The 144,179-nt window shown below is 35.9% G+C and overlaps 1 protein-coding gene across 2 annotated transcripts; it reads left to right on the forward strand.

Annotated features, from left to right (window-relative positions):
• The first annotated feature begins 18,228 nt into the window (after positions 1 to 18,228).
• On the forward strand, positions 18,229 to 98,166 carry LOC131071216 (GDSL esterase/lipase LIP-4). Of its 2 annotated transcripts, XM_058006972.2 has the most exons (5): positions 18,229 to 18,662; positions 18,750 to 18,929; positions 31,406 to 31,569; positions 57,939 to 58,209; positions 97,831 to 98,166. In XM_058006972.2, exons 1-5 carry the CDS (start codon positions 18,389 to 18,391, stop codon positions 98,067 to 98,069), a joined length of 1,128 nt encoding a protein of 375 aa, XP_057862955.2. In that variant the 5' UTR covers positions 18,229 to 18,388; the 3' UTR covers positions 98,070 to 98,166. The 2 variants fall into 2 exon arrangements, with proteins under 2 accessions (XP_057862955.2, XP_057862964.1); XM_058006981.2 differs by lacking the exons at positions 57,939 to 58,209; positions 97,831 to 98,166 and adding an exon at positions 32,899 to 33,523.
• The last annotated feature ends 46,013 nt before the right edge of the window (positions 98,167 to 144,179 follow it).

Below are 144,179 nucleotides of genomic sequence, written 5' to 3' on the forward strand. Positions count from 1 at the left end.
GTCGCCATCGTGAAGACCGAAATGCAGTCGAAATTGCAAGTGTCGCAATTTTAGGACGCTACACCCGATATGGAAACTCAGTTTGACAACTTGGAGTTTTTAGAACAAGTGTGTTTTGGGATGAAAATTCATTTGATTGAAGGACCTGTTTGATATCTGCGATGAGGTTTCCTGATTTTGATAGGATAGATATGCTTATCGTGCGACCAGTTTTAGATTTTGGACAACTTTTTTTTGATGAGAAACTTACTTTGGAAATAATTTTTGATACTCTGTTTTTGGTATTATGATTTGACGAAGCTCAGGCTGATGAAAGGAGGTTTCCAAAAATGTTTTCAAAATTTTCCAACTTGACCTCTATTTTGCCCCCTATTTTCCTGGTTTCTGTCATGCGCTAAAATAGAGACACGATGCGCTATAGAAAGTTCTCAATACGCTAATGAAAAGACCCTATGCGCTATGCTACCCCCTTCTATGCGCTAACTGATTTATACTGTTTAACTTTGTTTCAGTTTCTGCTCAGAAGGTCATGCACTAATATGGGAATTCTACGCGCTAACAGTTAAACTTTATGCGCTAAAGGTTGACTTCAACGCGCTAAGTTGATGCTTCCACGCACTACACTATTTTCAGAACGCGCTAACTGCTACTGTTGATTTTAGATTTTTAATGAAGCATCACTGTTAAGACTTTACGTGCTAAAGATAGGATCTGATGCGCTAAAGTATGGTTCCAACGGACTAAGATGTTGTTCTTATGCACTAAACTGCCCTGACTTGACTATTTTCAACAACTTTTAGAGGTTTTGCCTTGAGTTTTTCAGTGATAAATGATTTTCTGAGATAACAAATGAAAGCATGGCACCAAAGAGACAACCATTTTTTCTTAATCTAAACAATAAGTGTATGTTCTGCGAGGATGTGTTCAAATCCCCAATGTTTTTAATAGGTTTTGGATACAAAGAATACACTTCAAAAAGACTCTTTATTCAAAGGTCATAAGCAATATCATAGCCCACTAGTCTCGATACTCCATCAGCTCAAACAGCCGTGTCACCCCCTAGGGGGTGCCCATTTTTTTGCCTTTTGCCAAAAATTAACTCAAAGTGAATTGCTTCACAATTGAGTAGTCATCTTGGGAGATATATGGTGAGTGATCTTGGGGGCGGATTCTTCCCCACCCTTGCACTATGATATTGCAAATGTTTGGTTACTGACTCGGCTCAAAGTTTCTATACTATGGTTTGTAATCAAGCTTCATTTTCGGTCATCAGTGATAAACTCCCTCGGGAGGCTTCCCAACCTTTAGAACAAAGGCTTTACATATCTCAAGGATACTAGGGGAAGGCTAATCGTTGAGCAAAACCGTTGAAGGGACTTTCGTCAACCTCCACTTTTGATTATAGTGGGTTGGAACTCTTGCCAACAAAGTCATTCCCCACTTAGGTCGTTCCCTTCACACCAGCCATAAATGGCTTTAAGAGTTTTTCAACCCCTCGGGAAAGCAAGCCTGCTAAAGGATTTAAATGTTGTATGACTGAAAGCGTAAGAGTAGTCTGATTTTTTGATCACCCAATTAAGGGGAGAGCATATACCTTCTACTTTTGAGACAAGGCAAACAAGGTTCTTTTTACCTTTCAAATCAATGATTTTATAAGATCTATATGGAGATGTTGCTCCACAAAAACATGGTGTTTATTTCAACCTTTCATGGCAATGATTTTCTGATTTATTTGAAAAGAAAGGGTCAACAAAGTAAATCTGACGTTTCATCAACAAAATAAATCGATTGTTGGTCAACAAAATAAATCGATCCAAAGGGGAAGATCTTCCCTCTTTGGTTGCAAATGACCTTTGGACTTTGTGTAATTCTTTACTTTGCTAAAACCTAAAATGGATCCTTTTATACATGAAAGGATGGTGAAATTCTTTTTAAGTCCTTTGATTTTGTAAAAATGAAAATTTGTGTTGTTATTTTTAGAGCCCAAATTGAGAATTTTTCTCCTAGAAAAACAAGAAAAGATTGTTGTTGTGATTAATGGGGTAGGGCCCCACGGTGGGTGCCAAAAATGTGTGCGAGAAAAGCGGGTCTATGAAACTCAAAATGTGAAAAAGTGGTCTCAAAGAGGCTTGCTCACACACCCATAGGACTTCTTGGTGCAAGTTATGGAGTCATGAAGAATGACTCAACTTCCCAAGGTTGGTTCCATGGTTCTCTATCTCACAAGGTCCCTCAAGCCAATGCCTTTGCTCTCAGATCACTGAGCAAAGTGACTTAGGGATGGCTAATGAAGAACGAGGGATGCTTTAGATTGATTTAGTTATGGAAATGCATCCTAAGCTATGCATGATTCTATAAATGCAACAAACTAGATTATAAGATGACAAGATTAGTAGAAACACTATCCTAACATGATATACTAGTTGATGTTCTAAGATAATGATAAAGAAAATACTCTAAAAATGCTTATTTAGACTATTTCCTAATACAAAAGAGGCTAAATGTGTTGATAAAATTGAGCATGAATGAGATACTAAAGCTTGCATGGATCCTTAAAATGGAGGAAGGAGAGCTCTATTTATAGTGAAAATAGGGCAATGGATGGTCAGGATTGAAAGAGTTAATCAAGGGTCAAGTTTGAAAGTTGGCAATCCATGTTTACAATTTTCACCAATGAAATGGTGACAATTGTCAACATAAGATCAGTTGAGAGGAGAGGTAGGAAGCATTAAATGCTTGAGAAGACCTCATGGTTACCCCAGGGGGTAAGGGTTAAGGTTAGGTTAAGATTATCCATTGGATAAAGCTTTTACCCAAAGGATAAACTCTTGTGCAAGGGTTAAAGGGATAACCATGGTCAAAGCAATGAATTCTTGATGAGACCCCTGGGTTAGATGTGGGTTGAGTTTAGAGAAAGTCTCTAATCATGCTAGAGGGTTAAGTTAACCATTAATGGTTTGGAAGACTTTCAAAGTTAAGTTGTTGAAGCCTTTAATGGTTTTTAAAGACTTTGAGGGTTTGAGAAGTGACTTCCCCTTGCTTGGGGATGTGACAATATTTAGGAGATGGGTTAGGCTAATTTAGAAGTAATTAGAAGAGTCTAGAAGGGGGTTTAGGAGGCAAGTGGGAGATGTAGGATTTTGCAAGTGGATGAGGAATAAAAGGATTTAATTAAAATAAAATGTTTTATTTCAATTTAGTTATAATTTGGGAAATTGAATAAATTAGATTTATTCAATTTGGGGTAAACTATTAATTAAATATAAATTTAATTAAAAGTAGAGAGAAGGGGTTTAATTGAATAAAATGATTTATGCAATTAAATGACATAAGTGAATTTAACTAAGTAAATTGAATAATTTACTTAATAAAATAGAAGAATGTAGGTAATTTAATTAAATTAGATTTAACTAAATAGAGGAATGAACATAAAATATTCATTTTAGGAATATGGTCATTTTTATATGTCTACAACCTTGTTAGAGGATTTACAAAGGTTTTGCTGAGCCTACCCGATTAAGGATTTCAGACTTGTCGAAGATGTGAGTAATCAACAAGTGAATGATCTAGATGCTAGCACAGTATGCTTAATTAGATCCTTGACAGCTCATTGTTAATGCATTTCAACATTACTTCAGTCTTCAATATCTTCACACTCTATCTCTTCACACAGACCTAATCTTCTCTCTAATGATCGCACATAACCTTTTCTATTCTATATCTCATACTCTGTCTCTTACTTATGCAAACCCTAGACATGATGTCCTTATAAAGGAATCTGATTTCATGTCGGTCCAATAGAATTAGACTACCAGTTCCTAGGTTCAGTGCATCTAGACACATTTGGTAACACGACACAAACACACCGCCAAAGTGTCGGTGGATGATAACTCATCACACATTACAGAAATACCGGTTGGTAACTCATCACAAATATATACCGGTTTATACAATATACCGATTACCGATTGTCAAAAATGAAGACTGGAAGATCATAGTGTTCCGATCAAAAGATAACTACCACTTGGGTCCTTCGTACCGCTCGAGATCCTCGAACTGCTTGGGTTCTTCATACTGCTTGGGATCTTCAGTTAATCTATGACCGGTAAATCATCTTCTACAAAATACCGAGTCTAAGACTATTCATTTAATAATACACATTACTGATTGGAACAATTACTGGTTGAGCATAACTCATACATCAAGAAAGTGTGTGTCCGTCAATGACAATCAAAACTGTTGATATGTGGCGACTGATCAATAAAGTACTATACACTCAGCACGTATCCGCTTGTTTGGTCTTGATCTTCGCTTGTTTTCTCTTCTCTGCTTTCTTCTCCTCTTCCACTTGTTTCTTTTCTTCTTCTTCTTTCTTTTTCTCTGACTCTTTTGTTTTCTCCTCTTCTTGTTTCTTCTCCATTTCTTCCTTCTTCTTATCCTCTTCCTGCTTTTTCTTCTCCTCTTCCTTCTTCCTTTCTTCTTCCTTCCTCTTGTCTTCTTCTTTCTTTTTCTCTTCTTCTTTTCTCTTATCTTCTTCTCTCTTTTTCTCTTCTTCTTTTCTCTTATCTTCTTCTTGCTTTTTCTCTTCTTCTTTTCTCTTATCTTTTTCTTGTTTCCTCTTATCTTATTCTTTCCTCTTCTCTTTCTCAGCTTTTTCTTTGTCCTGTTTCTCTTTCTCAATTGTTTCTTTGTTAGGAGTGACATCCTCATTATCTAATGCATCAACATCAATAGTGTCAATTTGTTCCGTCACTCTTTCACCTTGACTGTCAAATACCTCATCCAGTTTGTCTGAGGATAGATTAGGTGCTTGATCAGCTTGCCTAGCAGCTTCAGATACTCGGTGCATTCTGACAACAACTTTAGCATGTATGTGTGTATCCTTTTCTACTTCAAAAGTTTTACCTTCTAGTAGCCTGAGTTGCCTTCTTCTCATAAAGAAAATGCCTTTGTGTGTATCTATAATTTCAAATAACTCAGAATTTGAGGCATCAGGAAAGTATTGTGCAAAAATTTTCTCCCTGATCTCCTGTTCTTTTTCAATTGCAATGCACCATTTATTATCCAAATAATTATGCAAAGAATTTGGAGTAACAGACTTAATCTCAGATGGTGACCGATCATTAATACATAAATAGTTGATGACCTCTTGTTCTACCTCCTCTTTCTCACTATCATTAAATTCATCAAAATATTCTTTTAAATCATCAAGCACTTTCCTCCTAATATTCTTTATTGTCCTCTAACAATGTATCATTGGTTTATAAAAAAGAAATATCTATATTTATCAGTGCAGAAGTTGCTGGTACATTACCGGTAGACTTCGGCTTTTTGCTTGATTGCCTTGTCTTCTTTGTTTGAATCTTCAGTTTAGTGTCTTCTGTCTCCGGTGAGTGATTTCTGGATTTCCGTTTCCTCTCAAATACTCTTGTCAGAACAATCTCAGGTTTCTTTTTGGCTAGTGACCGCTTGGTCACTTTCGGACTAGCAGATGTAATCAGTGCAGATATCGATGGCACTGCTTTTCCCTTTTTCTACTTTGGTTCCTCAATCAATGTTACTCTCTCCAAGTAGGTATCGGTTATTTTCTTCTTTGCATCCAGTGGTGAGGCAAGTAGGGTAGAGGCATACCCGATTAATAGGTCATTCACCACTTCATACCCCATAGGGCCAACTACTTCCTTTCTAGGTTCCACCGCTTCCATTTTGCAGTCATCTATCCTTATTGTGAAGCAGATGTCATCTTCATACTTCTTCACAATATCACTAGATATCCTCATTCTTTGACTCATCTTTTGTTTGAATTCATCAAAATACTTATTCAGAACCTCCGGATATGTAGTTCCCACAACTTGTAGACTTTCCTTAATCTGCCTGGAAACCGGTAGGTCAGTAGACCATTGAACATCACCTACTCTAGGGAAATATCCTTGAAAATAGAAGAATAGACCGACCAGAAGTTGCCCAAACCTGAACCTCAGTGATTTGTCATGTTTGATGGATTTTAGGTTTACCAACAATTGCTTCTGTAAGCAGGTACATAGGTCAAATTTGGTATCTTTCTTGATCATTCTGTAAGCAGCATTCATCGTAGCAGCAGGGACATAATTCATTCTGCTAGCATAGAATATCCTGTAACCAATCACCATGCAAGCATATTTGACCAGATCATCTTTAATGGTGTTGACGGTCATTGCCCGTTGGTCACTCATAGAACTGGTGAGCTCTGTCATTTTAGTTTTGGTGACCTTCTGTAGAGCTAGTACTTCTCCAATATTGCAAAATCCGGTGATGACATGAACCGCTTTCGGTGTGATGTCATGGGTCCGCTCGAGATACATCTTGTCACCATGCACTCTACTGAGGATAATGCGAATATGTTCTTCTGTAAACTCTTCCAGAAAGTATACCACATTGTGTAGATTCATCTTCTCAAGTATGATATACTCTGGTTTGATCTTCTTATCATCTCCACTGAACAAACTTAGTTAGGAGTGAATTACTAGGGATCCTAGGTCTTCCAACTTACAGTCTATATACCCTGAAATATCTTCCTCGACAATAACTCCGGTGAGAATTTGAGATAGGGCATTGTATCTCATTTTCTTTTGAAGAAACTCAGGCGATTCTTTAGGTGCACTAGAACTAGAATGTGATGCAGAAGCCATAACCAAATGATAAGAAAGAATTTCAAAAAATACCTTCACAATCTGAAATTTAGGTTTTCCAATATTGTGCACAGTATACCACTTCGGTTGCTAGCTCACCGCTTAGTGTTCTTCACTGGTTGCTTGAAGATGATTGCACACAATTTCTCCAAATGCTAAACAAATTGCTCTGGTTGCTCTGCACTTGAAGATTCTTCTTTCAAAAATAGATAAGTGAAAATGACGATGAAAACCCTTTTAAACAAACTCACCTACCATAATAAATGCATCACCGCTAGGGCACAAGCCCTAATTTTGCCTTTTACCATTTCAAAACTTCTGTTGATTGACAGGTAACATATACCGGTATAGGTCTTTACCGATATAAACCAGGGGTTCGAAATATTTCACCGATATGTTCCCCCTAAGATTTTCTGAAGCTCAGTTTGTCGGTTTAGAGACTTCCACACTAGGTGTAGAAACAAGTTCATCTTGTGATTCTTCTTCTGATTTCTTTTTCCAAGTTTTATTCATTTCCGCTTGAACGGTTTCAACATCAATCTTCCCTTTTGGAGTGATCGGTATATCATTTGATAGGTTCTTTCTTAGTCTACAAGTTTTGGCAGCGTGTCCCTGTTTGTTGCAATGATAGCATACCATTCCAGGTGTTCTCCATGGTTCGTTATTCATATTTCCATTATTCCTTCTGCATGTTGCAGCAGTGTGACTGTTACCATGATAGATCAAACAAGTTTCTTTCCAACTAGTTTCCGCTTGATAACTAATTGACCGATGGTCATAGGTATTGTATTGGTTGGGATTCTGGTTCACAGGAAGTTTTGGAATAACTCCTTGAGTCCTTAGAGGATATCTCCCAGTGTTGTGCAAAACTGACCCGCATTCAAATGCTCTATGCCCAAACTTGTTGCATGCATAACAATTTCCATTGAATCTATTAGATATAGGCATATTGTTTTGAAAATAAGGAAAAATTTTGTAGGCCTTGCTTCTACACACATTGGCAGTATGTCCTTCTTTGAGACAATTAAAGCAAACAGGTTTAAATTTTTGCTTACCTTTATCCTTGGATGTCGGTTGCTTCAACTTTTGTTCCAGAGGTCTCACCTTCCTCATACCCAGAGAAACCAAGTCCAGTGGTATTCTTTACTGGCTTTGTCGATTCTAGCTTTTGCTCTAGCTTAGCAGTACTCTGATTGAATTTGGCAAGTATCTCCTTTGACTCAGTAAGTTCCTTGGAAATAGCAGCATTGGATTCCATCAAGGTTGCATTCTTAGAAATAGTCATGTTTAGTTCACCTTGCATTTCTTCTTTTTCCACTTTACTCTCCTGGAGATGAGTAGTAAGGGTATTGATTTCTTGCTTTAGCTTGGAGATCTCATGATCTTTGTCTTTTACTAGATCTTCAGCTTTCCTTCTGTTCTCAAGCTCTTGACACATTCTGATAGTTAGTCCTTCCAACTCCCTTCTCAGGTTGGCTTTAGATTCATTAAGTTTTTCAACTTCTTCAACTAGGGCATCCATGTCAGCTTCATCAGAAGAGCTATTTTTTAGTAAGTTCCATTAGTTTCTCAGCATGCTCTCTTCTCTTGTCCAAAGAGGCTTTATACTTGACTTTCAGTTCATCATAGGCTCTCTCAGTCTGAGTGAGACGATGAGTAAGTTCCCTCACATTGTATTCCCCCATATCTCCTTCCAAGCGGTTAGACTTATAGAAAGGTTGGCTCTGATACCAATTGATGAATACTAAGAAGGGGGGGTGAATTAGTGTACCAAAAAATATTGTAAGTAGACTTTTAAACAGTTTATCAGATAACCGGTGCAACAGTTTCACTAATAAACCGGTTAAGATAAGTGCAAACCAAATATAAAACAAAACATTCACCCACAAAAGCACAATCACCATAACACAAGATATTTGATGTGGGAACCCAAATGGGAAAAACCATGGTGAGCAAAAACTCACAAGTAACTATCTGCAGAATAGTAACTAGACAGGTTAAGGTCATACAATGTTCTTCACCAGAACAAATCCTGTTAGGAATCTAGATCTCTGTTAGGAGACAAGTCCTGTTAAAGGATTTCAGATCCATAGTTGTGAATCACCTTGTTAGAAGATTTACAAAGGCTTTGCTGAGCCTACTCGGTTAAGGGTTTCAGACTTGTTGAAGATGTGAGTAATCAACAAGTGAATGATCTATATGCTAGCACAGTATGCTTAATTAAACCCTTGACAGCTCATTGTTAATGCATTTCAGCATTACTTCAGTCTTCAATATCTCCACACTCTATCTCTTCATATAGAACTAATCTTCTCTCCAATGATCGCACATAACCTTTTCTATTCTATATCTCATACTCTGTCTCTTACTTATGGAAACCCTAGACATAATGTCCTTATAAAGGAATCTGATTTCATGTTGGTCCAATAGAATTAGACTACAAGTTCCTAGGTTCAGTGCATCTAGACACATTTGGTAACATGACACAAACACACATTACAAAAATACCGGTTGGTAACTCATCACACATTACAAAAATACCGGTTGGTAACTCATCACAAATATATACCGGTTAATACAATATACCGATTACCGGTTGTCAAAAATTAAGACTGGAAGATCGTAGTGTTCCGATCAAAAGTTAACTACCGCTTGGGTCCTTCATACTACTTGAGATCCTCAAACCGCTTGGGGTCTTCCTATCGCTTGGGATCTTCAGTCAATCTGTGACCGGTAAATCATCTTCTGCAAAATACCAATAGTCTAAATACTATTCATTCAATTATACACATTACCGGTTGGAACAATTGTAACTCATACATCAAGAAAGTATGTGTCCATTAATGACAATCAAAACATCATCAAAATGCCAATACACTTCAATTAAGTCATTAGATGCATGGTTAGTAAATCAATAATGAATAATAAATAATAAACCATTACAAAGCGACCTATTGCCTTCTAGTAGATGCGAGTTTAGTCTTGCTCTCATATTTCATATGCAATTCCAGTGACTAGATGACACCTAAATGAAGGATTTAATCTATATGAGCATGAAATTAAGCTAAATGGATGCAAGATTAAGCTAGCACGAATGCAAGATTTAAGCTAGATATGCGAGATTTAATCTAACATGATTTAAGGAATATTAAGCTAAATGATTTTATAAGGATGCAATAGCTAATATGAAAATATCTGAATGTAAAATCTCAATGAACCTAGAGCAAAAACAACATGATAACAATATATTCTCTAGGATCCTTGAATGAGAGATGAAGGCTTGAATTTATAGAAAATTCAGAAAGAAACCAAGGGCTAAGATCAAATGATGATGAGTGGTCAAGATTTTCCAAGAAGAAGCACAATCTAGGTGAATTGATGTGATTGGATGCTTTTCTTAGTTTTAAAGGAAATTGAACTAAAATTAAGATAAAATTAGAAAAAAAAATTGATTAAATCTCTATTTCATTCAATTTTGATATTTAATTGTTTTAATTGCTTTCTCTGAGATTATTCTTCAATTTTTAATTTGATTTTCAAGATTATCTCCATTTGATTTCTTCTCTCAATTTTTAATTCTTTTTTTGTCAATTAATTCCCTTTTTGATGATTTAATGGCAAATTTATTAAATAATTAAATATGCAAGGATATTTAATTAAATAAATTGGATAATTGTTTAAAATAATTTAATTAGAATGATTTAATTATTTAAATAAATTTTTAATTAATATTGGTTGATTAATTTGCCATGTGACATTGATGATTGAAGAATTAATTAATTAGGTGCTCAAGATTGATTTAATTGCCTTTGGTTAGGACCTTGGTGACGTTGTCTAGATTAGGGGATCATGGTTTAGATGACCATTTTTAGGGTATTACAGGATATCATCCAAAAATTTAGATTGTTCCTATATGGTATCAGAGTATTTTGATTTTTTTGTTTATTTGTTCAATATTATTCACAAATTTATTGTTCAAAAACAACTTTGCATTCAAATTATATATATTTTTTGTATTTTATTCACATGCATTGAGTAGAGGTGGCATAGGTTGATCTTCAAAGAAAGGGAAAATAAAACAAGGCGAATTAGAAGGTCAAAATCCTTGTCGAAAGCTTAATTTTCATTGCTCAAATGCATGTAGAGATGGCCAAATGGCCTAAAAAATGGCACAAGTTGAAACTCCCATTAGAAGGGAATATTTTGACTAGAGGGAGGTTCAATTTTACCATAGAATAAGAAATTTGTATCCCTTTTCAAAGGTAGAATTCCCCTATGTGGAAGGCATAAGGTTAACTATGCTTGAAATTGGTGTTTTTCAATCTCTAGCAAGGTATAAGATTGATGTTTCAAATCCCTAATTGGTCATGGGTTTGTATTGATAGTTCGATAATTTTAGTTGGGACTATAAATTGTGAGTGTGAGAGTGAAGTTGAAATTCCAACAACCCTTGGGGGATATAGGTCATCGAAGACCTAAAATTGTCTTTTTGCAAGCTACAAGTTAGTTATGTTGGAGAACTTATTGGTTTCAAAAACTTGGCATTGGATGTTGAAACTTTCCATGAAAAGCATGATTTACCAAGTGTTGCATGTCCAAAGCTACCATGTAAAGCACAACTTCATGATGCATATCCAAACTGCATGTAAGATGTTGAGACTATTGCATTTTAAAGCCCTTGGAGAGAGAACCTCGTGTTTATGTTGTGTCTTTACATGTAATGTCTGATGAACACATTTGCATGTGAGATGTGGCTTTATTTATGCATGTAAAAAGTATATCCTTTTTGCAAGATTTTACAAGTGACAACCATCAAAATTAATCCAAATGTTAGTTTTTTTTAACTTCTTAGGAAGTATTCCACGTGGGATACTAGACAAAATTACCCTATTATTAATGTGTTATCTTCAAGAAGTCAAAATTGTACATTGCATTCGTGCTTTTTAAACATGTCATGTTATTTGGCCAGCAAGCCTTATTTTTACTTCCAAACATGAGGCTAGTCATGGTCACCTTTCTAGTGCCATAGTGGAATTATTTTATGGTTGATCATGGGTATAATCTAACTCAATAGCTTGTCTAGATCTCATATCAATCAATAATCATTCCTTTGGGATCATTAATGTTTATGCTCCTAATGATGTTGTATTGAGATTTTCTCTTTGGCAATGGATTATAGATTCAATGCTCCTGGCCATGGGTGTTGTGAGACAACTTTAATATGGTTAAGGTTTCTTTCAATAAAAATGGATCTTTATCTTTTCATTGGAAGCTGACAAGCGAGGATCTTGGCTTTACATGTGCAATAAATTGGGCCTTTATGACCCTAATTCATACCATCGTCACTCTTAGATCATTTGGTATATATAGAGCAATTTTAATGTAGGAAATGATAGAGTTCTTAACCAGCTTGATCATGCCATGATAATGGCATGGTCATTTTTCTCTTTTGCCTCTTGTCAAGATCTTTTGGTGATGCCTCTTCTCAAGGTCACCTTGTCACCACTTTCCATCAAGATCAACATTAATTGGCAAGTGGGTCTGGAATGCCCTTCCAAAACCCATTTTTTCTTGAATACTTTGTTGTTGAATCACCAACCTGCATTGGCTCACATTCTTAAGGTCTTGAAACCTTGAGTGTCATCCTACTCAACAGTTCAAGTGAATTGCTTGGTGGAATCATGCTATTAAGAGCACACCACATTTTCTTCACATTCATGATCGATAGTTAGCCATTTTTTTTTACCAAAGTAGTCTTATTTAAGGCTACCACCTTGGATCTTTGTCATGCCATAGAGGCACTCTTTATGGATTTTTTCTCTCCAGATTCACAAGTTCACCTGGTTCAAATTTGTTAACAAAAGAAAATTGCTGACAACTATGTTGTCAGAGGTTCTCAAATCAAGGCTAGATTATTTCTTCTGTTTTATTGAGACATGATTTTATTTTATTTAAAATAATTCTACTTTTGTTGGTCATGATGACCTATCATAGAGGGAAAAATTGTGGACACCCTAAAATCAATCCTCTGCTACTTAATTAATTAAAAAAATTACAATTCACCTTCTTATATTAACATTATTTTTTAATTAAATTGTCTTCAATTAACTACATTCTTTGTTATTCTAAGGTTGATTAATGCAATTAACTCAACCATAGTCCCCACTCAATAAATTTTCTATTTTTGATTAATTAATTAGTCTAATATTAATTGAATAATTAATTCATTTTACACTAACTTTCATTAGTATTTTTCATCAATTTAACATTCCCTTCAATCCTCAAATTTACCATCATGTTACAAGTGTTCTCCCTCTTCAATTCTCACACATTTGTAAGCATGAATGGGTATCCATAATCCCCCATCTCATCCTTTGACTTGACCCCTCATTGATTTCTCACATATGTGTGAGATTCTCTGACACATGTAGCCACCCTACACTTTTCCTTTTCTTCCACATGTCACTCTCCTAGATTTCCACCTCTCTTAAAACTTCCTTAACTTCTTCACTTGTCAACCTCATGAACCTCCAAATGTGTGCTCACACATGTGTGAGTGTACCTAGCCCTTTTCCCCATGCCACATGTCACTTTACCAAGCCTCCTCTTGTGACACTTGTCCCAAGGTTAATCCTCTATCATCTTACTTAATCTTAACCCTCTATCTCACAATCCATCTAGTCCTTCATTTATCACACCAAAAATATATAAATTGAATCTTTCAACTAGATCTTTAATTAATCCAGTTGTTGCAAAATTTATGTTGCTCGTTCAACTCTGAAAACCCATCAATCATACCTTCATTATGTTGGTTTGAGTAGAGTAATCCATGTTAGGATTCCCAAAGATACTGAGAGGGGGGGGGGGGGTGGGGTGGGGTGAATCAGTATCTGACCGGTATGCACGATATTTCTAAACTTATTATATGAAAAGCATTCCAAAATAGTGTACCGGTTAACCAAAATTAATGCAGTAAATAAGAATAATAAGCACAACATGAAAGACACACCATAACACAATATTTTAACGAGCAAACCCGGTGTGGGAAAAACCTCGGTGGGATTTGTGACCCACAATATTCGCTTACTAGCCAATAAGTGAATATTACTGTTACAATAGGGGCCTGCACATGCAGGAATGCCAAGTGTCTAGAGCTCACTACTCAGTTACAAAAGAAGTCTCACTGACTTACAAAAGTGGATTATGAAAATCCAATGTCATGTACTACTTTAGATCAACATCTGCTATGCCAGGTTCAGTACCGGTTTAAGCTTTGTAATACTCATAAACCCTTATCCAAGATCTGCCTTACAATTCACACATTAGGTCTGCAATAATCTAACCATATCCTTATTCTAAATGATCTACAAGATCTCATACTTATATGAGTCTTATTACAATTCGCCATGTCGTCTTATAAAAAGATTTTACAATTAAATACAAAATATAATTAAACAAAATTCCTATTGGCCATGGTGCCGGTAATCAATCTTTTCGGTGTCGGTGAACTGTATGCCGGTGTAGAGTCTGCTAGTGCCGGTGCCTGCCGATATCATATGATTGTAAGGTTTCCATCAATGACAATACCTTCAATCACCTACAATTTCTCATTGGAGTGTGCATTTGCCAACAATCCACATTATAACTTATAACTATTAATGAAGCATTTTGTGAGCACATCAAGTGGAGAAAGGTGTACTCCATTTCCACTCAATCAAAGGTGCAAGCTTCTTTTGAAGTAAAAGGTTTGTTTTGTATTCTTATCGTTTATGTCATTTCCTCATTTGAATTCCTTGTCTTCAACAATGATCAACAATATCATTTTTAAATATGCAATTAGAATGTTTTATGTTAATGCAAGATTTTAAAAAAATTACTTTTGTCAAAAATGGATTCAAATTCTTAAAGTAATGAAAATAATGATTGATGATATCAAATTCAAATTAAAAAATGTAAGTAGAATCTTCTACGAAATCACAAGACAAAAATCTAGTTATTTTTTCAAATAATTATTGTAATTCCTTAAAATAATAGAGTGTGATTGTATACCACATAATACATAGACTGCATAGAAAAAATGAGAATGAGGATTCTAAATCATGGTTTTCTTCGTTTTGTGGATCATTGTTCTATTTTGTCATGACCAAAAAAATGTTTGAAAGTATTTAGTAACAGGGATGCATTATAAAGTACACATGTTTTACCTTGATTTGAAATTTCAATCCTAAATCAACCCTTAGGATTGAATTTTCCTTAAACATCTAACCTAAAGGGTTGGACCTATATGTGAGAAGCCCAAATATGTGTTTAAAAATGTTGAATATGCTCTTCATTAAGTTTGAGCATTTTAAGACATTATTCTAGGAAACACCATGAAAAAATCAAACTTTCTTTTAACTTTTAACATTGCAATTTTTTATTTATTTTTTAATAAGTTAAAATTTTGATTTTCAATATATTTTGCTAGTGTCTTCTTTTTTAAAAAAAAATAAAAAATCTTTTGTGGTATCATTGTTGATATGGGCATCCAAATTTAAAATAAATTTTATTTTCACATTCTATACACTTTTCAAAAAAGAATGTTTTTTGTTTAGTTTTTTCAAATTTAAGAGGAGAGAATGTTCACTTTTTCAATTTTTAGGATGTGCACACTTTAAAAATTAGTGAAAAAAATTAATTAAAAATTAATAAGAAAACATGATAAAATTAATGTGATATTAGCTAACTTTTCATCAAAGAGATTTGTGAATGCCTTTGAATAGTCAACATTTTAGAGGGAGCAAACCTAATGCAATGTTATGCTTTTGTGACAAAAAATAGGATCACTTTGTGTGTTCAGACCCCTATTTGACCCTCTTAATCTCCACCATTTAAAAAATAATAATAATTTTTAGCATGTTACTAATATTTTTATTATTATATCTTCAAATTTTGAGCACAAGTATCTTGAATTTCTCATCCAAGATCATTTTATGTTGATTTTTAAAAATAGTAACCACCTTTGATCCCTTTTTGGCTCCCCATTTCCATGAGCATACTTGGGACCATTGGGATTGATAAATTGAAATGCTTATTTTGGATGTTAAATACAATGGACTAGGGTACTTGGCTATGGAAAATTGATAGTGATTGTTAGCTAGTGTAGTGGAAAACCAATAAATCAATGCGTATAAATTAATCTTCTTGATGTATAATACATTGTCTCGAGATTGTAATAGATGCAAAACCATCCATACAATGAATCTATGCCATTAAAGGTTGAACTCAAACAATTTAAAGTTGAACTAATTTATAAAATCAATCCTATGACACATAGGTGAGATTGAACTAGATGATTGTACATTCCCATGACATATTTGATTCAATCACAAACATTTGAGAAAGTGCATAGACTTCTAGTATTGAAAAGTACCTTTGGAAAGCTACTAAACTATACGGGTGAATTTCTCCTTAGTTAAGCCCCTAATAACCCAACTTTACAACCTTAGATGAATATTGGTAGACAACAAGTACTAAGTGACCTAAATGTGAATTTTAATGCAAAATTTACATTCTTTATAATGTTATAAATTAAGTTACTTCTATAGTGAATGATCCTTGAAATTCCTTGATGTTTTAGGTTGTTGTTTTTGGATGTGTTGAAATGTATAAATGAATTGTTTAAGTATCAAGAAATAACAAACAAACATACAGACATGTACTAAGCTAGGTGTTAGTAATTTATGGAAAAGGGCTAAAGTCAACAATTTATATTTAGGGTTAATAGTGAGGTTCGGAATCAAACTTGAGCATCTTGAGATTAACCAAAGAGATGAAGTATGAGATCTAAACATCAAGAATGGATGCACGTAAGTGTGGGCTAATAACAAAACAGATATATAAAAAAATGTAAAAATAGAGTAAAAATAAGACTTAATGTATAAAAGTGTGTTTATAGAAATAAAAATGAATTAGGAAAAGAGCCCAACTTAATACAAGAACATATATTTTATCACTATATAATTATAGTAAGACAATATGTTGAAATAAATCTAAAATTAAATCAAAATATCCATGAATTTACAAACTTTGTTATTATGATACTATATTAAGTAAAAATAAAATAAACACCAATTATTAGATACCTAAAAATTTATAATTTTTTTATATTATTAAATTTGTCTTGTTTAATTAGTACAATTTATCTTTTAACATCCAAATGTTAAATGAGTCACTTTTAATGGAAATATGGGAAAGGTGAATTGATAGAGGTGTTACGTAGTACTACAAATTTATCGATCTAATATTTTGTAGCAATTAAGGTAAATGAATAATATTTAGATATTTTAAATCTCTTAGGCAACAAAATTAGAGTATATAAATGAGATATGTAGGAGTTTGGCAATATTAAATTTAAAATAGTGTTTCTAGAAAAAAATATGTTAGTGTTTTGGATCATATTCTATTGTAAAGGTTAGATTTCATATAATTTATCATTATATAATTATAATAAGATATTATGTTAAAATAAACCTAAAATTAAATGGGAGTATTCATAAGTATACACATTTCACCATTACAATACTATATTAAGTAAAAATAAAACAAACCACCAATTATTACATACCTAATTTTTTTATAATTTTTAAATATCAATAAATTTATCTTGTTTAATTAGTGCATTAATTTATCTTTTAAAATATTGGTATTGGCATGGTGTGATGGTTAACAACTTTGATGTTGTTCTTGTCATCAAGGTTCAAACCTTATGGGGACATCATTAATGAATGTTTAAATGAGGATAAAGTCTCCCATTTTCCATCCTTTATTTATAGGAAAATGACAACAACAAAAGATGTTTATTAGAAACTTTTTAATCACTTTGCCACCAACATTTTTTAAAACAAAAATTAAGAAGAAAGAAATTAATTACAACAATTGTAAGCACAAAGCTCGAAGGGCAAAATAGAACATGTTATAGCCTAGATAGTCCACAATGAAGACTTAGGACACACTATCCAAGATCAAGTGAACTAGCATCAGAATAGCTGCCATATGGACCTATTGTAATACTCGTTGGTCCACCTATTGTAATCATTACTAGTTTATGTATTTCTCTAACAAGTACTTCCTACAGCTATTATTCTTTGTAATCTTGATATGTTTCAACCAAAAAATAAAAAATAAAAAAATAGTTTTGACTCAACTACATGAAACAAAATACAAATTAAATAGAACAAAAACAACGCTTGAATACTAATGGATAGTCATAAATACCTTCATTTAATCCCAAATAAAAATATTGAATACATCATGTAATTTTAGGACGTGTCTATTCTAGCTCCAAAGTACGGATTGACTAACACGTGTGTTAGTCGCACGTTTTACACCCTCGATTTTGCAATAAACGGCTACGATTGACTTACCTGTCACTAATACGCTGTACTAAAGATCTGTTTTGGAACCAGAATAGCTTCAGCCGTAATCGTATACCTATATTAAATAGTTTTTCAATATGGAATCTACTTTTTTACACCTTAAAAAACATTTAATGAATTCACATGATAAATATCCAAGTAACTCTCTCTCTCCAGACTATGACCCAAAATATACCATCCACAAATCTAATCGATCATCTGCTGGTCCTGGGGTTTCGGTACTTTCCCCCATTTTCATTTTCTTTGAAATAAGCTCAATTCCTCCGAGCCAGAAAGAAAAATCCCAATTGAAGGGTTTGGTAAATGGCGTACTGGAAGAAGAAGAGCAAAAAACAGCTTCTTCTTGTGCTGGTGAGCATTGCAATAATAATATTTTACCTGGTAAATTCAGGGGAGGCAAAGGCAGGGGAATGCAAACCTCCACTGTTCGTCTTCGGAGCTTCAATGTTAGACGTGGGAGAGAATCAGGCGGCCAGGCCAGGGCGGGAAGCATCGGAGTTTCCTCCTTACGGCCTTCATTATTTCGGCCGTCCGGCCGCTCGCTACAGTAACGGCCGCTTGCTGATAGACTTCATTTGAAAGAATTTCCTCTGATTTAAGGTTTTTCAGCACCGAATTCGTAGTTTCAAGCCTTCTGTTGTTAATATTTATTGAAATTGTGCAGCTCAGGGTTTGGGATATGGACTGGTGGATCCATATCTGAGATCGGAGGGGTCTAATTTTAAGCGTGGTGCAAACTTTGCATCGTCGGGAGCCACTTTTAATTCAACTTTCTTTTCGCTTTCTGTTCAGATCGATCAGTTTCGTTTCTTTAAAGCTGCCGAGTTAGATCTCAATCTTACAGGTCAGTTTTCATATTACTTTACATTTCCTGTATTGTTTACATTTTCTGGTTATTTGAGCACCTTTACGAATTCTTTTCAGAATGATCAGTTTTCATATTACTTCACATTTCATGTACTCTCTACATTTTCTGGTTATTTGAGCACCTTTACGAATCCTTTTCAGAATGCTCTGTTTTCATATGACTTCACATTTCTTGTACTGTTTACATTTTCTGGTCATTTGAGCACCTTTACGAATTCTTTTCAGAATGCTCTGTTTTCATATGACTTCACATTTCCTGTACTGTGTACATTTTCTGGTTATTTGAGCACCTTTACGAATTCTTTTCAGAATGCTCTGTTTTCATATGACTTCACATTTCTTGTACTGTGTACATTTTCTGGTTATTTGAGCACCTTTACGAATTCTTTTCAGAATGGGCAAGGCAAACCAGGTTTCGTTTAATGTTTGCAATTTAGGATTTATTTAATGAAGATTTGCATTCAGGCGTGACTGATTAGTTGACAGAAGTATATAGAACAATTGACAGAAGTATATAGAAAAAAAACATTTGGATTATTATTTATGTTTATATGATCATTGTTTCGGATCATAATTTTTCTTTTGTGTTTTTTTATAGATTATTGAATGTGATGTAAAACGTCTATCAAATAAACTTCTATAATTTAATCTAATGTTTTTTTGATTCCGTAGACTGTAGAAAACTCATACAAAATAGAGCTGAGGTAGCTTTCTTTCTGTCAACGGACGGGCTTCTTTCTGTCCATCTATAAACTAGCGGGCTAAAGTATTTAAAAACGTCAACATCATTGCACGTGTAGGAAATTTGTTTATTGAAAAAACAAGCGGAGTTACGGGCGGCTGGGTTAGACCATTGACCCTCATTTAGGGTAGTAGGTCAAATTATTATTTGGTTATAATATGATATATTTTCACAAAAGTCATTCATGGATCTTTTATTGTTGTATTATAAATGGAAATGGGGAAAAAATTTAAAAGAATGGAAATGGATTTTGGGTAGACAATGGTATTTATTGTGACCTCAAAGACTATATGTTCTTTATCATTAAGTTTGAAAAGTATATTTTGGTGATTTTTTAAAGTAATATTTAAAAAATTAAATGTTTTTGGTGATCTACAAATAACTATTTTTTAATTATTTAAATAATAATTTTTTTTTGATGAAAATAAATAATTTGTGTAAATAATAATTTTATTGATGAATTTATGTGTATTATTGAAAATTTATGAAAGGTTCTAGTAAATCTTGGTGAATAATAGAGAAGCACATAATATTTTGAAAAATATATATAAAAAAGTAGGAGTTGGGGATTTGTAGCTACATGGATTGTATGACATGCCATCATCCTCAACAATTAGGTTATAATTCCTTTATATCAATTTCACTCAAAATGTGTTATCTTTAGGTTAGATTTTAGATAAAAAGAAATCACTCTTTCAAGATTCCTTAAAAATGTAATTATTTTTCAACTTAACTCTAATTTTTTTAACAAATGCATACGTGACTAATTTTTTTTTATAATACTTGGAACATATTTGAACTTTATATATTAAACCTTAGACATCAAATGAACATTAATGGGACAAGGGTACCTAGGGTCACACAATTTAACTCAATAAAAGAAAAAAACTTCACAGACACAACCATTATCATTGCTACAAATGGGAAAGAGTGGACACTCAACTTTGATCATTTGTTCTCCTATTACTTGACCATATATCCTTCATATGCATAAGTCTCCAAAGCTAGTAGACCTAAACCTATCTCACTTTCAATTAAGAGAGTTTGTCCAAGATGAAGCTAACTTCATATGCGATCCGAAGATCAAAATAACCAACATTGTCCTTTAGGAGGTAACATGATGCTAGCCACATATGGAAGAAAGGCGAGAAGACACTCTAAATTACTTCTCCAGTCAACTACATGGTTGATATCATTTACCACCACCTAGAGATAATTCTTACTTACACAAAATTCTATATCCCCAAGAATATAACTATTACGAGGAAAGGGAAGGGTAGTAAATAGATGTGCCAAATTTAGTGGTTAGAAAATGAGAAAAATGCTAGACATTAAATTTGGCGATCTCCACATAAATCTTGAAGACATGGACTTCTAGGACATTGAAGTTGTAGATAAAACTAAATTCTTGAAAGAGATGTTTTTCATCCTCTCCAATAGTTGATTAAGCTCCATGTTCCCCTAGAGGCATCCCATGTATGACAAAATAGACTTATGCGACATTCTAGTATATATTTTTGGTTATTAGGATTCTTAAGAGTCTACCAAGTGCAATTATTGTATCCTATAAGATGAAAAATACTTCTAAGAGTGAATTTAAGATGGTTCTCTAAGTACCTAGAAGATTAGACCCATGAACAATCATCAAACCTGTTTAGTAGCAAGGTCTTCGAGTTCTATCCTTCTTCTTATTGGCACCTCTTTTTTATGTGTATCATCTTTGCTTTGTTATGCTCTAAATGTTGTGTATTTGACCTTATCCACCCTTTGTTAATAATTGATATGAGAAATCACTAGTTGTGTCCCCTATGTGGAATAATTATTTAAGGGTAATTATTCAAAGTGTTTTCATCAAATATCCATAGTAAATTTGTTAGACGACTCTTTTGTGGTCAATGCCTTATAATTTGGCCTTTTAGTAGGTGGTTTAAAGCAATTTGGGAATTTTGGACTTTATTATCCCAACATGCTTGTTGGATTTTTCATCCTTGGCATGATTATCTCCCAACTCTTCATGTCCCCTCAAAGCTTATTTTTCTTAAATTTTAGGATTCTAGGTTTGATCCTCCATACATCCCTCAAAAGTTACCCTTTTCCCCCCAAAATCCAACTTTCAAATTTTTGGATTTTGAACTTGATCATCTTGGCATGCCTATCAAGTCTTGAAACTCCACTATTCAAACAAACTAACTTTGCCCACTTTTTTTTTTTTTTTCTGAGATGTCATTAACGGTCTCAAATTTGACACGATTCATTATATGAAGGCTCCCAAATGCCTCTTGGTACTTGTGGGCCCCTTTAAGGTATGCACATGTTTGCTAATGTAAAGATAATTGTTTCAAGTGTATGGCCATATGCAGGTGATACAAGAAAACATGGGAGATATGTACAATTATAAATGATCATTGTTCTTTCCCCAAGTTCTCTTTATGTTGTTGAAAGAGATAGAAATTGCATAACTTTCAAATTTGAGTGAATTTTTTTTTTAAATTTTGGTGGGTTTTGTAAGAACATATTGAAGCATCATCAATCCAATTTTTAGAGGAAGTGGAGTAGAATTAAGTAAGTTATTGTAAAATTAGGGTTTTTGCCCAATTTTTTTGTGAAGTGAATTTCTCCAAGATTTGAGTGAATTTCTTTTTAAATTTTAAAGGGTTTTTAGGAAGTCATTGAATAGAATATTGTAAAAATTACTAAAAAAATGGAGTAGAAATAAGAGACTTATTACAAAATTAGGGTTTCTAATAATTTCACTCTCAAGGTTGCAAATCACCTAATTTCTAGGAGCTTCTTTTGAAAGAGGGATATCTAGGCTTTGTTAAGTCATAGAAACAAATTTAGATCATTTTTCATTTCATTTGTGTGATTTATTGCAAAATTATTTGGTTCCAAAACTTTTCACAAAAAGAGATAGTAGTAGAAGAAGAAAAAGAATGAAGAATAAGAAAAGGAAAAATAAGTAGAAGAACAAGAGAAAGAGAAAGAGAAAGAACAAGAGCACGATCAATATCAAGAGAAAGAGCAAGAATACTTCAGATTTTCCCCAATTAATACTTTGACCACAAGCTTTTCTATAATCATTCAATAAATTCCTAATCCTAATTTTTGAAGTTGTGTATAGATACATTATTTATTTGATTTGTATGATTATGATATAATTAATTTTAAGTGATTATTATATAGCATATTTAGTAACTTTGTGAAAGATAAACAAGGATGCATCCATTTTAGTACAACACCCTTTAGTTTTTAGTCATTAACTTTAAAATCCTCTACTCTTTTTCTTTATAGAATTAGGCTAAGATATAATTGACAAGGAGTTGAAGTTTCCATCTTAAAGATTGTCTCATAGATTGGTCCTACATTTGTTCAAATTTTCCATGCTTTATTCCTTATGTGGAGAAATCTTTTTGAAAGAAAAATTTAGGCATTGATAGATACTTGAAATTATTGCATTAGATTCATTTAATGCAATGAATTTTATAAAAAAACATGTTATAGTTTGGAATTCTGATGCTTACTAATTTTTTTCTAAACATGTTACTTTCTTTCTCTACCATTGTCATTCTTAAATAGTTTTGTTTAAACTAGTGTTAGAATAGGAGAAGATTAAAATAGTTAGTTTAGATTATAGTTAATTTGGTATATTTTTGCCACACCATTCTCAAACCTCATGAACCAATACAAACATGAATAGAACTAGTTAAATCTTTGCTATGTAATTGGACCTAGATTAGACAAGATTAGACCAAATAGATATCTCACCCGAATTAAAAAAATAAATTAATGATTGGAAAACACTAAATCATGGGAGAAACATTATCATTGTATTAGACCTAATAAAAACAAAAGCATATATCATATTTGGAAGGTATGTTCCTCCTAGGAATCAATAATCCTAAATATTAAACCTTCATACTCCTTAATAAACAACCAAGTAGTTTATTCTAATATCCCTCTGAGTTTAGAATCTAGGTGCTTTGATTTATCCACATGTTATGTATCCTTAGGTGTTGAAAATGTAGCTAGGTCGTATCCCTCGATTGGGCCGACCTAGCTTGGTAAATTTTAATGTGGCTTTCGACCTTAAAATTTATTGTGTATGAGCCTATTTGGGATATTGTGTAACTTGTAAATTCAATAGGTCAGGACCTATTAATATGTAACTTGTAAAGAGTTATTGGTTAGGTCCTAACCGATGTAACTTGTGATATTGGTCTAACCCTATAATGTAACTTGTGAATTTATAATTTGGCGCCAAAGCTGACCTAGGCATAAGGGTTGAGGGCATGTATATAAAGGAAGTGATATAACATAAGCGAATATCATCTACCTTAATGCAATCTGTTCTGCTCCAAAAGATCAACAAACTACATTATGAAGTCAACAAAATTGTTTTCTAGTTGAGCGAACATCTTCCTAGGTCTGTCGAACCTGCTCCTAGGTCTGTTGAGCCTGCCCCAAGGCTGCCGAACCTGCTCCAATGCTGCTGAACTTACTTTAGGCTGTGCTACATCTGTTCTAGGGCAAGCGAACTCCCTCACATGATCTGCAATCAACAATCTGGGCGATTGTTCAAATCTGACCTGAACTGTAATTCATATAAGTTCTTTGTATGCCCTAGAGGGGCAGTATTGTAATCTGCTGCTATACCTAATCTAATCGTATCTGAGATCTTTGGTTGCTGGGTTTTTTTTCTCCAAGAGGGAGGTTTTCCCAAGGTACATGTGTGTTATGTGTATGATTTACTTTGCATTTTGATTTTCTATTCTATACTTCTAATCTGATCACTAAAAACTAACATGGTATTAGAGCTAGGTTCATATTAGCATAATCAAATTAACAGATTCGTGAAGTATATCAGAAGTTTTTGGAGGTGTTTGAGAGGCTTAATGACTGGTGGTTCAGTTCTCCTGTAGCTGGTCGTACCCTCATGCTGGCCATACCTTTATGTTGATTATGTCATTACTTCCTACAAGTTTGGAAACAGATCAGAAAGGAGGAAGATTGAAGGGTCCCTACTATTCTGGCAGGCCATAATAGTCAGTAGGTAAGGACAGGTGAACATGGTGAGAATCGTTGCCTTTAATCATAAATGTTTATATGGCTCCTTGAGTTTACATGTAGTTTCCAGTCACTTGCAAGGTGAACATCTGATGTTTCATTGAATTTAATTAAGTTTGTTATTGGCTGACCTAGCTATTTGGCCAGATTGAGTTAACAGATTTGCTCTTTCATAAAATAACCCTTACCAAGTTGATATGTCCTTATTCAATAATTTTCTGAGTGTTTTAGGTAAGCTATAATTTGGTACAGTATTTCCCAACATTGGCATGATACTTGGTTTGTGCAAGTTGACAATGCTGCAAATTAGTATCAAGGTTACTTTTATTATTTCAGTCTGTTGTGTTGACAACTTTGATTGATCCTTGCGTGCAACTCCTACATGTCGTCACTGAGTTGAAGATAGATGATAAGTGATAACGAGGCCCGAAGGCCACACAGTCATCATCAGATGCTTCATTATGACCTAAGTGGATGGCAATTTCATTGCTAAGCGAAATTAGGAAAGAATGTTGAGGACTAACTTATAAGAGAAGTATTTTTTGAATTTTTCATGTTGTTATCAATTCATTGGATAGTGAATCATGTATAATAGCCTTGAACTATTAGTAACCTCTCGTAAATGCTTTTAGGATGGATTGAGGAGCATAAAGATGATGATTGTATTCAAGAGAGGAAGGTTTTGAGAAATCTTGTGAGGAAGCATCACAGGCTAAAGACTAAGAGACATAGCTTAGTTGGTGATACTACGATCAGGTTCAGCTTTAGAGGGAGCTTGTTGTTTTCAGCTTCAGAGGGAGCTTGTTGTATTCAGCTTCAAAGGGAGCTTGTTTGTTGTTTCAGTTTTAGAGGAAGCTATAGCCTTGGTTAAGGCAATCTTCCGGGAGAATGTTGAGGTGAAAGCCCTCATTCCACCCTCTGCAAGTAGGCATGGTGGTATTGCATTCTTCTTTGGGAGAAGTTTGAGGTTAAAGCCTTTGTTCCACCCTCTGCAGAGTGCAAGGTGGGATCACCCTCTGCGGAGTGCAAGGTGGGACCATCTCTACGGAGTGCAAGGTGGTAGTTTCTTTGAGGTGTAAGACCTCTTCCACCCTCTGCGAGCAATGCAAGGTGGGATCACCCTCTGCGGAGTGCAAGGTGGGACCATCTCTACGGAGTGCAAGGTGGTAGTTTCTTTGAGGTGTAAGACCTCTTCCACCCTCTGCGGGCAATGCAAGGTGGATCCATCCTCTGTAGTTGTGCATGATGGGTATCATGGAAAGAGTCCATGATGTACTTAGGATTCATCCTCTACAGGTATGCATGATGAATATCATGGAAGGAGTCCATGATGTATATTGAATTCATCCTCTATGAGAATGCATGGTGGATATCATGGAAAGAGTCCATGAAGCATGGTCATGATGTAACTTGATTAATCAAGGAATCCTCCCTAGCTAAGAGGGAGTGTTGAAAATGTAGCTAGGTTGTATCCCTTGATTGGGCTGACCTAGCTTGGTAAATTTTAATGTGGCCTTCGGCCTTAAAATTTATTGCGTATGTGCCTATTTGGGATATTGTGTAATTTGTAAATTCAATAGGTCAGGACCTACTAATATGTAACTTGTAAAGTGTTATTGGTCAGGTCCTAACCGATTGTAACTTGTGATATTGGTTTGACCCTATAATGTAACTTGTGAATTTGTAATTTGGCGCCAAAGCTGACCTAGGCATAAGGGTTAAGGGCATGCATATAAAGGAAGTGACTTGAGGTCACAAGTGATATAACAAAAGCGAATATCATTTGCCTTAATGCGATCTGTTCTGCTCCAAAAGATCAACGAACTACATTCTGAAGTCAACAAAATTATCTTCTAGCTAGGTGAACATCTTCCTAGGTCTGTTGAAACCGCTCCTAGGTTTGTCGAGCCTACCCCAAGGTTGCCGAACCTGGTCCAACGCTGCTGAAATTACTTCAGGCTGTGCTACATTTGTTCTAGGGCAAGTGAACTCCCTCACATGATCTGCAATCAACAATCTAGGCGATTGTTCAAATCTGACCTAAACTGTGATTCAGATAAGTTCTTTGTATCCCCTAGAAGGGTAGTATTGTAATCTGCTGCTATACCTAATCTAATCAGATTTGAGATCTTTGGTTGCTAGGTTTTTTTTCTCCAAGAGGGAGGTTTTCCCAGGGTACATTTGTGTTATGTGTATGATTTACTTTGCATTCTGATTTTCTGTTCTATACTGCTAATCTGATCACTAAAAACTAACATTAGGCATTCAAGCCTTATTAGGAGCTTAGAGTTCCTTTTAAAGAAAATGTGCTTGTCTATTTAACTCATTATGTGTACTAAAATTTACATCAACAACATGGGCTGGGAAAATGTATGATTATATGACATTTGATCAAATCTGCCTTCCAATCAAACCTCCTATTTTAGTGCACGAGTAGCTGTACAATTTTTCTTATGATGTAAGAGGGGGACATTTAATGGTATTCCCATTTGACATTGTATAAAAAAGTTCTTGATCTAGTTTAGGGTCAATGAGCGCACCAAAAGTGACCAATTAAGTGCTAGTACCATTTACTAGAGATATCCACACAAAGTGGACTAAAACAAATGGGAAAAAATGCAATGGTATGAATTTTTATCCTCTATAATTATTATAAGCATTTATTATCAACAATATAAGACAACTCTCAAGTGTTGGTTTAGGTGTTGCTCTCCCTTTGAGGAATAAATTTTGTCCTCTTCTTTGTGCCAAATCATCCTCAATGGTGGTCTATGACCAAGATGTGAAAAATGAGGACTTCTACCAACATAGGGGTTGGTATGCAAATTCTCCAATTTGTGGCCTTCTCTTCTCGATCTTCACAAATAGGTGTTGGATTCATGGAGGTCTCTTGTGGCGAGTAAGATTGAATTCTTCCCATGTGCTAAAGGTTTTTTCATTTCCTCCTTTGCTTCCTTTGAGGATAGATATTTGGTGTTGGGCAAGTTGTGAGCTTGGTGGAGCACTCTTTCTATGCTAGGCCTTGGTCATCCTCCTTTAATCTTCTTACTAATCAACTAAATGTGCATCCAATGTGGGTTAGACTTCCAAACCTCCCTCTATAGTTTTGGGAGCCTTATTTTGATGAGGTCATTGGTAACTTTATTTGTTGCTTCTTGAAATTTGATCAATAATTCTACTTCATTCATGGGACCTTGATGTTTGTATGCATTTTGGTGGACATTGACATCACAAAGGCCCTTCTTGGAGATGTTGTGTTGATGGTTGGGGGCAAGCCTTGGACTCAACCTCTTGATTGTGAGGGCCTTCTCTTTAGATGTCATTGGTTCCTTTCCCTTAGTTGCCTAGCTACATATTCTCCTCGCTTGTGTTGCAAGAGCTTTGTTATGTGGTGGAAGGATGCTAGTGATTACCATTTAACTATCAATATTTTCGATTGGTTGAGTGACTCCTCCCAGGATGATGTAATGTCCCCACTTTGAAATAAGATTTAATATTACATGCTAGTAATAAAATTAAAATATTAAAGAATAAAAACTAGAAATAGAATTTAAATATAAAAGAACAAAATTAAAATAATTAAATTAAGTTTAATGAATGGTCAAAAGGCATAAAATGAAAAGTTGTGACTCCCTCAAACATGAGATATAAAAGGGAGAAAAGAAATTCATATGAAAGGGCCCTTTTTTAATATATAATCTAAAGTGTAGATTTGATTGGAATAATAAGACAACAATGAGGAGACATGACCCTTTAAATGAATGTCTCTTTCCAAAGAGATGTGTCTCCTCAATAAAATATGGAAGTATAAAAGGATATGGAATGGAGGAAGGAATAAAGAAGAGAATATAGGAATTAAGGAAGGATTAATGGAAGAAGAAAGGGAGGAGAAAAAAACAAGGAAATGACTCTTTCAAAGGGTAGAAGTGATGAAGGTTTGTGACTCTTTCAAATGGTGGTAATTATGAAAGGTTGTGACTCTTTTGAAGGGTGGTCATTGTGAAAAGTTGCGACCATTGCACAGGGTAGACATGGTGAAGAGCTGTGACTCTCACTCACATTGGAAGGTATAAAGTCGAGAAGGTTTCATTTGAGGATGACATCCAAGGGAGATCAATTTGGAGAATAATTTATTATTCTTAAAAGAAATAATAAAAAGTAGTGACTCAAATCTTATCAAAGGTGGTGACCATTTTACCAAGAAATTATAAGAGAGAATTTATTACAAGCATTGAAGGATCATTTATAAATCATCACTCATGAACCCATAAAAGAAATCCTTCTTGCATCCATCAATCACCAATCCCTCGAGAAATCAAGAAAACAATCAATCAACAAGATCAAGCAAACAATCATCACTTCGTCTTGGGATCAAGGAAGAAAACAATTCAATAATCAAGCATCAGTCTATTAAATCAACAATCACTTAATCATCACTCACCAAGACCTCAAATAATCAAATCAAATGAATTCATTAGTTCAATCACTCAATCATAGAAGAAAAGATGATTTATCATACACTAATATATTTGAGTATAAATTGCAGATCAGATTGATATAAGGCAAACAACATACTTGTGCATTGACAAGTATTTTGTATGCAATAGAGATGATGATATTATGCATCTATATTCTTTAATATATCTATCAACATATTAATGAACTTTATAAATTCATTACGTTTCTTTAATTAATAAATAAGTTTATCTATTTTTTATTCCCACAAACAATCATATGGGAAAGAAAGGAAATATGTTACGGAGAATTGGTTCACTCAAATTAAGTAGACCACCCCAAGTGGATGGAATTGTCTTAGTTGTGTATTCCTGCCATTTGTGAGCCAAGAGGCGAGTTATCTTATTTGGATGCTCTGTGCTCTTGGGCTTAACTGGGCTAAATATTCTTCCTCAATAATTCAGGTTCCCTCAAATTAAGTAGGCCACACCAAGTGATGGAATTGTCCTAGTTGGATATTCTTGCCATTTGTGGGCCAAGAGGTGAGTTGTCTTAGTTGGATGTTGCACACTCTTGGGCTGAACAGTCTCTAGGAACCCTTTGTGGTTTTCCTCTCCAACTCTACTATAGTTGATTATGAGAAATGGAACTATTCGTGCTTGTTTTCCAAAGTTCAAAAATCTATTGCATGATTCATCTAAATAGATTAAGATGATTATTGATATATGCACTTATATTTTTTGTTGGGCCCCTAGAAATAATTGGCCTCATGAATTATATTCCAAATATTGTCTAACATGATTGCAGGACCTAAACTAGGATTTATCATGATAAAGACATTCTATTGGTAAAGATATAGCTCTAACTATATTAAATTTCTTATTTTAATTGAACTTGCACAATTTTAGTGCAAGATTCAAGATCATCCCAAAAAGGGGACATTGCAGATGATGACATATCTCTTTCTTCTAGTGTGGCTCTAACACCCTCAAACTCTATTGTGGAACCTTTTGCCCCCTTTCCCCCCCATAGGTTGACCTGCCTATAGATTTGAATCCTTCTTGTTTTTCATTTTCGTGTTGATGGACTATATGTGGGGGTTGTGGGGAAATCCTCACCTGTTAGTCTTGTGCCCATGGATGCTCCCTCTTCTTATGTTGACATGCCTTTGTGGGCATTTCTCCTCATGCTTCCCCTTGGACTGAGCATTTGGATGATAGTATCACTTGGACTACTGTTCATAGAAGGAGGAACCTTCTTCCTCTTCTCATTCCCATACTTGTGTTGTGGGTGATAGTTCAACTCCCTCTTGACTTGATATTGTCTCTGTGGTAGTTGTCTTGTTTGACAACTCGGTTGTAGTTGTTTCTCTTTCTCTTGTTTGTATTGCTTCTCTGTAGATTATGACTTGTTGGGGCTTGTTTTATCTGTCCCTCTAGCTACCTTTGTATAGGATCGAGACCTTTGTTTCCCACTTAATAAAAAAAATATAAGACATAAAATATTACTATTTGCCTCATTGATTACACAAAAATAGCCATATTGTTATTTTATAGAATTACTAACTAAGAAGAAAATGAATAAATAACAAGTGAAAATTATAGATTGTATTATTCTCTCATGGGTTTTACTACTATGATTTGAAACATAACAAATTATGTTTCATGAAAATGTAAAAGTACAATTAAATTAGTTTAGGCTCTATTTGAATAGAACTATTCAAAATATGTTGATTTATAAATAAAGATAAATTTAATTTTATACATGTCTAAAATGAAATATACATAAACAACATAATTATAAAGGCACGATTCCTCAATTAGAAATTTGAATCACCTGGTAGAAAGATAAAAATCCATTTTGACATGTTATAAGTTTATATAAACATAAAAATACTTATTCATGTTAAAGAGGAGATTTATTCACATTTTACAATTTTAATCTAAAAATGAAAATGAAAGGTCAGTAAAATATTGATATAAAATCCATGATTGAATTATTTTCTTTGCCCTTTTTGTTTTATTTGCTGAATAAACATAGAAAGGTGCATAATTGTGGTGGAATTCAAAATGAAAAGTGGGATGCAGTAATCTAGTCTTTAAAGTTATATCATTTTTTTCATTTTGCTTGGTTATTTAGAATATTAATTATTTATACCTCAAGGTTATGACAATAATTTAAATTCTTCACAGAGGGCTTGAGGGAAAGCATTTTGACCATTGAAGATTTTTCAGAAGGAGTTTATATGATTCAGATTGGCCATAATGACTACAAACAATTTTTTTCTACAAACCCTGGTCGTAATGGGAACACATTTGTCATTGAAACTATCCAACTTATGAAGGAGGCACTTATGGTAAGGAAAATTTATGATTTCTTCATGCATTATGATTTTTCCTTGTCTATGTTAAAAAAATATTTTCAAGTTATGTACTTTTAACCTATAAATTATTGTAATAACATATAAAATTGTTGTAATAAAGAATATGAGATCCATAGACAAATCTAACAAAGTTAGATAAATTCTAGCAAAAAATCTATAAATCATGGATATTCTTAATTCTCTCATGAGCTTACAAGAAAAAAATCTATTATAAGTTGTATGAACAAAGCAACTAGTGATCCTTAAACTAATTAAAATGCTTAGAAAATAATTTATATAGTTGTATTAACATTGAGTGTAGGTTATTCTCTTAAAGGATATCCTTTCCTATCTATGCTCTAGAATGGATATTGAGATCAATTTTGATATCATTAGAATATATCAACTTAGGATTGGCCTTGCTTAACCAACACACTTGAAGCCTTGACGCTTACCCCATGTCCCCATGTGGCTGCTTATCAACATTTTCTACTTAAATTTAAGCAGCCAGAGTGTTCCCATGTAAAATTTTAATTAGGCAAAAAGGATAAATTAATATCTTCCCCTATTTTAGTGGAGCAACAACTTCTTAAAAGTTGAAAATAAGCTTTGAGAAAAAGGGGGGCTAGAAATAAGTAGTGGCTGCTTATTGAAAAAATAGACACGTGGCTTTACCATATTTGTTTCCTCTCCTTTCTATTTGCCTATAATTTTGCCTACAATTTTTATTTGCAAAAATATTACTAATAATTTTACTTACAAAAATGATTTAACATGATTGCATAAAAATAAACAACCATTTTACTTTCCATTGAGTCACTTACTCCACAAATTACTCCTAAAAAAGTTGAGCAGCTGCTAGCCAAAATAAGCTAAGCAGCAGCATGAGGATATACCCTTAGAACGCTGATGTGGGCCCTCTAAACCTTTCCTATGTGTTCCTCTAACTCTGACAACTCTCCGCAATGAAGGTCGTTGCTACGGTTACGGTTAAGTTTGAATTCACTTTTAAAGTTCTCTCGCCCAATCCTTTACTCGTGTATTTCCACTTCAATATAACATTTGTTTGTTAAGCCCAGCTCGAAATTAGACGACTTTGTATTGCTTTGAATCAATAAATTCCGGTGAAGAACTGGATGGCAAGGGGTTTCCAGATGTGCAGAAGTTCTCCACTTCAAAGAATCGATTGTTTGTTTGATCTGCTCAAGTGCTTCCCGATTTGCCACATCTTCGTGAAGCTAGTGGAGGAAGGCAATAGGAGTGGAAGCTACATGTTTTTCCAAATCTTTAATGAATTGACTAATCTTTTTTCTCATTGTGTAGCGATAAAGATGGCGATATAAAGATGGTACAATGCAATGTTGGACCAAATCAAATCCTTTGTGAAGAAGGTCATCCAACTCAATTAACCAACAAATAGTAGACAACAAAAGAGGGTTACTTGGAGCATCGGTTCTGCCAGCGTTCAAATCCTTTTTGTGTTTCTACATTTTGTATTAATGAAATGAAGATGATGGAGCAGATGTTTGACACAATCCAACTCCTTCCTGCAAAGGACAACAATGTTGATCCAATCAATAATTTGGTTGACCGTCATTTGAATAGCAAAACCAATCATCCCAGAGGTAAAATTAGGGTCGCCCATCTTTCCAACACTAACAATGTCCTTTATCGTACAAAGAGAATTCTAACTCCGATCTAAAAAAAATGTTAATGGCATCCCCTAGATAAAATCAGGACCACCAAATTTTACAACTAAAGGCTTCTATAGTTCGAATAGAATTCAATGTAATGTTGGTTGTGGGGAGCCAAGATAATGTCTTTGTTCTGATGTAGAACAATGATAAGGCATTTTTTTGCTTCATTCTGACTATCCCATGACAATGGGAGAAAACCCTGTCCGACATGGCAAAAACATCCCACTTGTGCCTGCCAATTATTATGGTCGAGGAATACCCTTTCCCTTTATGCATAATGTTATTCTAGCATAATCTAGCATAATGTTATTCTTTATTATTATTATTATTGTTGTTAATGCAGATAAACCTTCCTTGACACATTTTATTCACTTTAACCTTGTCAATCAGTCCACCTATGCCTACCAATTAGTTCGAATGTAAAATTCCTACACTTCCCTCTAGCTAGTTAAGTAAAATGCATAAATTAACCTAGACCAAACAAATAATAGTTCATATTTTGGAATTATATAATATAGAAATAAGCAATCTAAAAAAATAATTTCTGATTATGTATACTTCAAACTTTATTAGATGAGAATATAAATATTGATATTTCATTAAATCAATTTATTTTGGTTTAGAAAAGTAATAATATGGAGATGTTTTTTGTTTTTAAATTTTATCTATACTCGAAAACTTCACCAAATGCCTCAAAGAAATGTGGTCTTATTGAACATACCTAATTTTTTACCTTAACTTCTTTAAACAAGCCATTCATTTTAAAATTTGTGACAATCATACTTTGAACTTTGTGATGCAATCTTGTTTGAATATTGACAAGAACCAACAGGATGATTTATTAACATTTTCTCAACATAATTAAGACATCTGATAATAAGGACTTATGAGACAATATAAATGATTACTTGATTCTCTTTTAAACTGGTATGATATACTAAAGTTTTATGCATTTATCATCATGCCAACAGTAAATAGTAAAATGAATACTTCTCATGACCAGAGCATAGAAATAGAACAAACAAAATAAGATACAAAATCATAACATAGATTTTTTTGAGTGGCAAACCCTCAAGGGGAATAAAAACCACTCGAAAATGCCTCACTGGCTATAATATGTTTCATTGACATTTAAATGTGTAATAACCCACCATAATTAACTCAACAAAATTGAATATTCTTTTTTTTCTTTGTGTGTTTAATTAATCATTATGTTTTATTCAATTGCATACTCTGGGCATCCATCCATTTGGATTAGGCATTTATCCATCCGAGATGAGCATCTAACCATATGGGTTAGGCATTTGTCCATACGGGACATAAGATTTCATCTATCCAATACGGGATAGGCATCTACCCATACGGGGTAGGCATCTATCCAATCGGAAGAGGATGTGCTCTGGCCAGAGACTTAGACTCATCGGGACCATTCGGGTCCTGAGTCACTCACTAAGTACTACACTCTTTTAACATAAGTACACCGAGGTCGTTGTCCTTAGGAGTAATTAATAACATAATACAAGCTTGAATTCCGCCTCGGAATTTGGCTTAAAGCCTCGGAAAATCAAGCGAATCCATACGGGATTCCTTCCGAGTATGCATTGAATTACTTTTTCCAATTTAATTATCTTATCTTTTAAAAATGGGATTCTTACTCAACCTTTCTTTACCAAGCCTAGACCCCACCCACGAACGCCCGAGTACGAGGGACAACTCCGTCCAAAGACTGCCTACATACCCGCTTCGGCACGGGATCAAGGCGTAAAGTATGTAGTTCTATTTTCTATTCTATGGTTTGATGTAAACTAATTTGTGGGTACGCAACCCTTTCTAGGGTCAATGTCCTAGACAGTTCTCTACGGTTGCTACCCACGATGGTAGCGCTTAAACAAAGGCTCAAGATGGCCTATTGTTTGTGGCCTACCAACTACATCCTAACACCTATCATAAGCGTCACCCTTGGCCAAATTGTCAATCACCAATACCCTTTCAAGATTAAAATCAATTTCATAAAAGCATTTTACTTAACCAACCCTAAAAGGGGTTTACTATGATTTCTCTCAACGGATGAAAAATCATTTAAAAATTATCTTATTAGATTATCGATCCAAGGGGGATTACCCGCCCCTTGGATTTTAACTTCCAAGTGTCCCTTATTACTCCCCGATGATTTATAGGGACGATGCCACAGACGTCGTTGATGTAGCTTTATTAGGCGTTAAGTGCAGTAGTTCAACACGACGGCATTACCCGTAAGCGTGACCCAGAGACATTGTATATACCGAATGCTACTTGGTTTTGGTTTTTCCAACTTCCTTTGTTTAATTTTTCTAACTTATGATAACATCATGCTTGAAAAATAATTATGAATTTAGACATTGCAAAGCCAAATTAATTGAAACAACTATGGAATAAAAACCATAACTAGAATTATTTATTCAAAACTTGAATATGATTTGCATAATAATGACAGTTAGGTAACTTGTATACTAACAATTAAACATATAATTTGCATGAAGATGGGAACACCAATAATTGAATCAACGTAAAGACATTTGCATGAAGCGAAGGTAAGGTAAGTTGTATGCGAGAATGTGGCTTATAAAATCACTAACCCCAACATAGAATTTAGCTTAAGTCATTTAATTGCTAAGTGGATCTTAAGAGGACCTAAGTATCATTTAATATAAATTTGTTAAAACTAGTTATAAATTTTAAAAATTACTTAAGTTTAAAAAATTTTATTGACTAAAATTTATTTACATATATAAAAGAAGAAATTTTAAATAAACTAAAATTTTAAACATATATAAAAAAAAAGAATTTCGTAAAAAAAGTAACATTGCCATCGGACTAAGTTTGATTGGCATTCATAAAGGTTAATGGGAGTGGGACCCCACAGGTCCCCTCCACTACCCTACGGCCACTACCGCAACAATGACCGCAAGCTAGTGGAGGGTACCGTAACGGTACCACTCCCCCTGCGGAGTATTAACTCCGTCCTCCACCTGCGAGCTGGTACGCACAGTACTATGTCGTGCGATATAAACATTTAAACACTCCGCATACCAACAATATCATATATATATAATAGTTCATTTCAAATATTAATTTGAATAAAAGAGAATACATAAACAGGTATGTAAAAATAATATTAATGTAAGAGAGATTATCATATTAAACCCAGGAATGAAATATATCAGAGAATTAAAAAAAAAAAAAACCAGAGAAGTAATTTGCTCCCGAGATGCAGAGATTTTCAAGAAGTAGGTAGGTGTTTACACTGAAAAATCCAAGCTAACACGGAGGGATTATATTCCATTTCTCAACCAATGTCCAAAGAGGGGGGGAATAGAGAGTTATTTACAGGAAGATTATTTACTTTCAGATTTCACAGGGAGGGAGTTTTCTTGACTGATATTCACAAGGAATTTTCATTCAACTCATTTAACTAATATTCATAGAGAAATCTTATTCAACTCATTTCACAGGGAGATTTATTTAACTAAAAATCACAGAGAGGTCTTATTCAACTCACAGGAAGATTTATTTAATCTAATAATCACAAAGAGGTTTATTTAACTAAAATTCACAGAGAGATCTTATTTTAAGAATGAGATTCAGATTTCCAGAGAAGGGAAGAAATAAAGATTAAGATTCAATCTTACAGGGAAAAGTTTTATTTTCAGAAGAGGAGATTTAAAAATAAAATAAGGGAATATGATTTTTTGCATAGATCTAAAATCTTGGAAAAAGAAAAAGCAAGATTATGTGCATATTTCTTAAGGAAAATAAAAAAAATAATAGAACTATCCTTTACTTGCATCATGTGGAAGAATTTTATCACTATTTATTCCTAAATAAGAAGAAAAAGATTTATACTCAAATAAAACTTTTGAAAGGAGATCTAGAAGCTATATTTTCTTTTGATAATATAAATTTCTCATTTGACAAAGGAGAGAACCTAGTTTTTTGAAGTTTGATGTTGGATCCTTTAGCTATCCTTGATCCTTCCTTGCAACTTGAGAGAGATTTTTCCAAAACAACTTAAAATCCTGCAACAAAATGAGACTACCAAAGAAAAACTTGGGAAAATTTCCTTCCAAACATAATCAACTCCCTTCTTTGAACTTCTATATAATTTTATAAGAAAAATCTCTTAATTCCACTATCTAGAGAAATTAATTAAAAAGGAGATTCTTTCCCAATTTTGGACTTCATGCAAATTGATTAGACTTAGTGGGAGGAGTTACATGCAAGTGGTGGAGAATCCTCTAGAAGCTTCTTATTCTTCCTACAACATGTGCCATAATTGGATGAGGAAAACCAAATAATAATTAAGAAAAATGTATATTTTTCATGTGTGTGTGTGTGTGAGTTTTATTATTTTATCCTTTTTATAATTTTCATTCAATCATTTAAATAGCTTATCCAAAAAAATATAATAGAGTTTGTATTTTAAATCCAAAAGTGATAAAGGAGGGTTGTGACATCCTCCCCCCCTTAATTTGTGCATCATCCCGATGCACTTATTGAATGCATCCAAAAGAGTCTATAGTTCATGATTAAAACAAAAGAGGAAACAATTGTTGCATCTCCTTAGTATCTTCCCACGTGGCATTCTTTTCATCATACTGGTCCCATTGCACTTTGCACTGATCAACCTCTCTGTTGTGCAACTGGCATTGGCGCCTCTCCAAGATTCTGAATGGCTCTATCATTATTCCTCCCATTTCCTGGACCTGTAAAGCATCCCAATTCAAAATGTGTTTCTCATCAGGTACATACTTCTTAAGAAGAGATACATGGAAGACATCATGGATTCGGCTCAACTAGGGAGGTAAGGCCAACCGGTATGCAACTGGATTAATCCTTCCCAATATTTCAAAGGGTCCAACATAATGAGGTGCAAGCTTAGTCTTCTTTCCAAATCTTATGGAACTCTTGTGTGGCCTAACCCTTAGGAAGACTTTCTCTCCTACCTCAAACTCCCTTGGTGTTTTGTTTTTGTCTACATAACTTTTCTGCCTATCTGAGGCTTCCTTCAATCTTTGCCTAATTTCCTTAGTTTTCCTTTCCATCTCCTTCAACATATCTGGTCCAACAATTACTCTATCTTCAAGACTATCCCAACTCAAAGGTGTTCGACATGGTCTACCATACAAAGCTTCGAAAGGTGCCATTCCCAAAGAGGTTTGATATGTATTATTGTAAGCAAACTCTACCAAAGGTAGGTACTCTTCCCATTTCCTCTGTTGGTCCATGCAATACATGCGAAGTAGGTCTTCCATAATCTGATTTGTCCTTTCTGTCTGACCGTCGGTTTCAGGATGGTATGCCGTGCTAAAATTTAGTTGAGTTCCTAGAGCCGATTGGAGAGTGGTCCAAAACCTTGAAGTGAATCTAGCATCTCTATCTGATATGATTTTCTCTGGTATTCCATGCAACCTAAATATTTCCTTAACAAAGCGCCTAGCCAAGGTAGGTGCATCATCCGTCAGATTCCCTGGTATAAAGTGTGCCACCTTAGTGATTTTGTCAATTACCACCATTATTGCATCATGCCTAGAAGGTGACATGGGCAACCCTTGCACAAAATCCATGCTAATAACTTGCCACTTGTGTTGAGGTACATCATGTAACTGTAACAATCCAGCTGGATGTCTATGTTCCACCTTTACTCTTTGACACTCCAAACATTTAGCCACATACTTGACAATGTCATTCTTCATCCCTTGCCAAAAGTATAACTTCTTTAGATCTGCATAAAGTTTGTTAACTCCTAGGTGTCCTGAATAAGGGGCATTGTGAGCCTCCAACAAGACTACTTCCCTTAAGTTCCCTGAATTAGGAATATAGATCCTGTTATTGTATTTGAGCAATTCATCTTCAGCTAATGTATACCCTTCAATCTTAGGGTCGGTTGGATCGTATTCTAAAGTCAATTTGACTTGCTCATACCATGGGTCATATCCTTGTTCATCCATTACTTGCCTTTTGAAAGAAGTTTTGAATGTTGCTATAGTCATCAAGTGTCTCCTCCTACTTAAGGCATCTGCCACCCTATTTTCCTTCCTCTTAATATATTCAATTTCAAAATCATATTCACTTAGAAACTCTAACCACCTTCTTTGTCTGGCATTTAAGTGGGGTTGGGTAAAGATGTACTTTAGTCCTTGGTTATCTGACTTCAATTCAAAGGGCTTCCCTAGCAAGAAGTGTTCTCCATTTTTGTAGGGCATGCATAATCGTTGCCAACTCTAAGTCGTGGGGTGCATAATTGACTTCATGAGTCTTTAGCTTTCTGGATTCGTAAGCTACTACCCCTTCATCTTGGACAAGTACTCCTCCTAACCCTTCAATAGAAGCATCAGTTACGATGATGAAGTGTCCATTCGGATCTGGTACCTTTAGAATGGGTGCTGAAGTTAGTTTCCCTTTCAAAATTTGGAATGCCTTATCACTTTGTTCTGTCCACACAAACCTTTTACCCTTCCTTTGTAATGAGGTGATGGGGTTTGCTATCTTGGAAAATCCTTCCACAAACCTCCTATAGTAACCTGCTAGCCCCATAAAGCTTCTTACTTCTGAAACATTTTTAGGGATTGGCCATTCTACTATTGCCTTTATTTTATCTGGATCAACTGCTATTCCTTCCTTTGATATTATATGCCCAAGGTAGTGAATCTTTTCCTCAAAGAAGGCACATTTGGACAATTTCCCATATAACTTATGTTCTCTCAACCTTTGCAAAACAATTTGTAGGTGTACTAAATGTTCGTCCTCATTTCTAGAGTAAATCAATATGTCATCCAGAAATACCAAAACAAATTTATCCAAGTAGTCATGTAGTACACTATTCATTAGGTTCATAAATGCAACTGGGGCGTTGGTTACACCAAAAGGAACTACTGTGAATTCATAATGTCCATATCTAGTCTTGAAGGCTGTTTTCGGAATGTCTTCCTCCTTAATTCTGAGTTGATGGTACCCTGACCGGAGGTCTATCTTTGAGAAAACTGTTGCTCCTTTCATTTGGTCAAAAAGATCCTCTATGCGTGGTAAGGGATACCTATTCTTTATTGTGACCTTGTTCAACATCCTATAGTCGATGCATAGCCTTAAGGTTCCATCCTTCTTAACAAATAAGACTGGTGCTCCCCATGGTGATACACTTGGCCTTATTAATCCCTTAGCTAAGAGTTCCTCTAATTGCATTTTGAGCTCTTGTAATTCAGTTGTGTTCGTTCGGTAAGGTGCCCTTGATACTGGTTCAGCTCCTGGTAGTACTTCGATAGAAAAGTCAAACTTCCTTTTAGGAGGTAAGCCGGGTACCTCTTCTAGAAAAACATCCTTGAATTCTTTTAAGAAGGGGGTATTTTCAAAGGTTGGTGAATTTTCCTCTTTTCCTTCATCAATTTCAACCATATAGATTAAGCCTCCTCTTCTCCTTTCCTTCTTTAATTGCATGGCCGAGATGGTTTCTATATTAATGGGTTTAAACTTTCCTTGGATTTTGACCTTTTTCCCCCATCATCCAAACATTCAACAATCTTGTTATAGCAATCTACATTAGCTTGATGGTCTGTTAACCAACTCATTCCAATAATTACATCATATAATCCTAGGGGTGCCACATAGAGATCTACCCTTGTTTCAAACTCAAGAAATTGTACCCTTGCCCTCGGCAAACACTTAGTTGCTTCCCTAGTTGCCTTATCCCCATATTGAACCGTCCATGATGACTCCATTTGATTAACTTGTAATGCATATTTGCTTACTAATTCAGGTGAGATGAAACATTCAGATGATCCAGTGTCAATTAGAATTGAAATTGGTTGTTCAAATAGTGTACCTGTAGTTTCCATGGGAACATTTTGGTATCTTCCTCTTTGGTTCCTAACTGCTGCATGAATCCTTTGTTGGGGCCCTTGTTGGGGTTGGTTGGCCCTAATCTGTCCTTGCATTCTGGGGCATTCTCTAGCGAAATGGTTTTCCCCACACATGAAGCATCCACCTGGAGGACCCCTCCTACCTTGATTTCTAAGGGGATCATTCCTTGTTTCATTGGCCCTGGGTGGATAAGTTATCCTGTTCTGCTGGTCATTCCTGTTATAGTTGCCTTTGTTATTATTGCCCATGTTATTATTATTATTATTTCCATTCCTCTGACATTGATTAGGAGGTGGTCTTCTTTCGGAAGAATTATTCCTTTGACCCTTGTTGAAATTAGTGTTTCCATTGAATTCTTGCTTCCTTTTAAATGAGTGGTTCCCATTATAGTTCCGTCCTGCTAGTGTTTGAATCTTCCTCTCTTGCCTTAGGGACTTTTCAAGTACTTCATTCATGTTTTTGGGTCCATGCATGTTAACTTCTGCCCCTATGTTGGTATTTAACCCCAAAATGAACTTCCTTGCTTGGCCTTCTTCATCTTTCTGGTACATAGGTACATACTTAAGCAACTTGGCGAACTTATCCCAATATTGTTGGATGGATAGGGGCCCTTGACGTAGATTATAGAATTTTGTCACCTTCTCATCAAAGAACAATTGAGGGAGCCACCTATCTCAGAAGTGGTGAACAAATTGATCCCATGTGACCGTATCCCTGCTATACCCATTTTATTCCTTGGTGTTGGTCCACCAACTGGCAGCCTCCCCTGTGAGTTGATAGGAATCCCATAAAGCCTTGGTTGTTTCGCTAAAATCTCTTAGCTCAAAATACTTTTCCATTTCATTTAGCCAATTCTCAGCCCCTTCACAAATTTGCCTCCCAGCGAACTTAGGAGGGGTGATTTTCTTTAAGTCCTTGGAGAGTTCCAATATGTTATTTTCCTTTCTATTACCCATCATATTCCCTTGATCGCTACCAGGGTTTCCATTTTCGGTACCACTTCTATTTTCAAAGTCATTCTGCTTTTCCCTAAGGTCCTGCATTTATTGTTCCAAGAAGTTGGTTTTATCTCTTTGTTCGATTAGAAGGTCTACCATTGCAAAACATTCCCTTAGTTGAATAATTTGAAGTGAGCACAAGGCCTAGATTTGAACCTTTGCTCTGATACCACATGTAATAACCCACCATAATTAACTCAACAAAATTGAATATTCTTTTTTTTTGTGTGTGTTTAATTAATCATTATGTTTTATTCAATTGCATACTCTGGGCATCCATCCATTTGGATTAGGCATTCATCCATCTGGGATGAGCATCTAACCATACGGGTTAGGCATTTGTCCATACGGGACATAAGATTTCATCTATCCAATATGGGATAGGCATCTACCCATACGGGGTAGGCATCTATCCAATCGGAATAGGAGGTGCTCTGGCCAGAGACTTAGACTCATCGGGACCATTCGGGTCCTGAGTCACTCACTAAGTACTACACTCTTTTAACAGAAGTGCACCGAGGTCGCCGTCCTTAGGAGTAATTAATAAAATAATACAAGCTTGAATTTCGCCTCGGAATTTGGCTTAAAGCCTCGGAAAATCAAGCGAATCCATACGGGATTCCTTCCGAGTATGCATTGAATTACTTTTTCCAATTTAATTATCTTATCTTTCAAAAATGGGATTCTTACTCAACCTTTCTTTACCAAGCCTAGACCCCACCCACGAACGCTTGAGTACGAGGGACAACTCTGTCCCAAGACTGCCTACATACCCGCTTCGACACGGGATCAAGGCGTAATGTATGTAGTTCTATTTTCTATTTTATGGTTTGATGTAAACTGATTTGTGGGTATGCAACCCTTTCTAGGGTCAATGTCCCAGACAGTTTCTCTGCGGTTGCTACCCACGATGGTAGCGCTTAAACAAAGGCTCAAGATGGCCTATTGTTTGTGGCCTAACAACTACATCCTAACACCTATCATGAGTGTCACCCTTGGCCAAATTGTCAATCACCAATACCCTTTCAAGATTAAAATCAATTTCATAAAGCATTTTACTTAACCAACCCTAAAAGGGGTTTACTATGATTTCTCTCAACGGATGAAAAATCATTTAAAAATTATCTTATTAGATTATCGATCCAAGGGGGATTACCCGCCCCTTGGATTTTAACTTCCAAATGTCCCTTATTACTCCCCGACGATTTATAGGGATGATGCCACAGACGTCGTTGATGTAGCTTTATTAGGCGTTAAGTGCAGTAGTTCAACACGACGACATTACTCGTAAGCGTGACCCAGAGGCATTGTATATACCGAACGCTACTTGGTTTTGGTTTTTCCAACTTCCTTTGTTTAATTTTTCTAACTTATGATAACATCATGCTTGAAAAATAATTATGAATTTAGACATTGCAAAGCTAAATTAATTGAAACAACTGTGGAATAAAAACCATAACTAGAATTATTTATTCAAAACATGAATATAATTTGCATAATAATGACAGTTAGGTAACTTGTATACTAACAATTAAACGTATAATTTGCGTGAAGATGGGAACACCACAATTTGAATCAATGTAAAGACATTTGCATGAAGCGAAGGTAAGGTAAGTTGTATGCGAGAATGTGGCTTATAAAATCACTAACCCCAACATAGAATTTAGCTTAAGTCATTTAATTGCTAAGTGGATCTTAAGAGGACCTAAGTATCATTTAATATAGATTTGTTAAAACTAGTTATAAATTTTAAAAATTACCTAAGTTTAAAAAAAATTATTAACTAAAATTTATTTACATATATAAAAGAAGAAATTTTAAATAAACTAAAATATTAAACATATATAAAAAAAAGAATTTCTTAAAAAAAGTAACATTGCCATCAGACTAAGTTTGATTGGCATTCATAAAGGTTAATGGGAGTGGGACCCCACGGGTCCCCTCCACTACCCTGCGGCCACTGCCGCAGTAGTGACCGTAGGCTAGTGGAGGGTATCGTAATGGTACCACTCCCCTTGCGGAGTATTAACTCCATCCTCCACCTGCGAGCCGGCACACACAGTACTATGTCGTGCGATATAAACATTTAAACACTTCGCATACCAACAATATCATATATATATATATATATATATATTTATTATAGTTCATTTCAAATATTAATTTGTATAAAAGAGAATACATAAACAGGTATGTAAAAATAATATTAATGTAAGAGAGATTATCATATTAAACCTAGGAAAGAAATATATCAGAGAATTAAAAAAAAAAAAAAACTAGAGAAGTAATTTGCTCCCGAGATGCATAGATTTTCAAGAAGTAGGCTTGTGTTTACACTGAAAAATCCAAGCTAACACAGAGGGATTATATTCCATTTCTCAACCAATGTCCAGAGAGGGGGGGGGGAATAGAGAGTTATTTACAGGAAGATTATTTACTTTCAGATTTCACAGGGAGGGAGTTTGCTCGACTGATATTCATAGAGATTCGGTTGATATTCACAGGGAATTTTCATTCAACTCATTTAACTAATATTCACAGAAAAATCTTATTCAACTCATTTCACAAGGAGATTTATTTAACTAAAAATCACAGAGAGATCTTATTCAACTCACAGGGAGATTTATTTAATCTAATAATCACAGAGAAGTTTATTTAACTAAAATTCACAGGGAGATCTTATTTTAAGAATGAGATTCAGATTTCCAGAGAAGGGAAGAAATAAAGATTAAGATTCAATCTTACAGGGAAGAGTTTTATTTTCAGAAGAGGAGATTTAAAAATAAAGTAAAATAAAATAAGGGAATATGATTTTTTGCATAGATCTAAAATCTTGGAAAAAGAAAAAGCAAGATTATGTGCATATTTCTTAAGGAAAATAAAATAAATAATAGAACTATCCTTTACTTGCATTATGTGGAAGAATTTTATCACTATTTATTCCTAAATAAGAAGAAAAAGATTTATACTCAAATAAAACTTTTGAAAGGAGATCTAGAAGCTATATTTTCTTTTGATAATATAAATTTCTCATTTGACAAAGGAGAGAACCTGGTTTTCTGAAGCTTGATGTTGGATCCTTTAGCTATCCTTGATCCTTCCTTGCAACTTGAGAGAGATTTTTCCAAAACAACAACTTAAAATCTTGCAACAAAATGAGACTACCAAAGATAAACTTGGGAAAATTTCCTTCCAAACATAATCAACTCCCTTCTTTGAACTTCCATATAATTTTATAAGAAAAATCTCTTAATTCCACTATCTAGAGAAATTAATTAAAAAGGAGATTCTTTCCCAATTTTAGACTTCATGCAAATTGATTAGACTTAGTGGGAGGAGTTACATGCAAAGTGGTGGAGAATCTTCTAGAAGCTTCTTATTCTTCCTACAACATGTGCCATAATTGGATGAGGAAAACCAAATAATAATTAAGAAAAATGTATATTTTCCATGTGTGTGTGTGTGTGAGTTTTATTATTTTATCCTTTTTATAATACTCATTCAATCATTTAAATAGCTTATCCAAAAAAATATAATAGAGTTCGTATTTTAAAGCCAAAAGTGATAAAGGAGGGTTGTGACAAAATGTGCCTCATTGGCAATAAGAATGTGTTTTACTGACATGTGCCTCATTGGCTAATACAATCTATTTCATACCATCATAAATCTGATACAATTATAGAGTATCGTCTTTGTTTCACTTCTCAACATCTTCTGATTACTTCAGAAGCAATAGTACAACATTTCACATACAAAACATCATTGTGCATATGCAAATATACACAATAATATAATATAATGAATTAGATTGTTCACATATAATATACCATTGTGCACAAGAGAAATATACACTATAATAGAATGCAACGAAGTTTATCAACAATATGCTGCAAATGTTCTTTAGAAGGACTATTCTCAACTGAAGAATGAAGCTTTTGACATTTGTATTTCTTTGCAAGGTCATGGATTGCAAAAGATTTTTCCTTTTTCTAATCAACGAACAACTTGAAAATCTTTTGAACACACACGCGCGCGCGTGCACGCACACGCACACGCACACGCACACGCACCCGCACGCACACACACACATCCACACCCGCACACACACGCACACGCACACGCACACACACATGCACACGCACACGCACACACACGCACACACACACCGAAGCAAAACTGATTTCTCCATAACAAAACCTTAACAAATAATTGAAAGAATTGTATGCCTTTGAGAAATATTACTATCTTTAATAGATAATAAAAGAAATATTAGATTCTTTAATCCACAACTTAACAAACCCAAGTGTAGACTCACATAACACAACTATTCTGAATTAGCATTCTCAAGCATAACTGACAAGGTTAAAAGATACAAAGACATCATGGCCACTGTGAACAACATAACGATATTTTAACTACATACAGAAAAACCTTGACTAGGGTTGGTAAGGACGACATGACCCTTTTTCTTTTTTAGAACCTGACTAGGGTTTAACAAAATTAACAAAGAACCACAAAACATACTTCATGAACAAACTAAACTTGGATTAAACTAAACACAAATTTAGTTCATGTTAAAAAAAACTCTTTCCTTTTTTATTTGAAGCGAAACAAAGATAATTTAGGAAATAGAACACCCGAAACCTATTGCTACATAGATGCATCTATGCCCTTGAATTCAAATAAGTGTTTGCATCTATGCTAAAACTGCTCACATACTCCCATAGCCTATCACAAATTGCTTCCATACTGTCATGCACTGTCAAATTTTCTTCCATGACTATGCAAAATGTTTCCATCATAGCAACCCCTAACTGATTCTAGTGCCCTAGCTCTTTGAGAGCTTCAACGAAATGAAACCAATGAAATGTGCTTTGAGAGACCTTTGTTCTACGTCTCATTTCAAATGCAATGTGCCCACATAAACACCCGACGATAAACCAAGTTCCACACACAATATATTTCGGTGGGATATTTTAACAAAGCAACTTAATGTGCCCACCAAGTCCTAGTGACTAAACACAAGATCCTTTCAAGCCTTAGAACTTTATAATACCATTTGAAGTCGTTCAATGTCATTTGTAAACATCTTATGCTTAAAGTCATCTAGACTTTAATTTAAGCATTATTGACCACACAATATGCCATATAAAAGACTTCTTCATAATACAAGTGAACAATGTTGGCACAATCTTTAGTATCTTATCACATATGCAACCAAGACCAAAGCAAGATATATGCACTGCAATGAACTTCATAAGCTTGTATGCTAAAACAAGTGACCAATGAACATGAGTATGCTTGAACAATTATATCAAACCAACGCCATGAGAAACCAATGAAACCAATGCCATTGTGGCGACTATGGTAAGCATGAGTACCCAAATGTGTCAAGCATATCATGAAAGCCAGAAGTACCAAACTGAGAACACTTGATTTATGTCTGCAAAGAATGCGTACTCAATGCCATGTTGATGCATACCAGACATTAGTTTTATGTCATCAAGGACAACGACCAAGAGGGTCAACAGTTTAATGGAGTGTGAAAGCTTGATGTGTGACATTATTGGTGTTTACAAAGTTGTGATAAATGTAAGGTGCAAGAAAGGTCACCTAAACAATAAGGTGTGCAATTGTGCTCCAAGTGGATATTATTGTAATAGTGATGAATATTTGCCTTACACAGATAGAAATAACCATAGGGGCGCATCTAAGTGCCCATGAAAATTTTGTATTTCTTTTGGTTTAGTGTTGTTATGGAATGTGCTAAAATAAATGTGGGTTTACCATCAGACATTTCTAAGTGGATTCATATGTAACAAACTAATTTAAGATTTAAGATTTGCTATAGTGTATGCTCTATGCTGGTCACAAATTCTGATGCATCTCAATTGAAGTTATCTAAAGAAGAATAAATTTAGATTCATTTTAATCTATCAATATTCTTATTGAATAGTTTGTAGTTTATAATTGTAATATAAAAATCCTCATAAGACATATATGAAAGAATGAGATCCATAATATATTTTGTAATCTAGTAAAGCAAAACACTAAATTGCACAAGTTTGTAGGCTACTAAAAGTAGTGAAGTAAATAAAAGTGGAAAACAAATAAACACATATAACATTGTGTCAATTAAATACTTATTGAGAATTCGAGTAATTTACAATAAGAGAAAAAAAATTAAATAGTGTGAAGCAACAACATTATGAGGTTTACATTTTGATTAGAAGACCTTTTTAATATTTTAAGGGGGATATTAAAATTTATAGTTCTTTTTGGATTTTCAATAGTTATGTGAAATAGTCTTTAAAAATTTAGGAGAATATTTGGCATCATTGTGCTCCTTAAAACACAATTTTTTAGCATTTATGATATTCAATATTTTGATAATTTAGATTTTGAATTTTTATATCTATTTAGAACTTTATTTGGAAAAATTATCTTCTAATAAGAGATGTATGATTCATAATTGCAAAAAGGTAAATTTTGTGATTTATCTTAAATATCTTTAAAAACATCACAAATCATATCTAACTTAAATGAGAAGTATCTTGAATCACCACCTCAATCAAAAAAGCTTTAACAGATTCTAAATCTTAATTTTTCACTCCTAACATTAAATTTTATATTAAAATTAAATATCTAAATATTCTTACAAATTTTTAAGTTCCTGCTTTACAATTAAATAACATTAACTCATATATATATCCTTGAAGAATGATCCATCTCTTTCTAACCTTACAGCTAAAATTTGAATTGGTACTATAGTCCTTCATCTAATGAAAACATAAAAAAAAAAGATCCATTCTTCCCTTAGAGATGATAAATGGGTATGCAAAATACATATTTCCAAACATTGGTTATGGGGAAAGTCACTAGAAAGACAATGATACTGTTGTCACTGTTTTGAAAATTGGGTATTCTTGTCCCATAGTCGGCTAAAATCTGCAAAAAATGTGTTTGGCATGGCCTTGTTGCCTCTATGTTTTTGGTCAAAAAAGGGTTTAAGGTTTTTGAAAAGATTTAACCTTTCCTATGTTTGAAAACCCTTGTGTTCTATTTCTGCGTTACTTTTTCCACTTAAGGAAGGGTCGGTCTACCATGAAAAGTGTCCCCCCCCTTTTAGATTTTCCCTAGGCGGTCTTTTAAATATTTTCAATCTTTACGCCTTTACCTATGTGCGGTTTTAATTTTTGTTGGGCTCCTTAATGATTATGCAAGTCAATGTTGATCCTACGGTTGTCATTGTTTCGTTGGGTAAAGATGCTTGCAGGTTAATGTTTGCGAAATGGCGAAAAGGGTAAGCGGGCCTGACCAGAGGATTGTCCGTCAGATTAAAAGATTGCATCTTGTATTGGATCCAATGACCCGCATTGCTTCGCTAACCCAAGATGCACGTGATTTACCTTTTGCGAAACAACGAAAGAGTTGGCGGGTCCCAAAGGCGAGCGGTTCCTTTGGTTAAAGGACGATTAGTTCAGAGAAGATCAATGATGGGCGTTGATTCGCTAGCCCAAGATGCACGTGATTTACCTTTTGCGAAACAACGAAAGAGTTAGCGGGTCCCAGAGTCGAGCGGTTCCTTTGGTTCAAGGACGATTAGTTCAAAGAAGATCAATGATGGGCGTTGATTTGCAGCCGAAAGATGCATGTGTTTTACCTTTCGCGAAGTAGCGAAAAGTTGGAGGGCCCGAGCAAGGTGATCACGACAAGGGTAACAGACGAGCAGGTTTCTAAGATCTAACGGTGGTCGTTGCTTCGCGAAGAAGAGTTGCCTGAGATTTAAGGTGCGCGAAGTAGCGAAAAGGTCAGTGGACCCAAAGGACAAGCAGGTCGTAGTTTTTAAAGACCGATTAAGTAGAAGTTAATCGAACTGCTGGCGTGGATTCACAACTTCAAATCAAACGAAGATTAATGTTTGCGAAATAGCGAAATGATGTGGCGGTCACATGGAGGATGACTTGGCAGGACAGATGGGTTGCTCCGTGGAAAGAATTAGTGACTTGTCAGATGCACGTGGCTCCGAAGGGTAGTTGAGGGCCTGCCTTGTTTTAACCGGCGATTATGTTGAAAATGGTAAAGTTAAACACGTGGCAGCTTTAGAATGGAACCCGATGGAATTATCTGAGCGAATAACCGACTGCCACGTGAAATTTATTAGCCAGTGATGAAACAAAGCAAGTGGTCTCCGAGCTGAGGGCCCTAAGGTTTGAGCACGTTAAATGGTGTTCATCTTGAGGTGGATCTGACGGTTGTCGTTGTTTCGCAGCCCGGAGATGCCTGCAGTTTAGCCTTTGCGAAATGGCGAAAACCGTTAGCCGTCATGGTTGTGCGCAGTTAGTTAAGAAGACTGGCGGTCATTGTAGGAAGTAAAGATCGAGCAAGTAGATGATGATCTGATGGTCGACGTTGTTTCATGTGGTAAAAGTGCACAAGGTTTAAGGTCCGTGAAGTAGCGAAAAGAAGGTAGGGCCCATCACTAATACAGAAGGATCGGAAGGAGTAAAGGCAGTGTAAGTTTCCAAGGATCCGACGATCATCGTTGCTTCGTGAAGGAAAAGTGCGGTTTTTTAAACTCTGCGAAATTGCAAAACAACGAAACAGAGAAAAACTTAGAAGGCTTGTGATTTGTTGGAGCTCGTTTTTGAATTCGATTTACGAATTCAATTATGAGGTGACGACCAGAGCATGCGGGATTAACTTCTCAATTCAATGCCAAGCTTTTGTATTAAGGTCTGCATCAATTGAATGTTAGCATCATTTCGACAAGTTTGTTGCAGAGGAGCTGGTGCAGATCGAGTTTCTTCAGGCGGGTAACAAGTTTTTATGTTTTTCTTGCTAAGTTGCAATCTGAAAATCAGTGTTACTGTGTGAATTGCCTCGTTAAAGTTTTGTGTAAATCTCAATTGATAATTGCATTAACGGGATGACGCCAAGAAGGGATTTCACAGGGAAGGTAGGTTACCAAGATAGGAATATATGTGATGGCTTCCTAGAACAACTAACTATGTCTACCAATGTCTGGGCCAAAGCTAAAGAATTGGTGCCAAAAAACCCTCGTTTAAGAATTGGAGACGGTCTATATGACAAAGGCAATTGGTTGAGGGATCCACAAATAGGGATGTCAGGCCTGGGACTTTTCAGGGTAGGTTTTGGTCAGAGACATTCCCCTACCCCATTAAATAGTATATGGGAATTGGATGTGGGAAAGCTTATAGTCCCAGGGGTTTTCATGGATATAGATTTGTTGACTCTGATTGCACAAAATTATGACCCTGTAGCCAAATGTATCAAAAATACAAAGGGAGCAACCTTAATTGAGATTAATGATGATGAGTTCAGGAAGGTTTTCAAGCTTAGTGAAGTGTCCAATTATTTAGAGCCTATCAACTTTGAGACACTAGCATAGGTCTACAATGTGCAAAGGGATCACCTAAGGAGTGGCCCACTGAAAGAGTTTTTTGTCAAGATAGGAGGGTTAACTGTAGTAGGCCCCAGTACCATGGAACCTTTCTCCCTAAATCTGTTTACTCTAAGGGCTAAGGGCATGTATTGGGAACTTTGTTATATTTTTGGAGAAGATGTCGAGAGAAACATGCCAACCCATCACATGCTGATGATTGCACAGATTCTAAACCATTCTCTGGCAATAACATTTGATTATGCGCCTTACCTCACTGATGCAATTCATGAAGGGCTAGTAGGCATAAAAAATGGTAAGGTGGATAGGCCTTTTGGATGGTACTCCCTTCTCATGCACATGTTCTTATTCAAAGGTGTTGATTATTTTGCTAGTGAAATGGAACTAGTAAAGGAAAAAGATGGTGAAGAGATGCTAGTGCAATTATGGAGCACCATTCTGTCTTGGGATAGAGAAGATGCCAGTTACCTAAAGTTTGATAGGTGCTTTGCATCTAAAATCAAGATTCTCTTGTATGCAGAAAACCCTAGGATCCCTAAGGCTCTCTTAGAATTCCTCAGGCCCAAGGAGTTTGCTGAAGGTATTAAGATTGTTCATAATTGGGGTGATATGTATTTGTACCTTGTTTCTACAGTTTTCAGAGTTTATGGTTTCAGAGGCACTCCATATTTATTGCCTTATCAAGTCCCACTGAAGATAGGAATTGCAGAATTCTTAAGGTAGATTGGAAGTGTGCAAGAGGTAGAACTAACAAATAGAGGTAAAGGGACTATTTTCCCAACTATTACCATGGCTCATCATTTTGTGATCACCAAAGGTGGTTGGAAGCATTTTGAAATATTCTTTAAACCATATAGGTTGTCTACTGCGGTTTCAAGATTTGCAGACCCAGGAGATTTTTTCAATGGCATGTTTAGAGAGAGAGCAGTATGTAAAGGTAGGCCGCACCAATTTCATTTCCCTGAAGATCTAATTAGGAATGAATTCAATTTGGATGAGCAAGAATTGAGGAAAGAGAAGTGGGTGGCATACAAAAGAGCTCTTGATTTCATTCATCAATTTGATAGTAGTTATGACCCTCTTTCTAGTTTTAATCCCTTTGAGGAAAAAATCAAATTCTTAATTCTTTATTTTGAAGATCTCATGCAAACTTTGAAAAAAAAGAGGGAGGCTATAATGAGAAATGATCCTGACAGGGTTAGATTGGTTCTGTCTAAGCCTGCCTTTGCTAAGGCCATCCCACCAGGTGACTATGTAATGCACAAGAAATCCAAATACAGTGTGATGATACTAGTGACTGGTGAGTCTTCTACTTCAAGAGGGAAAAGAGGAATTGAAGATGTCATTGACATCCAAGACTCCCCTAAAAGGCAAAGAGTGGGGAAGGAAGTGCAAACCGATGAGCCTCTGTATTCTCCATCTCAATCCCCCATCCACATAGGAGATGAGCAGGCGGTGGTCGAACAATTGTTACAGTTAGGGAGTCTCGGGGAGATTGCCTACACATATGAGGAAACACAAGAGGGGATGCCAAAAGAGCCACCTAGTGCTGAGATGAACTTGACTGAAGGTGAGTTCAAAGGTAAAGAGTTAGACCCAACTGTCAAGCAAGCCAGTGAGGAGTTCCTGGCTGATAGTAACTTTGTTACAATAGGGGCCTTCATGCAATTTGTATGGAAACAAAACATGGAACAATTTAAGGCCAAATGTGAAAAAAGGAAGAGTGAGCAACCTCACAAAGATGCAACTTTGGTGGAGGAAGAGGTAAAACAAGAAATGATTGAAGAGTTCAAGGCCATTACTCCTGAAAAGGGAAGAGAGATGGTATCAAAGGCTGGTGTTTTAATCCTCTCTGAGTGGGATATAGCTGATGCTTTGGTACTTGAAGCGGTCAGGAAGGAAACTAAGCCTATGGAAGGAGTGACATTCAACAAAGATGATGCTGCTTTAGTCATGTGGTCTTTGAAAAAGGATGAAAATAGAAGAAGAAAAGATGCCTCAGATTCTAGTTTCCTAGGAGGTATGATTGTGAAAAGAGTCCAAGATACAGGGGTGGTAGAAGCTGCTAGTACGGTTTTAGAAACTGCAAAATTCAGTGTAGCAGTGGCAGAAAAGGAGGCAAAGGAAAAAGCTAATCTCCAGTTGAAATTGGAAACAATCTTGAGGGCTTATAATGAGGCCAAAGAAGGGATAGCTAACCGAGATAGCATCATTGCTAGACTTCAGAGTCAGTTGGCAGGACAACACCATCAGGGTGAGTCTTCCACTCTAATGATAGCTTCTTCTCCAACAAGACCTCCACCTACAAGTCCTATCATAGAATATCCCCCTTCTCCTATGCCTTCTGGTTTCCAATCAGCTGAAACTATTCAACATGAGTTGGAAAAGTTGAAACAGGCTCAAGCCTTGTTTGCAAGCAAATATGAGGAAAAGTTAAAGGCTACAATTTTGAAATTTGCTGATTCAGTTAGGGCCTCTGTTGTGCATACTTCTATGAAGAGGATTTTGAATATTTTGACTGAATTAAGAGAAGATGAGACCACTTTGGAACCAATTCTGAGTAAGTGGATGCCTAGGGGAAAGGAGTTAGAGCTTATGTGTTCATCCCATGCAGATGCAGAGGAAAATGACAGTCTCAGATCCACCTATGGATTCATAAAAGAAATGAATATATTCTCAGAAGAAAGGGTAGGTGTGAAGAGAAAAGCCCAATTGTATAGGAAGGAATATTCTGATCACAAATATGAGTTGTTTCCAGGGGGTTTTGTTGGTCCGACTCAGCTAAAAGAGGAGAAGGCATGGTTGGAAGAGCTGGACCACAAATTGTCCCAAAGGGTTAATGAAATCATCAACACTGATGACACGTCCTTATTTGTCAAGACAATTGAGGAGATTGAAAAGGTAAAGTCACACTATGGTTTCATAGAAACAGAGATTGAGTAGTTAAGGGTCACTTCGAAAAGGCTAGAAGGGATGAAGAAGAATATTGTTAGTTTCTCTTGGCCGAGTGATGATGTGTTTCAGGAGTGGAAGGACAAGTATGCTGGACAAAGAGAAGATATTCCTGAACAGTTAGAAGATGTTGCAGTGGAACAACAAACTGAAGAGGCCGATGATACTGAAAAGGACTTGTAATTGTTTCTTGAAGGATATTGCGGTTTGTAACAAACTTTTCTTAGGAATGTCCGAAGCTTGTATGCATCCATGATATTATAAATGGATACCAGGACTAGTAAAAAAGGATCACAAGAATTTTTGTAAGGAAACTCTGCAAAAACATATCTAGGGTTTTTCTGGTTTTTACAGAGAATACTTTGAGTCATGTAAATAATATTTTCAAAAATGAATATAAAGATACAGATCAATACTTTTCAGGCCTAAATCGGTGTTGTCTTCTGGTGTACACTTGTTAATTTGCTGGTTTCATTTGAATAGTCTAGGGTTATTTGATTGAACATGGATTGTAAGGCAGTCATATGGGTATGTTTCTAGCTTTCCTCTTCAAGGAAGAGGAATTAAATATGCGTGAAGTGTCTCCGTCAGTAAATTAATTGTTTGCTCATTCTGAATTTGATGAACAATTTTAGTTTCAAGAAGATAAAATCATGTACATGTAAGGCATGTATGGGGTTAACATAAGGCCGAGGTGGTGAAATGTATGAGATTGTTCAGTTTTGGAGATATAATTTGATTTGGGTGACTCTATAGCCCGAGACAAGGCATTGGTATCCAATTGTGGGATTCTTTCTATCTTTCTTGAAGATCAATACTGAAAATGTATCCAAGTTTTTCTTCTAATGTTTCAGTTACGTTGAGGTGATGAAATCCATTGGTTTTTGACACTAGTTTACTGTGGATCTCATTTTTAAAGTGTGAAAATATTCACAGAAGGTATACCCACCTGAACTTTGGATAAGTTCAAAGTGTAGAAGGTTCTAAAACCTTGTTATATATTACTCTAGAGTTCTATTTCCTTGATCTCTTCATATGCAGAAAAAGTTATTCATTTTCTTGCAGGAGGATAGGAGGGAAATCAAAATTTGAGACTAATAGATACCAGGAAAAATATTATCACTAGAATCTAATATAGCTAGACCGCAGTGAACTCGAAAAGGTACATAATGGGAAAGTCATTGTGTCACATCAAGGTTGAGCTTAACTGACACACTCTAAACTTTGAATTTCGAGCAAAAGTCCTATTTTAAAATTTTGTTTGTATTTTTGTTTTCTCACACCAATGTCACGGTTAAGCTTTAACTTCAAAAATTATTTATACCTAAGTAAGAAAAGTCAAGCATGTTTTGCATTTATAATCAAGGTATTAAGCAAGTTTAGGGTACCTTCATCCTTCCCTACCCATCAATGTTAAAAAATATGACAAAAAAAAAAAATTGATCTAAAGAATGTATCTCCATACAAAGGGAGAAGTACACAACTATTAGAACTAAATGTCCAGTGAAGAGTCTACTTCACTTAAAAGATAGAAATGATGTTCTCTTTTCTCACAACTCTTTTGATATTGAACTCCATCTATTCCCACTTATCTCTTCCATTTTCTAATCACACTCCCCACTTAACTCTTCCATTTTCTAGTTTCACTTCCCACATTTAACTCTTTCATTTTCTAATTTCCCTCCCATTTATCTCTTCCATTTTTTATTTTTTTTTCAATTAACTCTTCCTCTCCTCCACTTCGAAATGTCAACTTTGAGTGTCATTCAATCCTATCCATTGATTTCTCGAAATTCAAATCAATGTTAGCCATTGATAAAAAAAATTTAAATCTTTTATAAATTTCAATCAAATCCTCATTTCAAAGTAACCATGCTTTCAATATCTCTATGCTATATCATATCATCATGCTTTAGAATTGCTTATATGTACACCAAATTTTTGAGAGCATGCTTGCAAAGAGATTAAGAAGAGCAATGGAGGTCATAGATTCAATGCAAGGTATAATTTGATTTCATTTCCATTTTATGCATTGTGAATTTATCTTTCATTGATTGTTTAGGTTGTTTTGCGAAGAACTTGGTTTTGTGGTTCAGTAATAGTTCTTTGTAGGTTATCCCAAATTTACCCTACTACAACAACATAAGAATGATCATATGTGTCCGAATGAAATTTTTGTGTATAGAGATGTACTTTCGTGATAACATTCACCGTATATTTTGGATCAATGAGAACTTCATGGGAAAGCTTATTTTTAATCTTTACAGTAATGTATAATGGTTCATCAGATGCTTTAATGATATCTCTTGAGTCAAAGGTGATGTAATGGTCACACTTAGGCTTAAATTCCTCAATCAAGTTCACAATATTATTGTTGACAGTCACACTTAGCCATCTTTACATCTTCCTTCCTTTTATGTACAACTGTCCACCCAAAACTATCTTCAGCACTAGGAGACCTTAGAGAAGGAGAAGAAGAAACCACTTTATCAATTCCAATAGGAAAAGAAGGACTTGCAAGGGCTACGAGAGCTTGAAGTCGGTTTTATTAATTCTTGTAATCCCATGCACATCTCGTAAATATTTTTTTCAATTGAGATAAAAGTGGCTTGAATGGTGACATACCAAGGTTAGTCTATACTCCTATAATGTGTGAACATCTGAAGGCAAAAACAAGGCATTGGCGATCTAGAATGGGTGTCATACAAACCTAGGAAATGATATAGGGGATTGGAGTACTCTCTCAAATTCTAACAATTTTGTTACAACTACAATACAAGAGAAAAGAGGGAACTTCCTCAGTTCCACTAATTGGATTCAATCGTCTAATTTCAACTTTGTGATCATTAATTGTGTTTTGAATCCCTTCCTCATTCAACCATAATGGCTCCAATACTCATTGATATTTCTTATAGATGTACTTGCAACTTAGTGTCTCTAAATAATTTCAAGACAACAAAATTAATCATATTTTAAAAATTTAAGAATTACTTTGTTAAAATTAACATGATATAATTATGAAACATTTTGAATCTAATTCTTAACAATAAAATAAATAATTATTTAATCTAAATTCTAATTCTAAAATACCATACATATTAATTATACCAAATAGATTATCAATTAACAAATTTCAAAATACAACTAACTTTTATATATTTTCAAATTCTCAATTATTAATTGTTAATCCTCTCAGGTCCTCACTATTGAATCATATTGAACAATTTCAATGGTATTTTTAATCTCAATAATATATTAAATCTTTTAACAATTAAAACAATATAATTTCTGAACTTTATTAAATAATATGATCATTAATTTTTATCATCTTAATCTAGTTAACTAATTAATTATTGTCCATACCCTTAGCATCATAATCTCTTTTGTCATTGGATGCAGAGGCTCTACAATGAAGGTGCCCGGAAAGTAGTGGTAATAAATTTGTTACCTCTGGGTTGTACGCCTGGTGTACTTGGACCTATCAAGCCAACAAAAGATCTTCAAGATGAATATGGGTGTTTGATCTCCTTTAACAATTTGATTGACAACTACAATCGACAGTTGGATATTTTATTGAAGGATTTGCGTCTGGAATTATCTAATGCACAATGGATACTGTTTGACATCCACGCTGTCATCTATAATGCTGTTCGCTATCCTGCATTTTATGGTAAATATCTCACTGCAATCTTCTCTTATTTAACTGTGTTGTTTTAATAAATGAATCATATATATTGCTCATTTAAATTGATTGAAGTAAAATGCATAAAAATAAAAAACTAGCAAAAACATAGATAAAAAATTTATGGCTTTTTTTCTAAGAGAAATCATATAGTTTTGAAGTATTGGTATGTGTCTAGCTCACCCATAACTTGCAGTGTTCAATTATTGGAGTGGAGCGTAAGTAGCAACCATTCAAAACCTTTTTCTACAATATCTTCTATTCATGCCCAATTTTCTGTATTCTAATTCTAACATATGCGAATGATCTCTTCTACCAATGCATGCTTCTGTGTGTTTCCTTCTTTATATGTGTTTTGCATTCTTGGATTGCTCCTCCTATAATGTTGTGAGTGCATCCTCCCTTCTTTCATCCACCTTCCTTTCTACTTTGATTGGCTTACACTTAAAGTATTGCCTTCCCTACTTCACTTTATTGATGCAGGGGCATCGTACAAGTCCCACCCAACAAACGTACTACAATCTTACAAGTTTAAATTTTACTATCAGTTATTCAGTCGTTCAGCCACCCTGCCATACTTCTGAGAAACCTTCAAACTCTCATTGTGTGTAAAGAAATGCATTTCCAATCGACAAAATGAAACAAAAAAAAATGCATTTAAACTCTCCTTTTATACATTTTTTGTTAAGATTTTTGGCCTCAATTCTTAGTGTGAGTTTTGTCTCATCAATTAACTGCTTGCCCGAGAGTTATAACATGTATATGCTTGCATTTGTTATGTTGTCTTTACTTGCAACAATGATAGTTCTAAGTGTGAGTATGTAGAAGATGTTTGAGCAACTATAGAGCCACCTATAACAAAGCTAATTTAACCAATTGCATTGGCTATGAGGATTAGAGTTGAGATCCAAACACTACAAGTGACCCTCGTGGTGTCATCAACATTGTGTCGAAGTGGACTACAAATCTAAGAGAATGGTTTGCTATCCTTAGTATGGGATTTAAAAGAGTCCTTCGAAGATAGTGGGTATGAGTTTTTATATCGTCTACAACAAAGAGTGCAACTAGCAGAGAGTTACAAAGGTGAGAGAAAGGTTCTAGAGAAATTGGATTCCACTAAGGAGAAGGGCAGCACATATTTTAGTAGTAGCAAAAGCTGTAGGAAGCATTGGTAAGATGCTTGAAGCTATGAGGGAACTATAAGCTTTAGTTGACATAAGAAGAGACTAATAATACATAGGTGTTGGCATTAATAGTGATGATGATGGAGGAGATGGAGTAACATGACAAAAAAAAATGAAGTTGTTGTTGGCATTGTGTTGTCATTGATGTCAATTGGTATAGGATGTTATTGGTATCACTGGCATTGATGTCAACTAGTGAACAAGAAGTTGTTGGCATTAGAGTTTGATGTCAGTTGGAATAGGAGATGGACCGGTATGGGAGAAGAGTTGATGTGTTGTCATTGGTGACAACTTGGTGACCATTTTCATATAGAAGAAAGAACCAGCATGTACCAGTATGATAGATGTGCAGTAATGTGACCACTTTGAAAAAGGGTTGTTGATATGGTGTTGCATACAACCGGGATGAAGAGATTACAAGATGGGCATTTATTGTGCTGAAGTGGCAAAATGCTATTTGGTTCACATCAACACTGGAGGAGAAGTATGACCAGGCCACCAGATTGCTAGGTAAGGATAACTAGCAAGACTCCCATCGGATGAAGAAGCTATCCCAAGCTAGATGACATATGTCATGTGGATGATGTATCCTCCCCTCAGTAAAGTCACACTTGTACCAGAATAATGATTCCCTGAGATAGGCAAGTGATTGAATGCAGAGACCAGTTGTACAAGTGGAAGAATGAGGAGTTGAGATGGTGTGTTTGTCATCTTGATAAACTAGATGAGACGAGAACCGATTTGATGGAGAAGAATGCTGGTGAGTCTGCAGGAATATACATGGGATGCCGAGATACTGAAGGAAGGTTGATGCAGAATAGTTGGAGTGTGATGGCTTGGTGTCATCAATGTGTCTCACCGGCAAGAAGGAAAGTATGAGGCCCACCGGCAGACACATTTACCGGAATCTACATTGGTGATAGTTGACATGTTATGTCAACCGGTGAAACATCAGAGAAGAGACAAGGAAGATAAGGTTCTCACTTGATAAGATGGCGTTCGTTGAAGGTTGATGACATGGTGTCATCAAGAGTGGTTACCGGTATGAAAGCCCACCGATAATATGGACAAGGTGCAGGTGCATAAGACTCTTACTTGATGAGAATGTGCATGTTTTGGTTTGACGTATCTAGAGACCGGTTTGAGTGTTCCACTGACAGTTCAACACAATGCAAACACAACGGTTACACCGACAGATTAGAAAAGGTCATGACAAGAAGGACAACCGGCAAGGTGGTTAGTGTCGGTAGGGTTGGTGAACCGGTATGGGCATAACGGTTATGTGTGTGGACGGTGACCAAGCTAAACCGACAGAGTAGTGTGATGAGGAGGATACCAACTGTGATGCCACGCGGATCGAAGATGGTGAATGTGCAAAGGACGGTGCTGTCTGGTGTCAAAGATGTAGTTGTGATTGGTTCAAAATTAATGGTGACTGTGAAGCTTGAGGTAAAGTTGCAGAGGGGTGTGGCTCAAGATCCAGGATAAATTGATTGTACAGATCAGAGTTGGCAAAGGAAACAACTGAGCCATTTATGGCGATTGACTGAGATGTGTCGACAGACTAGAAGCTGATTGCCAAAGATAGAAGGCGTGATCAAGAAGGTGCGTTAATGGCGGAGGTGTACAGTTGGTTGTCTGGGAGATCAGATCGGGCAAGATCTGATTGGATCTGGTTTGCCTCGAGGATGATGAGGAAACCCTAACCACCTAGAATTTGAATATACTTTTGGCGGGAAAACCAAACTATAAATATGCAGGCCAAAGACATAGTTAAGGTGCTGCTGTATAGAAGAATAGTGTGCTACTGCAAAGTGTATTACTTCTGCATGTGAGAGAAAATCAGTCAAGTGCTCAAAGCATATTTGAGAAGAGACTGAGTGTGAGGGTGAACCTGGTTGAAGTGTTCAACCGGTAGCAAAACAAAACCGGTAGTGTCCATACCGACAGAGCAGAAGTGAAGGAAGCTGCAGAGACGACAAACATAGAACCGATAGAGTGTTGTATTGGTGAAGAGCAGAGAGTAAGGTGGAGATCCAGTAGAGAAGAAGAAGAGGAGAGGTGTACTGGTAGAGTTTACGGACAAGCAAAGCAGTAGAAGAGTGAGTCGATGTAGCAGAGAAGGCATCTCGCCGACAGAGTGAGGTATATGAAATGGTTGCAAGATTCACTTGTAACAAGACAACTACTTTTGTAATTGAAGTTATCATTGTGATCATTGAGTTGTAGCCCATAAACAAGTCAGGGATTTGTGCTCCTTGGGTTGGTGCCCTAAATAAGGGGTTGGTGCTCCTTGGATTGGTGCCCTAAATCAGAGGTTGTAGCTCCTTAGGTTGGCTCCCTAAACATTGTAACAGAGTTTTGATTGTGAGGCTTGATTGGAGCAGTAGGCTCCAGTAGCATTGCTCACCAAGGTTTTTCCCATCTTGGGTTTTCCTCATACATCTTGGTGTTATGTGATTTTCCTTGAGTGTGAATGCAATTGTGTTTAGTCTCCTCACTAACCGGTAAGTCTTCATTAAGTTAGAATCTATTAACCGGTATGCTCACCTAGAATAATTGAAGGGAATAGATTGAGAATCACTGATTCACCCCCCTCTCAGTGGTGCATTGTGTGTAACAGTTGTAGGTGTAGGAATAAATGAAGGGGAGATAAAACTACTTGAGGCTTGTGTACAAGAATTTTGAGCATAAGAGAACATATTGAACAATGTAACTTGTCCTATGCAAAATACTTGCAACACACAAGATAAACATAGGGGCTAGCAAAACATTGATAAAAACACAAATTTTTTTTACAAACACCAACTCTTGTTGCACCAAAACATGGTGGTTTGTTAAAGGATGATGGATTTGGTGGTATGTGAGTGTGCCTTCACAAACAACATAAAGTTTGTATTTCAAGGAGCGATAAAATGGTTGCGTTGACGTTAATTTATGAATGTTTAGCTCAAGCATTGGATGGCTAGGATTAAAAGAAAAGATCAATGGCTTGATTTGGTTGAGAATTTTGGAGAGATGAGAGAAGGACAAGTATGTTAACAATAGATGTTGTCATTGATGTCAGGAAGAAGTGTTGTTGATAACCATTGATATTTTATTCATCATAAGAGGAGATTGTTTTTTGCAGAACAATTGCAAATGTTGTCACATAAAAATTTGCAAAGTTGTCATGAGTTGCTCTTATTAGTGCAGAGAGTTGTTCCGATATCACATTCATAGGACTCTGGTATGGAGATGTTGGGCTTAGTGTGACAGAAATCATAAGGAGTTCAGATCAGGTGGATTAGACAGATTTGAAATCATTTTATTTGATCATTCTATTTTGATTAGGGTTCTCATTTTCGCCATATTCCTAAAACACTAAGTTAGTGTTGGGAGAGTGCACTTTTTCTAATTAAGTGTTGATCTGCTACTCACGATTGTTAGTCACTTAAGTTATAACTTAAGCCTTTGTGTTCGTCATGTCATTGGCTCCTCTTTCCTAGCAGATACCAGCTTGACCGGATGGACAAAGAATCAATATTTCTTATGCTAGAGGATTGATAAAGATCGACGGCCACGATGCATTCCTGAAAATACACAAGATCACAATAGTTGTGTGTGGTCCTCCTTCCATAATTGTGAAATTGCATAATGATGACACGTCGGATGATGACAGAAGATCAGACAGCTCTCGCATGTCCGCAAGGCATGTGTGGGACCCTATTCTCCTTGGCCCGGAACAACAAAAAGATGACACATCAGATCAAGGATAGAAGATTGATGGCTAGCGTGTAATCAGAAGAAGAAGACCAGTGGGATCATGTTGGGCAGTTGCAAAATTGTGCAATCATGCCACGTGTTTGTGGTGGCCCAAAAGGGAAGACTGCTTAGCTCAATTGTGATCTCGCTTCCTATTTGTCCATCGAGCTGAAAAAAGAGAAAATCAGTTGCCAAGGTTTAAATATTTTCTTTTTACAATACAGTGGTATCCCCACGTCCTAGCTCAGCCCCCATCAATCCGTATTTCGGGTACTTGAAGTGAGTTGAGGCAAGACTAGTCCACTGAAGGTGGCAAGACCGCTTGATAGTCCTATCACCAGGCACATCGAATAGACGTCTTGCGACGTGAGTTGAACCCGGAACGATGAGAGAGCAAGCAACCCGCCCAAGCCAACCACACTACCGTTCAGGGCTCACCAAGGTTTAAACTTGTTGAATGGCTAATTCGTGGTTTAAATTTGAATTTTCTCAAGTCGTTTGTGAAGTGGTGGTTCAAACATGTTATAGGTCGACATAGATGATTGGTTGCATTGTTTAAGGAGATTAAAGGCAACATAAGAACCATTGCACACACACACACACATAAAAGTGTGAAGGAGATCATTATGTGTGTGGTGACTAGAGACGAAGTAAATTGCTCTATGGCTCAAGCAGTGCAGATCATGTTTTATCATTCGATGCAGAGGTGAAGTGTGTGGTGCAAAACAATGTAAGGACACAAAAAAGATCCCACTTTCCCATCTAGAAGTTGTAGGATCAGGGTGACCTACCACCCTGGTATCAACAATTTGGCCCAAATTTTCAGCTATAGGTTTTGATTCAATTCCTCTTCTCAAATCTCTTTATGTGGTTTTGTTTGACATGTGGAGCACTTTGTTATTACTGTTTTACTCCAATTCTCTATTATTTTACCCTAGAACTTCACAATTCAAATCCAATTTAGACTCTAGAAAGGGGAAACAAATAAACAAGTACATCTAATCAACATCTCAACCCTTTTCCTAATTGAATTGTGGCTAAATCAATTGGATTCAATACCCCTTTTTAATGTATGATTGATTTGGTGAGATTAGTGGTCTTACTATCCTGATTGGTGAAACCTTGATTTCCCACACAACACATTTTGGTCAACCCGATGTATCTTATACTTCCATCTTTTGATTTTCAAATCTAATTTGGTGTGTTTCATAATGGAATTTTTACCAAACTCATGTGTTGGATAGTGGCTTCTTTCACTTTACATTACTTTTTTTCATTCATAATACTCTTGCATATGGAATCATTAGAATTTCAAAGATATTTTGTACTTTCAATCATCTCTCAAAGCTTTTATCCATGTTGTATGTTGTTTTATGATGATATTTTTGAGAAAATGCATTACATATTTAGATCACATAAAAGCTTTCGTCACAATGATAATCCTAGAAATGACATTGAAAAGGCTAGCACTTGTACCTCTCCTAGGGTATCTCATGAGAATGAGGAAAGAATCAATACTCCTATCAATGATCTCTCTAATAGAGACAAAGTATTGAAGATAAATATGACACCACTTCTTTGCATACACATACTCTAGTGCAACGGGGGCAAGGTCAAAATGTTGGTGTATCAATTTCTCTAGATCCTCCTTATTCTCCTAGAGCTTATCTTGATCATCAACATATTTGTAGGCAAGATGATGTTATGCATTTTATTCATGATCTTTCTCCTCACATAACATTAAGAAAAGATGAAGCCTTAGATGATAAGGACCCTTCTTCCCAACCAACCAAAAATGACATGAATAATGATGATAGAAAGGAGAATCTCACTACAAGGGATATTCCTCCTTCATATAATTATGCCTTTGATCCTTCTATGTGCCCTTACACTACAAATTTTAAAGAAATTCATAATGTAAGCCCTTCTCCTTCACAATTGAGAACATCTTATGGAGTTGGATATGATATGATTTCAAAACAAGGATATAAAGGACAAGGACTTGGAAAACATAAACATGGAATTAAAATCATTGTAAACCCTTCCACACAATTTACTAAAGAAGGCCTAGGATCTCCCAATTCTCAAACATCTATGGAGGATGCTCATAAGGTTCAAATTCTTAAAGACTATTTTGCAAGACATAGAAACTATTGCCCATCAAAATATGCTTCTACATCAAATAATCCTCCTTATTTACTAATTCTTTTGCCTCAAGAAAACAATCCTTCTCCTTCCACTAGCACACCTTGACCTACATTTCAAGAGACAATACCTAGCCATATTGACAATCAAGAAAAACTAGCTACAAGAATCTTTTGGAGATTGAAGTATGAAGAGAATGTGATATTTTCTTTCATTAAATATATTAATAAGAACAAAGAGGGTGATAAGTATTGCCTTTTTCATCGTTGTTATTCTTATTCTCTTCAAAAATTGTAAAGCTTTTAAAGATTTTTTTAGACCAATATGATCAAGCTTGCATAGCTCTTACAACCGATCTTGCAATGTTTCTTGGTGAAGAGGTATTTCCTTAGCACTCCATTCACCATATTATGTTGCTCCTTACCCTATGACATTAGTAGTTTAACTTTATTGGGGGCTCTGTGTCATGTGTGGTGATGAATCTTCAATTCCAATCATACTTGGACATCGACATAATTTTTCCTTGTCTCCTTGCTTGGGTAGCAATGATAATATATTCAACTCTCTTTCTCTTTTTCGAATATTGCCTCTTCTTTTGAGTTGTAGTTTTCATAATTTTATGTCTTTTCTCACATTGAATTGTCCTTCATTCAAGTGCATGTGTGTTCCTTGGTTAGGACCTATTCTTTGCCTGAAGTGGTACATCTTTTATGTATGACTTTTGTTTGGAGGGAGTGTAATCCTTCTCTTTGTCCCTATTCTTGGGGGGAATTGATTATATCTTCTATCTCTTATCATTTCTAAGGATCCACTTTTCTTAGGATGAGCAGTGTTTCCTTATGATATGATGTCATTACTTGTGTGAAGTTGTTTGTTTGTTCAAGGATTCTCTCTCATGCAAGACGTGTGTATCCTTGAGTACAACCTCTTCTTCACTTGACGATGTATGTGTATTATGAATGAACCCCTCACTTAGGGTCAAAAGTGTGTCATCCTTGATCAAAAATCCCTTTACCTAGCAATGGGAGGAAGGTGTGAATTCTTGTTCTCCTTCCTTTCTTTTGGCCAATGATGTTATTTTTGTTCAAAATATCCTCTTCAAGGTAGGTGTCTTTGAGCAAAGATCTCTTCCTCATTCTCCTCCAAGGATTCCCTTTGCACTTGTTCCAAGGTATCTCTTTTACACCTATATTTTCCTTGCTTACAAGAGTCATGCCTCTTTAGCTTACATTTTATGTACATTGTTTCCTAAAGGATATCTCAGTGATGAAGGTGTGTATCCTTGTTTTTATCTTCCTTAAGACATCAACATATTGCTATGTTGACATCTTAAGTGGGGAATACATCACACTCTCCTGTACCATATTTTCGATTCAAATTGTGGATTTTTTGGTATAATGCTTTTCTTGGTGGTCCTTTTGTATGTCTCATATGGGTTGTTGCATGCTCGAAACTAGACCTAACTCTTAGACGAGATGACTCATTCCCGAAACTAGACACAATCCTTTTGTATGTCTTATATGGGGTGTACATGCTCGAAACTAGACCTAGCTCTTAGACAAAATGCTTCATTCTTGAAACTAGATGCAATCCTTTTGTATGTCTTATATGAGGTGTACATGCTCAAAACTAGACCTAACTCTTAGACGAGATGTTTTCAGTCTCGAAATAAGACATTGTTTTTCAATTGCATGTCTTATACAGGTTGTTGCATTCTCGAAACCAAACCTAAAGTCTTAGATGAGATGTTTAACTCTTGAAACTAGACAATGACATATGTAGCAGGATGATTTGACTAGCATAACATAGCTTGCTAGACCTTTTGACTCTTCCTTTTTCAACTTCTTTAAGGTAGGTTGACTAGCATAACACAACTTGCTAGATTATTCAAGCCTCCTTGTGTAGAAGTTTTGAGATGAGTGGAACTAGCTTAAACAACTTGCTAGACTATTCTGACTCTCCTTTTGTACATGAATCACACAACATAACACAACTTGTGGTCCCGTGAGTATTCATGTTCCCATGGATCACCTAGCATAACACAACTTGCCATCTTGTGGATTCCACGATCTCTCTTTCTTTTCTTCTCATGGATCACCTAGCATAATGCAGCTTGCTAGCCTATGACATCCATGTTCTCTCCTTTCTCCTCCACACGATCTTATAGCTTTTCTACCTGTTGGATCATGGTTCATCACTCGATTCATTCTCTTTCTCTTTTCATGCGACCACTTGTGTTCTTGTAATATCATTCCGAGAATGAGATTAGTGGCTAAGACATTTTGACTATGAAGGTCTCTTCAACTAGTTGACTTGGAGCTTTTTGTTTTTAGTACCAACCCATTTTGTTGTGTGTCTTTTGTCTTTGTTTATCTTTGTTTGTTCTATTGTGTCTTTGTCTTGTTTTGTGTGTCCTTGCATGTGATTGTGAGTTAAGATTCTAAGATTGAGGGCTTGTTTCCTCAAAATTAGTGATGTCTTATCTCTTTGTGATCTCGCTCCTAGTTGCTCCTCTTTCTCTCTCTCTCTCTCTCTCTCTCTCTCTCTCTCTCTGTGTGTGTCTCTCTTCCTTGTATTTCTACTTTACTACGAGTATTTTCTTAGGCTCATACTCCTGTTAATTATAACCTTATAAGATTCACACCTCATGCTTGTAATCCTACTTTGGCGTGTCCTATTTTCATTCCCCCTAGGCCCGTTTTGGCCCGATTTTGCTCCAAACCTGATGTCACCTATGTGCACAACTGAGTAGACCCCATCCTAGGGCTATGCCCCCTTATTTGGTGATTTTCTTGTCTCGCTTTTGGAGGACAAGGGAGCTGTGGTGCCCCTATTTGGACTAGGGCGCCATATCGCCCCGGTCCTCCTAAAACAAGGCCCATCTCAAATATGGGCGTGCATAGCCCCTCTTCGATGGATTTTGGTCCTTGTGGCTCCATTTTGACCATTGAGGTTGGCTTAATTGATAATTTACCTAGGGAACCCTATATAAGGACATCCTATCAATCCATTTTGGATCTAAGATTCCATTCATAGTATTCGGGCATTTGTCATCAAGCATTCTCAAGTATTGAAGGGAGAATTTAATTGCACCACATCCTTCAAGCATCATGGAACAACATCACACCAATCTTCATGCAAGCATGCATGTTTGATTAGGTCATTCACGTTTATGTCTTTGTCATGTTATTGCATTCAACATTTGTGATCACATCTAAAGAGAATTGCATCATCAATCTTCTTATCAACCATTGTAGATCTAAGGTATATCCTCCTGCATTTACTTTAGTATTTACATTTCCTCCTTCAATTCGATTCAAGGTTAATTGCTAAATCGGGGTTTGACCCAAGGTAAACCCCTATCCACAACCCTTTTATCTCTTTCTATGTGTAGGAAATTGATTTAGGAGCTATGATTGAAGATTTCGATAGAAGAGACAACGACGAACAGGTTCAACTTTTATATGAGTGAAAAGTGGAGGACCAAGTCGACCTACCACTGTGGACCCAAGAATTTTTCTCGATCTTCCAATAGTGGATTTTGTGCATCTCTTTGATATAGAAAAGATCCCACTTGCCTATCCAGAAGTTGTAGGACCAGGGTAACCTATCCCTAGTCCCAACAATTTGACTCATATTTTTCAGCTGCATGTTCTGATTCATTTAAGGTCTTCTCAAATCTTTGTTTGTGGCTTTGTATGACATTCAAAACACTATTATTATTATTTTACTCCAATTCTTTATTATTTTACCCTAGAATTTTACAATTCAAATCCAATTTTGACTCTAAAAAAGGGAAACAAATAAACAAGTAAATCGAATTAGTATCTCAACCCTTTTTGTAATTGAATTGTGGCTAGATCTATTGGATTCAATCCCCCTTTTTGATGTATGATTGATTTGGTGAGATTAGTGATCTTACTATCCTAATTGGTGAAACCCTAATCTCCCATACTACACACATTCAACTTGACTTTTAGGAAGAAATGGAGGGAGCAAGGAAATATTCTATCATGACTAAGGTGATATGCTCGATCCACTCTCGACAGTTTCAACTCTGACGAATTGCAAACTGTAACCCTCCTCTTGCTTGCTCTGTTCATGTTTTTGTAGGTCTGTCACTTGTTCCTACACATATAAAAGAGATAAAATATTGGTTAGAAAGGGGTTTAACAAAGTCAAACCCTTGTTTTAGGAATTAACCTTGAAATTGAATTGAATCGAACTTGAATTGAAAGTGTGTTGTTAGGTAATAGAGGCTAGAGAAAAAACTGAAAACTTTATACCTTCATAAACCTTCTTGGTGCTGAAATGCTCATGAAGATGTTGATCTTGACTTGAATGTAGTGGACTTTAGGAAGAGAAGATCATGGATGCCATCACAAATGCACAGATCTGCCAATTACTCCTAGTCTTCAATGTCTTGATGCTTGATCTCTTGCTCTTGGAATTGAATTGTCTTTTGTTATCTCCTTTTGTGTCAATATCATCAAGGTACCCAAAATGAGGGAGGATACATTGCTTATATACCTCTCCCAAATATTTCAGGATGCAAAATTCGGAGCAAGTTGACAAGGGAAAATATTTCCTGCTCAACCAAGATGACTATTAAGTGGTTCAAGTTTGGGGCCAAACATGGGGGAGCATGGCACCCTGATCAACTCGCTCGCGGGAGTGGGTTACCATAGGCGCCTTTCTCCCTCCAAAGTGGCCCCAAATTTGGATTTGAGGTCAAAAATGGGATGGAGAAACTGGAATGAGATGCTAAATTGGGTTGGATCAAGCATGTCGGGCATGGAAGGCCAGAAACACTAAAATATGGCCTAAATAAGTGAGAAATTGCATAGGGATGCCATTTACAACTATATAGTTTGGATATGGATTAAGCTCAACTTTGGGGTAACGAAATTGATTTTTGATGAAGTGGAGCAATAGATTCTAGAGTATATATGCCACAAGATGGTGCAAATGTGCTAAAGGATGAAATTTCTTAGACGTAGATGCATTGATGGATGTTGTGGATACATGAAATGGTGATATGGATATGCAAAAGAGTGAAATGAATTAGAAGCAAATGAATTGAGGGATGTTGTGGATAAATTGAAAAGTGAAATGGCTTAGATGTAGAAATGTTAATTCAAGGTGCATATACATTGATCCAGTGTAGATGCATGAATATAAGTAGTAGATGCTCCAATTTGTGGACTTAGTAGAATTTCTATGATTTTTGATGCAACAATTTCAAATTTTAGGGTTTTGGACCTAGGAAATTAGGATAATAATTTGGGGATGAATTAAGGGAGTGAATTTGATGATTAGATAAGGATGAAAAGTTGGAGAAAAGGAAATAGATTGGTAATAAAGACCTTGAATGATGATTACAATTTGATTTGAATTTGTACTTAGAATAGGTGAAGTTCCTAAAAAGGGATCATTTTATATTACTTCCTTGAAATATGATAAGTTCTCTAGAAAATATTAGTTTGATTAGTGATAGGTGTTGATTGATATAGATTTAGGGATGAAATTGGTTAGGGTAGAAGTGATTAGATTTATGGGTAAGATTAAGGATTAAATTTGGGGACAATTAAAATGATTTGATTGGAACCTTGGATTAGAAGAGATGAGGGAACTGGATAAGAAAGAGGATTGGATTATATTAGATTAAATTGTATGAGATTTATAGTCCTCAAAATATTAATGATGGGATAGATTTAAATATTTAAAGATAAATTATATGGATCAAAACAAATGATTAGAGTGAATAGTTAGATGGGTTTAGAGGAAAATAACTTTGATGGGGTAGATGAATTGGTTTGGGTGATTAAGGTTGGATTGATTGGAATTATGGTAGGTGATTTAGAGGAATATTAGATTGGATTGGATTAGGGAAATTTGGTTTTGATGGGGAATCTTGACCTTTGGCAACAATTAAAATAAAAACAATTTCACACAATCACTCAAGGGGTGAAAATGATTTTGGATTTTAAGGATTTAGATTTAAGGAGTTGTACAAGTTTTGGTGATAAAGACACTCCAAACATATTAACTTATGATTATTTAGGTGGTTGTATCAATCCTTGTAGGACCACATATATACTATCTATTGAATGTTTGGCAGCTAGGGAGTGCCAAATTATATGGGATCCTTGACCATTGAAGGCACCAAGGTCTTAACTAGGATAAATTCTGCATGTCACCACTTGAAAGTATATAGTGAGTAACTTCTCGAGACTAACTACTTATTGATGTACTACAAGAAAGGAATATTTATGGTTCCAATATAGGATGAAATTATGGCTGCTAGGTGCATCCTCAATGTATCACAAAGCTTCATGATGCCAACTTCCTAGATGAAAGGGAAACCAATTCAAATATCCTTTAAAAGGGGGTAACCCATCCTTAACCTTCCCTACTCAAGGGTATAAATTTATTGGAAGCTTAACTTGATTGATATTATTTTTCTTATGAGACACATATTTGGATTCATCCCCCCAGTTTTTACATTCCACTATAATTTTAGAGTTGGGGTCATCCCCTAGGGTGAGAAATTCTCTAGTTTGGCCACCTAAAAGTATGATCCAATAAGTTTTGGTCACTCAATATTGCATGAAGCATGAGATGAGAGCATACATAATTGGAGCTCTTTAGATAAAAAAAAAATGATGATGAACAAGTTTTTGACCTCCAAGATCAGCCAAGGGTGTGAGGAGAGAGGATACACTTGGAGGCGGTCACAAATATGGAATACAATTCTTCATTCCCCTTAAAAAATTGAAATTCTCCTAAGATATTGAGAAATTTTAATTTGTTCAACAAACATTGGCTACAAATGATATGTTAGTAGTTTAGAATTTTTTTTAGGACAAGTGCTTTCAAGTTATAAAAAGAAAAGGATTAGATAACAAAATGACCAAAGAAAATGATAACGAAGTTAAGAAATGGTAGAACCACTAAAATAGGGCACACAAGTATTGAATGCCAAGAAAATAGAAAATTACACCTATGAATATAATCATTGAAATATGTAGCATATCCATTGAATTAGGTTGTGGATTTTCTAATTTTTACGTTGTTATGTCCACCGAAAAGTGCATGCATTGACTCAAATGTAGAATCGCCAAAATATGTAGCCGATACATTAAATTAGTGAGTGTAGATGCTAAATTGTGATATCTAAATAAAAAATAGAAAATGTTAGATAAAAAGTTATTCATGTTTGTTTAAGGTGAGTTTTAGATAGCATAACCCCCTAAAATATTGATTTTTGACCCAAAAAAATGAAGAGTTGGTTAGAAAATGCTAAATTATGTTTACGGGGGTGAAAATCAAACCATTGATATGTAACAAATCCCGTAAAATGCAGAAAATTTGCTGAAATGCATTGAAGCTATAAGGATATATATAGGAAGGTGTGTTAGTCCTATAAAAAATATTACGAGTTAAATAGATAGCATAACAACCTTGAGATTGACACCCTGTCAGAAAGATGAAACTTAGAGCATTAAAATTCACTGAAAAATATGTTAAGAGGTTTGGGTTTGGATATGACAACATTCAAAGAACACCACTTAAACATAAAGTGGAACCATCAAAATATAGAGAAGTTTCCAAAACATAGATTAAATATGTTGAACATAGAACAAAGTCACCAAAACATAGAGTACAAGAACTAAACTATTCCATCTAAGCACAAAATAACTATTAACTATTAAAAATGATTAATAATCCCACCAGACACGCTAGAGATGCGTAGAAGAATTTTGGGCATAAGAAAAAAGTTAATAACTTATCCTACATAAAATACATGCAAGACTCAAGATAACTCATATGGGTTAGTAAAATTAATAAAAATGCAAAGGGGTATTAGCAAGCCCACTCCTATTGCACTGAGGCGTGATGGGTATGATCAAGGATGATGGATTTGATGGTATGTGTTAGAATTTGAAAAGTTGAATAACCCATAATACCTCGTGCAAATGAATAGAAATAAAAGTCTGAATGTAAATGATACAAAATCAAATTAACAACACAAAGTTAGTATCCAAGAGAGAAATGTAAATGCTACAAAAGAAAGATAGAATTAAAAGAATGCAAGAGAAAATAACTACAAAATATAATTACAATGCAATAGAATGAAATACCAAGACTAGCTAGGAGTGAGTATATAGAGAAAATGAGAGAAGGGAGAGATGACAAATACAACAATGGGAAGAGTGCTGCAAGTTTGGGCAGAATGAGTTGTTGATGTCTTGCCATTGATGTAAACATGTTTTGGTTGTCATTAGTGATTGGTTGGTATAGTTGATGTTGAGTTTTCTGTGTGGATGTGCTGAGAGATTTGCTCCACATTTCTTCAATATTGTACATCTATTCATGCAGTTTGGATATGTTGTTAAGTAATGTTTAAAGATGCTAGATTCAAGATTTGGTGCTCCAAATTGTTGTGCTAAGGAGGTTTCATTCACTAGTGTGTGACAGTGTTTGACAAATTTTCCATGTCCTTACCTTCATTCAATTTAGTTGGCACAAGTTCTTTGGCTTCGAAAGCATGATTTCAAAGTTCAATGGTGTTTACTCTAGGTTTGGCCGACTTCGAGTGTTTACACTTCACATTATTGCTTCGATGATTATGAATCGATGTATAACGTATGTGATATTTATTTTGGTCTTAGTTAAGATGTGTTGTGGTCTACTTTACATTCTTTTCAATCGTGGAATTGTTTAGTGGTGACCTAATTTGAATTGTGTTCGACTAAGATGCTTAGCCAACCTTGGGAGATTTTGCATATGCAAGGATGATATATAAATAAAGGATAATTTGTTGAGGATGGTAAGTGTGGTGTGAAAATTTTGAAAGTGAAATAGAAAGGAAGTGAGTCATGGTGCATGGGTATGCGATGCAAGTGTGTGAAAGAGGATATATCTCCTTGATTATTTGAGTTGTTTGATAAGTGTTGTTTGAGTTGATAAGAAGTGTTGAGTGGTGCGGACTTTCATGTGTTAGCTATTGGAAGCAATGAGCCGAAGGTATCTATAGATCTTGTGGTTGCAGAAGTGTATTAGTGGTGGATTATTTCTCTTCTATTCTTCTTCATTTGGGCAGTGAGCCCTTCGACAGTGAGCCCTTTGGCAGCGAGTCTTTCTTTGTAAAAATCACATTAACTAGTGTCACCCTAATAGGTGTTCTATTGGCATGATTGGCATAACTGATGAAAATGAGGTGATGCAGTTAAAAACTGATGACTGAATCGGTAGAGGATAGAAGACTATTTGTGATGAAGAGATTGAGATTTTGTGATTAGATGACTTGATCAGTTATTTGTGTTGTCATTGATGACAATTGATATTAAATGATGTTAATTGACATTATTTGCTATTTGGTTTGTCATCTAAGTGATTTAGTCTACCAGAGACAGGGTTTACCGACAATATACAAAAGTTTATGAAATAGGACTTTAATCAGTATATGCAGAGATGTTTTACTTGAAGTAGATGATTGGTGATGATTGGTGATTTGCGGTTTGGAATGTAAGCGTTTATCATGGAAATGAGTATTTGATCGAAACCGCATCTTGTGATGACTATCGGAAGGCATGTTTCTAATTTCTGATGAAGTTTTATCAGGGTTTAAGAAGGGTTTTAGAACCAGTGAAGAAATCATAAAACTGGTAATGATTTTTGGTATGGCAGTGATCGACATCAAGTCTACATATTGATAATAACGTGACACAAACTGCGTGAAGTGTTTGAAAGATGTTTTGGCACGTTTGGAGAGCGAATTTCTTGGAAATGCGCAAATTGCTTAGCATAATGAGCTAAGGGTTTGACTTTGTACTAGATCGACTTGTTGTGACGACTTTTGATCAATCAATGTCTGATATTGATTTGTAATTAATTGTAATGATTCATATGATGATCTGTAATGAGTTGTAAAGATATGTGATGATCTATGATGTAATTTAGGGTTTAGTGGCCGACCTAATGGAAAGCATTATTTATGTTGGCTTAGTTGATGTTTATTGTGTCGGTGATCTTTGAGAAGAGTGTGAAGTTGTACTAGAGAAGTGTGAGAACTACCTAAGAGTTGCAGATAAGTGGAGCATAACTGGATCTGATTCAGCAAGCTAAGAAGTGCAAGTAACAGATCATTTTTTTACTATTGTTCTCTAACAATTACAACATATTAAATCCCTTAACCAGGTAGGTCCTGACATGCCTTAATCTTGTAAATCCCCTAATAGGGTAGCTCTCAAAAAGAGTGGAAAATCCTCTCATGAGGTTGATCCTAACATGTCATTAAGCTCCTAACCGGGCTGCACATCCAAATCCCTTAACCGAGTGACTCCTAATAGGGCGTATTGTAAGCTCCTAACAGGGCTAAGCTCTGAACAGGGCGTACTTCAAAAGACTACAAATCTTTGTGGGTACTAACTCCCATCATGGTTTTTCCCTATTTGGGGTTCCACGTCAAAAATATGGTGTTCATGTGTGGAATAATTTTCATGTGATCTTATATATTATCTTTAGTTTATTCATTATTTCTGAATACACCTGTTACAACAGTTTATTATAGATTTATCAGTGATTACCGGTACTATTTAATGAATTGGCATATGTGGTAAATGAAGTTGGATTTGTTGTAAGTTTGATTTGGGTTTAAAGCTTGAAATTTGTGTTAATATTGATTCAACCCCCCTCTCATTATTAACCCGATCCTCATAGAATTAACAATTGGTATAAGAGCTTTGGTCCTTTGTGTGCAGAAAGCCTAAGTGCTTGAGGGAAAGATTCTAAGGAAGTCAAGATGATGAAGAAAGAGGGTCCTAAGTTCAACAAGGATAACTACAAGATCTGGAAATATAAAATGCAAATCTACATCAAAGGTCTTAGTGTACAATATTGGAAGAAAGTTGAAACAAAATATGTTGCTCCTACTACTACTCCCTTGACACCGGATGAAGTCAAAGAGCAACAAGAGAACATGCAATCCTTGGAAGCTATTGTTAGTACTTTATTTGGTTCACAATATATTGATGTCCAAGGATTGGAAACTGCAGGTGAGGTTTGGGAAAAGTTAGATATAATCTATGGAGGAGATGAGCATGTACAAAGAGCCAAAGAGGAAAGTTTTAGAGGAAAGTTTGATGACATGAGAATGCTTGAAGGAGAAAATATTGCACAGTATGGTTAGAGAATCAAAGAAGTTGTTGGTGGTATAAAGAGTGTTGGAGGTAAAATGGATGATGACGCAATAATAAGTAAAATGCTTAGAATTTTTCAACTTGGTATGCTATAAGAGTATTTGCAATCCAAGAACTTAGATCTATTTTAAAGGATAAGGTAACTGTTGATTCACTGTTTGGTAAGCTTACAACTTTTAAGTTGAATAGTTTTGACAAGAGTGTGACAAAATCTACTGAATCTACCTTTAAAGCTTCTGTTTTTGGTTCATCTGCTAGAAAAGGAAAAGATATATGTCAAAATCATGAGTGCAGGTCAAGTCATGGAAGTAGTCGGGGAAATGAAGACAATGAAGATCAAGTAATGGAACTTGAGGCACTGCTAGCAAAAATATTTCCAAGAGGCACCGATAAGTATAAAGGAAAGCTACCTTTGAAGTATTTCTCTTGTAGTAAAATTGGTCATATTGTTGTTAATTGTCCTAATGCTGATAACAAAGAGAAGTTTAGGAGATTCAAAGGAAAGGGCAAGAAACATTATTATGTCGCTTTAGATGAAGTGTGATTGATGAGGAGTCTGAAGATGAAGATGACAATGAGGAGATTGTGTTTGTAGCCGTGAAGGAGGAACTGATAGATGAAAAGGCACTGGTATCTCATATGTAGAACATTGATGAATGGTTATAGATAGTGGTTGCTCACACCACATGACCAGAGACCGAAGTAAGTTCATAACCCTTGATGAATTTTATGGTGGTGTTGTTAGATTTGGAAATAACTCTCCCTGCATGGTGAAAGGTAAAGGTTCAATTTCTCTAAATGGGAAGAGTAATGTTGATGATGTGTTTTGGGTTGATGGTCTAAAGCACAATCTTTTAAGTGCTGGTCAGCTCAATGTTAAAGGTTATTTTCTTGAGTTTAAAAGTGGAGTCTGCAGAATTCTTGGAGGTAATGGTGAACTGATTGATACCAGGAAGCAAACTAGAGGTAACTTATTCCATTTGAATAGTAATGTTAATAATTGTCTGAATGCAAGATAGTTGGTTGTGCATAAAAGATGTTGTCAGGTTAATTCTGATAATTTGGTTAAGATAAGAAAGTCAAGTGTTGTAAGAAGATTACCCCCACTTGCTAAACCAAATAGTGTGATATGCAAAGATTGTCAAATTGGTAAGATGACCTCTATTTCTTTCAAGATGAAGAATTGTATTTCTGAGAATATTTTAGATTTGATACATACTGATCTCTATGGCCCTATGAGAACAAAGAGTTATTACGGTGACAAGTATTTCATGATTTTCACCGATAACTATTCTAAAATGATGTGGGTGACATTTTTGAAGGAAAAATCAGAAGCATTTAGTAAATTAAAATCATTTAAAGCTCTGGTTGATAATGAAACTGGTAAGAACTTGAAGTGTTTAAGATCAGACCGGGGAGGAGAATCACATCTGATGAATTTATTAAGTATTGTGATGAACAGGGTATGAAGAGACGGATGCTAGCTTCGAGGACAACACAATAGAATGGCATAGCAGAAAGGATGAACTGAACAATAGTTGAAGCTGCGAGAACCATGCTATTATAGGGTAATGTACCTAAAATGTTTTGGAGAGAAGCAGTCAACACTGTTGTATATACTTTAACTAGGTACTAGTAAAAAGACGTAACAACAAAACACTCTATGAGCTATGGTATGGAAAAACTCCTTGTGTAAGTTATTTCAAAAATTTTGGGAGTCATTGTTTTATTAATAAATATATTCACACTGAGAAATTTGATGCAAAATCTGATGAGGGGATCTTTCTTGGTTACTCTACTAAGAGTAAGGCATGTAAATGTTACAATAAGAAAACAAAGAAGATTATTGAAGTTGCTAATGTGAAGGTAGATGATCTCTTTGGAAAGTCAGAAGGTACTAGCAGATCTGAGCCTGAAAAAGATGATGAGAAACTTGTGATTATTGAACCAGAAGCACAAAACAATGAAGAACCAACAAATGGAGAATTAGGTGCTGAATCGATAAGTGATGACGATGATGAACATCAAGAAGCAGAAGATGCAGAACCAATACCAGTATTGCCTAGGTATGTCAGATTAAACCATTCACAAGAGCATATAATTGGTGATAAGAATGTTGGTGTGCAAACAAGGAGGAAAATAAGAGAAAACTCCTTCTTGATATCTACAATAGAATCCAAAATAGTAAAGGAAGCACTAAAAGATGATGATTGGGTTAACGCAATGAATCATGAATTAGACCAAACTGAGAAGAATGAGACATGATCACTTGTTCCTAGACCGGAGGACAAGAATTTAATTGGAACAAAATGGGTCTTTAGGAATAAGTTAGATGAAGAAGGAAAAATTGTAAGAAACAAGGCGAGGTTAGTCTGCAAAGGGTATGCACAAGAAGAAGGTGAGAATTATGGAGAGACCTTTGCACCGGTTGCTAGATTAGACAGAGTGATAATGTTGCTAGCATTTGTTGCATATAAGGGATTCAAAGTTTATCAAATGGATTTCAAATCAGCCTTTCTGAATGGGATTCTAGAAGAAGAAGTCTACATTGAACAGCCAGATGGATTTTCTCTATTTGATGATAAAGACATGGTATGTAAATTGCATAAAGCACTATATGGTCTAAAACAGACACCGAGAGCATGGTATGAGAGATTACATGCACATTTGATCAAATTTGGATTCCAACGTACCAGTGAGGATAGAAACATTTATTTGAAGACTGATGGAGACAAGATGTTGATAGCAGAAGTGTTTGTAGATGACATATTTTTTGGTGGAAATGATGACATGTGTATGGATTTGCTGGTATAATGAAAAAGGAATTTGAAATGTCTTTAATCGGTGAAATAAAGTTCTTTATTCTGTTACAGGTCCAACAATTGGATGGTGGTATCTTTATTTGTTAGAGCAAGTATGTCAAACAAGTGTTGAAGACTTTCGGCATGGAAGATTGCGAACCGGTAGAAACACCGATGGTGACAGGCTACAAGCTGTCCAAACAAGATGATTCTCCTGTTGTTTGTGAAAAAGAGTACAGGTCTATGATTGGTAAGTTGCACTATGTTGTTCATAGTAGGCCGAACATTGCTCATGTTGTTGGATTAGTTGCCATATTTTAGAAAGAGCCTAAGGAGACACATTTGGTGGTAGTGAAGAGAATTTTTTGGTATCTTAAAGGCACAGTAGACTATGGTTTATGGTGTCCGGATAAAGGATATTTTTCTTTGGATGTCTTTACTGATGCAGATTGGGCAGGTAATGTGGATGACCGGAAAAGAACAACCGGTGGAGATTTTCTTCTTGGTGGAAGATTAGTGGCATGGATGAGCAAGAAACAAACATGTGTTTCTCAATCTATAGCTGAAGCAGAGTATGTTGTTGCATCCATGAATTGCACGCATGCAATATGGATGAGACATGTGCTAGAAGGATTCAAAATAGATATGTCTGAACCAGTGACTATCTACTATGATAATACAAGTGCAATAAATATTTCTAAGAATTCTGTACTTCAAGCACATTGAATTGAAGTATCATTTTCTAAGGGAAAGAGTTTAAGAAAAATAGATTAAGATGGAATATGTGAAGAGTAAAGATCAAATAGCTAATATCTTTACCAAGCCCTTACCGAAGACTACCTTTGAGTTTCTTAGAGGTAAACTAGGGGTTAGACCCCTACACTGGAAGAACTAGAATGATAGAGATGCATCAATCCTGTGGATCCAATGATTATTATTTATTAAGGATTGATGAGGTGCAAGCTACTCCATAGGGGGAGAAACTTGTATATAAAGTTCTGATTTAATGATCTAATATAACGATTCTGATTTGGTTAGCAGAGATGATGATGACAAAAGTTGCAGTAAAGAAGATCGGTGATGCACATACACCTTTGCATTGTTGTCAAAGGGGGAGAAGAACAAGATCAGATTTGAGAGAAGAAAAGGATCAGAGAAGTTGGAGAAGACAAAAGGAGGAGATTGATAGATGATATGATACCGACAACAAGTAACAGTGATGGTATTGCAATCTGATTGGTGTTACCATCAATGCCAAAGTGGGAGATTGTTGACATGATTGGCATAACTGATGCAGATGAGGTGATGCAATTAAAGACTAATGACTGAACCGATAGAGGATAGAAGACTATTTGTGATGAAGAGATTGAGATTTTATGATTAAATGACTTGATCAGTTATTTGTGTTGTCATTGATGGCAACTGATGTTAAATTATGTTAACTGATGTTATCTGATGTTTGGTTTGTCATCTAAGTGATTTAGTTTACCAGAGACAGGGTTTACTGGCAATATACAAAAGTTTGTGAAATAGGACTTTAACCGCTATATGCAGAGATGTTTTACTTGAAGTGGATGATTGGTGATTTGTGGTTTGGAATGTAAGATTTTATCATGGAAATGAGTATTTGACCGAAACTGCATCTTGTGATGACTATCAGAAGGCATGTTTTGTACATTTTGATGAAGTTTCACCAAGGTTTAAGAAGGGTTTTAGAACCAGTGAAGAAATCATAAAACTGGTGATGATTTTTGGTATGGTAGTGATCGACATCAAGTCTATGTGTTGATAATAACGTGACACAAATGGCATGAAGTGTTTGAAAGATGTTTTGGTGTGTTTGGAGAGCGAATTTATTGGGAATGTGCAATTTGATTAGCAAAATGAGCTAAGGGTTTGACTTTGTACTAGATCGACTTATGATCAATCAACGACTGATATTAATTTGTAATTGATTGTAATGATCCATATGATGATCTGTAATGAGTTGTAAAGATTTGTGATGATCTATGATGTAATTTAGGGTTTAGTGGCCGACCTAGCGGAAAACATTATTTATGTTGGCTTAGTTGATGTTTATTGTGTCGGTGATCTTAGAGAAGAGTGTGAAGCCGTACTAGAGAAGAGTGAGATCTGCATGAGAGTTGTAGCTAAGTGGAGCATGACTAGATCTGATTTAGTAAGCTGAGAAGTGCAAGTAATAGATCACTTTTTCACTGTTGTTTTCTAACAATTACAATAGATTAAATCCCTTAACCAGGTAGGTCCTGACATGCCTTAATCTTGTAAATCCCCTAATAGGGTAGCTCTCAAAAAGAGTGGTAAATCCTCTCACGAGGTTGATCCTCACATTTTATTAAGCTCCTAACTGGACTGCACATCCAAATCCCTTAACCGAGTGACTCCTAACAGGGTGTATTGTAAGCTCCTAACATGGCGTACTTCAAAAGAGTACAAATCTTTGTGGGTACTAACTCCCACCGTGTTTTTTTCCTATTTGAGTTTCCACGTCAAAAAAATGGTGTTCATGTGTGGAATGATTTTCATGTGATGTTATTGATTATCTTTAGTTTATTCATTATTTCTAAATACACCGGTTATAGCAGTTTATCAGAGATTTATCAGTGATTATCGGTACTGTTTAATGAATTGGCATATGTGGTAAATGAAGTTGGATTTGTTGTAAGTTTGAAATTGGTGTTAATACTGATTCACCCCCCCTCTCAGTATTAACTGGATCCTCATAGAATTAACATGTTTATATATTAACAATAGCATTGTCCGCGGATTTTCCTTTAATAGAGTTTTCCACGTCAAATTTGGTGTTTCATTATGTATGATGTGTTCTACTTTTCATGTTCTTTCATATTGTGGATTAAGTGATAAAGTTAAGTTACCGTGGATCTGATTTAGGGAAAAGATTTAAGAGTTGTATGTACAACTGAGTCATCTCCCCCTCTTAGTTGTCTTTTGCATAAGGACATTCAACAAAGAGACCACCACAATAGCCTCAAATAGGTAATTTTAACTCCCATAGAAGATGTTGACACCTTGCACCCATTCACACTAATACTCACTTTATTAATCTTAAGAAAGATTAATTAAAAGTGTAGGATAAACCTAGGAATAGTAAAATAAATAATCTAATAGGAAATAAAAACCTTCACTAACACCCCCATTAAGTGCAAATTAGGTGGGTGAAAAAATGATGGGTCCTGACAAATGGGGCCATATTAGGTACCCATGCACAAGAATTCACCCACAAAGAGAATAATCCCTCGAAGATAAAGGAGAAGAAGCCCCCCACACAAAAAAAGAGAGAGAACACACCCCCAAAAATGGGAGAGAAAAGAAGACAAGGAAGCCCTCCCAAAGTGGACCCATGTCTCACCCCCTAAAAAGATCGTAAATGAAGGAACTTTCTTTCAACAAAGGGTTTGATGAAGATGTTTGCAATCTGATTTGATGTCAGACAAAACCTAAGATAAATGATTTGCCTAAATCATCTCTTGAATGTAGTGCATGTGGATCTCAATGTGTTTGGTCCCTAATGATGGACTAGATTGTGAAAGATCTATATGAAACTTTGAAAAAGCAGTGTGAAACTCAATGAGAATGTTTCGAAACCAAATAGCTTTAGTAACAACATTCACTACTCTTAGATACTCAGCCTCTATAGATGGAAGAGAAATTGTAGACTGCTTCTTGCTTGACCAACAAATTGGACCGAAACTAAGAGATAAGTAATATTCTAAAGTATATTTGTGATCCCTAAGAATTGCTTGTCCAATTTGAATTTATGTATTCCACCAAGTCAAAATCCTTTCCTACTACATAGTGAATCCCATAACTATGAGTATCCTGAATGTATTAAAGAATCCTCTTAGTTGCTTTCCACTGTAGCCCGTGGGACTGTTGCATGAATTGAGAGACCATGCCTACAACATATGAAATGTCAGGTCTCATGTGAGTCAATTATATGAGACTAGCAACATGTTGTTGATACAAAGTGCCATCTACCAAAAGTGAATAACAATTAACCTTAATTTTTTGCCCAAAAAGAAATGGAGTTGGTGCAGGCTTATAGTCATCCATGCAAAATCTAGAGAGCATATCAAGTGCATACTTAGGCTATGGGAGAAATGTCCCTGAAGAAGACTGAGTGATATTGATCCCCATGAAGTAGGGCAAAAGGCTTATGTCCGACATCAAGAAATAATCATGAAGGGAATTTTTCATTGTCTGAATGGTGGATGAGTGACTCCATGTGATCAATTAGTCATCATCATACAAAACTAGAATAGTAAGAGTATCATCCTATTACAAAATGTAGACATTCGGATTAGAATGACAATGAGTGAACCCTACTGTCAAAAGGAAGGAGTCCATCTTGGCATACCAAGCTTGAGGTTCTTGTTTAAGGCCATATAGAGACTTTTGAAGATGACAAACAAGTAAAGGATCCTAAAAAAACCTATGATTGCTCCATGTATAGCTCCTCTTGAAGGTCACCATGAAAAAATTACTCTTCACATCCATTTAATGAACTTCCCACTTGTGAGTTTTTTGCAATAGCAAGGACAAGTTAGATGGAATTCATTTTGGTGACCAGTGCAAAAGTCTTAGAGTAGTTGTGTTGGAAACATGGTTGTTGTTACACCAAAAGATTGACCTATTAATGCCCAATATAATTGTGAGACTCAATGAATCTACGAGAGGCGGTTAAGCCATGTTGCAAACCCAAGCATTGCACAACATAGCACAAGGAGACCAAGGGTGCACACCTTGCAACAATCCCCCCCAGCACAAGGGAGGGGTTTGAACCCGTGACCTAGGCTCTGATACCACTTGCTGGAAACACAATTTTTGTTGCACCAAAAGATCGACCTATTAATGCCTGATATAACTACAAGACTTAATGATTCCATATGAGGTGGTTAAGACATGTTGAAAACCTAAGCGTTGTGCTACACATGATAAGGAGACCAAGGGCACACACCTTGCAACAATTTGATCCAAGGAACTTGGGGGTACCCTTTGGCAACCAAGCGAGCCTTATGTTTATCAATTGATCCATCTAAAGCAAATTTTGTTTGATAGATCCACTTGAATGAAAGAAGTTTTCTTCCCTTAGGAAGAGGGACAAGATCCGAAGTGTGGTTACTCTCCAAGGAATTGAGCTCTTCCGACATAGGTACATCCCACTTGGGGATACTTGCAACTTCATAAAAGGACTATGGATCAAAAGTTTAAGCAATGAAGAGAAGTGGAGCCTGTTGAAATTGTGACCTTGTTCTTCTAGCATCTAAAGGGTCACCAACCCAATCACCTATTGAATCCAGTGCTTAACAACCCCAATGAGGTCCCAAGACTAGATATTTTGGAGGAGAATCATTATCCTCTAAATGATGACTGTGGGGGGAATGTGAATCCGCATCATCATTGTCACCTTCTAAAGTGGAGAAAGAATACTTCTCATCAAAAGTAGGAGGATTAAGATCCTTATAAGAAGTAACATCATGATACAATGTCTCCAAAGTGATAATGGATGGAGAAGTACTAGAAGAAGAGCTAGCATGAATCTCCTCAAAATGATCACTCCTCTTAATGAACAACTCATGAGTAGTAGGATCAAGAGGCCTGTAACCTTTGACATCATCTGGGTATCTAACAAATATGCAAGACTTACTTTGCGGATCCATGGACTTGCATTTTCTTTGCTACAACGCGGGCCTATAAATGATAACCAAATAATCGAAAGTGCTTAATTCAAGGTTTATGACTAGTCCAAGCTCTAGTGAGAGTTATCCCATTTACAACTTTGTGAAGGACTTCGTTCTAGATATAACACACACAATTAATGACTTTTGCACTATATGGTTGGTTCAAGGTTTAGATTGTTTTCATAATGAAGGAGTTGTCAAATAAGGTCAATTGTACAAGCCTTTAGAAGAACTTGTACAATTACCAAACAATAATGTAATTAATGCTCTAACAGTCACTTGGTTTCAAAAACCGGTTGGGAGCAGTTGGTTGATGGCCATAGGCCTATTTATGTCTCAAGGGGTCAAGGCATTGTTGGTTGCTGAAGTTTGGAGATTTAAATCAATAAAGATTGCTTTGAAATTCTGAGAATTTGCTGGAAAATTGTGACTTGTACGACTTGTACGAATTAAAAAATTGACATTTTGTACATGATTGTATAGTGAGTTGAGTTGACTCTCATTTGCAAGTGGTTTGAAGTTTGGAAAGTTGATAGTTCTTGAATTATTGTTGTTTTAGTGTGGAGTGCTCTCAAACCCTCATTTCAACAAGTGTTTGAGAAGATGACACAATAAGCCTAGCATTCCATGGTCCACAAAATTCTAAATTTGGGTGGAATTTTAGGCCATAGGATACTATTAGATATGAAAAAGGATTCAGAGTGGTCCAATGGAGGAGTTGAAAATGGCTTGATGCCCTAGGCTTGGCATCTCAATGTGACAAGCCTAGTAGATAGACAAATTGAAGTGAAAGGGAAAGTTTGAGAGGTTTAGGCACTAGAATTGGTTGTTTGGAGATGGGATAGATATTTTGAAGTTGTTTCCATACTTGGATGTAGTTGGTGATCAGTTTGGAGGGGTATTGCTTTGTTGTAGGGGTCTAGGAGCCTAATTAGGCCTCCTTGTGCAATAGTGATAGTCAGATCTGCACTTAGAACCCAAATCCACCTTTTAGATATTGTGAAGAACTCCCAAAAGGGTGTCTCAATCACAAATTTACTTGGAACCTTGGTCAAGTAATTTGCAAGTTATTGGCAAAAAAGATTTGTTGTAGGGTTACAAGGAAAATTGGCTTTTGTGAAGCAAGTCACAATGTCGTACTGTGTCTATTGAACCCAATGGTGGAATCAGTTGTTTTTTAGTGCCTTATGTCTGTTTCACTTACCTACAGTGCCTAGCTCCCTGAGCTGTGTGTACAAGTGCATTGACCCTCTTGGAAGTACGGGTTTCACTTAGGTGTCTTAAGAAACTGACGTTGTTGTTGTAAGTTGGCGTTGTTGAAGTACTTGAGTGGTCATATTGGACTAGTGGATACTTGGAAAAGTGGTAATAATGTCTTCCTTATGTTGGTGATTATAATGGTGCCTTGGTCCCATTGGTTGACTAGTGCCTTGGGTTAAAACCTTAACATTTTGGTGAAACCTTGAGAGAAGGGTCAATGATTAGTTTGGTACTTTGGATTTGAATATTGTTCCATTTAGTCTCCTTTCATCTGCATCATATTGGTATCAGAGCAACAAATCTGATAGGGAGAAGACAAATTTTGAGAAAGCACTCTTGAAGCAAAACAAGATGCCTCCAAAGAGTAGCATACCCATAACAGTCACAAGGGAACTGAATTTTCTCAAAGATGAGTTGGCAACCATAAAGGCTAGGGAGAGAAGAAGAGAAAGGAGTGAAGTGGATGTGAGTGACCCCAAGGAAGATGAAGAAGGTGAAGGAAGGAATGAGAAACCTCCCGAAGAAGAGATATCTCTGGAGGAGAGGAGGTTCATCAAATGTATGAAGGTTGCAAGGGTAGATGCTTCTGAGGCAAAAGTGGATCTTCCCATGTTTGGAGGGAAGATGGATGCAAAAGAAGTCATTAAGTGGGTAGATGCCCTCAATAACTACTTTTAATACAAGGAGATGTCTGATGATAGGAAGGTGAGGTTTTCAAAGACCAAGTTGAAGGGGGCAACTTTGACTTGGTGGAACTATGTTCAAGGAGAAAGAGTCAAGGAGGGGAGAAACATGATCAATTCTTGGGAGAGGATGGTCAAAAGAATCAAGGCACAATTTGTGCCAACAGATTATGAAATACAGGTGTATAGGATATTACAAAACTTGAGGAAAAGGGACTTGGATGTGAGTTCCTACACTGAAGAATTCCACAAGTTATGCCTTAGAACTAGCCATAGTGAAGAAGAAAAGGAGAAGGTGGCCAGGTATATGAATGGATTGAAGTATAGTATGCAAGATGAGATCAGCTTGGTGGTCTCCAAGATAGTAGATGAATGTTATCAATTACCATTAAGGGCAAAAGATAAATTGAAGAGGAAAGGAGAACAACAAAATAGAGGTAGAGGGGGCAGAAACTTCAGAGGAAGAGGAAATGGTGGAGGAAGAAACCAGTCACCTAGGCCCCAAGATGAGTCAAGCCATCATGAACCAAGTGGAGACTCTAACTCAAGAGAGAGTTTTAGAGGCATAAGATCCAATATGAGGGGGAGATATGGTGGACTAGGTAGAGGTTCCAATGTGTTCACAGGCAGATGTCAATTGCAATCAAGTTGGACACACTACAATCAAGTGCTCGGAGAAGGCCTCTAGCTCTCATGGTGGAGAAAGGAGGAACCAACTTGTCCAAGAAGACGATTGCCATAGTATCAATGGTCCAATTGGAAGTGCAGACCCTACTCATGACGGAGAAAGCCTCATGTTGAGGAGAAATTTGCTGAAAATACTACAAGTGCAAGAACCCCCACAGAGAAAGGCATTGTTTAGAACCACCTGCAAGGCATATGGGAAGCTATGTAAGGTCATATTTGATTCTGGTTCTATTGAAAACTTGGTCTCAGTAGAAATGGTAGATAAATTGAAGTTGAAGAGATTGACACACTCTAACCCATATAAAGTATCTTGGTTAAATAAAGGACAACAAGTTTTGGTTGATGAGTAGGCATAGGTGGAGTTTTGAATAGGGGAGTATAAGGACAAGATCCTTTGTGACATAACTCCCATGGATGCATGTCATTTTATGTTGGGATGCCCTTGTCAATATGACCTCAAGGCCCAACATGATGGGCAAAAGAACATGTACATTATCACCAAGGATGGAAGGAAGTATCAGATGGATCCCTTACGTGATGAGGGTGCAAACAAAGACAGAGGGCCAAGTGTCATGATGGTGAAGGAAAAAGAGTTCTCGAACACCTTGAAATAGGGAGATCAACAAGGCCTTGCATTGGTTTTGAAACCAAAAGAGGTGATAGACTCATCTACCGATAAAGGGGAGGAGGTGCCTAGGGAGGTAGAGAACTTGTTGAAGAAATATCAAGGCATAATTGCAGCATACCTACCTGACTCCCTACCTCTTGTAAGAGATATTAGCCACCACATAGACCTTATACCAAGATCCACACTTCCAAACAAGGCAGCATAAGATGACTCCCTCACAAAATGAAGAAATTGCTAGGCAAGTGCAAGATCTATTGGATAAGGGCTTGGTGAGAAAAAATTTGAGCCCATGTGCTATCCCTGTTGTCTTAGCCCCAAATAAAGATGGTACTTGGAGACTTTGTATGGATTATAGAGCCATCAATAGGATCTCCATAAGGTATAGGTTCTTTATGCCTAGAATTTAAGACCAAATGGAATTTTTGGGAAGGGCTTGTTATTACTCCAAGATTGACCTTAAGAGTGGGTACGATCAAATCAAGATAAGGCAGGGGGATGAATGGAAGACTGCTTTCAAAACAAATGAAGGCCTCTATGAGTGGTTGGTGATGTCATTTGGGCTATCCAATGCCCCAAGCATATTTATGTGCCTCATGAATGAGGTATTGAAAGACTTCATTGGTAAATTTGTTGTGGTTTATCTTGATGATATACTTGTGTTTAGCAAGACAAAGGAGGAGGATTTGGAGCAGTTGAACTTGGTTTTGAGGAGGTTGCATGATGCAAAATTGATGATCAATATGGAGAAATGTGTCTTCATGAAGGAGGAACTTGTCTACCTTGGCTTTGTGATCTCAAAAGAGAATTTGAAGATGGATCCTTACAAGGTTGAAGCTATCCTCAATTGGCCTACTCCAAAGTCAATAAGTGAAGTTAGGAATTTCCATGTACTTGCTAGCTTCTATAGGAAGTTCATTAAAAAAATCTAGTAATGTATGTGCTCCAATGATTGAAACTATAAAAGGTGGTAGCAAATTTAAGTTTGTATGGACAAATGTAGCAGACAAGGCTTTTGAATACTTGAAGAAAAGGGTGGCCCAACAACCTATCTTGGTTCAACAAGGTTTTTGCAATAGAATGTGATGCAAGCAATCAGGCAATAGAGGCAGTATTGAGCCAAGAAGGTAGGCCAGTAGCCTTCTTTAGTGAAAGATTGAATGAGGCAAAATAAGGTATTCTATGGTGCAGGCCTTAAAGAAGTGGAGGCACTACCTCTTTCCTAGAGAATTCATTGTATTCAGGGATAATCATGCTCTAACCTTCTTGAACATATAGGAGAAGTTAAATCACAAACATATGAAGTGGGTTGAACAACTGCAAGCTTATACCTTTACAATCAAACACAAGAAGGGGTCAGCCAATAAGGTGGCAGATTCTCTAAGTAGGAGAGTGTTTGTTGTCTAAGAGATCCAATTCCAAATCATGGGAATCAGCTCTCTCCAAGAGATGTACAAAGAATATAGTGATTTTGGAGAAATATATGAGGTATGCACTAAATTTGTAAACATTTGTCATTATGATTTTTCTGAGTACATGCTGCTGGAAGATTTGTTGTTTAAGAGAAGACTATTATGTATTCTAAAAGGTCCTATGAGGGAGAGCATTATAAAGGAAAAGCATTGTGGAAGCTTGGGGGTATACTTTGGGCTAGATAAAACCTTAGACCAGGTAAAAAGATTCTACCATTGGCTCAAGTTGTAGACTGATGTAAAGAAGTTTGTAGAGTCTTGTATTGTTTGTCAAAGGGCAAAAGGATCTACTTCTAATGCAAGTCTATACAATCCACTCGCAATTCCCAAGAGACCATGGAAAAGTGTAAGTATGGATTTTGTTGTAGGCCTACCAAGAACTAAGGCAGGGTGTGACAACATATTTGTTGTTGTGGACCGGTTTAGCAAGATGGCTCACTTCTTACCATGTAAGAGTACACATGATGCATCTCATATTGCAGGAATATTCTCCAGGGAAGTGGTGAGGATCCATGGATTACCCCTGACCATTGTATCAGACCAGGACTCCAAGTTTGTTGGCCATTTTTGTAGGACTCTTTGGAAAAAGTTTGGAACCAATCTATCTTTTAGTTTTGCATACCATCCTCAGTTTGATGGTCAAACTGAGGTGATAAATAGGTCCTTGGGCAACCTATTAAGATGCCTAACCAAGGAGCATGGAACGGCGTGGGATATGGTCATTTCACAAGAAGAATATGCCTACAATGACTCAAAGAATAGAAGTAAAGGTAGAAGCCCATTTGAGGTAGTGTATGGCTTACATCCTAGAGGGGTCCTAGAACTCAGAGACCTGAAGGATATGGACAAGAAAAGTGCATGAGTAGAAGATTTTATTGAAATTATGAAGGACATTCATCAACAAGTCAGGGGTACCTTGCAACAAAATGTGGACAAATACAAAGAAAGGGCAGATAAGAAAAGAAGAGATCTTCAATTCAAGGTTGGAGACTTAGCTATGGCACACCTCAAGAAAGAAAGACTTCCTAAGGAGAAGTATACCAAAATGAGGATGAAGAAAATTGGTCCTTGTACTATCATACACAAATTTGGCAACAATGCCTATGAGATCTCTTTGCCACCCGAGATAGGTATATCCCCAATTTTCAATGTTTCTAACTTGTATACATATAAATTCCCTTTGGATCCAAGAAGCAATGCAGGTGCAGATACCAAGGAGATGGAATATTGGACCCAAGAGTTGCCTCCAAGCCAACCATTGAAGTTGGAACGCATCCTTGATACAAGAGAGACCAAAAGAACTAGGAGAAAGGTGTGCAAAGATTACTTGGTCAAATAGAAAGGCTTACCTCAGGAAGACACAATGTGGATGATAGAGGAAGACATCAAAAAGTATGGAGTTGCTATGGAAGACCTGATCTCAAAGGGGACTTGAGATTTTTCTCACCCCAGGAGTATGGTGCAGAGCACCAAGACCTTTACACCTCTTGGAAGGATAATGCAAGGAAGTCATTTGATGTTTGTAATAAGGTCTATATGACTATTTGTTTGTAATAAGTCATGGGGAGTCATAACATGTCTTGTGTCTCATTTTGTAAGGCCTTGAGGCCAATTGTACTCATGGAGTCAATAGGTTTGAATGGGTTAGAATGGGTTATATAGTCGTAGTGAGTAAGATCAACATGGAAACCATTGTTTTGAGTCTATTGGACATATTACCATGTTGGTTCAAGGTTTAGATTGTTTTCATAATCAAGGAGTTGTCAAATAATGTCAATTGTACAAGCCTTTGGAAGCACTTGTACAATTACCAAACAATAATGTAATAATGCTCCAACGGTCACTTGGTTTCAAAAACCGGTTGGGAGTAGTTGGTTGATGACCTCAAACCTATTTATGCCTCAAGGGATCGAGGCATTGTTGGTTGTTAAAATTTGGAGATCAAAATCAATAAAGATTGCAATGAAATTCTGAAAATTTGCTACAAAACTGTGACATGTACGATCTGTATGGATTGAAAACCTGACATTTTGTACATGATTGTATAGTGGGTTGATTTGACTCCTAGTTTCAAGTGGTTTGAATTATTGTTGTTTTAGTATAGAGTGCTCTGAAACCCTCATTTCAACAAGGGTTTGAGAAGATGACACAATAAGCCTAGCATTCCACAGTCCAAAAAATTCTAAATTTGGGTGGAATGTTATGCCATAGGATACCCTTAGAGATGCAAAAGGTTTCAGAGTGGTCCAATGGAGGAGTTGAAAATGACTTGATGCCCTAGGCTTGACATCTCAATGTGACAAGCCCAAGTAGATAGGCAAATTGAAGTGAAAGGGAAAGTTTGAGAGCTTTAGGCACTGGAATTGGTTGTTTGGAGATGGGACAAACATGTTGAAGTTGTTTCCACACTTGGATTCAGTTGGTGATCAATTTGGAGGGGTATTGCTTTGTTGTAGGGGTCTAGGAGACTAATTAAGCCTCTTTGTGCAGTAGTGACAGACAGGTCTGCGCTTAGAACCTAGATCCACCTTTTAGATATTGTGAAGAACTCCCAAAAGGGTGTCTGAATCATTAATTTACTTGGCACCTTGTTCAAGTAATTTGCAAGTTATCGACGAAAAAGGTCAATTGTAGGGATACAAGGAAAAGTGGCTTTTGTGAAGCAAGTCACAATGGCGTACTATGTTTATTGAACCCAATAGTGGAATCAATTGTTTTTGAGTCCCTTAGGCCTATTTCACTTGCCTCCAGTGTCTAGTTCCCAGAGTTGTGTGTACAAGTGCATTAACCCTCTTGGAAGTAAGGGTTTCACTTAGGTGTCTTAAGAAACCAACGTTGTTATTGTAAGTTAGTGTTGTTGAAGTACTTGAGTGGTCATATTGGACCAGTAGATGCTTGGAAAAGTGGTACAATAATGTCGTCCTTGTGTTGGTGATTAGAATGGTGCCTTGGGTTGAAACCTTAACATTTTGGTGAAACCTTGAGAGAAGGGTCAATTAACAGTTTGGTACTTTGGGTTTGAACATTGTTCCATTTAGTCTCCTTCCCTCTGCATCAGGATCCCAAAGTAAAATGACCTTTTGGATAACTTAGAATTATCATATTTGGACATAGAGGATAGTTTTAAAAATGGTAAGACCAACATATCATCCTCTTGAATTTTTATCCAAAAAGTATTAGACATAGGTGCCTTGAGCCACATTGTTAAGACATTTTAGGCCCAAATTTTTAGGGTCATGAGATAATAGGGCTCTGCTATCAAAAACATAATTTATATGAAAAGATATAATATTTAGATGTGAAAAAAGGTGCATTGAACTTTAGAATGACATAGGACCTATATAAGCATGAAATGAAATAAGATAAAGGGGACACTTAAAATAAGGGTTCAATTAATAAAGTGTTGATATGTTAAAGTGAAATAGGACTCATAATATTGAGTTAAACATCAATTTAATACAATAAAGGTCCAATAATGCATAGATGAATGGGAAATAATAAAATGAGTGCTAGGAGATTGTGAAATTGGACACCCTAATTAAAGGTGTACAATTTACAATGCTACACTAGGATAATTATTAAGGCTCAAAAGAAAACCAATAATAGATCAATGAGGGATAACACATGAAATGGGAAAAAGTGACACATGCTCACTAGGGATAGACTAGAGAAGATAGTAACATCTAAAATACACGTGATAACAACAATTAAATTGAATGTAAAGACAACAAAGAAAATCACATAGTATACAATTTTTTATCTTATAGATACATCTTACAAGAATTTAGACTTGAATTAATTACACATACATATTATTTTTTGTATCTTATAATTCTCTTAATTCATATTGAAGAAAATAATATATCACCATGAAATATAAATCAATAAAAAAACATTAATATCACAAAAGTACTTCAAATCTACATAATCATTATCATCCTAAAAACCTACTTTATAATTATAGTCAAATAAACATAAGCAATTAAATTTATTCTAATCTATTTTTTAAAAATTAATTAAATTAATTTATTAATTCATTTAATAAATATCTATAATTGTATAATTTACAATATTTCTCTACCTATACATTTATAAATAATATTAGTGTTTATTTTCCATAGCATGAATTGTCTATTTCTCTCAAGTTACTATCAGATGATAATATATATTTTTAATGTATGTACAATTAGTAAAATAAAATCTATTGATACTGTTTATAACAAGAGACATAATGCGTTAAGTTCTTGCCAATAGTTTGACTAGTTTAGAGTAGATATAAGTAGAAATGGAGATAGAGGGGGAGAGAAAGAGGGAGAGATAGAGAGAGGTAAAGGGATAGATAAAAATAAGAAAGATGCAGACATAGAGGTAAAGGGATAGATAAAAATAAGGAAGATGTAGATAGAGAGATAAAGATAGAGAGAGATACAAAGATAGATAGGGGTAAACATAAAGTGTGTGAGAGAGAGTGAGATATATATATATATATATAGAGAGAGAGAGAGAGAGAGAGAGAGAGAGAGAGAGAGAGAGAGAGAGAGAGAGAGAGAGAGAGAGAGAGAGAGAGAGAGAGAGAGAGAGAGAGAGAGAGAGAGAGAGAGAGAGAGAGAGAGAGAGAGAGAGTACAAAAGTAGATATGTAGAAAGAAGGATATAGAGATAGGGATGGGGAGTGATAGATAGGAGAGAGAGAGAGAGAGAGAGAGAGAGAGAGAGAGAGAGAGAGAGAGAGAGAGAGAGAGAGAGAGAGAGAGAGAGAGAGAGAGAGAGAGAGAGAGAGAGAGAGAGAGAGAGAGAGAGAGAGAGAGAGAGAGAGAGGGGTAAAAATAGGTAGAGGGAAAATTAAAAAGTAGAGGGAAAATTAAAAAGTAGAGACATGTAGAAAGAAGGATCGAGAGGGAGAGGGGGGAAGGAGGTAGGTAGGGAAGGAGCCCATTATAATAATTATTGAAATAAATAAATGAATTTTATTTATTTATTTTTAACTAAAAATAAAACATAATAGAAATGATAATACATAATTATCATAATGGAACCTAAACTTTTATTATATATTATTAATTAATAATTATTAAAATCTTTAAAATGAAAATACTATATAAAACTCTAAATATATAACTAACTATTTATACATTATATTTATTATTTATATATGTTATAATTAAAGAAATATAAAAATCTAAATTTAAAAATTTAAAAATATAAAAGTTTTGATCTTTTAGTTAAAAATGAAAAATATAAAAAATATCAATACATTATATAACTAAGCCCAAAATTTAAATATATATAATAATTTTAATTATTAAATTTTAAAAATAAAAAATATGTAAAATAATTTAAATATCTAATTTGGGTTCATCCCGTAGCATGACGATTTGTCAAAAAAATAAAATTATAATTAGTTTTGTATGCATTTTATTTATTTTTTATCTATGTTATTTTTATAAAAATTATAAAAAATCTAAGTTTGGAAATTTTTAAATAAAAAGGTTTCAGATTTTAATTAAAATGTCAATCAATAAATAAATTTATATAATACATAATAATTATTGTATTATATATTGTAAATATAAAATAAATATAGTTAAAAAATAAATTTATATAAATATTAAATATACAATATGATTTATTATATTATACTTTAAAATATTTACAGGTGACATATTTATATTATATAATTTTATTTAATAATTTTATATTAAAAATAATTTTTTTTTCAATAAAAGTGGATTATTCCACTAAATTTTTTTATTAATTTTTTTAAATTTTTATACCAGATTCAAAGAGCATACCAGAGGAAAGAACCCTGGGAAGAAAACCTCCGGTCACAGCTCATAAAATAAACCTATAGTATCTAATGGATTAGTTTATACACCCCGCCCAAAACCACATACAAAATGCAGTCACAACACATATAATATCAGTTTTGCATAGAGCCCATATGACAATTTGTCAAAAAAATCCATCGGATAATTTTGAAATGTAGACTCCATGTCTTCTATCAATGGAAGAAGACAAAATTTTCCAAAGCCCTGTGCCAAATCCCATGAGCCAAAAACCTTCCTGCCAAAAAAGAAAGTATCAAATTTTTTTTGGAAAAACACTATTGTATCAAATACCATGAACTCGAATTCTCCTCCAGACAAGGAACATGAATACTTGAAATGAAAGGGGAAAGCGGGAATAATTATCATCATAAAATTTTACATCAACATTACTCAAGAAAATCACATAACTATTGCTGCAAACCTTCCCATACCCTAGAAGAAATTTTCTTAAAACCCACCTCTCGTTGATTGGCATTGCTATCAATGGCTAAATTTGCCAAATAATCTGCAATCTTATTAACTTCTCTGTAACAATGGGATACCAAGAAAGATTCAAACAATTCTAATTTTTGTAAAATGGGATCAAGTATATACTGCAAATTCCAACAATTTGATTTATTTTTCACAACACATTGAATAATCACCATAGAATCACCTTCAATTATTAAGTCCTTAATTCCCAAAGAGATTGCCATATCCAAACCAAAAGACAAAGCATGAAATTCTGCATAATTGTTAGTTTTAAAACCAATAGCATGACACTTAGCTCGAATAAAATTTGCATTGTGATCATAAATTACCATGCCTATCCCAGCCGGCCCAGGGTTACCACGAGAGGCCCCATCAAAATTCAGTTTAAAGTGCCCTTGCGGAGGAGGTTTCCATCTAGTAGAGCATCTCTTACCTATTGCATCATTCTTTTTTAAAATTGAACCATGAGAGGGTAAAACTGACAATATTATATTAAAAATAATTAACAAAATTATATTTTTAAATATTAATTAATTTAAATAATATTATATGTAAATAATATATTATACTTAAAATTACATATAATAATGCTTTAATTGTTTAATGAAAGAAAGAAGTGGACAAAGAAAAAAAATATTCAAAGAGAACAATAAAATTAGAAAGGAAAAAGTATAAAAGATAGTTTAATTATGAAATGTTTTCATGTTTATAAATGGTAATATTATACATGATTTTTGTAAAGAATATAATTGAATATAATTTACATAACACGATGCAATAAAACAAAAGATAACACACTTAAAAAATTAAAACATAATAATAAAAAATGATAATAGAATCACCAAAAAATAGAATAATTTGAAAAAATAAATAATATTATTACAAAATAACTTAATTAATTGACACAATTAATATAAAAAATAATAAAATTAAATTTTACAATGAATCAACTTATAAAAATAACCTAGATTTTAAATAAATCTTACATTAAATATATATTAATGTACAACTTTTTCCTAATCCAATAGAATGATTATGGCATAGGATAGTCCTTCCAAAATGTCAAAACATTATCTTTTATATAACCCTATCTTCCCAAGAAATATGCAAGTTATATAAATACTAATTTTTTTTATAATATTCATAAATAATTGGAGAGCCAAATCTTATGACCTAATATTTGCAATATTTTTTCTTAAGAGGAAAGACTCTCTTACACTTTATTTCAAATAGAAATATTTCATATAAACATTTATTTCTTTAGTGATGTTTATATATAATTAGTATTTTTTACAAGTAAAATATAAAAAATGCTTGTCTTAAATGTTTGATGGGAATATATATATATTTTTATCATTATTATTATTATTAGGGAAACAATGTGAATGTTATTGAAAGCATGCAATAGACTATAGGCTTTATTTTTGTGAAAATTCTTGTGAATGGATGGGTGGGTATGATATATTATTGGTACAAGTGACATTGAATGAAATTATTAGAGAATGTATGGAATATCAAACATGTAGTAAAAATTAAATGAGAATAGTGAAAAAAATTAATATATTTAAAATTTTTATTTCATGTTTTGAAATGTGTAATTAAAAAATAAGAAAAATAGAATTTTACATTTATTGTTGGTCTTATGGATCAATAGGAAAAAAAGAAAATGGTATTTTTACAAAGATTGATTAAATTAATAGGAAAAATAGAATGCATTAGTATTCTTGCCTTTGGCAAGAACTAAAAATCTATTTTTCAACTAAAAGTATTTTCCTTAATGTAGGAGTGAAGAACCCACTGCAAGCTTGTTGTGGTCCTCAAGATGGAAACTATAATTTTGAGTCAACACAACAATGTGGTTCCCCAAATGCAACCGTATGTAAAGATTCGACTCTTCATATATTTTGGGATGGTATACATATTGTAGAATCTTTTCACCATATATTAGGAAAAGAATTTTTAGAAGGTAAAAGCTTAACTCCAAAGTTTTTAGTAAGAGAAAGTTGTAATGTCTTAAATTAAGGATAATTGCTATGTTGCTAACTATAATAAGACATCATATTGTTATTATTTGTATTAGTTTTATCGACTTAAACAATATTATTTTTAATTTGTTTTATAACATTTCAAGTTTTCTATTATATGTATATTTGAGTATCATAATTGTTAATTTGCTTTTATGAATTGAAATATACATAATTCTATTTTAAAAATTATTTTAATTAAATAAAAGAGTTATTCTTTTATATAAAAATCATGACATCTTAGAAAGTAGTAAATGATTACTATTAATAATTTTTATTGTAATGAGAACATGATCAATTAAGAAATTCAATATATTGATACTATTTTTTAAGTAAATTTATTTCAATTATTAATAAAATTCTTGAACAAAATATAAGTTGGTGATGCACAAACTAATGCTCAACCACACCACTATCTAATATAAGACAATACTCTTATGGTTAAAAATGCCATGATGATCCTAAAACAATCATGATTTATCATTGTCAACTAACTAAAATAATATGAATCTATAAATATTTCACCAAAATTATTTAGCACAAGGAAATGATTTCTCTTAGACTTTTCTTGGAAGACTAAGAAAAGCTCCTGTATGCTCAATTAATTCATAACATAATAAAGACTAGTTGAATGAAATTAAAGTGTAATGAGTACCCAACCCTTATTTACTTAGGTAAGACACATAAAGTAAGAAATTTTTACAATAGAAAAAATTCCCTTTCCATGAATATCTGAAATATATTGTTGCACTTTCTAAATATCATAATTTCTTTAAATATATATTTAAAGGTTTATAATTACATTGCATTATTTGTGTTACATTTTTTCACTTATTTTATTGTCAACACACAGTCATCTTTAACATACATCTTGCCTAGTTCCCTACTTAAAATTTTCATTAGTATATGTTGTCTAGGTTTTTGTCACCACTTACAGAGATTCTTAAGGTTCTCAAAACTTTGTTGGCCTTTGACCAAGTTCTTATAATTTCATTGAAGCCCAAAAAATCAACTTACACTTGAAATTTCTTTACCTCCTCCTTAGGTTTTGGCATTTTATCATGGTTTCAAAACTATTGTTAGGATCCAATGATGTTTTCACAACCTGGTCAATCTCTGACAAGGTTTTCAAAGCTATCTTGAGCCTCGTTAAAGCCTTTTATTTTTATTTTTTTAAAGTTTCTCATTTTTGTGTGTCGACTTTTAACTTGGTTCTTAAAACTATGTTGGGACCGCATGCAATTTTCACAATCCCGTCAGTCTTTTCCAAGATTCTCAAAACCGTTACACTTTCAAAAAAACGTCGCTCTCAAAATTTTTAAGTGTCTTCTATCTTTGTTGTTGGCCTTTACAAAAGATTCCAAAATTATTGTTGAGAGTCGATAAGGTTTTCAAAACCTTGTTGAAGTCCAACTCATAACAAAACTTTCAAAAGTGCTTAAATTTCCATAAAGGGAATCCTTGGAAGATTTGTAAGACTTGTCATTGGAGAAAGGATGAGTTTTGAAACCACCTTTGCAACCTCACAAGGTTTTCAAAACCTTGTCAAAGTTTGACACAAAAATCATAACATAAAAATTCTCTATCCTTTTATAGAGATAACTCTCAGAAGTTTGCAAAGATGAACTTCGGTAATAGGCAGAGGCTTCAAAACATCTTTTGGACCTTGACAAGGTTTTTAAAACCTACAAAAATGCCAGCTAATACTATTACACTGTTACTTTTCAAAAGTATGGCATATAGTGATAAAAGGGATCTCACCTACCATAATCAATGTTAAACATTAATGCTTATGGACATACCATAATAATTGGTAATAAAACACTTGAAAGGGAAAGAGCATTCAAAACAGATTCATTTTAACAAGTATTCACAACAGAATTCATAGAAAGTAGAAGGGAAAAGTCTTGGGTATTTAAAGAGGACAAATTCAAAGAACAAGCACTATAATTTAGCTAAAAAATAGTAATTGCTTGACTTTATAAACTCACTGCATCGTAGTAAAACAGTTTGAGGAGGGTTTTTAAACCATCTCCATGGAACAAAATGCATCTATTATATTGAAACTCTAAGATATTTTCTCTATAATTCAAATTATCCTTTTTTGATCAAATTTAGTCACCATGAAGTACAAATATGTAGGATTGAATATTTTTGTGCTTTGATTGGTACCATGCTTGAGATTGGAGAGACTACATTAGGGAAAGTAAATTTGGATTATTTTTGGGAATATATTAATAAAGATAATAGACCTCTAATTACTTGGAGAATGATTGAAAGTGGGCTCTTGGAAGCAACTAGTTTCACTATAGTTGTTTAGTGCACACACTTATTGTTAGAGTACATAAATCACTATTACCCAAAGACTAGGGAAATTAGAACCAATGACAACAATTTTCTCATCACCATAAACAAAGACACAATAAGTGCATGATTTTATCTACCTAAGAGAGAAGTGTATATATACTTCAACTTCCTTCTCTCTTACCAACATTTTCATGAGAAGAAGAGTATATACAAGAATGTGGTTGCAAGAGAATATTTTGTTGAACACACCACATGATTGAGGAGGGAGGGGGATGAATCAATCTGGACCTTAAAATATATTGCTAATATATCAAACTTTAATTAACTTATTACTTCAATTAAGAAACATGAAATCACAATGAACACAGGAACACCAAATTTACGGGGAAAACCCAACATGGGGAAAAACTATGGTGAGAATCAAACTCGCAATATGAATAACTAATTACAATATTTTAGGCCCAAGGTCAAGGATCTCACTCCACCTAAAGGGACTTGCAAGACTAAGGTGTATAACCTTAGGGCAAGATACAAAGGTCTATACAAGCTGCTAAAAGGTACACACCTTCTTTTGGTAGGTATAGGGAATAGATGAATTGAAATGAATAAGATATCCAGATCATGAAATTGTCCTTCAACCACTGTGTCAAGCGACCATTATGTTGGCAAACACATTTGACATCAACCATTGTCTCAGAACATTGTCATACTGAAAATATCATAATCAAAACTCTTCACAAACATATTTTTTTACCAACTCTTATTTCATATCATTCACGTCTACTTTACATCAATTCAAACTTACTCCATACATCAACTCATGCAATTGCACATCTATGTATACGAGACCATTCATTAAAAACCTCAAGTAGGTCATCCATATACAAAATAAATAGTATTACATAAATTCGATAACTCAGATGTATAACATTCATTGCAATCCACTCTAGGAGATAAAGTGGATCCAAACACATCGCAACACAACCTCCAAAGTTGATTCTAGTGAGCTACACACACTAGAACATCTACCAAAATCAACATCAATTGTAAAATGTAGAACAACATGAAAACACGTTAACGAGTCAGCTAAAAAATAATCTCCAAAGAAAAATACACAATGTGGATCCATACATGCCATGGTGAGAACCATGTCAATATCCAACCTCAACCTCCAATGCATATCCAGACCAAAAATGCATGACTTAAATAAGATATACCACCTTAATCAGTTGGAAACCAACCTAACTAACAACATTGAACACAAAACAACATAATACCAAAAAACTGAACTAGAACACTGTAAAAACCAAATGAACATGTTGTCCAAGCTGCAACACTTGAATCCACACACCAGAGAACTAACAAACATTCTTTGGACCAGTTTTGACAAACAATCTCACTATTAGAAACAAAAACAACCAAGTTCTATACCATCTGAGCAACAAAGGACTTGTAAATCTGATAGTGCAACATACACAATTTATAAACATTGTATCTAGAACCACAATCCATAATCTTGACAATCTGGAGGAATGCAAAGCATTCTTCCATTGGGACATTAAATACTCTTTCCTACATATAGATGTTGTTTCCTACATATTGAAACTTCCACTACACCTACCATCTAGAAACACCCCGCATCACTACTAGACCACTCAACGATATCAGAACACTCACTTTTGGACCATCTACAACACATAGTGACATCAAAGACAACACCAAACAGGTTGACATTGATGACAACATAAATCAACAATTCATGTTTCCAACATTCTCCCCCTTTGTCATTGATGGCAACATCTATACCACCAACAACAAAGAACAATGAACACTCAATTTTTTTCTCTCCCCCTTTGACATCAAGGATAAAGGGTACAAAAACTACCAACATCTCTCTCAACTCTGATAACTACAACACTCACTTCTCCCCTGAGAGCAACTACCACATTAATCCAAGAGCAAAAGATGAACTCTAAAACTCTACCTGGACAGATGCACCAACTAAATGCATCTAGTTCAAAGGAGGGGAAATAACCCCTAGATTCTACCAGAGATACTCAAAAATATCGTTCGCCAATGCCTTAATAAAGATATATGCAATCTCTTCCTTAATAGGTATATACTCTAATCTAGCTTCCTTCTCTGCAACCTTTTCTCTTAAGAAATGATATGGGATTAAAATGTGTTTACTCCTTGAATGCACCATTGGATTCCTAGAAATGTTGATTGCACTTGTATTATCACACATAATAGGATTTTCTTCATCATAATTCACCTTGATATCTTTAAGAGTTTGTTTTATCCACATGACTTGGGTACAACAACATGTTGTTGTAATGTATTCTGCATCTATAGTAGATAATGGTATTGAATCCTATTTCTTACTCAGCCAAGAGACCAATCTGTCTCCCATGAAAATGCACCACCACGTGTACTTCTCTCATCATAAGCACATTTGGCCAAATCAACATCTATATAAGCTCTCAAAGTGAAATTATCAACCTTCTTATATTATACACCATAATATAGTCCCTTTTAAATATTTGAATATCCTTTTTACTACTTGATTATGAGATTTCTTAGGATTAGCTTGATATTTGGCAACCAAACATATAGTTTGCATAATATCCAATCTTGAAGTAGTCAAATACAACAATCCTCCAATCATAGATCTATATTTGGTTTTTATAAACATATGCAGATCCATCATCCTTTCTTAACTTACAACTAGTAGCCATAGGGGTGTTGGAAACTTGGAGAATGTTTAGGACTGTTGTCAGTGATTTGTTGTGTTGTCATTGATGTCAAACTTGTATGGTTGCTTATCACATTTAGGTGTTTGCAGATGTTCTATAAAGTACAGAGATTGGAAACTTGGACTTGTTGGCAATATATGTTGGCATTGATGTCAACTTGATTCCTGACAATGTGTGATGTTGATGCTCGCTTATATTGATATTATATTATCTTTATTAGTAGTATGCAGTATTGCAGAAGTTATATAAGCAGATTGTTACCGATGTATTTTTCACAAGGGTGGTACATTAGACGTTTCAATATGCAGGTTTCTTTGTATGGTGTTGTTGTTGGGTTTCATGCAAGTTTCTTTATCTAATATTGATGATTGAGTTTGATCGGTATTGTAGTTGAGGTTATGATCTCATTGATATTACAGTGGCGCAGTCACCGGTTAGGAGGGACCTCAAAGAGATCAATCCTGACCGGTCAACAAGAGTAAACACAATGAAAGCATAAGGATATGATGGAGGCAATGCAGAATAAAATGAATTATATCATTAAAACTGATTACATTCAATTGGTAACATCCGGGTTATAGAAACCGACTCCCTGGCCTACTAAAACATGCTCAATTATAGAACAGGTCACAACTGTGACCTTAAATCTCAAGATCTAGCTTCTATGTTCTATATTTTCTCTGATTGACATTCTAATTCTCAATTACAATTATTTATACAATCCAAGGGGATCTGGTCGATGCTCAGGGCTCCGCAAGCTATGGAAGGGTTCTGGTAGATTACTAATTCAAATAGGTCCAAGCAACGGGTACCAGAAAATTGTCTCAGAAACCGGTAGCAATAACTTTCCAAAAAATGATCCAAATGCTTCATAGTTTGGGAATAAGGTATATGATCAAGTCCTCAAGAAAAATCCAACTACTCAAGATCCGGTGAGCCAATGCTAGAAAATACAGAATGAAATGCAAAACAGAAAGGAAATATTTTTTGGTTGATGCAAGATTGCCAAGAACTAGAGATGCTCATGCATCAGACATCCAGGGTTGTTGAAAAGTGAGTCTCTCAGTTGTTGGGGTCAGAGGAAAACCAAGGCGGTCTACCTCTACCTGAGAAATCCAAGATGAATCTTCAACTGGCTTGGCTTTCCACTTCACAAGATACTCCTTATACTGATTGCTCTGGGTACTACGCCCAATCCTATTGTCCAAAATGTCTTCAATTTGATCTGGTTCCTTGTAGGAAAACTATTTCTCCAAGTCTGCAATACTGTCCTCACTAAATTTTGGTTCATGATACTGATGTAGATCCGCAATCTTGAATATAGGTGAAATACTCAAACTATCCTAGAACTCCACTTCATATGCATTTCCGGAACTGAACTTTCTCAAAATATTGCAAGGTCCAAACTTCCTTATCTACAACTTGTTATAAGTTCCAACTGGAAATCCTTCTTTTCTCAGATACACCATCACTTCATCACCAACTTCAAATTCCTTATGTCTCCTCTTCTCACCTACTTTCCCCTTATACATGTTGTTCATGTCCTCCAAATGCTGCTTAACTTGAATATGTAAGTCCTTTATGTGATCTGCAAATTCTTCTACTTCTGAACTTCTCCGGTCTTCATTGCTAATATCTCTTAATTCTAATATACCTCTAGGGTGTGCTCCGGTAACGATCTCAAAAGGTGTCCTTCTGGTACTCCTATTTACTGAATTATTGTAGGCAAACTCTACTTGTGCAAGAATCAAAACCCAACTTCTGGTTTTGTCTCCAACTAAGCATCTTAACAAATTTCCCAAGCTTCGATTAACTACTTATGTCTATCCATCAGTCTGTGGGTGAAAAGTAGAACTAAACTTCAAATCTATCTTCATCTTCTTCGAAAGTGTTCTCCAAAAATAGCCAACAAACTTAGTATCTATGTCTAAAACTATTCTCTTAGGTAATCCATGCAATCTCACCACTTCCTTGAAAAATAGGTTAGCTATATGCACTGCATCTGATGTCTTCTTACAAGGCATAAAATGAGCCATCTTTGAGAATCTATCCACCACCACAAATATAGAATCATTCCCTCTCTGAGTTTTAGGCAGTCCTAGTATGAAATCCATGCTTATATCCTCCCAAGGTCTCTCTGGTACTGTCAAAGGCTTATACAATCCCACATTCTGACTACTACCTTTTGCAACTTGACAAACTCTACAGATTTGCACATATTTCCTAACATCCTTATGAATATGGGGCTAAAAGTAATGCTCACTCACCAATTCTATTGTTTTATCAACACCAAAGTGTTTGGCTAATCCTCCACTATGTTTCTCCTTTATCACATTCTCCCTCATAGAACTCTTAGGTATGCACAATCTGGAAAATCTAGAAAATCTACATACTCTCTACATACTCTACATACTCTCCAAGGTTCTGGAAAATTTGGGTCATCATCATACAAGGTCTTCAACTCATCAAATCCTAATACTGTCACTCTCATCTATTTCAGCAAATTCCTTCTTCTACTCAATGCATCAACAACTTTGTTAGACTTTCCACTTCTATGCTTCAACACAAAGGTGTAACTCTACAAAAATTCTACCCATCTCATATGTCTCTAATTCAACTTACTCTGACTATTCAAATACTGCAAGGATTGATGATCAATATACAACACAAACTTGTTAAACTTATAAAGCATTGAGAGGGGGGGGTGAATTAGTGATAGGAAAAACAATACCACTTCAAACACAGACCGGTAAAAGCAATTAACTAGTTTATTTAAAACTATGAATGCAATCCAAAGTGATATTAAAGCATCCACAACAAGTAAAACATCCACCATAACACAAGTGTTTATACGTGGAAAACCCAACTGGGAAAAACCATGGTGAGATGAGACTCACAAGTTAACTATCTGCAGTAATAGGCAACTGAACAGTTAAGGTCTACAAAGTGCTCTGCTAGGAGCGAATCCTGTTAAAGATCTCAAAGCTTTGTTAGGAGTTATACCCTGTTAAAGGTAGTACCTTGTTAGGAGTAACCTCGATAGAATATTTCAAACCCAAACTAATGGATCGCTTGGTTAGAGGATTTGTACAATGAAACTTGTTAGAGCTTACCTGATTAGGGGATTTGACTATTGTAGTGATTAGAAAACAATAGGTCATGTGATCTAGAAATAGTACATCTTGGTAGTATAGATCCTCTTCTACTCACTTAATGTTGCAACATTGACATACTTTGCAACTCCTTCAGTAAATCGCATCAACTCATCACTTCTACTTCGTATCATGAAAAATAGTTCATCACAATGTCATTATATATACATTAGATTTCATGTCAGCTTAGGAACCTTATCACAATTTCCTAGGTGCAGTGTATCTGGATAATTTAACATAATACATCATAAATTTCCACCAAATATGTCGGTTAGGGATAACTCATCACGACCGGTGTTAACTCATCACACAATCAGTGAAACCAGTTGGAACACTAATATTGGTTAAGAGTTAACCTCTTCCAACTCATAGATTGATTGTCCTCTATTCACTTCCGTGATGATCTCCGCAGTATCTCCAAACTGGTGCAAGTGAGAATGACCAAAACTAATGGCATTCCTGCATATACCGGTTAGACACTTTCAAACCCGATTGGACTTCTCTATACAAATGATATTGGTTTGCAATACAAAGACTTAGGAGTAGTATTGGTTTGTCTTAACTAAGATGACTATGACAATGTAAACATATGCGTGTGTATACATATATCATCAATGACAACACATAAAGTCATCCATTACAAAAATCCTCATCAAGCCAAAAAAACTCCTTAGCCAACAAGTAATGTCTCCACTTCTTCAAGGCTTGAACTATGGTGTAAAATTCCTGATCATACACTCAATATCTTCTCCAGGCATCATTCAATTTCTCACTCAAATAAGCTATTGCTCTCCATTCTTGACTCATGATTGCTCCTATTGCTATTCCACTTGCATCACAATCCACTTGAAACACTTTGTTGAAATCTAGTAAGGCTAACGCAAGCTGCTCAGTCAATTTCTGCTTCAATAGTTCAAAAATTTTGTTTACTTTGGTGGTCCACTTGAATTCCTTCCTATCCACTTGAATTCCTTCCTATCTCCCCTCATTTTCTCATTCAAAGGGTTACAAACTAAACTAAAATTTCTGATGAACTTCCGGTAGAAAGTAGCCAATCCATGAAATGATCTTACCTCTCTGATTCTTTCTAGTGTAGGCCATTCAACAATTGATTTTACATTCTCAGGGTCCATCTTCAAACCATCCTCAGATATCACAAATCCTAAATAGACTAACTCTTCCTTCATGAAAGTACACTTCTTAATATTTATCAACAACTTTTATTCTCTCAACCTCTGGAAAACAGGTCTTAAATGCAACAAATGCTCCTCTTTTATCTTACTAAAAATTCAGAATGTCATCCAAATATACAATAACAAACTTACCCAATAATTTCTTCAATACCTCATTCATTAACCTCATGAAAGTACTCGGTGCATTAGTGGTGCAAAGGCACCTATCACTCCATGCTGACTTTGGTCTATTCTTAAGTCTTTTATGTTGTCTTTCATGTTGTAATAAGTGGACCAACCATTTCGGATTTAATGAAGTCAAGGTTGAGTTGTCCAAGCTTTTGTTGTGTTCAAGATGTTGATATCCTAGAAAGATGTAATGTTGATGTTGTTCACAAGTGCACTACTCTGAAAATAGATTCATCATGTAATAAGGGTGTAATGCATTGGTTTAGGTATCCTAGAATTCATAGAGGGCCTTTGGAGCCTTGGAGTACACTTGAGTGCAAGGTTGCATCCTAAGGATAAAAAATATGTAAAATGCTAAGCAGCATTTGCAAAATTGCAAAAGTTGCACTTTTTGTTGTTTGTGGTGAAGAAGTTGGTTCTAACTGTAAGGAAACTCAGGTGCGGAAACAACTTCCTACACTAATCTCTAGAGGAAAGTATTGTGCAAATTCTTTTAAATCCTTACAATTTCAGATTCGTTAACTACTTTAACAAAGATATTGCAGCAATATACCATGCATATAGAAAATAGAGAATGACACAATGATTTACCCTGGGGAAAACCTTTCGATAAAAAACCCCAGCACTCTAAAACCTGCACAATGTATTATCTTCAACACAACATTTACAACACACTTGCAATGCAAGTTCTTTCAGGAGACAATCTACACTCAAAGTCAAAAATCCAGTAGCACGATATCCTACCAACAATACACTCGTTTCGTATCATAGTCTGTAACCCTAAAAAAAAGCTTATGCGCTTTCCTTTTTAGGGCAACTTCCAAAGATAGCCATATTAGGGTTTTACCATTCTCCGAGAAAATAGGAACCCTAAAATTTTTTGGGGGGCGATGCCCCAAACCCCACGATTGAGGGAGAGTGTACAGTACTCAACTTTATCAGTTGCCACATGTCTTGCATGTCTTCACCCATCATTGAAATCTCGTAGAAATAGCTCTTACGTGTCATAGGAATCCATCATAACCATTTCAATCATGATCTCCTTACACACAATTCAAGATGTCGACACATAAAGTGGAGTGACACATCAACATGCCAACTAGACATGTACACTCACACTTAATTACATTATTTGTAAGAAATACATTTTAGAAAACAAATAATAAGAATAGGAATTATCCAAGGTTGAGACACCTTATTCCTAACACTAACCACCTGAATCATGATCTTTGAGCCTCCTTCAACTTCTTCAAGACCATTTCCACATGATTAAGGTGTTCCTCCTTGGACCTACTGAAGACCAAAATGTCATCAAGATACACAATAACAAACTTGCCAATAGACTCAACTAAGACTTCATTCATGAGCCTTCGAAAGGTACTAGGTGCATTGGTGAGGCCAAAAGGCATCACCAACCACTCATATAGGCCTGCATTGGTTCTAAATGTTGTCTTCCATTCATCACCACGTCTCATTCTTATTTGGTGATAATCAAATTTTAAGTCCACCATTGAGAAGTAGCATGCTCCACCTAGATTGTCCAATTGGTCCTCTATCCTTGGCATGTGAAACCGGTATCTTATGGTGATCTTATTAATTGCTCTTGAGTAAGTGCACATCCTCCATTTTCCTCCTTTTTTAGGCACTAGAACAGTGGGAACAACACAATGACTCAAACTCTTTTTAATAAACCCTTTGTCTAAGAGTTCTTGCACTTATTTGGCAATCTCCTCATTTTGGCTATGTGTCATTTAATAAGCAACTTTGTTAGGCATATTTGTCCTTGGTATCAAGTCTATTTGATGATTAACATCCCTCATTGGAGGCAAAGAATTAGGCATATCGTCTCCTATAACCTCTACATATTGCTTTAATAAACCTTGCACTTCTTGAGGCACTTCACTCATTGGATTTGCCTTAGCTTCATCTTTAGGCTTTAACACTATAGCATAGCCCTGATTACCTTCTTGTTTTAACTCTTTAAGCAACTCTTTGCCACTCATCAACATAACACTTGACCCTACTTGTTTTTCCTCCTTTGGATCAGGTAATGGATCCATTTAATACTTCTTACCATTCTTGGTGATGAGATAACTATTCTTTTCTCCATCATGTCAGGCTTTCACATCATATTGCCATGGAGGGCCCAAGAGCAGATGACAGGCATCCATAGGAAATATGTCGCCTAGAATTTTGTCTTTGTATTCACCAATTTCAAATTCCACCCATGCTTGTTCATCAACTAAGACATTTTGACCCTGGTTGAGCCATGATACCTTAGAGGGTGTGAGATGAGGCAATCTTTTCAGTTTGAGCTTATCCACCATTTCAACTAAGACAATATTCTCTGTGGAACCTGAATCCACAATCACCTTACAATTTTTTCCATGTGACTTAGAAATGGTCCTAAATAGACTTTTCCTATGTGGTGGCTCTTGAGCTTGGGGTATCTTTAACATTGTTCTTCTCATCATCAAATTTTCCCCATCTGTCACTGGTCCTGCCTTGCTGATTGGAGAGGTCACACTTTGTGTATCCTCCTCTTGCACTAACTGAGTCCTTCTCTCACTCATGTATGAACTTGATGAACTTGATGCTTTTCCCAGGCACCTGCTCATGGTATGTCCAACTTGGTTGCAGTGGTAACACCTATCGGTGAAGACTTTTGTTGTAAGGTTTGTCTTACCTTATCATGCACTTCTTTGATTCCTTCTACAAAATTCTCACCTTGTGCACTCTTAGCTTTCATAGAACTAAGATCCTTGAGCTGTAGTATGCCCCTAGGATGAAAACCATACACTATTTCAAAGGGACTTTTACTTGTAGTTTGGTTAACTGAGTCATTGTATGCATATTTTACCTGGCCGATTACCAAATCCCAAGTTTGCCCATGCTATTTGGTGAGGCATCTTAGTAGATTACCCAAGGATTTGTTTACTACCTTTGTCTCACCATCTGATTGAGGATGGTAGACAGATGAAAAAGATAATTTTGTGCCCAACTTTCTCCAAACTGTTCTCCAAAACTATCTTAAGAACTTTACATCTCTATCACTGACTATGCTGATTGGAAGGCCATGAATTATAACTATCTCTTTGAAGAAGAGTCTTGCAATGTAGGTGGCATCATTGGTGCTTTTGCAAGGTATAAAATGTGCCATCTTGCTGAACCTATCAACCACTACATACACACTGTCAAATCCCCTTGCAGTTCTTGGTAATCCTAACACAAAATCCATGCTTAAACATTCCCAAGGCCTCTGAGGTATGACCAAAGGTTGGTACAGGCCTACATTACTTGATGAACCTTTTTCTCTTTGGAAAATTGCACATTGTTCGAAAAACCTTCTCACTTCTGATTGCAACTTGGGCTAATGGTAAAACCTACTAACCTGCTCCATAGTTTTATCTATGCCAAAATGACCTCCTAGCCCTCCTTGATGCTTTTCTTGAATAATGTTTTGTCTCATAGAACATTGGGGAATGCAAAGAAGGTGTCCTTTTAACAACAAAAACTCTTGTATCATATACTCTGAATAAGAAACATTTGATGTGTTAGAAAAATAAGAGAAAATAATATATATCTCGGCAAAGTCTTTATCATCCTTGTAGAGGTCTTTTAACTCATTTAATCCCATAGTTTACAATTGTATCTCCTGCATAGTCATGACTCTCCTACTTAATGCATCAGCTACCTTGTTTGTAGTGCCCTTTTTGTGCTTGATAGTGAGACTGTAGGATTGTAAGTATTTAACCTATTTGAGGAGTCTTTGATTCAATTTCTCTTGCCCATCAAGGAAATTAAGGGCATGGTTGTCGGTATAAACTACAAAGTCTTTGGGTAGCAAGTAATGACACCACTTCTTCAATGCTTGCACCATGGCATACAACTTCAATCATAAGTGGAGTATCTTTGCTTGGATTCATTCAATTTCTCTGAAAAGAATGTTGTAGGATGATCTTGTTGACTCAAAAGGACCCCTATTGCCCTTTGGCTAGCATCACACTCTACTATAAACAACTGACTGAAATCAGGCAATCTAAGGATTGGCAACTCTACTATCTTAGCTTTCAACAATTCAAATCCCTTATTGGCTTCCTTTGTCCGCTTAAATTGACATTTAATCCCTCCTTTAATGGTGTTAAGGATAGGAGCACAAACATGACTAAAGTTTCTCATAAACTTCCTATAAAAAGATGTCATTCTATGAAAACATATAACATCACTTATGCTCCTAGGTGTAGGCCAATTAAGTACTGCCTCTACTTTACTTGGATCCATGTTTAAACAACCTTTTGAAATGACAAAACCAAGTTAAACTAACTTTGTTTTAAAGGACTCACATTTTTTAAGGTTGATTTTGAGTTGAGCCTCCTTCAACTTCTTCAAGACCATCTCCACATGCTTAAGGTGTTCCTCCTTGGACCTACTAAAGACCAAAATGTCATCAAGATACACATTAACAAACTTGCCAGTAGACTCAACTAAGACTTCATTCATGAGCCTTTGAAAGGTACTAGAGGAATTGGTGAGGGCAAAATGCATCACCAACCACTCATATAGGCTTGCATTGGTTCTAGATGTTGTCTCCCAATCATCACTAGGTCTGATTCTTATCTGATGATGACCAGATTTCATGTCCACCTTTGAGAAGTAGCATGCTCCACCTAGATTGTCCAATAGGTCCTGTATCCTTGGCATGGGAAACTAGTATCTTATGGTGATTTTATTCATTTCTCTTGATTCAGTGCACATCCTCCATTTTCCTCCTTATTTAGGCACTTGAACAATGAGAACAACACAAGGACTCAAACTCTTTTTAATAAACCCTTTGTCTAAGAGTTCTTGCATTTGTTTGGCAATCTCCTCATTTTGGCTAGGTGTCATTTAATAAGCAACTTTGTTAGGTAGATTCGCCCCTGGTATCAAGTCTATTTGATGATTAACATCCCTCATTGGAGGAAAAGAATTAGGCATATTGTCTCCTATAACCTTTGCATATTGCTTTAATAAACCTTGCACTTCTTGCGACACTTCACTCATTGGATCTACCTTAGCTTCATCTTTAGGCTTTAGCACTATAACATAGCCCTTATTACCTTCTTATTTTAACTCTTTAAGGAACTCCTTGCCACTCATCAACATAACACTTGACCCTACTTGTTTTTCCTCCTTTGGATCAAGTAATGGATCCATTTGATACTTCTTACCATTCTTGGTGATGAGATAACTATTCTTTTCTCCATCATGACAGGATTTCACATCATATTGCCATGGATGGCCCAAGAGTAGATGACAAGCATCCATAGGCAATATGCTACATAGAAGTTTGTCTTTTTATTCACCAATTTCAAAGTCCACCCATGCTTGTTTATCAACTAAGACATGTTGACCCCAGTTGAGCTATGATACCTTAGAGGGTGTGATATGAGGCAATCTTTTTAATTTGAACTTATCCACCATTTCAACTGAGACAATATTCTTTGTGGAACCTAAATCCACAAGCACCTTACAAATTTTGCCACGTGACTTACAAGTGGTCCTAAATAGAATTTTCCTCTATCATGGCTCTTGAGCTTGGGGTATCTTTAACATTGTTCTTCTCATTATCAAAATTTTCCCATCTGTCATTGGCCCTGCCTTGCTGATCGGAGAGGTCACACTTTGTGTATCCTCCTCTTGCTCTAACTGAGTCCTTCTCTCACTCATGTATGAACTTGAGGCTTTTCCCGGGCACCTGCTCATGGTATGTCCAACTTGGTTGCAGTGTTAACACCTACTAGTGAAGATTATATTTCCTCTCCCTGGGCTTCCAAACTTGCCTCTAAAATTGCTTCTCCCTCTAAAGGATCCTCTATATATCCCTCTTTGAGAGTCCCCGCGTCCTTCTTGGTTTTGATGCTCTTCATTTATTGAAGCACTCTAACCTTTGCCAAAGGTTCCTCTACCCAGGAAGTTCTTACCACCTTTATGCTTCTGATTTTGCTCACTTCTCCTTTTGATCTTTTCCTTTGCCCTTAATGCCAACTAAAAACACTTGTGAACAGTGTCTGGTGTGAGGATGCTTATTTCATCTTGTATGTTTTGCCTAAGACCATTCATGTATCTGGCCAATTTCTCCACTTCATTCTCATGTTTCCTATCCCTCAAACTTAGTTTGTGGAATTCCTCGGTGTATGCATTGACATCTAGTTTCCTTTGCTTCAAATTTTGTAGACTCTTGTGGATTTGAACTTTATAATCCCCTAGTAGGAATTGATCTTTAATCCTTATCTTCGTACACTCCCATGAAGTTATCTTTTTCTTACCTACCTGTACCCTTTCTTCTTGCATCATGTTCCACAAAAAAGGGTTGATCCCCTCAATCTTGACTTGGATACATTTACGCTTTTCTCCTCTGCTACCTCCTTATAATCAAAATGAATATTCAATGCTTCTATCCAATGTAATAACTCCTCTCCATTGAGATTTCCTCCATAGGTGGGTAATCCATCCAAATTATCCTTGGAGATGGATTTGACTGCATCCAAGAATAGTTTTTGGTCTTGAGGAATTGCTACTGTTGTCTGGTCCTCCTCATCTTCCACTTCTTCATCCATCTCATCTCCCCATTCTGTCTTAACCTTCTCCTTCTCCTTCTTGGCATCTTGGGTCCCTTTATTTTCTTCCTGAGCCTTCAATTCTTCTAACATCTCTATCACCATCTGTCAGATGGCTTCTTGAGTCATTGGCTTTGGAGGCATTGAACTTTCTTTTGATTACTCAAAGTCATACACTCACTAATGTTTCAAAGGGTGGCTCTGTGGTGCAGGAGCACCCATGGTGTAAGGAAAATATATGGTCAAAGTCATCATTTGAAAAATAATTGATATTTGAAGGTCATTTATAATGTATTTGAATCCATTTGGAATGATTTGTAAGGCTTGGAAGCCTAAAAATGTAAGCAAGTCCTAATTATGTCCTAGTTGTCCATATAGGCCCTTATAGGTCAAGATGGTCAAAATTGTATAAAAGGCCATGAGAAGGCTATCAAGTATGTAAAAGGTATTAAATAGGTTATTTGAACATGTTTAGGGGGTTTTTACAATTTGGAGAGTCATTAGGAAAAAGTGTCAAAGTTGCAAGAAAATTGCAAAAGTGCAACATTTGCAAAAATGTAAAAGTGCAAAAATTGCACATAAAGCTGTAAAAGGGAAGATGAAGGGTCATAAAGGTAGTTGGTGATAACTCAATGATAAACCACTAGTACTAAACCGGTATTGAGAGGGGGGGGGGTGAATCAGTACAAACACAAATACAATAAAAAACCGGTTTGATAGCAAATACTCCAAAAGATTGACAAATAGGAATATCAGTAAAATAGAGTGCAATCGGTAACATCCAGTATAGCTCAATCAGTCATGAACCAATCACTTAATAAGCTTTCCTCTTAGCTCAATACTATAGTATCATTATATTCTCATGCATAAACAAGTAAACTTAACCATCAGATCTTCACAACAGTGAGTTCAATATGTTTTATAGACAGGCATAAAACATAGAACCTTCATGTGCTTAACAGATAAAACAAAGCATCACAAGACAAAAGCATTTCACATGACACACATATTTTTCACGTGGAAACCCAACTGGGAAAAACCACGGTGGGATGAATACCCACAAGCTGCTTTTTGAACTTTTTGGAAGTCCGCTCTGTCAGGAACCTTGTCTGGTTAAGGACATTACAATTGGTTCTGGTAGGAACCGATCCTATTAGGGATCACCCAATTAAGGGATACCTGGTTAAGGGTTAAACCCGGTAGGGTCACCTTGTTAGAAGATTTCAAGAACTCAATAGCTAAAAGGATCTCCTAAGCTTCTCAAGCTTCTCAGAACTCATTAGCCTCGAGTTACCCGGTTAAGGGATTTAAAACAAGCCGGTTAAGGCCACCCGATTTAAGGGATTTTGAATCAAGCCAGTTAAGGCTACCCTGTTAGGGGATTTTACAACTGTTGAAATGGTTAGAGATCAACAGGTATTACAATGATCTGTTAACAACACCCAATGCTAATGCAGATATGTTTTTGGCTCCTCTTCACCTTCTGCACATTCACTTTGCAGATATCTCTTCTTTCCTTTGGTCTAGCAAGAAACACGTATCAGTTCCCTTGGATACACACTCACAACTTTTGCCAACAACTTCAGAAAGAAACACAACATCGACCTTATAGGAAACATACAGGTCAGTAGCAAAAACCCTAAACCCTAAACCTGTTAGGTTAAGCAATTCAAATGGTTCGATTCTGACCATTGAATCATACTGCATTAAATGCAACAATCTTGAATCGATCTCAAGACATTCTCCATCATCCATTATCCACCATTTTCATGGCGGCGGATAACCCATCACGCATTATCACCATTTGATAGACTTCGCACATTCCCGAGGTAGATAGGAATAGTCTTCTTCATGCAAGATCCTTCACGCGCACAGAGCTTACATGGCAACACAATCTGTCCTCCATCAAACTGCTAACTCATCACACAAAGATCACTGATTGAGTCACACAGACTTGAGGTACTCCAACCGGAAACCTCGAAGTGGAAGCTGCCTACCAACCGGTAGTCATACAATGCTTCCATGTGCAAGTTCTCATAACTACATGCCGGTTCACCTTGAACAAATATGCCGCTTCAATTTGGCATATAAACCGGTTCATATATATGGCGGTTCCTCTCTCTTCACCTATCACATGTGTCGGTTCTCACCATGTCTCATATTGACATCAATGACAACATACAATATCATTTTGTCATCATGTCAGTTCACATAATGCCAATAGTTGGATGGTTTATAACTACCAAAGAGTCTATAAATATGTTGTATTGGTCGAACCAAATCATTATTGGAAGAATAGAGAAGAAAGGAGAACATTTTGGATACATTTTGGTGCATTCTACTATTGTTATTTTAGTTGGCTTTCCAGTTTTTGTGTTGGTTCCAGGCTTTGTACGACCATGTATGGCCTGGAAAACTTTCTATATGTATAATGGATAGTTAGATATGTTAATTACCTTTCTTTTCCTTTTGGTTTTGAGTGATTATATTTAGAAATGAAGAAGATATGGAAGTTTTGGTGAAAGTTGTTAATTGCAGATTTGATACTTACTGAGAACAGTCACATTGCAGCATATGGTATGAACTCATATGATATTATTAAGACCTATAAATAGACTTATTGGAAATATATGTGAATTATCTTTCTTTTCCCTTTGGTTTGAGGTGTTTTTGTTTTTATTTGTGGAAGTTATGAAGATTTTGGTGAAAACTGGTTTTAAACTGTCTTAAATGGAGTTGTTGGAAAGGGTTTGTACTTATCTTGTGATTTCACCATTGGAAAAATTAATGACTTGCATATTATAAAAATAGACTTAGATTTATTTCATTTTAGTATGGTATTTTTTTAGTTTGGTTAAATATTTGTTGTGAAATATGATGCCCTAGCAGGCAGCAAGCATACATTTTCCATATTTATGATAGTCAAAATTGGTCTCGGTGCAGAGATGATAACTTTTTATTGCACCGTTGGATCTTTATGAATTTTGGATATGTTGTTTATAATATAGTTATTCAGAATCTGACCAAAGGGATTGAGATTTTTAATTCTTGTTAAAAATTTATAGACCTCTGTGTATAGGTCTATCCAAAGGGGCAGCAAGTTGGCAAGTTTGATACCTAGATTAAGTTTTCTTGATTGATTGATTGTGAAGAATGATGAAATATGCCTCTAATGAATTGTTATCATGATTAAAATATGGATGGATAAATATGATCCTAGATTTGTGATTGGTTTTTCATGATGCTCTGCATCACTCTGATACTACTTTGATGCATAGATTCTTGGAGTTGCTCTCAGTTACCTAGTTGTCTTTCTTGTTCTCTCCAACCTTCTAACTCCTCAAGCCCATCCAATGGTATTTGGTAAGGGTTATGCTAGTTAGACCTTGAATACTTAATCCACTTTGTCTTACCTCCAAGGTATATCCACAAATATTTTACAACAACGCTTCCTATTGATGATTCCACCTCAATCCATATCACACCTTCCCAACGCTCCAACAACCTCTGTAAAGGATCTTTAATCAAAAACTTGTTCCATGAGTGTAAATGAAGTTGACACAGTTTCTTTGGTGTCCTATAATGGTTTTATCACCTCTAAACCCATTTCCAAGCCTTCTCAAGCTCACTTTGTCTATACCGGGCTCGAAACAGACCTAATTCAATTAGGCCTCTTTTTACTATTTTTAGGGCTTAAGTTTACATCTACCCACACAAGGCTCCCAAAAAATTACATTTATGAGTACCTTTTTCCTAGTTACATACAATATTTAAGAATGACATCTGGGTTCTCCGTAAACATGGGGTTTCAAGAACTGTCCTATTTTTAAGGGTTTTAGGCCTAACTGGGTGACTTACAAACTTGGCCTTAGAAAGCTTCACTAGTCAAAACCTCTACAAAAATTAATCATGGATTGTTAAAGGGAATTCAATGGGGTCTCCAAAAATGTATCAATTTTTTCTCTACCTATCCATGTGTGCTCTGAAAACACACATCTGTTGTTGTCCTAGTCTCACCAACTCCTAGCTGTGAACCTAGGGTATCATTGTAAAACCACCAAAAAGGTCCGCAAAGACAAAAAACCTACACTAAACATATTTAGAGACCCTAACCTAGCATTCCACTAGATTTCAACTGGTGCCATCAGTGGGTGCCCTGGTTAGAGCCATTCATTGCTTAAACCCTAGCCTACAAGGGTTTTGTACCTAGTTCATAGAGAATGGTTTGAATCTCTGCAACTAGACACAATCAAAACTTGAAATCTACCTTGATGGAAAGTAGATTCACCAATCCTTCATGCCCTATAGGTAGGTTCCTTTGACAAGTCCGTACTGGATCGTACAACATAGAAAAAAATAAGGAAAATAGTGAAAGTAGTGTAAAAACAAGATTTTTTTCCTTACAAACAAAACTTGCTCTACATTCCAAACTCTTCCAACTTGTAGAAAGATGTTGGCTTTGGCTTTTAACATCATGATTCAGGTGGTTAGAACCAACTTCTTCACCGCTAACAACATAAAGTGCAACTTTTGCAATGTTGCAAATGTTGCTTAGCATTTTACATCTTTTTGATCCTTAGGATGCAACCTTGCGCTCAAGTGTACTCCAAGGCTCCAAAGGCCCTCTATAGATTCTAGGAGACCTAAAACAATGCATTACACCCTTATTACATGATGACTCTATTTTTAGAGTAGTGCACTTGTGAACAACATCAATATTACATATTTCTAGGATATAAAAATTTTGAACACAACAAAAGCTTGGACAACTCAACCATGACTTCATTAAATCCCAAGTTGGTCCACTTATTAAAACATGAAAGACAATATAAAAGACTTAAGAACAAACCAAAATCAACATGGAGTGATAGGTGTCGTGCACCATACTCCCCTGGGAGAAAGAACTCAACTCACTTGAGTTAAGAGGTCTGCAATTTCGACACCATGTTGAAGTATATTTGATTCTGATATCCACATAGAATCTAATTCAAGTAACCCTTCCTAGTTTACAAGATAATGCTTGTATAGCCCTTTTCTTGTCTTCTTTATTACCTTGGTGTCCAAGATACTTTCCAACTTGACTGGTTGGCTTGGAGGCAAATCTCTCACCTAATCTTCAGTACCCTATGATGAAGTGTCCAACTGATGTGTTTGTGATTCTCTCTTGTATGGATAGAGATCACATACATTAAAGATAGGAGAAATACCCAAGGTGGGAGGGAGTTCAACTTCATATGCATTCTGACCATATTTATGCACCACCTTGAGAGGCCCAATCTTCTTCATCAATAGCTTAATAGGCCGCCCTTTTGGAAGTCTCTCTTTCCTTAGGTATGATAGGACCAAATCTCCAATCTTAAATTGCACATTCCTTCTTGTTTTATCAGCATTCATCTTATACTGCTCGGACTTGTGTTGTAAGGTCTTTCTTACCTTATCATGCACTTCTTTGATTCTTTCTACAAAATTCTCACCTTGTGCACTCTTAGGTGTCATAGAACTGAGATCCCTGAGCTCTAGTATGCCCCTAGGATGAAAACCATACACTATTTCAAAGGTACTTTTACCTATACTTCGGTTAATTGAGTCATTGTATGCATATTCTGCCTGGTCGATTACCAAATCCCAAGTTTGCCCATGTTGTTTGGTGAAGCATCTTAGTTGATTACCCAAGGATCTGTTTACTACCTCTGACTGGCCATCTGATTGAGGATGGTAGGCAGATGAAAAAGATAATTTTGTGCCCAACTTTCTCCAAACTGTTCTCCGAAAGTGGCTTAAGAACTTTACATCTCTATCATTGACTATGTTGATTGGAAGGCCATGAATTCTAACTATCTCTTTGAAGAAGAGTCCTGCAATGTAGGTGGCATCATTGGTTCTTTTGTAAGGTATAAAATGTGTCATCTTGTTGAACCTATCAACCACTACATACACACTATCAAATCCCCTTGGAGTTCTTAGTAATCCTAACACAAAATCCATTCTTAAACATTCCCAAGGCCTCCGAGGTATACCAAAGGTTGGTAAAGACCTACATTACTTGTTGAACCTTTTTCTCTTTGGAAAATTGCACATTTTTCTACAAACCTTCTCACTTTTGATTGCAATTTGGGCCAATGGTAAAACCTACTAACCTTCTCCATAGTTTTATCTATGCCAAAATGACCTCCTAGACTTCCTTGATGCTTTTCTTGAATAAAGTTTTCTTGTAGAACATTGGGGAATGCAAAGAAGGTGTCCTTTGAAGACAAAGTCCTCTTGTATCATATACTCTGAATAAGAAACATGTAAGGTGTTAGAAAAATCAGAGGAAACAACATATATCTCGACAAAGTCTTTATCATCCTTATAGAGGTCTTTTAACTCATTCAATCCCACACTTTGCAATTGTATCTGCTGCATAGTAATGACTCTCCTACTTAATGCATCAACTACCTTGTTTATAGTGTTCTTTTTGTGATTGATAGTGAAAGTATAGGATTGTAAGTATTCAACCCACTTTAGGTTTCTTTGATTCAATTTCTCTTGCCCATTAAGGAAACTAAGGGCATGGTTGTTGGTATAAACTACAAACTCTTTGGGTAGCATGTAATGACACCACTTCTTCAATGCTTGCACCATGGCATACAACTTCAAATCTTAAGTGGAGTATCTTTGGTTGGCTTCTTTCAATTTCTTTTAAAAGAATGCTATAGGATGATCTTGTTGACTCAAAATGGCCCCTATTGCCCTTTGGCTAGCATCACACTCTATTGTAAACAACTGACTGAAATCAGGCAATCTAAGGGTTGGCAACTCTGCTAGCTTAGCTTTCAACAATTCAAATCCCTTATTGGCTTCCTTTGTCCACTTAAATTGACATTTAATCCCTCCTTTAATTTTGTTAAGGATAGGAGCATAAACATGCATAAAGTTTCTCACAAACTTCCTATAAAAAGATGCCATTCCATGAAAACTTCTAACATCACTTATGCTCCTAGGTGTAGGCCTATTAAGTATTGCCTCTACTTTAGTTGGATCCATCTTTAAACAACCTTGTGAAATGACAAAACCAAGTTAAACTAACTCTGTTTTCAAGAACTCACATTTTTCAAGGTTGATTTTGAGTTGAGCCTCCTTCATATTCTTCAAGACCATCTCCATATGCTTAAGGTGTTCCTCCTTGGACTTGCTGAAGACCAAAATGTCATCAAGATACACAATAACAAACTTGCCAATAGACTCAACTAAGACTTAATTCATGAGCCTTTGAAAGGTACTAGGTGCATTGGTGAGGCCAAAATGCATCACCAACCACTCATATAGGCCTGCATTGGTTCTAAATGTTGTCTTCCATTCATCACCATGTTTGATTCTTATATGATGATAACTAGATTTCAAGTCCAACTTTGAGAAGTAGCATGTTCCATCTAGATTGTCCAATAGGTTCTCTATCCTTGGCATGGGAAACCGGTATCTTATGGTGATCTTATTAATTGCTCTTGAGTCAGTGCACATCCTCCATTTTCCTCCTTTTTTAGGCACTAGAACAGTGGGAATAGTACAAGGACTCAAACTCTTTTTAATAAACCATTTTTCTAAGAGTTCTTGCACTTGTTTGGAAATCTCTTCATTTTGGATAGGTGTCATTTAATAAGCAGTTTTATTAGGAAGATCTGCCCCTGGTATCAAGTCTATTTGATGATTAACATCCCTCATTGGAGGCAAAGAATTAGGCATGTTGTCTCCTATAACCTCTGCATATTGCTTTAATAAACCTTGCACTTCTTGAGGCACTTTAGTCATTGAATTTGCCTTAGCTTCATCTTTAGGCTTTAGCACTATAGCATAGCCCTTAGTACCTTCTTCTTTTAACTCTTTAAGGAACTCTTTGCCACTCATCAACATAACACTTGACCCTACTTGTAATATTTGCAAACCAAGGAAGTATGTCAATTCACCAAACATTGACATCTCAAATTCTTACTACATCTAATCAGCAAATTATTTGCATAGGGTGTCCTTATTGCCTCCAAAAATAATATCATCCACATACACCACCACAATGATCATGTGGTTTCCATATTTCTTTATGTATAAATTGATGTCAACACTCCCCTTTTTAAATCCTTGCTCCTTCATGTATTGATACCTTCTTGAATACCATGCTCTAGGAGGTTTCTTTAAGCCATACAGGGCCTTCTTTAACTGGCACACAAAGCTCTCATCATCATGTAGCAAAAACCCTTCCGATTTCTCCATGTACACTTCTTCTTCCAAATTCCCATTTAGGAAGGCAGATCTTACATCCATCTAATATACTTTATAACCCTTATAGGCAGAAAAGGCTAGAAACATCCCAATTGCTTCTAATCTAGCTACCAGTGCAAATGTTTCTTCAAAATCAATTCCCTCTACCTGAGAGTATCCTTTTTCCTTTATTTTGATGGATGAGTTGTCTATGAATCTTACTAAACCACCATTCTAGTCTTCAAGTTTAATAAATTTATTTTTATCACCATTCATATGGTTGGAACAACCACTATCTACAACCCATATATTTTTCCTTTCAACATGTAAAGCAGTCTACACTATCAAACTTGATTCTGCCTTGTCCTTTTCTTTCTCAACCCATACTGGTTTGGTTTCCTTCTTCTTGTCATCTACTATTTTGTGTTCTAGTTCAACTATCGGTTCTTGATCAGGATTTGTCTTCTTCTACCTGATCTTCCTGTTTTTATAACACTTTGCTATGTATCCAAACTCTTGACAATTATAGCATTTCACATTTTTATTTAAAGATGAATCCTTAAAATTATTGTAGGGCAATGGTTTATTCTTCCTACATTCAAAACTCCTATGACCATATCCATTGCACTAATAATACATTAAAAGGATTTCTACTTTCATAACTCATACAGGGCTTATTGGTTAATCTACAGTCAACTATTCTATGCCCAAATTTGTTACACCAATAATAGTAACCATGAAAGTTTGAAACATACCTATTAGGTTGCCTTGGTCTTGCAAAGGACTGCCTCACTGGGGGTCTTCCCTTTACGTTATTGACTCTGGTGAATCCTTCATGGTCAACTCTTGCATTTCTCCTTGGATCTACATGTTTGTGCAATGAGTGTGGCCTCTGGTTCATTGCTTGTGTATACTGGTTTGTGTGGCGATTTCCAACAACATCTACATATGTCTTTTTACCAGTATCTTTTCTTACAATGAATGTCTTCTTTTCTTCACCTCCAATTGAAGAGGTAAACTGTATCTCCTTACTGGATGTGTCTTTTCTATTTTAACTTTGATCTTCTTCAAATCCTAAGCCACCGGTATCTTTAGATTGCTCTTGTTTGATCAACATCTTGTCTAAGGCTTCAATGTTGCCTTCATATTTGCTTCTTACTTTTATTTCTTCCTTACTTTCTTCAAGCTCCTTTTTGAGCTTCACTATTTCTGCTTCTAGATCTTGATGCTCCTTTTCCATCTTCATTAGATCAGAGGATGTGACTTCACATATTCTCTTGGCTTCTTCTAACTGCAGTTTCAAGTCAGATATAACTTGATTGAACTCATCTAGGGATTGCTTCAAGAGACCTTGTTCATCTACTACAACAAGCTTGAATTTCTTGATTTCTCTTCTTGTTTTACTCAGTTCCTCAAGAGCACTTATAGGCTCACCTTCTAGATCCACTCCAGCCTCAATATCTTCTTCTTCCTCTTCTTCACCAACCTGTTAATCAAGTGCCATAATGAGATTAACTTTTATTTCATCCTCATGATAGTCATCTTTTGATGCACTTTCTTCATTTGTGACATCATCCTCAATAGTGTATAGGTTGTTCTACTTCTGGTAGCCTCTTCTTCCTTGCTGGTAGACATTTATTTCTTTATATTTACTAGTAGATCTGCTAAAACCTCTTGACTCATCTCCATTGGTTTCATTATAAGGATATTTTGCAACAAAGTGTCCAACTTTACCACAATTAAAACATTTTAGTGGTAGCTTTCCTGTATACTTGTTGTATCCTCTTCTAAGCTTTCTAACAAAGTTTTCTACCTCTGCATCAGAGTCTTCACTGGATCCTTTATACACAACTACTTCTTTGCCCTTCTGGGTGGTGTTGAGCACTGTCTCTTTCCTTAAGGAAGCATCACCAGTTGTTCTCATCTCATAGGCTGTTAATGAGCCAAATAGCTCATCCATTGTAAAGATCTTTAGATCCTTGGCTTCTTCTATGGTATAAACCTTTGTGTCATACTTAGGTGTAAGGGACCTAAGTACCTTCTTGACAAGGATCTCATTTGCAATTTCTTCCCCAAGTCCTTTGATGGTTGGTGCAGGGAACCTATCACTCCATGCAAAATTTTTGGTTTGTTCTTAAGTATTTTATGATGTATTTCATGTTGTAATAATTGGAGAAACCATTTGGGATTCAATGAAGTCACGGTTGAGTTGTCCAAGCATTTGTTGTGTTCAAGATGTTGATATACTAGAAAGATGTAATGTTGATGTTGTTCACAGGTGCACTACTCTAAAATAGAGTCATCATGCAATAAGGGTGTTGTAGACATCTAAAATTGTCATGTATAATTAAATAAATATCTTTATTTATTTAATTATTTTAGCCTAATTCTTCTATTAATTAAATAAATCTTTATTTATTTAATTAATTCATTTATCCTCTTCTAGCCTTATTTCTCATTTAAATAAATATATTTATTTATTTAAATTATCCTTTTCCCTAAATTAAATAAATATTTTATTTATTTAATTGATCCCACTTCCTCTATTAATTAAATAAATATTTATTTATTTAATTAATTCATTAGCCTTTTCTATCCATGACACATGTCATTCATCTCTTAATTCATACACTACCTACCCCTTTCATTATTTTATTATTTCCTTTACCTACCCTCTAATCATAGCCGACCTCTTTTGCACCTCTCAATCTTATCCCTCCATTTCATATAGTGTCTTCTATATAAGGAGATGCTTCCTTCATTATCAAACCTTGACTATTTGATCAATTGACGACACTACGCCTTTGCACTTGCATATGCAATCAAACCTACTTGTAACCATATTTCCTTTCTTTGTTGAGCTCTTCTGCACACATAAAATCTAAGAGCAAATATATCAAGCAAGATCAATGGAGATAGGAAGAATGGAGATCCAAACCCTATTGGACATGTGATGTTATAATCTTTGTGATTTCATTTGATTTGCATTGTCTTAGGTAATCTTCATATGTTATGGTGGATCTTTGTTGTTGTTAGGCTAGGGTTTTGTGGTTGAATTCATTTAGTCTTTCAATATTGTTGTTATCCATTTTCACCGTATACATTTTGGCACGCCCGATGGGACACTTGTCCCTTTGCATTTAACATCTTTTGTTGCAGAATTTATGTTTTGAAGTTGCAGATCTGACATTTCCAACAACATTTTGATATTTTCGTGTCTGCGTACTTTCGGATCGCATTTTTTATTTTCTGCCGCGTCTGCGTCTTCGACAATATTTTTTTTTTGTAGATTCCTAGAATCACGTCTGTGTTTTGGAACCGCATCTGCATTCTAGAACCACGTCTATGAGGTCTTCAAATCTAGCTAATGAAATTGGTGCAGCTTGTCTTGAAAACAAAATCGTTTTGTCGAAGGGCCCTATTTCATAAAGTCTTTTGGATCTAAAATTTACCTAACTTGTGTGCTTGCAGGAAGGGGTGATCATTTGAAACAATCCAAACTACTAATAGATCTTTGTTGCAAGACCTTGGCAAGGGTTTTTGATCTTTATTGTGTGCCTTGTTTTTATAGACTAGCAAAGACTTCAATTGGTGCACTAAAATTGAACCATTGTCTTTTGTGTCTTGAGCAATAGGCTCTTTTTGTTTAATCTTTAGAGGGCCTGTCTCCCCGTGTGGTCATTCGGACTACTAGTGAGGAGAGAACGACCCAAGTGGTAGCAAAAGAAAAGCCATATTTTTCCAAACCACTATAAATAATTGTATTCATGGTGAAAACTATGGACAATGTGTGCTGATTAGTTCATACCGACATTATGTCTCCCCATAAACTCGTTTGATCAAATTTATTTGATCATTTGTAGGGCGTAACCCCTACCGGCTAGGAGCCTTCTGTATTTACAGAGCTGAAAGTGCCACATGTAAGGCCACATGAGTGGATGCCCTTACTAGCACCTTTTTGTTTTAGAAGCCAAAATCCTTCTAGTTGTTGGGGCAGGAGGTTGGACCTCTGGTAGTGGCCCACACACATACGGTTCTTAGTAGAGATACAAAGTTTGCCACAGGGAGTTTTCGTGGGGACTGATGCTTGGTTGCCCTGAGAAGTGAGTGCCGAGGGTGGAGCCAGTGGGGTCAAGCATCTAAGTATCCGCTCTGAATAACATAGCCTCGAGGGAAACTCCATGTGGGATCAACAACTATTGTCTTGGCCAGCCATAAGAATTGTGCTTGACTTATTTTAAACATTCAAGCATTCAAGACCAAACAACAAAACATTGTGTCTTTTGTGTCTTCAAGTGTATGCAAAATAATTTTACATCAAACAACACACTTTTCTTTGGAGTCATTTTGAGTCTAAACACTTGCAAACATTGAATCTTCAACAACATTGTGTCCTCTTCTCATGGAAAACAGTCAAACATTCAGATTTGGTCACAACAAGTAACTTCACAGATTGGAAAAATTGCACAAATTTTGCAGAAACGCGTCTGTGTCTGACAGAACCACATCTGTGAAGGTCAGAAATGCGTCTGTGTCTTTCGAGCAACACTGCATGTACAACATCTCAAAAACGCGTCTGTGTCTGACATAACCACATTTATGTCATATAACCGCGTCTGTGAAGGGCAAAAACGTGTTTGTCTTTTGAGAAACATTGCATTTACAACATCTCAGAAACATGTCTGTGTATGACAGAATAACATCCGTGTCATTTAAGCGCGTCTGTGAAACATACGGGCACGTCTGTGTTCAGGATTGAAAATTTTCATAATTCAGCAAACAAGAACAGTCAGTTTCAGACTTATTGATCTTCCTAGGTATCTCTCTGGGTTTTCATCTAGCATTCAACTTGTTTTTGAGTCTCACAAAGTCCATCATTGCTTTGCACCTTACATTACATTAACATTTGTCTAAACTTGAGTTAAAAGGTCACTTGCTTGTCCTCATCATACTTTGTCAACACACTACATACAACAACATTTTGCTAAGTGGTCCCTAATCAAGGTCTATCGCCTTTGGGTCTTATTTGGTCTTACTTAGAGTCAAGGTCAACTTACCTCATCAAGAGAAACTATCATCTCTTTGGAAGCCAATCCTACTCTACTACATACATACTTGGTCCCACACTTTGGATATTGCAAGTACATTTCAGATTCATTTACATTCCATCCAACTCTTGGTCTTCCATACTCTTTTCATTTTCATCTAGTCTCAAACATCTCGGTCAATACCTAAGTTCACGGTTGAAACCCGTTCCCAAAAATCTAGGAGAGAAATTAAAGAGGCTCAAGAGTCCGCAAACATGAGTGCCTATGAGTATGACAATGATGTCTTTTTCAATTCTGATCATACTACATTACCGGACATGGATGCCTATAGAAACATTCCAAACGTTGAGAACATGGACAGTACAAACAACAATGATACAGACAATGACGATATGGACAACTTTTCCGTACATTCAACAGAAGTGGAAGACTCCATTATGGATCCCCATTTCAATCGATTGGTTGAGGAAATAATGAGGAGGGATAGACAATATTTCTTACAAATGATGGCACAAAGTGGAGCCAAGATACCTCATGATTTTGACATGTCTCAAATAATGGAAAATCGACCTTTGCAACAACCTCACTCCAACATGGATCAAAGGAGGCCTAATAGTGGAGGCAATAGAGGACCACATATGGTGCCTGAATCACCATCATCTTTGTTTCAAAAACCAGAGGTCCCACATACACATGGTCAAGCATATGATACTCATCTTCGCAGACCATTATGGAAGTCTTATGCAGAAAAATATGCTCAAAATTTGGACACAAGGAAACCCCATATCAAATTTGGGGGCAACACACTAGAAAAAACTCATGACATGCCTATAGAGTATGGTATACATGGACAAAGTAGATATTCCATTCCTCACCATGAATCTATACCAAGTGGTCCATATACACAACATCATTATAAACCTCCTCCATATGAACATGTGTATGATCAATATCATCCGTATATGCAACATGCTCCTCCTCCACCCGGTGGTTCAGGCATGGGGTATGGTCCAAGAAGTCGGTCTCCACCTAAGAGCAATTTGGAATAGCAAATCAGGGACTTACAAAAGAAAATGGAGGACACGAACACACCAAAGCCAACATACACAATGAGAGACATATGTCCTTATACATTTGACAAGAACATTCCAATGCCTCCATTTCCTACACACTTTGTGACACGTAAGTTTGATAAGTATAGAGGCAAAGGGGATCCTAAGGCACATATAAGACAATTTTTAACATCTTGCATTGAGGTAGCAACAGAAGAGACATATTTGATGAGATTATTCCCACAAAGCTTAAGTGATCAAGCTATGGAATGGTTCTCCCAACTTCCCCCTGGAATTAAGTCATGGGGTGAATTAGCAAAGGCATTTATCCAACATTTCTCATACAACATAGAGACAAACATATCAGTCACCACTTTGTGTAACGCCAAGCAAAAGGATGGAGAATCCTTTTCATCATTTTTACAAAGATGGAGAAATCTAGCCAGCAGATGCTCTTGTGAAATTCCACAAAAACAAATGGTAGAAATGTTCACCCAAAATGTTAACAAGGACATTGGTTATGACCTAAGAAAAGATTGTTTGTCCACCTTCAAGTACGTCATTGAAAAAGGTTTAGCGGCATAAAAGGTCCTAATTGAACAGGGAGTCATTAAGATATTCAAGGAAAACAAAGATGACTTTAAAGGAAAAGATAAGCCAAGATTTTGGAATAAAAACAAGAACACAGTCAATAATGGTGTTGTTGATTCCAATACAGTATGACCCAAAATCATTTTTTCTGGATCAAGATCTACAAACAATCAAGTGAATACTCAAACAACTTCAAAGTCATGAAGGAAGTACACTCCATTCGGAGAACCACTTGAGTCATTTTTCAAGAAGCTAGTGGCAAACAAGCTAATCACAATTCCAGATTTTCCTCCTTATGAACCAAAGGTTAAACCAAATTGGTGGAATGATGATGAGTATTGTGAATTTCATAAAAGCAAAGGTCATAAGATAGGAAATTTCCATCGACTGAAGAACATCGTACAAGATCTCATTGACAGAGGTGACATTGAGATTGAAGGACACTCATCCAACCAAGAACATGAAATGTTTAAGGAACCATTCCCAAAGCATGACAAGGGAAAGTCTAAAGCCACAGATGACCAAACCAACTATACCAGAGCATCCTATAACTATGATTCAACTATCAATCACATTTCGATGGACAATTATGTCTCTACCCTTATCATCAAGGACAAAACGCCTGAGAATTCTACCCAAAGACCCAAGATTGTCCTAAAAGGCATTGGATCTTCTTCCAAACCTACCTCTGAATGTAATGTCACTACTCATCGAGGTAAATTCACTTTGCAAGGTGCTTCAGTCAAAAACATAGCTCCCTCATCGACTAAGCCTGAGTACGACCTTGTAGAATAGTTAGGGAAGACACTCGTGCTTATCTGAATCCTTGAGCTCTTACGCATATCCCCAGCACATAAAGCCGTTCTTGACAAAATCTTGAGAGACACTGTTCTTCCTACTGATCTGAACATGGACCAGTTTCAAGCCATGGTGGGATACCTTTCCATTCCACACTCCCTTACATTCATAGAAGTCGATGACACCTCCGTAAGCCAACCACATAATGCACCACTACACATTGAAGCCTTCATACACAAACATCAAATAAAACAAGTCCTGATAGATGGAGGACCAGGTTTGAACATTTGTACATTGAGCACTATTAAATAATTGGGATATTCTAATAAAGCTGTGAATTCTACAAACAAAATTACCATCAAAGCATATGATGATGAAGAGCGTTCATCAAAAGGCACAATCACCTTGCCTCTCAGAGTTGGGCTAGCTACAAAGGATGTGGTTTGTCAAGTCCTAGACCTGGACCTCACATACAATATATTACTAGGACATCCTTGGATTCATGAAATGAGGGTAGTCCCATCTACATATCACCAATGCATTAAATTTCCTCACAATGGAGTTGAAATAGCAGTTAATGGAGATCCTAATCCATTCATGTATTGCAATAACTTGAAACTGAAAACTGAGACGATCATTCCAAGTAACTGAGAAGCTGTTCCTTCTTTTGTATACATTAATCCTGAATCATTAAAACCTTCAACATGAAAACAAGGTGAGCTTAAAGGCAAATTCCAGGACAAGGGCATGGGTGAATACACTTTGAATCAAACCATGTACTTACAACAAGTCATGAATTCACCAAAAGAATATGGACGACCACATCCTACTAAGCGGGTATCCATCATTACACTTAAATGGGATCCTACAATCTTCCAAAAATGGGGTGAAATGGAAGAAGAAGACTTATACAAAATGCTTTACAAAGACCCTGAAAATAATACACAAGGTCATATTAGCATACCATGTGAAAAATATGGCAAAGGGTTCAAGATCCTACAAAAATTTGGGTATGATGGTAAAAGTCCTCTTGGATTAAGAAAAGAAGGCATCATTGAGCCTTTACAACCTGAATTGACATTCAAAAAGGAATGCTGAAAAGGACTTGGTTTCATGTCTTCCAAGGTAAATGCTCAAAAGATAGGAGAAGCATTACAAATCAAAGCTGCCAAAATTCAACAAGAAAATCGCTATTCCACAGACTCCAATTAATGGGAATGGGGTTCAGACAAATCCGCCAGTGACTATGAGCTCACCGAGACATTTAGAGAAAGAGGTGAACCCACAAAAGAAGAGAAATTTTATAGAAAATTCAAAGTTGGTCAAGAAACAACCCCGCAGGGTCCCATACAGTCCCTACCTCTAGGTCCTAGGGTGAAATCACATAGAATGAGAACACCTGTCCTGAAATGCACTACTAGTGATGGTAATTTGGATTTGTTCACGATCGAGACTGATGAGGAGAGTGCCAATGATGACCTTGATAACTACCTCGACATACCTGAATATAACTGCATCTTCACTCTTAACCCAACTAACTTTGAACACATCAAAGGCCTTCCCCTTGTTCACCACAAACTTATTGACTAGGACCATGAAGGACCTGCACAGTTTGACACATTCCAAAATGATGAAGCTTTTATTGACTATCTAAGTATACAAGATGATATTCCCCCCAGGGACCATAAGGCAGGATACACTATAGAACACAATAGCGTGGCATATTCTAGTGAGGGTGTCGGGTCTTCTAGTTGCAAAAATATAAAAATAAAAACAAATCAAGGGTCTTATGGCGAAAACCACATTGTGGCGTTGTTTGACCCCAAAAAAGTAAAAACAAAGGACGTATCTAAGGGCGAAAACCTCTCTGAGGCACCTGAAGATGGAAAGCTCGACATTCTCCCGACATCATATGAAGAAAAGTCATCCATGTTTGTAGAGGAGACTATCAAAACAAACATTGGCACAAAAGAAGTTCCACACAACATATTCCTGGCTCAATCTTTGATAGAGATAGAAAGATCAAAGTTCATAAGTTTCTTCACAGAATGATAAATCAATTTTGCATGGTCATACACTGATATGCTTGGATTGGATCCAGATTTGGTAATGCATCATTTGAAAGTTAAACCGGGGGCAAAACCAGTAAAACAGAAATTAAGAAAGATGCATCCACAAGTGGCATTATTAGTCAAAGTAGAACTTGAGAAATTATTGGATGTCGGATTCATATGCCCAATTGATTATCCCGAATGGATCTCCAACTTAGTGCCTATTAGTAAACCAGATCATAGCATCAGATTATGTACAGATTTTAGAGACATCAACAAAGCTTGTTCTAAGGACGATTTTACATTACCAAACATTGACTTGATCGTTGATCTCACAACAGGTCATGCGATGTTATCTTTGATGGATGGATTCTCTGGTTATAATCAAATAAAAATTGCATCGGAGGATCAGCACAAAATGGCATTTACTTGTCCTTGGGGAACTTTTTGCTAGAATGTCATGCCCTTTGGGCTAAAAAATGCAGGTGCTACATATCAAAGAGCCATGCCTACTATCTTTCATGATCTCATGCACGTTACTGTGGAAGATTATGTTGACGACCTCTTAGGAAAATCTATAGACATAGATATACATTTGAACATACTTTTAGTCATCTTTGATCGGTTGGAAAAATAAAAAGTAAGATAAAACCCCAAGAAATGTGTCTTTGGAGTAACATCCGGGAAGCTCCTGGGATTCATTGTCTCAAAAAGAGGAATCGAAGCCAATCCAGCAAAAGTCAAGGCCATCCTAGAGATGCAACCACCAAGAAATATTAGTCAACTTTGATCTTTGCAAGGGAGACTCCAGTCCATACGAAGATTCATAGTGCAACTTGTAGATAAATGTAATCCTTTTCAGCACTTGCTACACAAAAACATCAAATTCAAATGGGATGATAATTGTCAACGAGCTTTCCAGACACTCAAAGATTATCTTTTGAATCTGCTAGTTTTGATGCCACCAGTTCCAGATCAACCTCTATTACTATACATATCAGCTACTTCAACAGCATTGGGGGCACTCTTAGCACAACAGGTTGTTGAGGGCAAAGAAAAGGCAGTATAGTACATCAGTCGCACATTGGTGGGATATGAGCTAAATTACACACCAATTGAGCATGCATGTCTCACTGTGGTCTTTGCTTCACAGAAATTACGACATTACATGCTAACTCATAAAACTAAGTTGGTTGGAAGGATCGATCCATTGAAATACCTTCTTAATGAAGCAACGCTTACCGAGCGACTAGCCAAATGGGTGATGCTTCTGAGTGAATTTGACATTGAGTATGTGGATAGAAAAACAATAAAAGGACAGGCTATTGTAGATCAGTTAGCAGATGCCCCCATGATAGATGATGTTCCTCTAATTTCAGAATTTCCAGATGAATCCATTCTAACAGTGTCACATGCAAAACCTTGGTAGCTATACTTTGACGGCTCATACACACAGCATGGGGCAAGAGCTGACATCCTCTTCATAACTCCTCAAGGGGATTCTATACCAAAATCATATCGATTATCATTTCCTTTCACTAATAACATAGCAGAATACGAGGCATTAACAACTGGATTACGAATAGTAGTTCAGTGGAAGATCTAGGAACTTCATGTGTTTGGGGACTCTCAACTTGTAATTCGTCAAGCAACTTATGACTACCAAACAAAGGATGAGAAATTAATGCCTTACAAAAGAATGGTGGATGACCTGAAACAACATTTCACAAAGTTAGACTTTGAGCAGATACCAAGAGAGCAGAATCAAGCCGCAGATGCCATGGCTACAATTGCTTCACTAATCGATTTACCCCCAAATGAGACCCACTATGAGTTCTTTGTGGATAACCTATTGGTTCCCTCATATTAGATCACTCCTACTGAGACAATATGTGTTGTTGGTCATGAGTCCCAGTTATATGGTTCCATTTTCACATACCTTCATGACAATACCCTTCCTCCTGACCTATCCAATAACCAATGTTGCACTTTCATTCTCCAATCTTCTCGATATGTCATTTTAGCCAATATCCTATATCATCGAGGTCTAGATGGCACTCTTCTTAGATGTTTAGAAAGAGATGAAGCTCAAATTGCGTTATGTGAAGTACATGAAGGGATATGTAGTCCACATTCTAGTGGTCCTACCTTAGCCAAGAAACTCATCAGGATTGGATATTACTGGCCCAACATGGAAAAAGACTTATATCAGTTTGTCAAGAAATGCAAGTAGTGTCAACTTCATGGAGACCTCATTCATGTGCCAGCATAGGAACTTCAACCAATTGCGACACCTTGGCCCTTTTGTTAGTGGGGACTCGATCTCATAGGAAAGATTCACCCTCCTCCTTCCAACAGTCATAAGTTCATTATCATTGCCACAAAGTATTTCACAAAATGGATCAAAGCCATGCCTCTCACACAAGTCACTGGAAAACAAATTGCTACATTCATCCTCAACTATATCATTTGTCGATATAGTATTCCTGTTTCCATCATCACTGATAACATGCGTCCCTTCAAAAATCAGGATGTTAGGGAACTTTGTGACCGCTTCCATATTAACCATCATTTTTCCACACCTTATTACCCCCAAGGTAATGGTCAAGTTGAGGCGTCTAATAAAACAAACCTTAAAATCTTAAAAAAGACAGTCGACGACGCTGGCTATAATTGGTATATCTAACTTAATCCCACACTTTGGGCCTACCGCACACCTATAGGAGATACACCCTATTCACTGGTCTATGACGCTGAAGCTATCTTGCCTATTGAGGTCGAGTTACCCTCTTTACGAGTCTCTTTGCAAAACATTATCTGTGATGAAGACTACAAGGTCTCTCACTTACAAGAACTTGAACTATTGGATGAATGAAGACAAACTGCTTTTAATCATCTTAAGGCTTATCAACAACGAATGAGTCGCAGTTACAATCATAAAGTCAAGCCTCGCACATTTGAGGTGGGTGACTTAGTTCTCAGAGAAAACCCCAAAAATCAGCAAGACAGAGAGAATAAGGGCAAATTCGAACCAAACTGGCTTGGTCCTTACATCATCATAGCAGCATATGGATCTGGTGTATATCAACTCTCAACTACAGAGGGTGAACCTTTTGACGATCCTATCAACAACATGCACCTTCGTAGGTTTTACACATAGCTCTTTGGAATATCCCAATTCAAAAATACAAAAAAATCAAAAATACAAAAAAAAAACAAAAAAAACATAAAACATAAAAAATCATTACTTGGTGAAAACCTGGTAAACAGGTGCCTTGTGACACGCAAAAAAAAAAAAAAAGTAAAGAAAAACATTTCGTCCAAACGGTGAAAACCACTTCGGTGGCACCCTGGGCAAGTACCATGGTGAAAACTAGGTCACCGACGCCATGTGTAGATACATTGCTCCTCCCTCCTTCAGGATTCCATTTCAGCCTTCACTTTGCACACACTCGCAGCCTATACATCCATAATAAACATACCCATTCCAATCATGGCTTGTTATTGATCTACCTAAGATTGGTTGGCCATTCATAATAAATATTCCTTTTCATCCCTTTCCATCCATAATAAATCAGCTCCTATCTGTGGCTAAGGCAAATCCTACATCTAGTAATGGGTGTGGAACTGAGAGCATTGCATGTTTTGAGGAGTACAGTTTCTTCCAGCCTTCTTCAATCTATCCGCGCACAATCCGCAATAAAGCAACACCTGCATCACCAATCCGCAATAAAGTTTTGTCTTCTCTGCAATAAAGTATTAGTTTCATGGATTCAGTTAGTTTCAGATGACACACAACAACAACAATGGGTTTTCAACAAATCAAATCTTTCAACAGACTCATACAACATTATGGTTCAGTGCTATTTATCCTTTTTGTGAAAGTAAACATTGTGACCACAATCAAATACGACTTATACAAGAGACACTAAACTTGATGACTATAGTGGATGTTGGTGTCGAGTCTTGGTTTTCTTTTGATTTTATCTTTTGGTGACATGTCTTTTATCTTTTCCAGGATGTATCTGACTAGAGATTTTATCTCCAGGATGTCTTTGACTAGAAAGGCGAGGATGGGGTATCGTCACCTATTTTTCTTTCACTGTCTTTGGATTGTCTCTTAGTAATGCTATGACTTGTCCAAGGATATGAGGACACTGTGAGTCTAGTATGAACTGGGGCATTCCTTGTTTGTGACTATCTTATCTCCATGCAAACGGGTACAATGACTTTCTGGGTCGAACATATGCCTCGATTGTCATAACCTACTTGCCATAATAAAGCTCAATGATGATAACGCACAAGAAGCTCTTTCACTTCCATATCTTCTATCTTTCATCTCCCTTTCTTGATTGACCTTCATCATCCTTCTTGAGTCCGTATAGCCTGCTATCACATGACTGAGTATAATGATACACCAAAAAACATTTGCATTTCATGTAGTTGCACCTGCATTATCACATATAAGCATTTCATACATACATATGGATATCACAATTGCATCACACCCTGCACACAACACATATTAGCACATTTTATATTTTCATCATGTAAATAATCATTTGCATTATCATATTCATCTACATTTCATACATTCACATTTGCATTGGCATAACATTTAAAAACATAAAAGAACAAAAATATTGCATTCCATTATGTACATATTTGCATCCATATCATAAGCATCACATAGAAATATACATCGTAAGTGTAGACACCTAAAATTGTCATGTCTAATTAGATAAATAATTTTATTTATTTAATTACTTTAGCCTAATTCTTCTATTAATTAAATAAATCATTATTTAATTAATTAATTAATTAATTTATCCTCTTCTAGCCTTATTTCTCATTTAAATAAATACTTTTATTTATTTAAATTATCATTTTCCTAAATTAAATAAATATTTTATTTATTTAATTGATCCCACTTCATCTATTAATTAGATAAATCTTTATTTATTTAATTAATTCATTAGCCTTTTCTACTTATGACACATGTCATTCATCTCTTAATTCCTACACTACCTACCCCTTTCATTATTTTCTTATTTTCTCTACCTACCCTCTAATCTTAGCCGACTATTTATCTTTTACACCTCTCAATCTTATCCTTCCATTTCATATAGTGTCTTCTATATAAGGAGATGTTTTCTTCATTATCAAACACTCATGCAATTGACTACACTACGCTTTTGATCCTTCATATGCGATCCTACTTGCAACCACATTTCCTTTCTTTGTTGAGCTATTGTACACATAAAATCTAAGAGCAAATATATCAAGAAAAATCAATGGAGATAGGAAGAATGGATATTCAAACCCTATTGGACATGTGATGGTATAATCTTTATGATTTCATTTGATTTGCATTTTTTTAGGTAATCTTCATATGTTATGGTGGATCTTTGTTGTTGTTAAGCTAGGGTTTTTGTGGTTGAATTCGTTTAGTCTTTCAATGTTATTGTTATCCATTTTCACCATATACATTTTGGCACGCCCGGTGGGACTCTTGTTCCTTTTGAATTTAAACATCTTTTGTTGCAGAATTTGTGTTTTGAAGTTGCAAATCTGACATTTCCAACAACATTATGTTATTTTTGCATCTGCGTAATTTTAGATCGCGTTTTTGATTTTCTGCCGCGTCTGTGACATCTAGAATCACATCTGCATCTTCAACAATATTTTATTTTTTTACAGATTCGTGTAGTCGTGTCTATGTTCTGGAACCGCGTCTGCTTTCTTAAACTGCGTCTGTGAGGTCTACAGGCGCATCTACGTTCAGAAGCCATGTTTGTATTTTTTAACTACGTCTGTGTCTCATATAGGCGCGTCTGCCTCCGAAAGCCACATTTGTGTTTCAGACAATCGCGTCTGTGTGCAGTTGCTTCATTTTTTGGGTTTTTGATTCCGTTTTTCATCATTTGGGTTTTTCAGATTTGGATTATTTTGAGCTAACATCTTCAGATCTAGCTAACAAAATTGGTGCTGCTTGTCTTGAAAGCAAAATCGTTTTGTTGAAGGCCCCTATTTCACAAAGTCTTTTGGATCTAAAATTTACCTAACTTGTGTGCTTGTAGGAAGGGGTGATCATTTGAAACAATCCAAACTACTAATAGATCTTTATTGCAGGACCTTAGCAAGGGTTTTTGATCTTTCTTGTGTGCTTTATTTTCATAGACTAGCAAACACTTCAATTGGTGTACTAAAATTGAACCATTGTCTTTTGTGTCTTGAGCAATAGGCTCTTTCTGTTTAATCTTTAGAGGGCCTGTCTCCCTGTGGTCATTAGGACTACTAGTGAGGAGAGAATGACCCAAGTGGTAGCAAAAGAAAAGCCATCTTCTTCCAAACCACTATAAATAACTGTATTCATGGTGAAAACTATGGATAACATGTGCTGATTAGTTCATACCGACACTATGTCTCCCCATAAACCTGTTTGATCTAATTTATTTGATCAGTTGTAGGGCGTAACCCCTACTGGCTGGGAGCCTTCTATATTTACAGAGCTGAAAGTGCCGCATGTATGGCCACATGAGCGGATGTCCTTATTAGCACCTTTTTGTTTTAGAAGCCAAAATCCTTCTAGTTGTTGGGGCAGGAGGTTGGACCTTTGGTAGCGGCCCACACACATACGGTTCTTAGTAGAGATAGAAAGTTCACCACGGGGAGTTTTCGTGGGGACTGATGCTTGGCTGCCCCGAGAAGTGAGTGCCGAGGGTGGAGCCAATGGGGTCAAGCATCTAAGTATCCGCTTTGAATAGCGTAGCCTCGGGGGAAACTCCATGTGGGATCAACAACTATTGTCTTGGCCAACCATAAGAATTGTGCTTGACTTATTTTAAACATTCAAACATTCAAGACCAAACAACAAAACATTGTGTCTTTTGTGTCTTCAAGTGTATGCACAACAATTTTACATAAACAACACACTTTTCTTTAGAGTCATTTTTGAGTCTAAACACTTGCAAACATTGAGTCTTCAACAACATTGTGTCCTCTTGTCACGAAAAAAATAGTCAAACATTCAGATTTGATCACAACAAGCAACTTCACAGATTGGAAAAATTGCACAAAGTTTGCAGAAACGCATCTGTGTCGTCTAACTGCATCCGTGAAGGCCAGAAACACGTTTGTGTCTTTGAGAAACATTTTATTTACAACATCTCAGAAACGCGTCTGTGTCATTTAAGCGTGTCCGTGAAAAATACAAGCATGTCTGTGTTCAGGATTGAAAACTTTCATAATTCAGTAAACAAGAACAGTCAGCTTCAGACTTATTGAGCTTCCTAGGTATCTCTCTGGGTTTTCATCTAGCATTCAACCTGTCTTTGGGTCTCACAAAGTCCATCATTTCTTTACACCTTGCATTACATTCACATTTGTCTAAACTTGAGTCAAAAGGTCACTTTCTTGTCCTCATCTTACTTTGTAAACACACTACATACAACAACATTTTGCTAAGTGGTCCCTCACCAAGGTCTATCACCTTTGGGTCTTATTTGGTTTTACTTAGAGTCAAGGTCAACTTACCTCATTAAGAGAAACTATCATCTCTTTGGAAGCCATACCTACTCTACTACATACATACTTGGTCTTATACTTTGGACATTGCAAGTACACTTCAGATTCATTTACATTCCATCCCACTCTTGGTCTTCCATACTCTTTCCATTTTCATCTAGTCTCACACATCTTGGTCAATACCTAGTTCATGGTTGAAACTTGTTCCCAAAAATCTAGGAGAGAAACTAAAGAGGCTCAAGAGTCTGCAAACATGAGTGTCTATGAGTATGACAATGATGTCTTTTTCAATTCTGATCATAACACATTACCTGACACGGATGCCTATAGAAACATTCCAAATGTTGAGAACATGGACACTATAAACAACAGTGACACACACAATGACGATATGGATAACTTTTTAGTACATTCAACAGATGTGGAAGAATCCATTTTGGATCCCCGTTTCAATCGATTGGTTGAGGAAATAATGAGGAGGGATAGACAATATTTCTTACACATGATGGTACAAAGTGGAGCCAAGATACCTCATGATTTTGACATGTCTCGAATAATGGAAAATTGACCTTTACAACAACCTCACTCCAACATGGATAAAAGGAGGCCTAATAGTGGAGGCAATAGAGGACCACATATGGTGCCTGAATCACCATCATCTTTGTTTAAAAAATCAAAGGTCCCACATACACATGGTCAAGCATATGATACACACCTTCACAGACCATTATGGAAGTGTTATGCAGAAAAATATACTCACTCACATACCAATGCTAAGGATCAACCACCAAGGCAATTGGATATTCAAAGGCATGCTCAAAATTTAGACACAAGGAAACCCCATGTCAAATTTGGTGGCAACACACTAGAACAAACTCATGAAATGCCTATAGAGTATGGTATACATGGACAAAGCAGATATTCCATTCTTCAACATGACTGTATACCAAGTGGTCCTTATACGCATACACAACATCATTATAGACCTCCTCCATATGAACATGTGTATGATCAATATCATCCATATATGCAACATGCTCCTCCACACATTGGGTCAAGCATGGGGTATGGTCCAAGAAGTCGGTCTCCACCTAAGAACAATTTGGAGCAACAAATCGGGGACTTACAAAAGAAAATGGAGGACATAAATACACCGAAGCCAACTTACACAATGAGAGACATATGTCCTTATCCATTTGACAAGAGCATTCCAATGCCTCATTTTCCTACACACTTTGTGACACCTAAGTTCTATAAGTACAGAGGAAAAGGGGATCCTAAGGCACACATAACGCAGTTTTTTATAGCTTGCATTGAGGTAGCAGTAGAAGAGACATATTTGATGAGGTTATTCCCACAAAGCTTAGGTGATCAAGCTATGGAATGGTTCTCTCAACTTCCACCTGGTATTAAGTCATGGGGTGACTTAGTAGAGGCATTTATCCAACATTTCTCATACAACATAGAGATAGACATATCAGTTACTACTTTGTGCAACACCAAACAAAAGGATGGAGAATCTTTTTCATCATTTTTACAAAGATGGAGAAATCTAGCTAGCAGGTGTTCTTGTGAAATTCCACAAAAACAAATGGTAGAAATGTTCACCCAAAATGTTAACAATGAAATTGGTTATGACCTAAGAAAAGCTTGTTTGTCCACCTTCAAGGACGTCATTGAAAAAGGCTTAGCGATAGAGAAGGTCCTAATTGAACAAGGAGTCATTAAGATATTCAAGGAAAACAAAGATCACTTTAAAGGAAAAGATAAGCCAAGATTTTGGAACAAAAACAAGAACACAATCAATGATGGTGTTGTTGATGCCAATACAGTATGACCCAAAATTATTTTTTCTGGATCAAGCTCCACAAACAATCAAGTGAATACTCAAACAATGTCCAAGTCGCAAAGGAAGTACACACCATTGGGAGAACCACTTGAGTCAGTTTTCAAGAAGCTAGTGGCAAACAAGGTAATCACAATTCCAGATTTTCCTCCATATGAACCAAAGGTTAAACCAAATTGGTGGAATGATGATGAATATTGTGAATTTCATAAGAGCAAAGGTCATAAAATAGGAAATTGTCATCGACTAAAGAACATCGTACAAGATCTCATTGATAGAGGTGACATTGAGATTGAAGGACATTCATCCAATCAAGAACATGAGATGTTTAAGGAACCATTCCCAAAGCATGTCAAGGGAAAGTCTAAAGCCACAGATGACAAAACCAACTATACCAAAGCATCCTATAACTATGATTCAACTATCAATCACATTTTGATGGACAATTATGTCTCTACCATTATCATTAAGGATAAAATGTCTGAGAATTCTACCCAAAGACCCAAGATTGTCCTAAAAGGCATTGGATCTTCTTCCAAACCTACCTCTGAATGTAATGTCACTATTCGTCGAGGTAAATTCATCTTGCAAGGTGCTCTAGCTAAAAACACTGCTTCTTCATCAACTAAACCTTGAGTAAGACCTTGTAGAATAGTTAGGGAAGACACCCGTGCTTATCTCCATCCTTGAGCTCTTATGTATATCCCCCGCACATAAAGCCATTCTTGACAAAATCTTGAGAGACACTGTCATTCCTATTGATCTGAACATGGACCAGTTTCAAGCCATGGTGGGATACCTTTCTATTCCACACTCCCTTACATTCACAAAAGCTGATGGCACCTCTGTAAGTCAACCACATAATGCACCGCTACACATTGAGGCCTTCATACACAAACATTGAATAAAATGAGTCCTGATAGATGGAGGAGGAGGTCTAAACATTTGTACATTGAGCACTATTAAACAATTGGGATATTATGAAAAAGTTGTGAATTCTACAAACAAATTCACCATCAAAGCATATGATGATGAAGAGCGTTCATCCAAAGGCACAGTCACTTTGCCTCTCAGAGTTGGGCCTGCTACAAAGGATGTGGTTTGTCAGGTCCTAGACCTGGATCTCACATACAATATATTACTAGGACGTCCTTGGATTCATGAAATGAGGACAGTCCCATCTACATATCACCAATGCGTTAAATTTCCTCACAATGGAGTTGAAATAATAGTTAATGGAGATCCTAATCCCTTCATGTATTGCAATAACTTGAAACCAAAAACTAAGATGATCATTCCAAGTAACTGGGAAGTTGTTCTTTCTTCTGCATACATTGATCCTAAATCATTAAAACCTTCGACATCAAAACAAGGTGAGCTTAAAGGCAAATTTCAGGACAAGGGCATGGGTGAATACACTTTGAATCAAACCATGTACTTACAACAAGTCATAAGTTCACCAAAGGAATATGGACGACAACATCCTACTAAGCGGGTACCTATCATTACACTTAAATGGGATCCTACAATCTTCCAAAAATGGGGTGAAGTGGAAGAAGAAAACTTATACAAAATGCTTTATAAAGACCCTGAAAATGATACACAAGATCATATTAGCATACAATGTGAAAAGTATGGCAAAGGGTTCAAGATCCTGCAAAAATTTGGGTATGATGGCAAAAGTCCTCTTGGATTAAGAAAAGAAGGCATCATTGAGCCTTTAAAACTTGAATTGACATTCAAAAAGGAACGTTCGAAAGGACTTGGTTCATGAGTTCCAAGGTAAATGCTCAAAAGACAGGAGAAGCATTACAAATCAAAGCTGCCAAAATCCAACAAGAAAATCACTATTCTAGAGACTCCAATGAATGGGAATGGGGTTCAGACAAATCCGCCAGTGACTATGAGCTCATCAAGACATTCAGAGAACTAGGTGAACCCATAGAAAAAGAGGAATTTTATAGAAAATTCAAAGTTGGTCAAGAAACAACCCCGAAGGATCCCATATAGTCCTTGCCTCTAGGTCCTAGGTTGAAATCACATAGAATAAGAACACCTCTCCCGGAATGCGCTACTAGTGATGATAATCTGGATTCGTTCATGATCGAGACTAATGAGGAGAGTGCCAATGATGACCTTGATAACCTCTCTGAGGCATGCGAAGATGGAAGGCTCGACATTCTCCCGACATCATATGAGGAAAAGTCATCCATGTTGGTAGAGGAGACTATCAAAACAAACATTGGCATAGAAGAAGTTCCACACAACATATTCCTGGCTCAATCTTTGATAGAGACAGAAATATCAAAGTTCATAAGTTTCTGCATAGAACGACAAATCAATTTTGCATGGTCATACGCTGATATGCCTGGATTGGATCCGGATTTGGTAATGCATCATTTGATAGTTAAACCGGGAGCAAAAGCAGTAAAACAGAAATTAAAAAAGATGCATCCACAAGTGGCATTATTAGTCAAAGCAGAACTTGAAAAATTATTGGATGTCAGATTTATACGCCCAATTGATTATCTTGAATGGATCTCCAACTTAGTGCCTGTTAGTAAACCAGATCGTAGCATCAGAATATGTACAGATTTCAGAGACATCAACAAAGCTTGTCCTAAGGATGACTTTCCATTACCAAATATTGACTTGATCATTGATCTCACAGGAGGTCATGCGATGTTATCTTTGATGGATGGATTCTTTGGTTATAATCAAATAAAATTTGCATCTGAGGATCAACACAAAACAACATTTACTTGTCCTTGGGGAACTTTCTGCTGGA

This window comes from Cryptomeria japonica, chromosome 1, assembly GCF_030272615.1.
Source record: "Cryptomeria japonica chromosome 1, Sugi_1.0, whole genome shotgun sequence".
NCBI lineage: Eukaryota > Viridiplantae > Streptophyta > Pinopsida > Cupressales > Cupressaceae > Cryptomeria > Cryptomeria japonica.

Excerpts from the sequence above, each read along its gene's own strand:
- LOC131071216 (XM_058006972.2), top strand. The coding sequence starts at position 18,389 with ATGGCGTACTGGAAGAAGAAGAGCAAAAAACAGCTTCTTCTTGTGCTG. Across the intron at positions 18,930-31,405 it reads GTTAGATCTCAATCTTACAG|AGGGCTTGAGGGAAAGCATT; the intron begins GTCAGTTTTCAT and ends AATTCTTCACAG. Across the intron at positions 58,210-97,830 it reads TCGCTATCCTGCATTTTATG|GAGTGAAGAACCCACTGCAA; the intron begins GTAAATATCTCA and ends TCCTTAATGTAG.